Source organism: Rhodamnia argentea, chromosome 7, assembly GCF_020921035.1.
Source record: "Rhodamnia argentea isolate NSW1041297 chromosome 7, ASM2092103v1, whole genome shotgun sequence".
Taxonomy (NCBI): domain Eukaryota; kingdom Viridiplantae; phylum Streptophyta; class Magnoliopsida; order Myrtales; family Myrtaceae; genus Rhodamnia; species Rhodamnia argentea.
Genome location: NC_063156.1, coordinates 21330848 through 21469401, shown reverse-complemented (window position 1 = coordinate 21469401; position 138554 = coordinate 21330848). Strand labels below are relative to the sequence as shown.

Below are 138554 nucleotides of genomic sequence, written 5' to 3'. Positions count from 1 at the left end.
TGACTTTGGCAATTGATGTTGGATTTGTGCCAACTATCTCACCTAACCTCTGATATGTCTTTACTTTCAGGATGCAGCTAAATATCGCAACGAGCTGAAAGAAATTGCTCCCCATTCGCTCTTGAAATGTTCAAGCGATGCAACAACCTTGGTATGCAGTTTATGCGCATTTGCGGCTACAATTAGATAGGCTTTTCCAAAGTCAATGTTACTGTGAGTTAATTGATGCTTCTAGTCTGGTTCATTAATCTGTTTTGTATGCATAGTTTAATCTAAAACTTCATCAGTGTGCCATCAGTCATATATTATGTATGATATTATGAACAGCTTGTCTCTCGCGATTTAAATTTTCTGAGACATCTTTTGGAAATTGGCAATTACCTACAGTTACATGATGAGCACTTCGAAATGCTTGTATGAGTCGCCAGTCAGTCTCATAATACAGCCCTTTTAGCAACCAATTTGTAGAAATTACTGAAATGTTATGTTCAAGATCCTCAGAATGGTAGCCATCGAAGTGGCGGGAGTTCTCATTAGGAAGATTTTTGCAGCCTATTGTTCATCGTCGCCATCATTGCCCTGCCCTTCTTTCCATGCCTAATGGTTCACTGATCTAAAGCAAAGTCCTTAATATTTCAGGGTATCAGGATTCAAGTGAGGAGTGTCTACATCGAGGGGCGGAGTCAGCCTTCCAAAGGGCAGTACTTTTTTGCTTATAGGATCAGAATTACCAACAATTCAGATCGACCAGTTCAACTTCTTAGAAGACACTGGATCATAACTGATGCCAATGGCAAAGTTGAGAACTTATGGTGATCCTCCTTGCTCTCTCTTTCTGTCTCTCTCCATGCTTTTAATATTTCGTCCTTTATTATTGAGGCAGGAAATGTGAGACTGTGAATTGTTATTTTAATTTCTTGCAACAAGTTCTTTTGTCCTGTGCGGTATTGAATCATTTGCATTACTTTTCTCGATCAAGGAAGCATGAGTAGGACTTATTGTGTCCTTTTATTTCAGGGGAATTGGAGTTATAGGCGAACAACCCGTTATGCTACCCGGGACTAGTTTTGAGTACTCATCTGCATGCCCACTCTTCACGCCCAGTGGAAGAATGGTAAGACTTTCTCACTTCGAACAATTGACCTTATGTTCTGATTGGAATTGAGGCATATACATACTGCGTGTGTGCACGGGTGTTGTCTTCGTTTGTGGAACGATGTGCAGCTGCACCATGTAAATACTATGAGTGACGTTGGATGTAGAAAAATTGGTCCAGAAGTAAGTGATTCAAATGAGATGTTTACTGGTGGAAATGACATTTATATAACGATCCATGGTTTTATCAGAAAGAGTTTTCCCTTAAGGTGGTCGGGGTCACTATTGTCTCCAATCCGTGTTGTGGTTTGTGGGCATTTGTGTAACATCGTATACATTTAGTCGGTCCGAGGCACAAAAGCTTGAACTTCTCATCTGCTTTTTTCCTTGTCCGTACTGCAGGAAGGCGACTTTGAGATGAAACACGTTGACAAGGTGAAGTCGCCGACGTTCAACGTGGCTATCGCACCGTTCTTGCTCTCCGCTTTTGGGGATGACTCCGATGCTTTCTGATATCCCAGAGGTTTCTGCTCGAGACAGACCCGACATTGAAGCGGCTCTTTGCTCCGATCGAATTTCTTGTAAACTATTCTCATGGTAGGAACTGTATAGCGAAGTAGCAACGTCCAGTTGTACAGATCAACTTCCTCTAGTGGAATATGAGCTCTCGTTTCCTTTTCCTCTGTTTCTTTTTTTCCCGTGCTTGGACGGACATGGTCAAAGATACGCATAGTTTTTTTCAATAAGGAAGAAGATTTGACGGTGCATTGATGCTCTTGGATCACTTTGTTTACATGGAAAGATGGTTGGTTTAGCCTGGGGTTCCAACTCGTATATACTTTTATAAGAACAATGGTAAGCGAAGGAAAGTCAGCGAAAGAGAGTCATTAGAAGCTTGCGACTCCAATTTTTACGATTATTTATTCATGACTTTTGCTTTTATTTGGCGCCGTCCTTGCACGCAAGCATGTGGATATGACACGTCAGTCACCTTTTAAGGATGACGTGGCGCTAAGTCCACCTTGTCGCTCCCCCTTCCTCTTGCCTCTTGCCTATCCCTCCGCCATCCTTAGTGATTTCGACGACCGAAAACAGAACAGAACAGAGAGGACTCGCAAAGAGAGAGAGAGAGAGAGAGAGAGAGAGAGAGAGAGATGTCAAAGCTTCTTCAGACGTCGCAAATAACCTCCACGGTCCAAACCCACGGCAAGAGCTTCTCTGCAATCCTCCACCTATCCAAAACAGACGCTCCATGTCTTCCTCTTCACAATCACCTCCATCTCTCCCCCCTTCTCTTCCCTCTCCATACGAAATCCGTCTCTCTCCTCCACACCACTCCTTCACTCTCAAGAACCAATCTTTCTTTCACCCATTGTTTGAATTTCATTGCCCCGGCCACCCATCACAAGAGCTTCTCCATTAGAGCGTTCGATGATTCCGGGTCGGAGACCGAGACCCAGAAACAGGAACGAGAGCAAGAAACGAAAGAACAAGAATCGCACGCCAAGAAAGGCGGGGACTACCCCAGTGGGGAGTTCGAGTTTGAGGAGTTTGGGGTGTGGAAGAAATTCGGGGTCAAGCTCAAAATGCTCGTTGCTTTCCCGTGGGAGCGTGTGAAAAAAGGCAGTGTCTTGACTATGAAATTGCGTGGCCAGGTTCGATCATTTGACGAACAATACTTTTCAAGTTTGAGAAGAGTACTTCATCTCTCTATTATGCATTTGGGTTAGAGTACGTAACCCCTGTCAGCACAAAAAAGGTCACATGAGGATCTTGCCGTACATGCGGGCTCTGGCATATTACATATTGGGTGTAGCAGGATACATAGGCGTAGCTTCCTCGTCGTTGAAAAAAGAACAAAAAACTGGGTGTTTTGCCATGTTAGAGGTTGGCTTTACGGTAATTCAGATGTCAGTTTCGAGTTTTGTGGTATTGCTCTCATGATTTATGAAGGTGATTTGCAATGTTCCAATATCTTTGGAATGGCATCGAAAACGCTGCTTCCTCCTCGGTCCTCTCAATATGGTAGTTTCATCTTCAAATTTTGACAACTACTTACCGATACAGGAAGAGGAGTGAGACATGTTAACGAGATCTGCCCACTAGATGCTTGATAGAAGACCAGTGAGAAGTGGTTTTCTGATAATGAGATGGTTCTTTCATTTGCACAAGCTAAAAGTTTTTAGTCTCTAATTTTACTTGTGTTTTTCAATGTAATGTCAATTGCTTGAGAGTACACTACTGAGAGTGCGAATAAAAACCCTTGGCTTATATTGATGTTGTGTTTGTTATTTGTCTTGCAAGAGGGTAGATTATATTAATTAACAATGGCATCCAACTGCAGTGAAAAAGCCTGTGCATTTGATACCTCTGGCACTGCCCGTAACATTATGTCAAAGTAAAAACGCATATATAGTATCTCCACAAAATTGCTTAAGATCATGTTATGTGAGTTCATTATCTGACTCATCATGTTTACCTCTCATTGGAGTTGAAACTTCTCGTGTTTTCTTTAATGTTCAGATATCTGATCAGCTAAAGAGCCGTTTCTCTTCAGGACTCTCCCTTCCTCAAATATGCGAGAATTTTGTAAAAGCAGCTTACGATCCTCGTATCTCTGGTATTTACCTCCATATTGACTCATTGAACTGCGGATGGGGTAAAGTCCAAGAAATTCGTAGACACATCCTGAATTTCAAGAAATCAGGTAAAGAATGTGCTTCTTGAATTTCGGTAGACACACATTTTATAAAGTGGCTTGCTGCTGCTAGAACCCCCCTGCTTGTTAGACAGATGGTATGTGCATGCAGGCAATATGCCATACAAAATAACCTGGTTACCATGTGATTTTGGTGTTTTCTCCTTAAACTCAGTAAATCGAAGTGCTTAACTTTGATTAAGCCGCCGCCATGGTTTATTCTATGGTATTTCTCCAAGAAACATTTTGACAAGCTTATGAAGAGTTGCTTAATAATGTGACTTTGCAACTGGTGGTGTAAACTTATTAAAAGTCACTTAATGGTATGAGTTTACTTTAATATATTGTTACACTTTGAAAATGAGGGAGTCTTTGGGATAGCAACACTGGGTTTGTTCCTGCAGTCAGAATTTACTTTCACAGAATATGAGGGGATAGTAGCAACACTGGGATAGCAACTGGTGGTTTGTTCGCTATACTGACCCTTATGGTTTTTGCCTTTAAGATTTCTCCTACTGTCGGTCATATACTAACTGTTGTTCTTTACTTTGTTTATGATATAGCATTATTCTGATATTACAGGAAAGTTCATAGTGGGGTACGTTCCTACATGTCAAGAAAAAGAGTATTACCTTGCTTGTGCCTGTGAAGAGTTATATGCCCCTCCAAGTGCTTATTTTTCTTTGTATGGTCTGACTGTTCAAGCTTCCTTCTTTAGTGGTAAATTGATTCTCCTAGACCTTTAAACTTTACTGTGCTTTATCTTACTGCTGACTGACAATTGTAGCTTGGATGCTTCAATGCTATTAGGATTCCTGTATTTTTTCTTTTCCTCCAGTTGCCAATTTTTTTTTCATTGCTTTTTTTGAAAGGGGAGGGTCATGACATGCTCAGAATTTTGCAAGTTCCTTGGTACTTGTTATTGTAGATGTTGTTCTTTCTGTTCTTTTGATGGGGTTGGGGGAAGTGGGTAGGGGGATGAATTACCTGTGAATATTTGCCGTACTTCCTTAGATGTTTGAAGTTCTTAGCAAAATCCTTTTGTCAATTCTGTCTTTTGGTTGTTTTGTCTTGGAATCTTGAGAAAACAAGCATACATCAAGAAGCATGTGGCATGCAAATTTTCCCTTTATATGATTGTAATCAGTGGATGACTTGCAGCTGTAATGCATATCTTGAGCATGCTGGGAACAAAAAAAATAAATAGGAACCTAAAAGTGACTTTGCCTGGTTCTTTCTTTAAACGCTCAGCTGTTGACAATTGGCATGGATCGTGCTTTCTTCTGGTAGCTTACTCTCTCTCTCTCTCTCACACACACACACACACACACACACACAGGTGTATTGGAGAAAGTGGGAATTGAACCGCAAGTTGAAAGGATTGGTAAATATAAAAGTGCTGGGGATCAACTCACTCGAAAATCCATGTCTGAAGAAAATTGTGAGATGTTGACGACCATACTGGATAATGTATACGGCAGTTGGATAGATGAAGTTTCCTCAACGAAAGGTGTTGTAGCTTTAACATCGTATGGGCTTGATCTTCCTATTTGTACTTGTGAAAAATTTCTGAGGCTCTTCTGTTTTGAACAGGGAAGAAAAGAGAAGATATTGAGAAATTCATAAATGAAGGAGTTTTTCAAGTAGAACGGCTAAAAAAGGAGGGCTTCATAACTGACATATGCTATGATGATGAGGTGTTTAACTCTACTCTTAATGTGCTGAATTGCTGAGAACAAAGCATTTAGTAAAATCTGCCAAGGCATATTCACTGTTAATGAGTTTCTATTATTATTCCACGCTTGCGTCTGTGAATGCGAGTTTCTATTATTATTCCACGCTTGCGCCTGTGAATGTGAGTTTCTATTATTACTCGTGGCAGTCAGATGCCTCTGGTTTATCAGAAGAAATGGTGTAAAAAATGCTCTTAATAATCTCATTCTTCTTACTTTTGCTTCGATAAAATAGTTTTATGTAATCACAAGCAACATGCTGGCCTACAAATCTTACTAATACGGAGCTACTCGGCGTCCTAGTGTTTGTCTTCATTGTCCCTGCCTGCTCTTATCTCATTCTGTGGTAGGGCAAAATTCCTGTCTCATCGTAGATTACTTTTGCAATAACACTTATTTTCCATTAATGTGTACGTTGCAGGTGATAACAATGCTGAAAGAAAAACTTGGAGTGCAGCCGGATAAGAATCTTCCGTTGGTTGACTATAGGTAGTCCACATTTGGTTCAAGGAAATCTCGTTGAGTTTGTAGTTAGAAGCATGTTCCCGTTGTTAAGGGTCACATGTGATCTGAAGTTTTCTAGCATGTGAGCAACTATGGTTTTAAATGGAATGTCATGTTTCAGAAACAAGTTTTCTCCCCTCCCCCAAACTGGGAACAAAAGAATAAATAATTCAGAAATTAAATGTTACCATCTCGTGTTAATGGTTCTTTTCTTGTGGTTCTACAGGAGGTACTCAAGAGCTCGCAAGTGGACCCTTGGTTTATCCGGTGGTAAGGACTTAATAGCTGTAATACGAGCCTCTGGTGCTATAACTCGTGTGAAAAGTCCAACGAGCCTTCCTAGTTCTTCTGGTGTAATAGCAGAGCAAATCATTGAAAAGATTCAGGTTGTCAGAGGTAAGATTTCTTTGCTAGCTCAGAATACAGTAATAAGCATACTGGGTGGCATTTGTTTCTTCGGTGCAGTATTGCCAAAGTTCTGTGGTTGTCACTTCTATAGTTATGGTTATGAGGTGGCATTCTGTTGCTTGGTTATGAAGGGGTGTTTTAATAAGAAGCTGGACCAACTTATAAAAAAGATACAAATGTCTAGTGTAGTCACTGTATTTCTTTACTGGAATCTCTGGTATTGCCATCTCCTGCAATGTTTGGCAGTTTTCCTGCAAAGAGTGGCCAAATCTGTCCTGATGCTGAAGTGCAACAAATGATGTATCATTGAAGTTTTAGCATCTGTGGAACCATTATCAGATTACTAATTATACTGTTGAAATGTTTTATTATTATACAACCCCAGGTAAAAGGATTCTTTCGAAAAATATCTTCATGGGTCAGCTGATTATATAATTTTGGCTTTTCATTTTTTTCTGCTTCAATAATTCTAGTAAAGTTTGAGTAAGTGGAGATGGATGCAAGCAAATGGAGGGGCGAACTGTATTGTTCCCTTTGTTACTCCACATGCATTTAGAAAATAAGAAATGGTAAATCTTTTAGATGAAAAGCCAATTCAAAAGTTCTCCCTCCAAGGTGTAGGCTGATAGCTCATCTCAAAGTGTTCCCCTATTGTTTTTATTTCCTTTTCGTTTATGGCACATATAGATTTATCATTTATTGCATCTTCTTTTTCATCTCATGTGTCCTGCATTATATCTTTCCTTTCTGTAGAGTCAAAAAGATTTAAAGCTGCTATCATCCGAATTGACAGCCCTGGTGGTGATGCTCTAGCCTCGGACTTGTAAGTGCTGCTATATATCACTTGAACATTGTTCAACTGTCTTTTCTGGCGAGCCGCGTTTGATACTTGAACATAAAAGCATATATTAGTGAGAAATCAAGCTATTCGAATGTGTTAGTTTTCTACGGATATGGTTGTAATCAATCATCATAATATCTTGCTTTCACTGTGGTGTTTATAGTTTAGTAGGGGGATAAATAAGACTTAAACCCTGGTCAATTAAGTACTTAATCTTTCTTTTCGATCAATTGAGGACTTAAAAGTTCTTACAAAATGCCCAAATCTGGTCTTGAGCTTGTTGTCAGTTCATTTGTACTGCCAAAATTCCAACGTGGTTCCAACATGGAATACTTGGGTCATTTGGCATGTATGATATCCAACGCCTTGATTCCATCAACAGTGAGTTTATGACCTGATTGAAAAGCATTTTTAAAATCTAAAGTCCTCAATGACTACCGGTCAAAATAAACTCTAGTTTCTGCACTTATCCATTTCAATAGGCCATTTCAAAATAATGTTTTCCCAAGAAAGTTCTATAGTTGTGGCATGTAAAACCTCTTCTTCTCTATCTGGAATCAGAGTAATTGTCAATGCAAAGTCATGCACTTTTGACATCATCGATGTTGCGCCATAAGGTTAAGAAACTGCTTATCTCTCTCTAGTGACTCTACTTACATAGTTGAAATTTGAAGGTGGCGGGGATAGTTCATGAGATGCATTTGGCAGTAGTAAAGTCTTGTCCAAAGTGATTTGCCCGTCATTTCCATGCAGTGAAAAATTTCATCTTTAACTGTCATATTGAATGTTTTACTCTTTCCTTCTGCTTTCTTTTCTAATCGTAGCTTAATTGGGTGTTTCATGATGCTTATGATGAGCAGAATGTGGAGGGAGATTAGGCTATTGGCTGCATCAAAGCCTGTTATTGCATCAATGGTTGATGTAGCAGCCAGTGGAGGGTATTACATGGCAATGGGAACACCAACCATTGTTGCAGAAAGTCTTACCTTAACTGGCTCTATTGGAGTTGTTACAGGTGAACCTAGTATCTCTTTGTAGTCTCACGCCTTGCAATAGTTGTTATGCTACCGCTTTTCGTTTGGTTTTTCATAGCTTCATGGAGATTCTAAAAGGGGTCGGGTGTGCCATTTTTCTCCCTTCAGGGAAGCTTAACCTGGGGAATCTGTACGAGAAAATAGGCTTCAATAAGGAGATCGTATCAAGGGGAAAATATGCTGAGCTCCTTGCGGCTGAGCAGCGACCTTTTAGGTGAGAGGCATTTTCGCCTGGTACTTTGAAGTGTAAATGAAGGAAGATATCTCGATAATTGTATTGCTACTTTTGAGTGCTGCTCTTGGATTTTATGTGATGACACGTTCCAGTGTAACCATTTCTCCTGCACTTTTTCTGGATTGTTTGTAAATGAGTGCAGGCCAGATGAGGCAGAGCTATTTGCCAAGATGGCAAATAATGCATACAAAATGTTTCGCGATAAGGCGGCTTTCTCGCGATCGATGCCGGTAGGAAGCAACATTTGGTGTTAATCTATAGAACCCGCCTCATAAACCCCTGCTACTTCATGGTATTGTAATTGTTATATCTTCCCACAGGTTGATAAGATGGAGGAGGTTGCGCAAGGGAGAGTATGGACAGGCAATGATGCTGCTTCACGAGGTCTGGTTGATGCAATCGGTGGATTTTCTCGGGCTGTTGCGATTGCGAAAGAGAGGGCCAATATACCCCAAACCAATAAGGTAGGTTGATCTTCGTGATTGTTTCCTATTGATCTTAAAATAGGTTTCCTCTTGGTCTTGAAAGTATCTGTTTTGAGCATCTCTGATTAATTACGGAAACCTAAAGAGCTCTCGGAAAAAGAACTATTGGAAATTTGTTTCGCAACAGAGTAGCTGCTAGGTTTGATCATTTATCTTGGGGCAGGTCACCCTTGTCGAGCTGTCGAGGCCATCTCCTTCGCTACCGGAAATATTGAGTGGGATAGGAGGCTCTCTTGTTGGGGTCGACACCGCGTTGAAGGAAATGCTTCGAGAATTGACATTTTCCGAAGGCGTTCAGGTCCGGATGGACGGTATATTATACGAGAGGCTAGAGGGCGCTTCGTTCGCAAATCCTATCTTGACCATGATAAGAGATTATCTGAGTTCTCTCTAGAGCGTAAGCTCTGACCAGCCTCGCGATTCAACCGGAAGAGTACACAGCATCATCATGGCTCGGTGCAGCGGGGGCAAGACGACACGACATTCTACCAAAAATTGCACGGCGCTGCTGCCCCGCCGGCTCGGCAGCGTGGAGCGGCCTCACGTGTTACCTTTCCTTTGCTTATTCATAACAACCATCTCTGTCCTGTTCAAAGCATATAGGGACGGAATAAGGTTGGGTGATGAATATCACTAGATTTGTGCTTATCACGTTATTCAATTTCCTAACCGTTTATTTACGTGTCTTTTCATTGTCAATTTCTATTGAAATTGACAGGCCCCACCAGTCAGATCGAGCCGTCTTCGCAACTCACACACTAACTTTCGCTTGGAGGTGTCATTATCGAATGGAAAAATCAAACTGGAATCAAACCAAATTGAAATTTTGTACATCTTCTGTTCGGGTCGGATAGTGAAAAAATAACTATTATTTTTTCCGGTTCGGGTTATTTCGATTTGGTTAATTGAATTGCAATCGAAATTCTCAAGAAAAACTGAATACGCAACTCAAAATCTTTTTTTTTTTTTTTTCATTCCTCTCAAAATTGCTTTGAAACATAACATCCGTTTATCTTTCTCCATTTCGAAAATTGAAAACCCAAATTGAGGTTCGGTTCATATTCATTTTAGGTCGTGACTTGGTTGTGTTCGGTTGCTCACAGCGGAATTGATTTGAGCCGTTGAAATCCTTGGAATTATTACCCCTCTCAAATTTTCGGGAAAATTATCAAAAAAGTCCCAAACTTATTGTAATTGTGCAAATTTAATCTTAAACCTTTTGTAACTGTGTCAATCCAATCCATTTGATATTTTAATATTATTATTATTTTTTACTTTTTTTACTTTCATCTCCTTCCTTTGGCTGGCAACCGACTAGAGTCGAGATTGGCCTTGCTAGCCCGGATCTAAATTTTCATAATTATAATAGGTTTAGAACTTTTTTGCACAATCACACGACTTTGTATTTTTTTTCTTATGAATATTTGATACTGACGCGGCTCACCGGAGATCCAGTCAATAATAAAAAAAGATAAAAGTTGAAAAAATAAAATAAAAAATACAAACTTAATTAGATTAAAAAAATAAAAAAAGATAAAAATTCCAAAAAAAAGGACATGTGTACTAGAGGTCCTAAAACTCGTTACGAAAGTGCATTTGAGTTTTAAAACCGACAAAAAATGCATTCAAGTTGTAAAACTTGTCAAATTGAAGCAATTGAGTTTTTCCTTTAACTTTGTCAATTTGGACTAAAGGAAAATATTGACTTTTTAAATATTTTCTCTCTTCTATGTGGTAATGACGTGGCCAAGACGGCGTCGTGTTTGTTCAAATCCGATTTTTAATACAAATTTAACTTAAAATAAAATTTAAATGAGCTCAAAATTATAAATAAAAAAATAGACCCTTACCTGCTGCCGGGGTTCGACGACCTTTGCCGACCCTGCCCTACCCTTGCCGCCTGGTTCTCCATCACCTCCTGCCCCCTCTTTAATTTTTTTGTATCTTTTTTTTATTATAAATTTTTAAGCTTATCTTAAAAACTTGTATTTTGGAAAATTTTAGTTTTTAGATTATTTTTAAATCTAATTTTAATTTATTTTAATTTTTAAAAGTTTAGAAGTCCATGTGGACTTAATTATTTTTTAAAAAAAGCCATCTTATACTAAAAAATTAAGTATAAATGTCATGTATTAGTTTGGGCCAGAATATCTCGCCGGAAGCATTCAAGTGATAGTTTTTTCTCCGATTTAGCACTTAAACTTTCGGCATTAAAGCGAGCGCTGCACACAACTTTTGTTACTTCTGGTATTGCTCTCCTCAGTTTCTGCACGGGTTTGATCATTCATCTTCTGCATTATTGTCTAGTTGGGGCTGCATGGATGGCTGGGTACGAGCGCCAGCACAATGCTAGAGTTTAGGAAAGTGAGAAATGGACATAGGCATCGCTAGGCAGCCCGAAAGATGCGACGGAAACGTATGATGAAAGTTCAGGCTTCTGTAAAATCTCTAAAGCTAGATTGAGCACGGGGTAGATCATTCAGAACTCTTATTCATGTAATAATTCCTGACATGGCCTAGATTCCAAAGGGGGTAAAATCGTGAAACCGGCACCCGTAGATGCAAAAGTATACCACGCGAAAATTGATAGGGAAAAGTACCAAAAAAATCTGAAACATATTGCATTAGTACCAATTTGCCTTAAGCTTTTTAATTGGATCGATTTAGCCCTAAATCTTTTTACATTGGTACCAATTAAATCCATCCGGTCGATTTAGATTAGAAATTGCTGACACGGATGCCGACCATCCTACGTGGCATAGCCAACGATGACATAGTCATTTTTTAATAACATTTTTTTATTTTTTTCAATTTTTAAAATTTTTATTTCCTTTTTTCTCTTTTTCTATTGTACTTGTTTTCTTTTCTTTTTTTTTTCTCCGTGAGCTCCGACAACCCTCGCCGGAGCTTGCGAACCACTAGGCAAGGGCCGGACCTCGCTGGTAGCTAGGGAGGGGCACGGCCCTCTCCTGACCACGGTCTTTTGCTTCTATTCCCTGTTTTGGTGGATGAGGAAACAATGAAGACGATCCAAAAATCTTCACCCCTATTCGTAACCTTTCCAATAAATCCAAAAAGGAAAGAGAGAGGAAATACAAATATAAAAAGGTTTAGGATCGAATTGGTACCAATGAAATAAATTTAGGATTTTTCTGAAACTTTTCCCGAAAATGATGGTACCGCGAGGCGTGTGGACACGAAGTTGCACCAGTTCTCGTTGCTATCATCTGATTACTATCGAGGTGGTGCCGATCCGATCGGATTCGGAGGGTATACATATTATACTCGTACACGGCGATTTGTGGCTCGAAGGTGGTGTTCCGAATAGAGATTCAATTCGGTTAAGTACAATCTTGAAAGACTTGAAATTTGACAGGAACATAGGCAGCCTTCAGTTAAACACGAAGACTCGAAGCCGTAAAAATGGGAATTGGCCAACTTCCGCCCATCTTCCTGCATAAACCATCTCTGTCAGAACGAACCACCTCCTCATACACAATTACTGTTCTGTCTTAAAACCAATTAAATGGGGAGCCAAAAACAAAAACAAAAAAAAAAGCGAAACTCTATTCAACTACCTCTGTCGTCGAAGCGCGCTTTCGTCCTCCACGAGAAATCGGTCTAATGTACCGGTCACATGACCGACGTGGCGTAACCGATCGACCGACGGCGCAGCTCGAGCGATGCGCAACCCACCGTCGGCTTCGCATTGGAATTTCGAAATCTTTCGCCCCCTCTCGATCAACTCGCGGAGGCTGAAATTTCCGATGACGGCACGTCATCATGTGGTTGCATCGCACGCACGTAAAAATTTGCGATTTTGAGCCCCCACATCCATCACCAAAAGCGTGAGCGCCAACGACTTGAATGTACGTAACCACGTCATGCGGTCCGCACCCGGAAAGACAAAAGAGCTTGTCCCCCCGCCTCGCTCGCTCGCTCGCTCGCTGGCGCCTCTCTCTCTTTCTCTCTCCCGCAACGGAGTCTCTCCGAATTCCAGCTGAAAAGGTCTGGCCTCATTCTCATGCCCACCTATAATTTGGAGCTTCGAGCTTCGGAAATTCTTCATCAGTCGATCTTGTGCTCCATCAGTCGATGAGCTGAACCCGAGTTGCCGCGACGATCGGACCGACCGTATCGGAGATCGAACAACATGGCCGGTGAGTCCCTCTCTCTCTCTCTCTCTCTGTGTCTCTGTGTCTCTGTCTCTTCTCCGTCTCCGTGCGCGTGTGCTTTCGAGTCAGCCCTTTGATGCGATTAGATGTGGAGATGATGCACGAGCGAACGGTGAAGTGCGGACGTCGTAAGCTTCTGGCGCCGTCGATACCCATTAAGGAATGCGGGCGCTTCGGATTCGCAGTTATGCTCGGGAACTGCTCCTTTCCATTTGAAAATCGAATCCACGTCTTCGCATCTTCACTCCGGAGCATCCACGGGCAATGCGAGGAGAAAACTACTCAGCTCCTTTCGCGTCCTCGCTTCTCCTAGCGTCCGTGTTCGAGAACGGTTTCTGTCCATCCCTGGTTTTCTGAGATCGCAACAGTTGCGAATTTTGTGAAATTGGTATTTTGAAAATCGGAACAATCTCTTGTTGAGTATGGTCAGCAAGTGCCCGGAAAATACGTTTGGTTTTCGAATCGAAATGCAATAGGAGGTATAGATAGTCTCTCTCTAACTCTAATCTTGAAAAAAAAATTGTGGCCTTCTGATTCAACCGTGTTATGTAGACAGCCGAGCTGATTTCGGTTGCCCAAATTTTTCCAAAAAGCAAACCGTTTCTCCGCTTTGACTTTGTGGGCTCGAAATATGCTTCGAGCTCACGTTAGTTTCAACCTTAAAAGTGCGATCACGCTTTGTCTAGAATGGCGGTTGGTTTTCCGGCTCAAAATTTAGTCCCCATAAATGAATGAAGGCCCTTTGTCACAGTCAAGCGAAGTTCCCACTTTCTATACCCGAGAATTCTATGGATGTCCATGCTCCCACGCATCGAATTGATATTAGCCGATTACATGCATGCGAGCCACCGAATCACGCAGATCTCACGGAAGGACCCGCCAAATGCATCGCCCCGATACATTCAGCTCGTCGACCGACTCGATCCAGAAGATGGGTGGTGAAAATATGTTCAAAATTCAAGATTCAAGTCCTACGTGAAATTGAACATTGCATCGTGTGGGTATCCATCGGATACTGCGTCATCTTTAGGTTGGGCCGGGAGGTTAAAGGCTCAAGCTTCCATAGTTCAAGCCCACGGAGAAAAGCATCCTCAATTTCTTTTTCTAACGCGTCTGGCGCAAGAAAATCGTCCATCACATAGGAAAGCTGGACATCAGGGTCATGAACTCTTCGTTTCAACGCAGTTGGTGCTGCCTCGAGAGAATCTAGGGAGAGTAGTAGAAGACGAAAGATTTGAGCTTCTCTGCCAGCCGACCTAAGCTGGTACAGTCCCTAGGTGCTTGATTGACAAATTATGGCATCCGCCGCAGGTCGACAGGATTTTGTCCCTGCCTTTTAACACTAGCTTGTTGATTAGCCACTCCCCTCGGAGGAAAAAGGCTGAAAATTTTTCTTTCGGTGAAAAGCATTTGCACGGCGAGCGTTCCATCTCTGTCTCTTGCCCTTCTCCCTCGATCTCGGGGCTTCTCTTCAGAAAAGGAGGGAGGACAAAAGAGGCGAACTTGAAAAGAAACATGAGAAAGCAAAATGAAAGCTGATGCAGAATGCATGTTGGGAAAAGGGAGGATTTCATATTTGCATGGTTGTCCTAAGATTGCGACTGAGGAGCAGCATAATGTCATAACTTTAGGAGATCTTACCTGGTAAGAAAAGAGGAAGCTTGCGCTCTAAGTTCACGAGTCACCGCCTTTCCCTCAGACGCGTAGCCTCTCCTCTCACCCATCACCACATTTGTCTTGCTTGTCCTTGCGAGTATCATCCTTTCCTTAGCTTCGAATTTAGCTTCTGCCTTTTCAATCTCATAGTATGTTCCATCTTTTCTGCACCAAAACATCAACCCAAGCTTGACGAATATGAATATTGAACTTCTCTGCGAGCCCTCATCTCGTTCCAGTCTTTGGATGTAAATCCGTTTTATCAATGGACCTCATGCGGTAGGATTGTTCGTACTTTTCATCCTGGAAAGCGAATAAGGAAAAGGAACTTGAAAAGTTTGCTATGATTGCTTCAATGAAATCATAGTTGGGTCGTTCTCTTATCCAGCATTTATTAAGCGACCATTGGTGCTTTTCCATTTCTCCCTGTCTTGTCGTCTTCTTTACCCTTCTATTTCCCTGTCGAGATTGAGAATTTGGAGGTGAAACGGTACATTTTTGAGGTCACTGCGTCAAGCAAACATTCGGGAAATCAAGAATAATGAAATGGGTTTCCTACCAGGATCCTCAGATAATTCCTGGAAGCCAGCCATGCCAGGTGGTCCCACGACCGCCATAGGTTACTGGTTCAACTGGAGGGTCTTGCTCTGTGCGATCTGGGTATTAGCATCCTCGTGTTTTGCATTGATGCTTGTGAGGAAGTATGAAGCTTTTTGCAGTCGTAGTAGTGGCAATGGCGGCCGAGAAACCAATCGAGACGCTCCAGGTGTTTTGTATAACGACGAGACCTGGACTCCATGTCTGAAAGGAATCCACCCGGCTTGGCTTCTGGCTTTCAGAGTTATTGCCTTCTTCTTGCTCTTGGGAATGTCATGTGTGACGGCTCTCGTGGACGGCGCGAGCATATACTACTATTACACTCAGTAAGTCCTCCGTTTCCCCTCTTTGCATAGTTAGTTTTTCTCGTTCCATTATCATCTCAGTTAGAGTGTTTATAGATTCGAGGTTCAGATAATATTTTGCTATCCAAGCATGTCATTTAGCAGTTCATGGAATTTTGTTGCAATTGAGTGTCAATTTCATTTACTGAATTTCCTAGATTGGCCTACATTGGAAAACTGCATTTGCATTACACGGGATCACTTGGAAAGTTTAATTATGGAGCTATTGGGTGGATTTTTTTGGTTGGACACGGATAAGGGCGTCCTGATTGAAGTGCCGACAACATTAACTCGATGATAGCGAGCAGATGCTGGTTTTTTTTCCTTCCTTTAGCAAGTTGCTCTTGCCTGAAAATGAGGCTTTCTTACTTAATTTCCCTGGAAGCACTTCGTTGATACTTGCTACATGAAAGGTCTGGACTTTTTCATCACTTGGTCTGAGGTTGACAGAATAAAATTTCTCTCTGAACAGGTGGACTTCTACGTTAGTCAGCATCTATTTCGGGGTATGTCTTACGCAGCTCTGCTGACCCATTACGATCAAGTCCTTCATTTTGCTTCTTTCCTTCTATGTTTCCACTAGTCTTTACCCTCTCATTTTCCTTTATGTATATAACATGAATATTTTGTGGGCCTGCACCAGGTTGGTTCGTTGCTCTCTGCGTACGGATGTTACAGGTATGGCCACAAATTTGACAGCGCGGAGATAGATTCAGAGAAAGCAAACTTTGCTGATCCAAGACTGAGGAATTCTTCTGGCATGACTAGCACCAACAAAAGCTGTGCTCCACCTAGTCAAGCCGTTCGTGAAACTGCGGGCATTTTTGGCTATGCCTTCCAAATAATTTTCCAGGTATGTATTGAATATGTGATCATTATCTCTTAAGCTTTAATGAGAGGTCAGGACATTGACATTGCTCTCCCCCTGTAAATGACAGATGAATGCCGGTGCAGTCGTGCTCACAGATAGCGTCTTCTGGTTCATAATTGTCCCGTTTCTTGCTGTCAACAATTATAGACTGAGATTTGTAAGTAACAGAACATTGCCTAGTTCTTCTTTAGCACATAAAATCCATCTCTTTTTCCTTGATAGATAAGTCTTTTCATACAAATGGGAGAATGTACCACTACTCTCTTCCATGTGAACTCAGCACAGAAGCGCAGTTCTTTATAATTGGCAGAATTGTCTGATGGAAGTTCAGTCAGTCTTAAGCTTGTATTTACAAGTTACTACAAAATTGCTCGAAAAATTTTGAGTGCTTCCCAATGACCTGTCTGGTTTGTGCTGCTCATCTAACCTACTTGTCTGACCATTTACTTGCAGTTGGACATAAACATGCATACCATCAACGTTGTTTTACTTCTTGGAGATACAGCTTTGAATTGCTTAGTAAGCAAGTAGCTCGCTGGCATTACTTTCCCTCTCTTTTAAGGTCAGACGATATGTTCTGATTGCTGGAGTTCTTCCCTTGCAGCGGTTTCCTCTCTTTCGGATTGCGTACTTCTTCTTGTGGACGACCATTTACGTCATTTTCCAGTGGGTTGTCCATGCTTGCTTCACCATCTGGTAAACCATCTGTATTTTTTCTACTGCATCATCCGTTCATTATGATCTATGCTTATCATGACACTGAATTGCATACTGCTTAACAGGTGGCCGTATCCATTTCTTGACTTGTCATCTCCATATGCTCCTTTATGGTATGTCGACCTTATGACATCATGTTGGACAGCTCATCCTTTTGACGTTTACTATGCACTAGAAATGAACAATGCAACTTCCCCATTAATCTTTCCCACTCGAATTACTTTCTATTTAACTACACTTGCAAACTGAGACGGATTTGGACACCTGGATGGTTCAGTTGGAGACCCGGCTTTATTTTCGAATTTGCAATACTTTAATGTGTATCTGGTAGTATCGAACAGCCTTAGTCGATTCCATAAAATGATTGTAAGGCTCAATTCACATTGAAAGCTATTATTGCCACGACCCACCACGATGCACCCAACACTGGATGCTCCTGACAGAATTTGTATTGTTAGCAGTTAAGAAAGCAAAGCAGGTTTCCAAGTAGTTTGGCTTTCTCGTCTTGACTTCTTTGTGGCATTTGAAGGTACTTCTCCGTGGCGCTAATGCACTTCCCATGCTATGGCTTTTTCGCCTTGGTGGTAAAGCTGAAACACTGTCTGTTGGCGAGATGGTTCCCTCAGTCCTATCAAGGTTTGAGGTGACATGGATGGAACGCTTGTACGCGAGGCAGACCTATTTCACGCTGTCCGGCGTTTCTCCATGGAAGGGAGCAGCGGCGCGGGAGACTACAGCGACAATTTCTTCTGAGATAATACACACAGGCTACAGCAGAATTACTCAATACATGCAGTTTTGGATGTAGAAAATAAGCAGGAAAAATTTGCTCGACATAGCTTTCTGTAATCCCCGGTAACATGTCAAATGGTCTAGGACTTGCAGCTGTCTGAAAGAAATCGAGAGAAAGAAATTGTCTTTCTCTCCTTCTGTGCAGTGTGCACACACTCATCTCATATTTCCCTGCAATATTCATTCTGTCTCTATTTCGCTGTAACAGACACGAGGATACAATGTAACATGTACCGGACACCATTTTAATCCTAGAATATGTCGCCTTTATATCATGCCTATCTTGGTGAACGAGACTTCATTGGTCACATTGCATCACATGTCGTGTTAACTAGTGACGTAAAAGTGCCTCTAGGGCACTAGTTTTTATAATGGAAGAACTGTCCATTATAATAAAGTCATTTAATTTCCAAAGCATGAAATTGGCTAAGATCTTCTTTTAAGTGAAATAGATCTTACGTATAATTTCTTTCTCACATTTGGAAGGGAAAGAAAAGGAACTCGTCTTTGAGTGCGCTAAAACTAAACACAGTTAATTGTGTCTTTTAAACTATGCGGCTTACGTTACAAAGAAAAAACTATCTAGCTTACATTACAAAGAAAAGCTCTCTTGGCTTTTGAACGCTAGAAACTTTTAGGATAATTTCATTTGATTTTTTTTTTTTTCGATTGTCATGGTAACATTTTTAACGGAAATAATTTCTGTTCAGAAACAGTATTTTCTATTTCTGTTTTCCGGACGAGTTTTTGAGCAGAAGAATGTACTTGGTAGTCGCACAAAATTTCTATTTTTCGAAATAAAAAAATAAAATTGCAATTTATTAAAAAAGTTATTTTCAAATTTTTTTTATTTACTTATAAAAATATCAATGGAGGTTTAACAATTCATGTTTATAAGAATGTCGTTATTTTTCTTTCCTGACTACCGATGCTCCAAAAGGGCAGCGCACCAGACCAAGAAGCGAGCGCAATTTCACCGGGGCGCCGCTTCGCTTTCTTCAGACGTTGCCCTCTAAAACCCAAAACCCCTACCACAACACTCGTTGTCTTCATCCCACTCTGCGCGCCTTCGCCAAAATTTTCTCGGCTTCTTTTCCATCACTTTCTGGGAGAGGAAGGAAGGAAAGAGAGAGAGAGAGGGAGAGAGAGAGAGAAAAGAAAGTGAAAGTGATGGTGAACCCAGAGGAAGCCGGCCTTCAAGTCTTGCATCGCCTGAAATCGACCGACCCTCCGATATGGCTCGCCCCCAATCCCTCCCTTTCTCAAGAAACGCGGGCCGCCTCCCTCCACCTCTTCTCCTCTCTGAAACCCTTCTCCCCCAAGTCGCCGTTCGACCACCTCCTGGTCGACGGCTTCGACGCCGAGCAAATCTGGCAGCAGATCGATCTCCAATCGCAGCCCCTGCTGTCGAGTTTGCGGCGCGAGTTGAGGCGGTTCGAGAAGGACCCAGGTGAAATTTCGAATCTCTTTGGGGACGGCGAGGCTTCGGAGGGGAAAGGGAAGGGTCGTGGAGGAGGAGGTGGGGATGTTAAAGAGAGTCAACGTGGGAATATTGATGATTTGGGTGGTGTGGGCATGGAGGTGGATGGGTTTGATGAAATTGATGAGGATGGTGATAGTGATGAAGAGGAGGACGGTGAAGAAGAAGGTGTTGAAGACAGAGGGGTTGAGGGTGGGGAGAGTGAGGAGGGGGAAGAAGAAAGGAATGATGGTGGGATTGAGGATAAATTCTTGAAGATTAAGGAATTGGAGGAATATTTGCGGGAAGACGAGGCTAGAGAATATGGTTTGGAAGATGCCACCAAGAAGAATAAGAAGGAGAAGAAGGTGGTGACAAGTGACTCGGACGAGGAGGAAGAGGAGGAGGAGGAGGAAGAAGAAGGTGATGATGATGAGGTGAGAATGGGCTGATAGGTGTTAATATTGTGATTACATAAAAATCAAATTTTGTCTGAGGAGTTCGAAAATCACGACCCTCCTTTTTTGTTTGTGAAAATTTTACATGCATTTTTTAGTGTGTAGTTACTTTTTAGAAATCCTGAAATGCGAGTTCATCTAACTCCTGTCAGTAATTTAGATTTATTTTCTCATGATTGAATATTTATATTAGCAAACACATCTTTTGCAGCTCGGCGAATTTGATGTTGATGATGAGGATGATGAAGGCAAGGACAAGCTGGGAATTAGGTATTGATTTTTACGTTCCCAATCACTTCTTTACGGTTGATTATGTTGATGGAATTTTGACAGAAGGCAGACTTTTAGCATCTTTCTTTCTTTCTTTCAAAGAATGTAAGTCTTCTAATTTTTGTTGCAATAACAAATGCATGAGCATCGTTTGAATTTTGTACTACCTTATGGGCATCCTCATTCCCTCATGTTCTTCACAAGTAGCAAAAGAGATTACAAAAGACTTTCCTTCCTATCTGCTATCCAAGTTGCATCTGGCTCTTTTTTCTCTTGAAGTCATGAATGCCATGATTGCTTAATCTGTTTAAAAACTGACTTCCACCATGCTTACGGACGTAATATCTTTTTCTTGGAGTTCTTTGGCTGGCAATCAACTTTTATGCAGCATTTTCTTATTGACCTCTTTTGCGTAATATGATATTATTTAGATATGAAGACTTTTTTGGAGCTAAAAAGAAGAAAGTCACTCAAAGGAAACCTAAGTCGAGCGATGAATTAGGATATTCTACAGATGATGATGAAGAAGAAGAAAACGGAGCAGATGGAAACAAGGTAATCACTGACTGAGTGCATTTGCATAGGTATTCAGATATGTGTGTCTTGTGTGATGGACTGTCTTCTGGATGCTCATGTGTCAGTTGAAACAACTGAAGACCTAAATCCCCTTCTGTGCAGGGAAACCATAATCTTTCTACCCATGAGAAGGAACTTTTGGACCTTAAAGCCAAAATTGAGCAGATGGAGAAGTCCAATTTGGAGCCAAAAACATGGACGATGCAAGGAGAGGTGATGTTTGTATTTTATTCGTTTAATTTTGGCGAATTGGCATTCTGTATTGGTTTGGAAAAAATTACGCAATACTCGCATCTGAATTATATAATGGTTATGATGACAGGTGACTGCTGCAAAGAGACCTAAGAACAGTGCCCTTGAAGTGGATTTAGATTTTGAACACAACGCTAGGCCTGCACCTGTAATCACTGAAGAGGTTACAGCTTCTCTTGAAGAGTTGATCCGGAGCAGGATTCGCGAGGTAAAGTTTATACTTGGCTTTGCAATTTATGGTGACGGAATGCAAAACTGGAAGAATGTTTACTCTCACGTTCTTTAACAAAGATGGCAACACCAACTTAGAGATTTTTTTTTAGAAATAGAAAATAATTGATAACACATTTTTAGTTGACAAAATAATGTGTCTTATAATTTGCAAAATCCCTTTAAAAAATCTGAATTAGTGCCATCATGCACTTAAAGTTCTACGTTTGTAGCAAATTAACCCTGAGAAGCTATTGTATGATCTTCTGTAGGGGCATTTTGATGATGTGGAAAAGCCTCCTAGTCTACCAACGAAAGGACCAAGAGAAATTAAACAACTGGTAAGAATTGTTTTTTATCGCTATGTAATTTGTAGCGGTGGGCATTATGCAACTTAATTTTCTTACCTTTTTCAGGACGAGAACAAAAGCAAGAGAGGGCTCGCTGAAATTTATGAGGTTAGCATGTGGTTCGCTACTTTTTCCCCATCTATATCCTCTCTCACGTCATTCTAAACTGCGGGGACTCTTTCTGCTTGATGCAATACATTGATTCTTACATGAGAATTTAATCCCTTGCAGGAAGAGTATGCACAGAGAACAAGTTTGGCTTCTGCGCCTCTGTCTTTTTCTGATGAGCTGAAAAAAGAGGCATGTTCCCTTCCTTTTCGTTCCATTCCTGTTCCTTACACAGAATACTAGATGCCTCTGCTTTCGTGATCACCTCTGCTCTTTATGTTCCCCATTTGAAACTTCATGCGATTTAATGGCTCCTAAAATATAATAAGCTTTGACCATATAAAATTAATTTAAGGTTAGTCTTACACTTCTGTTCTGATCAGGCTAGCTTGCTATTCAAGAAGGTGTCTTTGAAGTTGGATGCTCTTTCTCACTTTCATTTTGCTCCTAAACCTGTAAGTGCAGGAACACACAATCAAACAGTTCATTGGTGATGGCTGAGCTTTTGGTTATTAACTATTTTCCAATGACTTGGCAGATAATTGAAGACATGTCCATACAAGCTAATGTCCCTGCTCTTGCCATGGAAGAGGTAACTGATTTGTTTTTGGGCAATATGGATGTATATCGGTTGCATTTGGTTTACCGTCGTTGACTTTATTTCTTCATGTTTCTGGGAGTAGATTGCACCATTGGCAGTCTCTGATGCAGCCATGTTGGCACCTGAGGAGGTATTTGCCGGCAAAGGTGACTTAAAGGATGAAACAGAGCTAACACAGGCAGAAAGGAAGAGGAGAAGAGCTAAGAAGAAAAGGATACATAAAAGTATATACAGCTTTTTCATGCAAAATTGTCCTTGTTCTTCCAATGCTCTGTATTGTATTCTATTTCTGCTCCATTTTGCTTTTGCTCTAAAGATTTATCTTTTGTTTGGTGTCAACTTGATTACAGCTGCGGCAACAAAAAGGATGGCAAAGAAGGGTAGAGAAACGGCAGCAAATCGCAGCGAAGGTACACTTTATCATTTTTGCATTGACCTATATTGCGGTGGTATTAGAATTCCGCGTTGAAATGTTCTATAAATGCAGGCAAAGAGGAATAGATATTGCGGAGGTTCCATTTTCTGTCGAGGGTTTCCGTGTTCCTCTGAAACGAGAGTTGGGTATAATTGTCATATAATGAGCGTCAAAAGAACGAGAGGGGAAGAAGAGAATGGGCGGGCTCTTTTAGCTCCTCATTGACCCAGGTCGATGCCAAGGTCCACGAAGTTTTGATTGGTTTGGGCCTGAAGTACAGAGAGACATTGAAAATAGATGGAAGATCTTTGGGGGAAAGTTACGTGGCGTGATTATGTAAGCCACTCTACTTCATGTTAGTTTTGTGATTGAAAGGAGAAAATTTTGCAGTAATATCTTAACTCATGGATGTCGTTACGTAATCGACTAACGTAATAAGCCCATGTTAAGCATGCTTAGGTGAGAGTGCTCCCTTACTCATTCGTGCGCCAAAGGACAAAACCGTGGGGCTCGGTATGGGACGTGCTAAAGTGGACCATATGTAGCAAATTGTTAAGAATGCTCTGTCATTAATTTACGAGCACCTGCCATTGAATATCGAACTCAGTCTACTGAATCAAAGATCGGCATTTATCGGTCCAGGAAGGAACCATTATCTTAGCAGCCCATGAGGCCATAGTTGCAAGTATTTTTGGGAATTGCCTTGGGCTGTCCTTTACATTGCATATTCTTTTTTGCGAACGGGTAGACAAGTGGTTGCTTGCTGCTGATGTTTTACATCTGATCTGCCGAGGCCGATATAATTAAGAAATAGGCTGCCAAGCAGAGTGTGCATGGGGATGTAATATGTGGTTGATCATGGTATGTTTGTGCTCAACTATAAGGTGCTGTCCCCCTTGTTGCAGATTCTCAGTCCCTGTGGAGTTTCGTCGGAGGGGAACTTCTCCTAGCCAAAGTCAAGAAACCAATGCTTAACACAGATTTTGTTTAATGAACCATAGAGCTTGTTAAGTAATCAATAAAGAAAAGTTTTTCTTGGCCACTGATGCACCAAAGCATTGAATAAACAAACAAACTCAAGTAATTAGATTAAGGTTCGTTAATTAAATCTTGCTGGAAACTCAAAAAGTAGAAAGAGGCAAAGCTAAAAAGCAAGAACAAGCACCTGTAGAAAAAGCAAAGCAAAAGGATTCGAAGTTGCACTCATTTCCTGCTACCATAAAGCAAAAAGGGAAACCCACAACCCTCAATATTATCAAAATCTCCAATCCGGCTTACCTTCACTCTTCCTCTTTCAAAGTGATTTCCAACTGCACAAGCAAAGTATACCCCATCGCCAAATCTTCTTCACCCTCTTCCTGCTGCTGACTCTCACACTGACATGGCTGAGCTCAAATTGCTGGTCACCACCACCATGTTCCTCATCACAGTCCTAGTAATGCCGCCGAACTCGGCCACCCTCCACGTCCCCACGTGCCGATCCTACTGCGGCAACATCACCGTCGACTACCCCTTCTCGCTACAGCAGGGCTGCGGCCACCCGGGATTCCGGGACCTCCTCTTTTGCATCAATGATGTCCTCATGTTCCACATCTCCTCGGGGTCCTACCGCGTCCTTGACATCGACTACGCCTACCGTTCCCTCTCCCTCCACGACCCTCACCTGTCCACCTGTGACTCCATCGTCCTAGGCCGCCGAGGCAACGGCTTCTCTGTCGAGCCCTGGCGCAGCCCCTACATCTCCGCCTCCCCCGACAACGTCTTCATGCTCCTCGGCTGCTCCGCTGTCTCCCCACTCTTCCAGGTAATTTAGACTCCATATGGTATGGCTGGAATCCTACTGCAATTGAATTGCTTTACATAGATCATGTTTTTACTAATCCAAATGTGATGTGATTAAAGATTTGTAGTAGGATATGACTAGAATTTGATTTGATATCACATTAACATAGATTCATGAGTGATTGTAAATTGGATGTTGCGTACCGCTTTAACCATAACTCGATTAACTACCTGTGCATTACAACTTTAAAAAACCTCCCTTCTTTGATTGATTTGTTTCTTTATGGGTTTGTTAGTACGTGGTGTTATATTCTGTCATTAATGCACAAGATAGCTTCTCTTCTTTCAGGGCTTTGCCGACCGCCACTTGCCGTGCCGGAACGTCTCGGGGATGGGCTGCGAGGAGTACTACGACTGCCCAGCGTGGGACTGGGTCGGCCGGGGCAAGGCCGGGTCGAGGTTCGGATCGGGCCCACCAGAGTGCTGCGCGGTGTCGTTCGAGGCGATCAAGGCCATCAACTTAACCAAGCTTCAATGTGAAGGCTATAGCAGCGCATACGCTCTTGCCCCGTTGAGGGTCGACGGCCCGCACGAGTGGGCGTACGGCATACGCGCGACCTACTCGGTGCAAGGGGGCGACGAGTTTTGCGGAGCGTGCGAGGCCACCGGCGGCACGTGCGGGTACAGCGACGTGGACGATCATAACGACGATGGGGTCAAGCAGTTATGCATGTGCGGGGGCTCCAATTCCACCTCCAATTGCGATTCAGGTGATCAAATTTTGGTCAAAGTCTTGGTTAAAACTATCCTTGTCCAGTGCAAATTCGTTAACTGAATCCCTTTCAAGAGTTGCGGTTTTAATCTGTCACACGTCCCTATAAGTTCAGCAAATTTAAGACAAGGAAAGTTACCAAAAAAATTATAAACCAATTGTAATTGTGTCAATTCAATCTTAAACTTTTTTTAGCTAATTTAGTCCTAAATCTTTTGCATTTGTGTTAATTCAGTCATTTTGGCCAATTTTGACAGGATATTGCTATGACGTGGTGCGATCGGCATCAAAATTAAATTAAAGTATTATTACAAATTACCACGTCGGCTTTGATAGCGCCACGCTGGTGATTTCCGGTCAAAATTAATCGGAATGACCGAATTAACACAAATACAAAAAGTTTAAGATTGAATTGACAAAAAAAAAAGTTCAGAATTGAATTGACACGATTGCAATAGGTTCGAGACTTTTTTGGTAACTTCCAATAGGTTTAAGACTATTTTTTGGTAACTTTTCCAATTTAAGACGATAAAGGGTCTTAGTTATGTGACAGTCCTAGGTATGATGAACGTGCAGGTGGGTCATCATCAAATAAAGGAACATGGTCTCCATTGAACATCTTAGCAGGTACTTTTCTTTTCTTAATAGTTGATCTTTACCCTCGAAATCGAATTGTTGTCGGTTCAGTAACATTTAGCATTTTATCAGTGATTCTCTGAACAAGCTGAAGACACAGATCAAAACCCACAATGAGTTTCTCCTCTCTTGTTCTTGAGGATGCTTAGTTCTGATTCACATCTCATCATGTTCGTAGGTTTCATGATATGTGCATCGACCTGGATAACATCCCACAAGTAACTAAAGATCTATACTCACCCGCAAGAATGTGAAGGATAAATGAGGATTCTTGACAATCCTGCTTTGCTTGGAAGAGAGATTTTTGTTTGCCCTTTTGTTTTGTTTTGTTTTGTTTTGTTTTTTTTTTGTCGTGCTTAAAAAGAGAGGTCTTTACGTTGTCTATAAGCATTTCACATCATCATGGCGCCACACGACATGCAACTCAAACTCGACCAGTCTCCATCAGGCATTATTACATTATGCAGAAACAAGAACAAGAGCAAGAACAAGAACCAATAGTCGAGTCTCTGTGTATCCTGTGACAGCCGGGGACGGAGTGGCAATAGAGGAGAGACTTCTCGAGTTAGATGCTAGTGAGCTGAGCTGAGTCCACTAGCAGGGGCGTCAGCGTTCCCGACCGGTACATCATGAGAACCTCTGCAGCAATTTCAAGTGAAAAGAAGAAGAAGATGAAAAACGCAAACCCTGATCAAGACTTGTTGCTACGAGATATAGTTAGGTAATGTGGTTATCCGTAATGCATTCGCTGAATTGATCTGGGTATGTTCAAGAGTGTTTAGGATCAAAGAAAGGAGAAGGAGATTTAACTGTCGGAGCCGCCGATGTGTTTGCTGCTGATGAAAACGTTAGGGACGGTCCGTCGCCCCGTCCACTCTGCTAGAGCTGACTGAATCTCGTACCCATCTCCTGTGGCGGACGGCCGAAATGTTTCTCAAAGCCTCATTTTTATCAACTACTCTTCATGGGTACAAGAAGCAAAAAGGACCATATAAACACGAAAAGCCTCTCTATCCAACATCCGACACGAGGAAAAGAAAGAGAAAACGTACTCTCCTCATCGAGTTCAATGGCTTTGTACGCAGCACCAAGCTGCGTGAACAGCTGCTTCACCCTGTTGCAGAAGCCGCAGTATGATTTGCTGCACCCAAAAGTAAATTTAGATCAAGAAAACATGCGCAGAACATGCACATCTTGCATTTGCCAAAATGAAAAAGAACAAGGATTTCTACCTAAAGACGACCACCGGAGCGGAAGACACGATCTGCTTGGCCTTGCTCAACGCCATCTGAGCATCTCTGTCTCTTGATGAAACTCATCGCCAACCCCGGCTTTTATGGATTTTAGTACGAGCTACAGAATTTGATAAGATCGATTATGCACGACGACATACGCAAGAGAGAGAGAGAGAGAGAGAGAGTGTGGAGCCGAAAGCAGAGCAACCAGGTGTCCCTTGTTAAAAACAGGGTAATTTGCATGGATCTGCCTGGTGTAGACGTTACATTGCGTTAAGCGCAGAGAAGGAAAAAGGAAAGTTCGTGATCAACCGATCAACACCATGAGGATACATAAAATCTTGTCCTCGGTGGAACTCTTGGGGGCGGGTTCTTTCCTCTGGTCTCCAATTACTACTAGACTGAGCTTAAAGAACTTCTGGTTTTTGGTACATCTATGATAGTTTGGATCTTATGATTATTTCCGACAACTGCAAGGTTTTATTCTGGTTAGTACATTTTCGTGAAATGATTTATATTGGTTGTTCCCTGAATTTCGGACATAGATTTGGGGCATGACACGTAATTACGAACATGTCGAGATAGCTATTTACTCAATGCAGAGAAATGCTATAGCTTGTTGTGCAAGCAACTGAGTTCCCGGATTCACGTGTGTTGCAGATATCTGATGCTTACTCTGAGTAAGTTAGAGGCTGCATAGGCCTCAATCACTTTACACATTACTGCAATAAAAACAGGCTCAAATGTTTAATCCCTAATTAATCACAAAAATTTCATGATTTTTTTTTCCTATGAATACCCAAAAAGGGATTATAGCCCCACCCCCCTAATCCACCAACTTGAAGGTCCCACAAGATTTACTGTGGAGCAGATAGCTTCAGCTCCAAGCAACTTCTGGAGGATAAATGAACTGATCATGATCATTTCAAGTGTCGAGTTTTTTCATCATTTGTTACCTCCTTGTATGCGAAAATGGCTTCCAACTCTTTTTGCAACTCTGTTGGCTTTGAGTTGAAGTCTGCAGACGAACTCGCGGACGTGCCCCCGCTCTTTTTGGTCCCCCAGAAGCCGCTCCACTTTGGACGACTGCTCGACGGGTCGGTTGGCACAGCACTACTTCCTTCTCTGCTAAAGCTTGCCTTGGCCAACTCCCTCAGTTGCCTTAGCCATGGTTTATCTGTCGTACCTGAACTCCGGCTTCCGGAGCTCCTATTCCTATCAGCAGATGATCCTGTGTCTCCAGTTTCTCTGCCACCTGGTCCAGTGTTAGGGAACTTGCTTTCCAGGCCTTGACTAAATTTCCGAGGGACACAAATAATTAGGACTCCAAGTAAAGCTACCTTCAAACCCGACAAGAAGGATTTATCATCAGGGTCAAGCCGCTTGGTTTGTTTATACAGTGCATACCACTCATTGACCATTTGAGCCACAAATCCAATCAAAAACAGTGCAACCATGAAAATTCCCACACAAGTTTCGTCCTGCTCCGAGAATTCCTTCCTCAAGAGAACTGCGCATGATGCGAATATGCCTACTTCAGTTGAAACCGATATGATCTCGACCAGTTGAACTTTCTTCTTTATGAAAGGCTTCTTCAGCACAAGGAAGAAGAGCTGGAAAGAAGTCAGACACAATAGAGTGATCGTCGGGGTTCTAGAAGACCAGTTGTTCATATAAGTGCCGGCCAAGATTCCCAGAGTGACCCTTTTGATACATTCGAGCAATGTGTAGAATATCCTGAGGATTCCAAATATCTTTTGTATGAAGGGCGCTTCGGCATCTTCCGTTTCATCTTCTGGTGCAATTATGCGGTCACCTTTCCTCGGGTGGCCTCCAGATATCTGCGAGAGCATGTACTCTGGGGGACCTCTCAGGTCCTCAAACAGCGGGCCAAATTTTGTTAGGTAAATGGAGTTAGACTGTTTTTTCCACGTCCATTGGCCTCTTTTACCTGGACCCAGGGTCACTCTAATAAGCTCTTGATACCAGTGAAAACGTCGGCCTACTTTATGGACTTCCTTGTATTGAAGCAGTTTCCCAGATGTAATACCAACTGAGAGGAATAGGAACAAGGATAGAAGTTCGAAAGACACAAAACCCAACAGCAGAATGCCAACCACAACCCCTGCTGGAGTTCCACCTACCATAGAGAATAACAAGTAAGCCGATGAAGCTAAAGCGGCAAGACAAACAGCTATTTCATTACTTTAGACAGAATATTCTGGTCGTTAAGTGGATAGAAGAGCGTGTCACACACCTTGGATCAGAGCAGAAGAGGCCTGACACGTACAAGGTAGAGCAAGAATCAAAAGAAACATCTCCAATCTTGGGAATATGAGTGCTCCGTCACTGTCTTGCTTTTCAGTTGTTTTTTTCTTGAACTTAAGAATCAATAGTAGCAAAGCATGCAGTAATATCAAACTGCCGCCGATTACTGCCAGCCAGAACATATTTCTACTGAAATCCCACCACCTACAAAAGACCAAATAGTCTTCATCAACAAAAAGTAGCAGGTGGTCAGATTTATACCATACTTCCTTTGAAGATAGCCCAATATCGAATAGGATTTTGAGATGTCAAAAGGGAAATTTGTAATCAACAAATTAGTGGCCTCAACACTCATAGCAAACTAGCAAGATAGTGTGTGTAGCAGATACAGTAACTTGATAAAAGATGTTCAAAGGAGATAAGTGATTCTCCAGCAACAATTATAGATGAATTATTAACATTGTCTCCTCATTGTGGATTGATTTCTTAACAACTACACAATTCATTCCTGCAGCTCTTCAGATTAATTTATTTAGCAATTCATATCTCATAGAAAACACTGAGAGACTCACCCACTCATATGTTGAGGATCCAAAATGTATTCAGCTTCTGGTTTACTATTTTCCATCTGCAAGCATTTAATTTCCAATGCCATGGTTATTATGGTTAACAGAGCTGATGATGGAGATACAACTCTGGAGAACAGAATTATAGACCAGAAGTTTCCCTAACCTCGAAAAAGGATTTGTACTCCACCGGAGAAAGTGGCAATCCATAAACTGCAGCAGCTCCTTTCAACTTCTCTTCTTTAGGTGTTCCGACTGTTTCCAAATCAAGAACTTCGCTAAAGTAGGATGTTGAATTCACAGGAGGACTTGAGCCCACCATGACTGGCTGGACGTGCCCGGCTTCCCACGGGAGACTAAAGTAAGGAATGCTCCACTGCAGGTCCCTTGCAAGTTCATAATACTCGACTGGCAATGTAACTGCCAACCATCTAGATAGCGCAAATACCTGGATGTAACATGCGATTCTCTGCATGGAACCATAAAAACTACTATTAGTCTCTTGCAGCGACATCTGCAGTCATATATGAGTTCCACAGTTAGGAAATATTCAGAAAAAGCAGGACCTGAAAGAATCCCCTCTCCACTTAAAGTGCACCTTTTGGATCGTCAAATTGTTCACTTTTCCATGGCATGTTACCATTTCATTGAAGCAAAAGAGTGATATAACAATGTTCTACAACATACAAAATTCCAAGCATTCAAAAGCAAGAGTTGTAGAAAACAATATGCCTTGGAGAATGCCCTTGTTCTTGTCAATAAATATACATGAAGTCCTATCTGGTGTTTAAACAGCATTTTGACCCCAGATGACGATGAGTTTTTCTTTTTTTTTTCCTGACATCGACATTGTTCAGACTTGGCGCTTGGAAGGTGTTTTTTTTTTTGGGGGGGGTGAGGGGTTGTGGTTGTTCAGATTTCTCATAACAAATTCCCTAATAGAACTGAAATTACAGAATATTTTTGTTTTCCTGATGAAAGAAGAAAAGGTCACAAAACACTCGTTTAAACAATACAGAGAATATTCAACCCAAAAAAAAAAAAAAACAATACAGAGAATAGTGTCTGCCCAGGAAAGGAAAATGATAGAGAGCACCATGGCTAAAAAAAATTACTCAAAAGTACTTTAAGTAAGACGTGTGGCATTGCAAAGACCACATCACGGGGAGATTTATAACATACAAAAAGATTCCTTGAAGGACTGGATATCAAAGTGGCAGATGTCCTTGGGAAAGCACCAATAGCAAGAAGGTTTGCTGTCGAAACAGAGAGCAGTCCCGCAGCCAAAGATGTGATACAAAAAGCAGCGGTTGCAGTGACAGAAGCAACAGAAGACACTATGGGCATGGAATCTGTAAAATTTAGCCCATAAATTAGAGCAATCAAGTAAACAAAGAAATGCCCTCGACAACTTAAATAACAACGAACTGAGCTTATAAAGGCATGAGCAATTCCTTACAATGTCTCACTTGAAGAATATTGGAAGGTAAGTTCTTGTTTCCAGCAACATCCCCAGTTGCATTTTCAGGAACACTCACAGATACTACATCATCTTCTGCTTTAATCTCAATGGAGTATTTGCTTCTGCTCATTTCATAAAAGCTGGAGAACCCATTGATAGGAACAAATTCAATATGTCATATATCTCGTCTATTAACTGCTGTAGAAGTAGAGTCTTACAACAATGATGCATGAATTTAAATGTGGGATCTTTGCCAGCTTGTTGATATTCCTAGGTATGAATAGTGTGTACGTCTTCGTGCATTAATTTCAATTTACAGGTGCAAAATGCTGGGATGGTAAAGCAAAACTTACCTCTGCAAATGACCTCCTAATATTGCTATATTAGATGAATTGAAGCCAAATACTGGTTTAGCAAACTTTATTGATATAGGGATATTGTGCTCTCTTGTCCTAGAAGTAGAGGTTGTGCTCAAGCTGACAGCTGGTCTCTGAGAGTCTGAGAGACATTTGCAACCATGTAAGGATAGCTAATTCACACTAAAAATAATTATAAACAGTTGATTCTTTTATAATTTTAGACGGTACCAAAGAGGAAAGTAACCGGTTCAATAGGAGAAACGGCAGTCCCTTGTCTGGTAATTATTGACTCAGACTCGAGGCTTATGGTGATTATAGCAACGGCAGATGTATTGCCCACCTGAAAATTAGGAAATTTGGTTCGGATAATAAAGAAAATTGTGAATACACCATATGTTTAAGTTCCAGACCATGTAAGCAGCCACAAAACATTAAAACCAAAAGATATAACTGACCATGAAACCAAATTTCCGATTTCCGAGTGTTTTTCCATTGGTCGGGAGAAGGGTGCCCTGACTTGTGTTGAGTGATTCTAGGATTTCTGCTGATGAATTCATGACTGGTTCCGAAAAATAGAGGTACACCCTTAAGTTGTTCTGCTTATTTGTAGCTTGCACCGTTCTGATTTGATTATTGACTTGAAGCATCTTTTCTGGAATGCGAGTCCTCAAGTCAATGGACACATTCCTTCTGTCTACATAAATGCACCACAAGGAGGGGCAAAATCAAATCGTCTTCACATTTGAACTAAGAATAAGTCATATTCACTTTGTGCAGGTCAATTTCTCAGGAGAAGTATTTCTAAAGTGTAGGAAATCAATTGACATGAATTCCCTCTGACCGAGTGTAACTAAGGCCTCTATTATCAAGTGAAACTAACTTCTATGTGTCTGCTTAATCATCAGCATAGGAAGATGTTCAAAATCAGAGACACAATTATCCTAATTACCATATTAATGAAAATGCTATACCAGTAACATGTAAAAAAATCTGCAGAAGAAAATATGAGGGTTTTAGCATCCTAACTTTATAACTATTACAAATGCTGGTATATCTAAGAGAAGCCCCTTTGAGGATGGTACTCCACGAAAGGTTGGCTGTAAGTACCACTGATACGTAGACTCACCAAAATGCACGTAAAAGCTTGAATTAGTCGTCCTCGTGAATGCATTTCCAGCATTGTCGGTGCAGAAGTTCTTATCCATAACCAAGATCACTCGTCCATACTGAACAGTAGAATTCAAACTTACTAAAAGTGAGTATTCGAGGTTTGGCCGCAAAATGTTGAGTGTAGATGGAATGACTTGGCCAGCACCATAGACCAGTAGCTGCATAGAGATGTCAAGGACCTATTTCAATCAGTACATCTGACTATCCAAAGATACAGCAACAATTACTAGTACAAGCTTGTTGCGCAATTTGAACTGATTTGCTGGAGCGATCAGAAAGTATTATTCAGTCAATAAAAGGTACATCTTTTGAAGTTCATTTTGTCATCAGCGTGTTGTCTTAAGATTTCGAGTCCAAGATTTAACTTCAGAACATGATTAAAAAATGTAACTCCTTGCCTGATAGTCATTCATTGTCTTCTCCAGCACACTATGTTCTGCCTCATAAACTATTACATCAGTTTAGCACTAGAGCTGTATTTGCGAACATTAGATATTACAAATTAAGTGGTTTCAGGAAGGATGTAGAATTCCTCAGTAAACATGATAAAAAGAGGACTATTGAATCTTAAAATGTTAAAGATAGCCACCTACTCACGTTGCAGGCATCCACAGAAGAGCATCCAAAACCTCCTCCACCAATACATGGCTCACTAAATAATATAGTCACAGAGACATTAAGGGCACTCGTCAAAGATGCTGGAGATGTTATGTATGCTGTTGGCGGAATTGTATCTGCAGAAATGGAACAATCAAATCAGAAATTTGCGGGATCTCTCTTTTTTCCATTTGAAGCTTGTTAACAAAGCAAAATCCATAGCTGAGCAAGGGCACAGTCAATTGTGATCTCGCATTTCTTCTAAGTTCCAAAATCTGATTATTTCCTGCACAACCTAACTAGTACAGTTGCAAAACAAGATCAACCATCAGTCTAGTACCTAATCTAAGTGCCGGCTACTACCATGATGTCACCAATTTCAGTAATTCAGCGTTGCCAAATGTTGACCATCTACACTTACTTCATTGTGCATATAGCTATGGCAACTGCTTACCAAGTGACTATGAATAGGATGCGCCTCAACCTAAACTTTACTGCCGTATAGGTTGTATTCCTATTGGCCATTGCCCTGAGCACCTCAACATATTTTCAGATAAAAAAAGCTAGTTGCCCAAAGTATGTTTTTCCAAGTAATGACCAAGAAAATTAATAATTCTAACAGCAAAAGCTTCCATCTCTCTGTTTGCAGTGAGAAGCAGGTTTTACTAATTTAAGGACAATCATGGAAAATCAACAGGCAAATTCATGAGCCGTCACCTTGTCCTTGTTGATTTGGTAAGCAAGAAGATTGCAGAAAAACAAAGCGTAAGTCCCCAGTTATTTAAATTTCTCATTGTTTGAAAACCATCTCCTGCAGATTTTGGTATGTATAATGTTCTTCCTAAGAAAACTAGTAGGAACAACAAATCAACCTACACCTTGAATGCATTTTTAGTTATCCTATTTTAGAAAAAGATTTAACCATCTGAAAACGATAAAAGGGATAGATTCTTGACCAATTGTCCAGTTATAGGAAGCACAGCCAATTCCTTGGGATCCATTTGCGCAAACCTCAAATGAATGACTTCCATCTAGTAAGCCACCAAATGAAACTTTCCTGCCTCGACAATCCGAGAAGGCTCCACCATCCAGCTGCAACAGTTTTGCATACAGAGAAACCAAACAATTGTTAAATCAAGTAGCCTGAAATAAAAAATAAAATAAAAAACACTTGCAATTTGACAAGAATCTCGTGTAACAAAAACAAAATTTCCTGCTGAATCATATAATGAGGTGGTTTCTCCGAAGTAGTTGCCCATCAGGAAACGGAAATAAGTTGACTGTGATTTAGCAGAGAAAAAGAAGCAAGGGCAAAAGGACGGGAAGAAAGAAAGCGAGGGACACCATTAAAAATGTAGACATTTCCCAGTTCCTTTATTGGTAATGCACTTAAATCAGAGCAATGGCCAATTCCTATTTTGTTCCTCGAAGCAGAACACAAACCGAGAGAGAAGAATCATCACTAACACGAAAGCAAGGGTGAGAATCACAGTTGAACAAGAGCCTAGACAAACCTTGCAACTGAAGCTACAGTCTGAGCAAGCTCCAACATTGCCATTCACCAAAGGTTCGAAAGAAAATGCAGTCGCATTGCTATGCGAAGCTGCATTAGGAAACTCAGTGAGTCTCACAGATAAGCCAGAGCCATCACAACTTGCTTCCCAACACAAAAGCAGAAGGACCCAGAAAAGCAAACCCATCACCCACTGAACCTGAAGAGGCAAGAACGTCATCTCCAACGTTAAAAGGGGGTCAGAACTCTACCGGGAAAAAGGAGACATTTTTCGTGTTTTGACTTATGAGATTGTGAGCAGGGGAATGATAAAGGAGGGAGGGAGAGTAAGGTAGTGTTCTTAATGGAATGGGGTTTGATGGCTGATGCAAGATTCCGGTTCTAGGATAGTGCACATGAGACTGAGAATTCAAGACGAGTAATTTTCGTGTGGATAAATGAGAGAGAGAGAGAGAGAGAGAGAGAGAGAGAGACGTTTGAATTCATGAAGAATAGCGAGACAGAGAAGAATCACACAGTTATGGGCTGTGATAAGACATGATCCGCCATCACGATTCATCAGCAGTCATTACAGCGGCTCATGCATTGGACAGATTTCTTTATAACAGGTTAGTTGGGACTCTCTGGTTCAAACATTATTAACGAGCAACGCAACATTCAATTGTACATGCACAGTTATTACGCTGTGATTATAAATTCACCTTGCTGTCTCCCACTACCTGACCTACCCCTTTGACCATTTTTTTCAATAGCTTTCCATATCATTTCATACTGATTCAAGATGATACTACAGAGATTCCCCGTTCGCATTTTTCATTTCAAAATGTAAGACTTGATCATGAGTCAAGCGGCTGGCCGGGATGATGACTCTCGCAAGGTTCTAAGCACAAATTTTGAACGTCTTGACAAGCCATGTCTTTGTTAACCCTTATCTCTTAATTAGGTCATTCTTCAAAAGAATACATGTGCGCTTCTGTAAACATTGTGTGGATCCGAACAAGGGTTTTTAGGCTCGAAGCAGGGTGAAAAAAGGGAACCGCCCCGGACCGGATCGAACCGGCCGATTCTAGGCGGTTCTAGGAGCACCGGTCCGATTCCGGCTTCCAAAAAATAAGAACCGGCGATTTTAAGTTGGGTTCCCGATTTCATTTGTGGAACCGCCCACTCGGACCACCCAAATTGGACCAAATTTTTTTTTTCTTCAATTTCTTTAAAATGTGTAAAAAGCCCTAGTCCTCACAAATCCTCCTATCACGATTGCCATCCTCGGCTTGGACCCTCCATCCACAAACCCCGAGCACTCACGCTCGCTCTTTCCGCATTATCCGTAAAGAATGAAACTCAAAGATTTCTCGTCTTCTTTCAACTTTGTTCATTATCTTTTTCTGTTAACCCATAGGAATTCCCATGAGGGCTTTAATATCCTTCTCATAAAGATCCTGAAGTGGATTATGGATTACGTGTTTTATTAAAAAAAAAAAACCAGAGAACATGCCATCGGTTTCAATATTCAGATGGGTCGGTTCCTAATTTCAGATGGGAACCGATGACCGCCGGTTCCAAGTAATTGAACCGGTTCGTACAAGCTCGCCCATTGCTCGGGTGTACTTGGAACCGGAAAGAAGCGGGCAACTTGCCATTGGGCTTAATTCCATCTTTTAATGTAGAGATTATCGATACTAAGAACGAGATCCGTATAGGTTTGCTATATCTCCATTCGCATTGTCGTTTGTGTGGACCGACAGGAAAATTTCTATGTCAAGACAATCCCATAATTACACGGTATTTGGATAAGAATCGTGTGTTCGATTATTTAATAGGCAGCCTCAACTTTGGTGTTGCTTTTTCCACGAAACGAGAGTGATTGGGAATGCTCGGCCAATGATCTTGTCCAAATCCAAGTGTCCCTGGAAGATGGGTCTTTACTCTATCCAAGTAAGCCTAAAAGCCTTGAATTCTTAAGATTCATATAGAGGACATGTCTCAAAAAAGTTTCTTACTATTATAGATGTACCGGAGAGAGAAAAAAAATTACCGAAAAAGCCCTAAAATTATTGCAATTGTGTTAATTCAGTCCTGATTTTTTTTTTTTTGCCAAAGTTTTTTTATATTTATGATAATTTAATTCATCCGACTAATTTTGTTCGGAAATCGGTACTTGCATGGACGGTTTGCGGGAGCACACATACCATGTTTTTTTCCCAACCGAATCCCGGTGACTCCCAAAAGGTGTTGGCTACGATTCAAGCGGCATCAATGAGATGTATCCAGCTATTAGACTTTGGCGCACAATCGGTAAAAATATATTTTTTTTTTCTTGGAAGGACAGTTTTGGTACAATCTCTAATCACATGATTATTTTGTCTGTTGATAATTATACAAATCTATAGGGGGAGCGGTTTGAGATTTCATATAGGTTTCATCCGAAAGTTGGAATCTACCCATCATAACATATTCCTCTTTTTTTGAAATCCGAAACATATCTTGCATATCTTGGAACCTATCTTGTCACAAATTTCGGGGATTATCCAAGTTTCACCTGTATTTTTAATTAAACGATTATAATGAATCATTACCTATAATAACCACCACTTGCTACTACGGTTCACCGACCATAATTCATAATTAGACACACAAATAAATATGTAACAACGACAAAGTAAAAGTCTTAGTCATAAATATCGTCAGAAATGGAAGTTTAGGCTAGTAGTTCTATATTACACATTCATCGTCGAATACCATAGAATACCACAAGATCGTGAGAAAACATATAACAAGAAAAATATAAAAGCTTGTTACGGGTTTTAGGTTCCACCTACCTAAAACTTAGAACCTATCCGTTAAAACAGGTTCTCTAGTTTTTAGAGCACGGAACGGAACGGGTTTCCCACCGGTCTTGGTTTCGGGTTGCTCACCCCTATAAATCCAGTTGCATACAGTTTATTCCTTCTTATGTGCAATTAGTCAAAAGTCAATCGCATGCATTAAGCTGAATTATGGCAATACCGGATTCCTTAATTATCCAGTAAAAGCAAATACATCTAGGGCATCCATTGCTGATAAATGATTTGAATGTATACTGTGAAACATAGGATTCATTATTGATGTCAATTTATACTAGAAACCATCCATTTTTTGGTGAATCAATGGAAGCAAAGGGACTTAAATGAACTCTCAAGTGCTGTCTCCCCCTTGTGGTCCAGAAGAGAGAGAGAGAGAGAGATGAAAAGACATGGTTAATCACTTGTGGTGGTCCTTAAAAGATAATCCCATCTTCATAGCTTGAATGGAATAAGTGGCTTTAATACGAGAAAACTTCACAGTTTCATGTTCGAATCTAGACCTCACACACATCATCTCTTTGGATGACTCTGCCATAAAAGTACAAAGAAGCAAAAAGAAAGAAATGACTTCAAGACACAACACGAATGAAACAATGACCTAAGTAGACTTGATTATAGGGTGGATTGGGCCAGATACCAGGTCGGTGCTTGGGCGGACCCAATTCTAAAAAAGAAATTGCTTGCCTAGCCAGCCCAATTAGTAATTTCACGGCACTACTTCTAACCAAATTGAAAAGTTTGGGATTGAATTGACATATCTAGTCCCTACAATAAGTTCATTACTTTCTTGGTATTTTTCCTTGTATCTAGCCAGTAGATTTTTTCCCACAACTAGTTGAAATATATTCTATCTTGGAGAGACGATTTACGATATATCTCCGATCACTAATCGGTTACATATGAATAACTCGGCTTGTTGCAATCGTACAAATCCAATACTTAATGGTCCAATAAAAGCAGATCCATCTGGCGCATCTCCTGCTGAAGGTTAGCATATGTTCCTAGTTTTGTAATTGTTGCTGGCGAATGATTTGAATGCGTCCTGTGAAGCATAGAATCCATTATTGATATCATCGTACGCAAGAGCCATCAATTTTTTGTGGGTGAATCTTATAGTACCACAAGGAAATCGGGTGGGGGTGGAGTGGGGATATTTAATTTCAGACGTGGGTTTGAAATTTATAGAAGAGAATGAAACGAGCTCGCCGGTGTTGTCTCCTGTCTTGGTGGATTCATCATTTAAAGGAGCCGAATGAAACCAAAGTTTCATGTTCGGTTTTGAATTAGAGAGATTAAAAATGATGATTCGACGTCGATTATAACCTCTAGCCTTCCAAGCTAACGATGCGGGTTCGATTCTTGCTACCCGCTCTATTCTATACTCCCTATCGATATTGGATAGACACGTATTCGAATCTATATATATTTGAATTTGAATAATTTTCAAATTAATATTTCGAACTAGATTATTTAATTCTATTATTAATCCATCTTTGAATTGAATACGCAATTCTCGAAATTCTATTATCTTAATAATTTTTTTTTTTTCTAAACAAGAGAAGGGATAAGGGAAAGGGATATGAAGGAACAAGGACATGGTCACCAATCCTTCCTACCTGGGGGTCTTATGGTGGTTCTTGAAAGGAAATCCATCTTTATACTTTGAACGCAACAAGTGCTTTTAGTTATTGGGCGGGCCGGGCCAGATACTAGGACCAAATTCCCCGTCTAGGCCTTCGTACAATGATAGGGCCCGGGCGGGGCTGGTTCCGTAAAGGAAATTGCTCTCTTGGCCCGCCCGTTCATGGCTCGAACAAGCCTAAGCGAGCCCATCGAGCCACGAGGTCCATGATCAAATCCTTCCCTAATCGGGCATCAGCTCAGGGGATGCACTTGCATATATCGGTGCCGCAAACAGAAATCCGATTGATAAATTTGAGATGGGGTAGGGATAGGTGTTTCTAATGCTATCCTTCCTGGTAGTTAGCCCATGAGTGTTGCGCTAGCATGTGGGGTAGTTCTGAGTTCTGACATTGATGATCGAGCGCATCATCGGTTGCCGGTCGGGATGCGGAGGGGAGGTCCTCGTCCCGAGGCCCAATTTGCGTTTATAAGCTTTGTTGGGCCAAACAAAGCCCATATTGCCTCCACTTGGATTTCGATTAGGCCCGCCTTTTGGGGCCCAATTATTATATCAAGGCCCGTTGCACACGTGGAGGAGCTGGAGAAGACGATCTTCGGAACTGCTCATGTGTTTCCAGTGGTCCGTCGTGCGAGCGGCTTGTTGCAAAACCTCATCTTATAATTTAGGAGTCATGTGCGGAATGAAACTCGAATTTATCGACCGTCCATTGAAAAGTATGTTTTTTCTTTTTTTTATTAACTATCTGCAAAGCCCCGTCTTATAATTTATCGACCGTCTACTGAAAAGTCACTTCCGATCGCTGGATTACCACACCATTCACCGACCATTTCCCGGAGGTCGATTCCATTCCATCGTCGAGCCAGTTATGGTCGATCAGTTTAAGAACATTTATCCAATATTTTGAACTTGGCTTCATAGCTAGTTAGAGGCAAATCAAGGGAACATGCTTACAGTGGCTAGCGATTGGATAAGCCAACTGAAATGAAGATTTCAGTTGTTCGGTATTGACCATAACGTGTTTAAGAAAAACCTTTATGAATTCTGAGAATTCCAATAATTATAACAAATAATCCTTAATGTGGACGAGACTCTAGTTCAATACCGGAATGAAAAGCTCAATCTTAACGTGAGTTTTCTTTTAATGACAAAGATAAGTATATGTTATGCTTTTCATTTGCCGAAATAAATTTTTCAAATTTGCCGGGCTATACGCGAATCGAAACACGAACCGACTCGATCCGAAATCTTTATATACCTAGAATTTTGAGCAATTACACGATCCGAACAAGACCCGAACCTAAAATATCCGAAAATCTCATATCGGATTGTGCTTCGATTCGGGTATATTGTTCGGTATTGACACCCATGCATGATATATATATAAAAAAAAAATCTTTTATCTATATGACTAGTTCACATTTCAAAGGGGAAAAATGTAATGGAAATTCACGTGCCAGTGACTTAAGAGGTCATGACGTCATCAGCCTATCACATTGTCCAAGGACATGAGGCTTCACATATAGTTAAGCGTTGGGAGATGGAGGTTAGAGTTGGTCATCTAAGCAGCACTAGCACGCGATAATGACACGATATAACACGACACATTGACTCAAAAAATAGAGAATTTCGATATGTCGAGACACGTTGTGTATCGAATATATTTTTTTTTATACATGATAAATTATTATTTTTATGATTATTTCAATCAAATTAATTTGATTTAAATTCATACATAAGTAAATAATCAGAAAAGAGCATAGAATGAATCTACATTAAAAATATTAATTCACCATTTGTTAATATCATTCATTGTTTCGAAGTGCTGACGACGTGTCGGGATGTTTCACATCTATTGATCACGTATCGATCATGTAACGGGGATGTGCGTTAGAGACCTGCCACCAACATTCGTCCGACACGGAAGTGGAGGCCCTAGTGAGTTTATGTGCTTCTTAGGTGGCCATATGGATTGTAAATCCATTCCTTAACCCTTTTTTGAATTAGCGAAAACAAATGAAGAAGGCCGCAAGCGCTTAATGATCTGACTCATGTAAATTGGAAAAGTTACGCAATTGTGCCAATTCGGTATTAATTTTTTTTTTTTGGGCCAATTCAATGTTAAACATTTTGCTTTTGTGTCAATTCAGTCAATCCATGCAATTTTAGCTGAAAAACATTGATAAAGACGTCGGGCGTCCCACGTGGTGTGGTAAGCGGTGTTGAAGTGGACAAATTTTAATAACGTTTTAATTTTTTCGAATGTTTATCTATTTTTCTTTTCTTTTTCCCTTTTTTATTTTATTTCTCTTTCTTTATTTTCCCTTCCCTTCTTTCTCTAGTCGGTCGCCGAGGATGACCTTGCTGGCCGGAGGTGACGGGTGGCGAGGGCCAGATCGGCCTTGCCCGGCAAATCGAGGCCTGCGACCTCGCCGGCCGGAGGAAGAAGGAAATAAAAAAAAAAAAGAAAGAGCAAGAAAAGAGTAAATAAATAAATAAATTCAAAAAATATTGAAATTATATTAGAAATTGTCCACTTCGGCGTTGGCCATATCGCATAGGACGATCGGCATCCACGTCGACGATTTATGGCCAAAATTGGAAGGATGAATTGAATTGGCGCAAACACAAAAGGTTTAGAAATCAATTGGCATAAAAAAAATATTTAGGACTGAATTGACAGAATTACAAAGTAACTAGGAAAGGATGAAGTTGGTTGCCCTGTTTCTCTAGAGTCTCCTAGTATTTGTATCCTCTGTCGAGAGTTTAATTTTGGAATGAATGGCTATGTTTTAAACATTCAATTCTAGTAATACAAGTTGCAATTTGAAGTATTTTACTTTAAGGAATCGGTTCCGACAAAAGGAAAAACTTTAAGGAATCGATTGAGAGGAATTACTTTTTCTAAATCCAACGTCACAGGTTATCTTATCTCGAATGGTAATTGAACCAGACATCATAAACTTTTTAGAGGAATTACTAGCATTGATTCCTCCCAATCGATCTCTTAAAGTTAAATACTTAAAAATTCCTTAAAGTCAAATATTTAAATACTCAATTGATTCAACCAAATAAGAATATGATCTTTGTAATGCATAACGACAATTTTAGACATCGCCTGATCAAATGAAAAATGAAAGGGCAAGCAACATCAACGTCATATATTTAGTATCCGACACTGGGCCGGGCCAGGTCGGGGTGAACATGAACATATGCTATTCAATGTGTGCCGTAGGTAACACTTTAGTATTGAAAGTCCATCCATTCTCACTGTGTGTGAGATTGTCCGAGTGAGAGAGAGAGAGAGTGAGAGAGGTGTACAAATGAGAAGCTAATAATTCTACTCCGGTTACTATGGCAGGGCAATGCTTGGAGGCCAACATATTGACAAGAATGAGGGCAATGGATCCACCATCCTTCGCCTCACCCTTACCTCTGCCTCATTTATAACCTGACTCCCAAACCCGTCCACACAAATATTCTTGTCTGTCAGCATGATGCTCACCCTTGTCTCCATGTTGCTCATGTGCCTCGTGAAGTCCCCGACTTGAACCGATGTGAGCTCCCTCACCGACTCAGCGAGCAAATCCATGGAGTCCCTCATTTTCCGAGGCAATAATTTAAGAAGAAAAATTGCCAAGGATTAAAAACCTGAGTTGGGTCAAATTAGATATGGGTCAATAAACTTGTATTGCATAAAAATATGTCAGATTTGATCGGATCATTTTTGACCAAGCCACTCGTTTGACGAGTCTAGAGGAGATGTAAGAGCCGGAAGTCAGGAGTTCCATCCTTAGGTGAGGACAAATTGCATGTAACATCATCTAGGGACTGGTATCAATGAGAGAGAGAGAGAGAGAGAGAGAGAGAGAGAGAGAGAGAGAGAGAGAGAGAGAGAGAACTTGACAACTCTATGCATTTCATGTCTTCTTCAAAACAAAACTAAAGAGAGTTTCTGATTGGATTCGGATCACGTTTCTGGACTTCGATTCGGCCGTTTATCAAGATCCTCCTAAACTTTTTCATCATTCAGCTTATTTTCATACTATTCTCAGAACTCATCTTGTTAGGCAATCTTGATTATACTAAAAGAAAGAAAGCGGCCTTTCACTTTTAAAAAGATATTCTTTGCCTCTCCAAAATCTACCAACAGAAAAAAAAATTTATTTATTTGGCCCCACCACCTAAGTTTGTCCTGTGGGTCCACTTTCAGACATCTAAACCTGTATTTTCTTTGTTTATTCCCTTTAGAATGATCTGATTTCAAGTCTTATCATGAAAAATGAAGGGCGTTAGGTTTAGAACAAAGATGGTTGCCTAAAGAAGTTTGAGGTAGACAAGAAAGCGAGCTGGATATATTCCGGCCCTAAGCAATGATTCTTCGCAGAATCTTGGAGCGTGTTATTAGGCCATCGGGGTCCACTAAACACACAGCTTAGGATTATGCTAATCTCGTAATTAGGGCAAAAGGAGGAAATTAACGTACACACTTCTGGATTCCGGTCGTGTTTTCTAGAGATCTCGTGGTTCTTAATCAGTCCGCTCGCCATTGTTACGTGTGAATACTGCCACCACTATATTCACTTTGTACTGGTTCTACAAGATGAAAGTTCGTCTCTACCTCGTTTGTGCAATTGCAAATTTTGGGCTCGACCAATCCGGCTGAAAAATGGCGGGACTAACCACAACGAAGGATCATAAAAGAAATGAAACGAAGTATCGATAAATAAATTAAGGAAAATTTCAAATAAGGAATTGAAGTGCTCTCATTTTCTCAAATGAGGATATGAAATAAATATCGTTTCAAATAAATGCATGAAATGTTCTCATTATTTTAAAGAAGGGCTTGAAAAATGGTAATTTCATCATTTAGATTTATTGAATTTTTTTCTTTTTTGTTCTTTTTTTTCCCCTTCCTTTTCACATGTGCCTTGTCTCAAGTGATGGCTGGCCATCCGTTGACGCCTAAATTTTGACTAATCTATTTTTTGCATAAAAATTATAAAAAAAATCATCTCATATATTTATTTTTAGCGTACATTGCATTGGCATATAATTGGGCAAGCAGAACACTTAATTTAGCATGCGTCTAGACTAGGCACGGGATGGAAAAATATACCGAGAAGATTTGAAACTTCAGGGACTGTATTGCAAATACTTAAAACTTCGGGGACCGTATTGCAAATACTTGAAACTTCGGGGACTGCATTGCAAATACCAAGAGAAGATGAAGAAGGGAAGATAATGAAAGGAAGATGGTGAAGGGAAGATGAAGAAGAGAAGATGAATATGATGAAGGGAAGGTGATGAAGAGAAGATGATGAAGAGAAGATGAAGAAGGGAAGATGATGAAGAAATTTGGCTATAAAAGGGGGGAAGTGGAAGAGAATTGAGAGAGAGAGTAGAAGAGAATTGAGAGAGTTTTTTTAGGAAGAGTGGAAGAGAATTGAGAGAGTTTTGAGAGAGTTTTTGAGAGGAATTTTTAGAGAGGAAAAAGAGAGTTCTTGAGAAAAATCAGAAGAGAAAATTCGAGAGTGAAGAAAAGTGTTTTAGTCGAGCATCATCTTCGACGAGTCCCGACACATATTTCGCCCCTCGCAACCCAACAACGCCATTGCTTGCCATTTTCGACGACAGCCGCGTTCTTCCAGCTCCGAGATCTTGAAGGGAACTATAACGTGTATGTGAGTAAGATTTTGTGTAATAGAAGGTAATCCTTTCCATCTCGATCTACAAAAATGTAATCGTTTGGTGTGAACATTCGTTTGTTTATTTTAGACATGCCACGTGTTCCAAATTTTAGCATTATTACATGTTAATTTATTTCTGTAAATACTCGTGATTGGCTGCGTTTTCTTTCTTTCTAAATCACCCATGGTGTATATCGTACAAAGTTCAATGTTTTACATCCCCATAAAAAAGAAGAAAAAACCAAAAAAATTGCATCTTTGAATTTCAAGTAAAATCCATCAAAATTGCCAAATCAAATATTTTTCATGAAAATGGTACCGAAAGGGCGTTAGAGAAATCTGACGTAACCAAATCCCCGAATTCAAAATCTCCGGTTCGCGGAAATAAGATAGTTTTCTCCCGCTATTTTATTTAGGTTTCTAATCAACCTACCGAAAATGATTAGTGGCGACTCCAATTCAAAACACGTTGCATGTTAATTATTTGAATCTTAAGTTGCGATTTGGTATGGACTTGGGAGAGTCCGAGTTAGGTTAGTTAATTAATTAACCTGATAATCCATTAGCCCGAAAATTAATCCGTCTATTTTTTGAAGGTCGCGACAGCTTGGCGACTCATCTGGGGACCCAAAGAGGACTTAGGCCGATAATTTCATGAAAAAGAAATCAATTGATTTGGTAAACTTTGGTTGAATTCTCATTCTTAGGTGTTAAATGTTTTTGCAGATTGGGAGTTATAAGGGGAGGAGTGATCGGCTAACCATTTGTTTTGCGGGCTTGGTGAATTGGAATTGTGATTTAACTTTTGAATCATTGAAGCGGTGTTTGCCTTTAATTGTTGTGCATGATTTATCGTATTTGCACTACACTGCACACAACCCGTGACCGGACCCGGGTCACACTAATAGTTTTAAGATGGTATTTAAATGGTTCTTTAACCTTGGCGGTAAGGTTTCGCTAAAGGTTATCCCATCTGAATCCCGAAAATTTTTCCAAAAAATGGCTCAAGGGTCTTTCTCATGCACGTGAGGCTACGATGCATGATAATTGCCCTTGTCGACCGAACCAAGCCGAAGTGATTGGACCCGACTAGTCATGACTATTGTACGCGAGGTTGCGACTAGTCATGATGACTGTCTTGCGAGGCTGCGACATGTCGTTTCGTTCATCATTTCACTTTGCAAAAGCCTTTTGGATAGATAGAATAAGATTTAAACTCATAATTCATGCGCATGTCTTTGTGATTGGCATTTTTTTCGTATGAGAGGTAATTTCTTGTCTTTTGTACCCTGTTATCTCATTTTTATTTTGGGCCGTTCCATGGTTTAGGTTGATTGTTTAGAAGTTTCATTGTCTTATTTTCAATTTCGCACTTTGCTTCCGCAGCTTTTACAATTTCATCGGTTGTCCTCAATTCTGATTTGACTTATTCCTGTTGTGCGATTTTTACTAAATTCTACGATCGAGCTTTGAGTAAGTGCCAAACATGAAAGTTGTAGACCTATGTTTCAACTAATATCCTACAAAATTTCAGAATTAAATTCATAATTTAAGATGGCCTTTCGTTTTTTCAACTACCTGCGGTTATAACAGTTTTCTGAATGTGATTTTTTGGAAAAACACATTAAACTGATTTGACCCGTGCATTTCTAGTCCGATTGGCCAACATAAAAGTTGTTCATCATCTTCTCAACTACAAGCTCGTAAAATTTTGACATGTTTTGATCAACGTGCGAATTAATATGAATTTTTTCGTAAAAGCGGATAAACTGAAAATTACATGTTTCAATCCTTTGGTCATAATCACTTTGTTCGTTTGAGTCTAGAGGGATGCCATGGGCCGGCTCGCTATTCTTGCTTCCTGTACTCATTTTGGGTTTGTTACTGTGTACAGGTAATTTATCACGGATCCTCCACATATCACCCGATCGGTAGCAAAAAGGATGGCCGACATCAACGCCACCGTTAGTGCTGCCCTGGATGAGAAACTTGGCTCCTTGACCGAGCGCTTTGAAGGGATGATGTCCCGAAAGATGGAGGAAATGATGGCCGCCTTTGCCGCCAAACTTCAATCATCCACCTCCAGCCCGCCGCTAACCATTCCTGCTCTAATTCCTCCTACGGACAACGTCGGTAAAGCCCTAGAAGCTACTCCCTATCCGACAATGCCGCTAGAGGATGTGATCATCACGGGCGTGAACTCGAGCACGCCGCCCGTAGTCCCAATCCCTCAAGCCAACCACCGTGGGCCCCGGGTTGAATGGTGATACGGTCAAACTGTTGGCCCAAATGGAACAGGAGGATCCGAGAGGTTGAGGGGACTCACAACATACCCCGGATTGACCTGTCTGTCTTTTCAAAGGTCACGGTGCCGAGAAGTTCAAGATGCCCGACTTTGAGAAGTATGATGGAACTTCCAACCCGGTTCAAGCACGTCCGGATGTACCAGGCAAGAATGAATAAGCATGCGACCAACGGTCCCTTAATGGTTCGGACCTTCCAGGCTAGTTTAAAAGAAGCTGCCATGAGATGGTATACGGACTACGAGATCTACCGGATGGATGATTGGGAGAAGGCAGCTAATGCTTTCATCAAACATTTCAGCTTTAACTTGGACGTGCTCACCACCGAGAGAGGACCTTGAGCAGCTTGAGATGAAAAAGGAAGAAACAATCAAGCAATATGCCACTAGGTGGAGGAACGTTGCATCTCAATTGAAACCAGTCCCTCCCGAAAGGGAACTCATGAAATTGTTTGTTTCCACCACTGCCGCCGCTTATGAGAACTCGAATTTTGGGATCTCGTTGCCACGTCATTCAGCCATCTCATCGCAATGGCTGAAGAAATCGAGAACGGCATGAAGAAAGGTTGGTACGGTGATGTCGCCATGACGACTAAGAGGTTTGTGGTAAGGAAAGACAAGGAGTCGGCCCCACAGGTCAACATGACCTACAGCCAAAAACCCACGACCCGGGCACGCCGTCGTATGCATTCCTAATCGGCGGCGGCTAATTTCGGCATGCAACGACAAAGAGGGAATCAACGGTCTCCTCGGCGGTTTACCCATCTACTAGGAACCCCGTCGCAGGTACTTGCGGTTCTGCGTAAGAGAGGTTTACTGACTTCCGAGCCTCTACGACCCGATGTCTGAGCTTGCCGAGATATGATCCATCGAAGAAATGTGATTACCACTTTGCGGGGAGCTTGGACATGACACCGATGGCTGTTTTGTCTTGAAGCATCGGATTCAAGATCTCCCGGATTCTAAAGCATTCTCATTCCAAGGCAACAAACAGCCAAATGTCCAGAATAATCCTTTGCCGGATCATTCCGGTAAAGTTAATGCTGTATTCGAGCTGGGAATCAGACAGGTTGGTGCTAGTAAGGATGAAGGAGTCTTCGATATCGCCGGTTGTTTTGATGATGTAACCATTGCTTTGCTATATCTCGAAGACGGAGCGCATAAGGAGGAACCTTACCTGGCGCCTAAACCTTCCAAATCATTCATTAATGCCATATGTGATGATCCACTGGAGGGTTTAGATTCGTAGTAACATCTTTATGTTTATGCAATCCCCTACGTGTGACATTTTCTGTTTCCTTTAGGTTTTGGATCGCATTTGGATTTCTATTCTGTCTTGCACTCTTGGATTTTCTTTCCTAGAAGATGTAATTTCATATCAATAAAATTGCACCATTTTTCGAATCTTGTTGAAGTATCCCAAACCAACCCGATGACGATAACCAACGACCAACAAGTTTGTCATCATGGTAAGAACCGAGGGTTGGGCTTCTTTAAGAATTCATGTCCCACGGTTTTGAAAAATAAAAATAAAAAAAATAACAAAAATAAATAAAGTTCTTCAAAAAAAAATCACACCGCAATTAAACCCTGTTTGTTTTTTCGATTTTGTTACTTTATGTTTCGGGGGATACATGAGGAGGGAAACCTAGTGGATTTAGAAGTATACGACCTAGATGAGTCCAAGATGATTATGAGGAAATTCGTCGGGATTTCGAACGACATGAGGAGATCAAGCCATTGACAGTTGAACAAACTATCTCGGTCAACCTAGGCGATGCGGAAAACCCTAAAGAAGTTAAGATCGGGGCAAACCTTTCCAAAGAGATGATCGAGCGCTTGATTAAGCTCTCGAAGGATTACCGGGACATTTTCGCCTTGGTCCTATGCGGATATGCCCGGTCTTGACCGTTCCATTGTCGAACATTGTTTGCCAATCGATCCTTCGGCTAAGCCGGTAGTGCAAAAATCAAGGCGACCGGACCAAAGTTGATTGGAAGATCAATACCGGGAAAACCTATCGAGCAAAAGGTACCCGGCCACTTCCCAATCAAGAATACAGGCCATACCAACCTTCCGCTGGTGGTTCTAGCAATAGACCGGTTGATCATCCCTACAAGTTTCCGAGCAACGGCGGAAGCTCAAGCTCAAGGAGTTAGACCGCTCACGGCGAAAACAAAGTGGGAAATGCGTCGCCGGTGTTAGCAAGTAACACCGCCCAATTCGAGTATCAATTGCTCGAAAAATCAGAAGATTACTTTGATGATGAGCCCACCACCTTGATCGGCCGGTTCGGAGCTGAAAGACCTCCCGAGTTGTGATCCGAAGCAAGTGATTATGGATCCTCAAACAACGATCGTTGGTGTATGATCCAAGACAAAATCGATCGATCATTGGAATGGCCAGCAAAAGAGGGGATTGCCAACTGTTTTGAGAACAATATAGCAAAAAGCGAACCAACCGTGGACGCCAACATCACCACGGCCTGGTGGTTGGGGGAATGACAAGTGGTCCGAGGCGTCCCGAGGTTCGATCCGGGATTTGGCATCAATGTACAAAGATTAATAAAAACCTTTTTACTTCGCAGTTCAATGCCGATTGAAGCTCAGCCCAAATGGTTACAAAACCGGAGAGATAACATCCCGGACATACAATCCGATCCAGATGAGTTGATCTTTTCAATTCAAAGTTCACAAGAAATTCGTACAAGGGTAAAGCGGTATCATTTCAACTCGTTTAGAACATGAGAACGTACATTGACGCTTTCCCTTTTGATTTTTACGGGGGTCACTGCCTTTCCGGATAGGGAAGTATCCATTCTCCCTGAAAAATTAATGAAATAAGAAATTCCCGGAGCCTTTGACAATCTCATGTCTCGAACCGGATAATGAAGTTTTGCAACTCATTTGCATGAGCGAGGGCAACTCCCAATCCATGCCCCTAAGAAGTTTCTTATGTGCTTGCGAATTCTGTCCACCAAGATAAAAAGTTGCTGCATTTTATATGCTCAAAAACACTCATACATTGCATAGTTTGCGCATGATTGTTCCTCATGTTTAATTTACCAACTCTGAATAAGGAACATGAACTACATAAGATACATCGAATGTACGGAATGGGGCAGGGCGGGATGATGAAAGGCAATCCTTTCCCAAACACGTCCCATTTTTTCGGGAGAGTTGAACGATGGCTAAGTTCCGCATTTCACAAGGTAAAAGGTTTTCTCGCAAAAGGTACGATAGCCGAAATGACAGAGGCATTCGGTTCTCTATCCCAAACACTACGGGTGATCCATTGATTACCCCTTTTGAGCGGTGGTTTCATTTCTTTACCCCTGTCAAGAATCACCCCACATCGGGGTCCAGACGAGTTAATTCCAGCAGCAACACGAGGTAAATGGTTAGAAATTTTCTTCCTCGGACTAACATTAATCTTCGGGTGTTTCTTTGCATTTATACTCGAATTTTAATTCAAGTGCCTTAGGATGATGAAGAGCATTCATTTCTCTATCCTATACACTTCATTCTTTGCATAGCCCACTTGAGCCTGCAAATTCATTTCTTAAACCCTTGTTGGTGATCATTTGCTCATTCCAAAGATAAAGATAGCATATTCCCAAGGATTAGAATTGGAGATAGTCGGGTCAACAGAGAATTCCCGAATGGACTCATTTCTTGTATGCTACATTTTTTTATGTTTACATAATTTTTCTTTGTAAATGTTTATGCTTGCTGTAATTCCTGGTTCAAAATCATGGGATTGTAAAAAAAAAAAAAAAGGAGAGGCAAACTCAGCTTAAAGGAGAAGGGCCCGCTCTCGAAAAAAAAAAAAAAAAAAAAAAGAAAAAGAAAAATAGAGAGATGTCGAAGAGCTCTCAAAGAAAAAAGAAAAAAAAATCTCTTCTCGAAAAAAAGAAGAAAAAAAGAAAAATGAGGGTCGGGAGTAAGAAAAGCAAAGGCCGATCTCATATGAAAATTTCAAGCATAGGAAAAGCAAAGTGCCTACCAAAAGTAAGGCCAATGCACATTCATTTGTAAAGTACTTCTGAATTTTGAATGTACATTTTTGCATGTTAAGTTGTAAATTCCATGTACATGTTTACATTGTGTCTCTTGCAAATCCTCGACAGACACTTGTTGTGAAGAAGACTCCCCAAGAAGTCGGTTTGCAAAGTGCAATTTTCAGTAGAAAACTACCATCCCTCATTCAATTCTTTACGAAGACATTTCCGGAAGACCAAGATCGGTGACTAGTCAACGATGATCACCAACGTCAAGCCCCTTCTCATTTAATTTCGAGCCAAAACGAGCATTTTCGTTCCTCGGTCCCCAATCCTAGCCTACGTTATAACCCTCCAAAGTCTCTTCTGATTATGGCACTTGAGTTAACGTAGAGTTAAATGATTTTAAGCATCACTCGAAGAAGTTCGAGCAAGATTATTTCTCTCTCATTTTTGCGGGGCTCTTGACTTGTAAATGCGGAGCGGATGATGAAGAAATTCATTTCAGCAGCCTTGACTCAACTGGAGTCCCCTTTGTAAACCTTTGACCTAGCTCTCATTACGGTCCTAATCAAGACCTCCCGGATCGGCTCGGTCGTATCAATTGCGAGATTACTTGGATCCTTATCGAATGCGATGATGGAAAGATTGAGTGATTTCTCTTGAATCCTGCAGACAGGATAAATAGCTTTTCTCGAGAGTGAGAGAAAGCCCTTTCGGACTGAAGTCCCCCCATTCAGCTCACATTCGAGGTATTCGTCATGTGAGAACCTCCCTGGACAAAATTGGTAATGCAAACTTGACGAATGGTTATGCATGAACCATAGTATGAGTGATTGCATTATACTCATTGTTGAATATGTTTGTGTATGTTACCTCGACATTCTATGATACGTAATACATTCCCGATGTTCGAGTTCCCTCCCAAGGTCTCGAAATTCATCCAAGGATTATTGAATGAGCAAGTTTTGCTGGCAAATGCCTACCGGTGCGATCTGACAATCTGTTTCGTTCCTTGATTAATCGTTTGGAGAACCCGGGTAAGTTTTCCGAACCCCTTTTCAAATTAACAACTCTTCGATGATAGTTGTTATGATTCAATTCGGGCAATATGCCCCTTTTGTACTTATCGATTCCATTCAATGGTGCTCCTATCAAACATTGTTCAATTCGAGGCAGTATGCCTCTTACGTCAGGTCGTGAAGACATATGCATTGGCGATCTTGACATCTTATCAAATCATAACGACGTAGCTCTTATGATTTCGGTCTCGAATCACGAAGACGTATGCCTTGGTGATCTTGACCTTTAGTCGGCTCATAATGACATAGCTCTTATGATTTTCGGCTCCTTTATCAAATCATGAAGACATAAGCACCCATGGTTTTGATCCAAACCAAATCATAATGACGTAGCTCTTATGATTTTGATTCCCTTTTGTCGAATCGTGAAGACATATGCACTGGGCGATTTCGACATTTAATCAACTCACAACGACGTAGCTCTTGTGAACTTGATTTCACTTCTTTCGACTCACAACGACGTAGCTCTTGTGATCTCAAACGACACACATATCTTGCGCTGTCTTGCATTAGGGAGAAGTCTCTGATAACGGATAAGGCACCGATACCTTAAAATCCTTGCATCTGCAAAAAGAAGCTTGGAAATTAAGAGAACCATTAGCTTACGAGAAATTTGGTAAAACAGGTATTCTTGTATGCGATCCATGTGCGGGTTTCTCTAACATGAAAAATGAGAAGTTTTGACACATGTTATTTACGGTCTTGCATATCATGCATCACTTCATTACATAAAAAATGGGATTAAAACTCCCGCCAAAAAGTTCATCCATAATTTGCACTTGTCAAAATTTAGGATTCAATTTTGTCTTTGAGCGGAACCTCTACGAGCCTCCACTCAAAGAGGGGCACCAGTTGACGCCTAAATTTTGACTAATCTATTTTTTGCATAAAAATTATAAAAAAAATCATCTCATATATTTATTTTTAGCGTACATTGCATTGGCATATAATTGGGCAAGCGAGAACACTTAATTTAGCATGCGTCTAGACTAGGCACGGGATGGAAAAATATACCGAGAAGATTTGAAACTTCGGGGACTGTATTGCAAATACTTAAAACTTCGGGGACCGTATGTGCAAATACTTGAAACTTCAGGGACGCATTGCAAATACCAAGAGAAGATGAAGAAGGGAAGATAATGAAAGGAAGATGGTGAAGGGAAGATGAAGAAGAGAAGATGAATATGATGAAGGGAAGGTGATGAAGAGAAGATGATGAAGAGAAGATGAAGAAGGGAAGATGATGAAGAAATTTGGCTATAAAAGGGGGGAAGTGGAAGAGAATTGAGAGAGAGAGTAGAAGAGAATTGAGAGAGTTTTTTTAGGAAGAGTGGAAGAGAATTGAGAGAGTTTTGAGAGAGTTTTTGAGAGGAATTTTTAGAGAGGAAAAAGAGAGTTCTTGAGAAAAATCGGAAGAGAAAATTCGAGAGTGAAGAAAAGTGTTTTAGTCGAGCATCATCTTCGACGAGTCCCGACACATATTTCGCCCCTCGCAACCCAACAACGCCATTGCTTGCCATTTTCGACGACAGCCGCGTTCTTCCAACTCCGAGATCTTGAAGGGAACTATAACGTGTATGTGAGTAAGATTTTGTGTAATAGAAGGTAATCCTTTCCATCTCGATCTACAAAAATGTAATCGTTTGGTGTGAACATTCGTTTGTTTATTTTAGACATGCCACGTGTTCCAAATTTTAGCATTATTACATGTTAATTTATTTCTGTAAATACTCGTGATTGGCTGCGTTTTCTTTCTTTCTAAATCACCCATGGTGTATATCGTACAAAGTTCAATGTTTTACATCCCCATAAAAAAGAAGAAAAAACCAAAAAAATTGCATCTTTGAATTTCAAGTAAAATCCATCAAAATTGCCAAATCAAATATTTTTCATGAAAATGGTACCGAAAGGGCGTTAGAGAAATCTGACGTAACCAAATCCCCGAATTCAAAATCTCCGGTTCGCGGAAATAAGATAGTTTTCTCCCGCTATTTTATTTAGGTTTCTAATCAACCTACCGAAAATGATTAGTGGCGACTCCAATTCAAAACACGTTGCATGTTAATTATTTGAATCTTAAGTTGCGATTTGGTATGGACTTGGGAGAGTCCGAGTTAGGTTAGTTAATTAATTAACCTGATAATCCATTAGCCCGAAAATTAATCCGTCTATTTTTTGAAGGTCGCGACACCATCAACAAGGGTTGGGTGAGGCTGCCCCTAGGCGATCCGGCGAGGGTAAGCTTAGCCCGGGTAGGGCGAAGGTCACCTTGTCGCCCGTAACAAAGAAAAAAAAGAAATAGGAAAAATGAAAAGAAAAAAAGAAAAAAAAGTAAATGACGAAATTATTCTTGTGAAACTCTTCTTTAAAATAATGAGGGCATTTCGGGCGGTTATTTGTGTTAGAATGTACGTGTGAATTGTATTAGAGAAGTCCCATCGAGAACACCCAAAATGGTATTAGAGCTGATAGTTGATTGGTGGGCCTCTAATCTGCTTCGGTGTTTGGTGAATATCTCAAGGAAGGAATCTAGTGACCAACGCGGTTTCTCGACCGGTGTGGCGTTGTGGTGTAGCAATGCGGGCCCGATGGGCATTGATGGAGATTCAAGTTGAGATATGTTGGTGCAGAAGGATACTTGGATTAAGGGGAAGCAAACCTAACATTGGAACTCACACGTGACGGGGAGATTGTTAGAATGCACATGTGAGTTGTATTAGAAAAATCCCACATTAGAGAATTAATGTGGTGTGAAGCGATTAATATATCCCGGTTGGCATATAACTCATTGGCTTAAGCTTTTGATTAAAGATAGGTCCAACTGGATATATTGACGGGCTCGGACTTCAACTCTCTCTTGGCGATCTCCTCGGGTGAAGGTATCGGACTTACATTGCGCGCTCCTAACAATTTGAGAAAAAGTTCAGTTCAATCTCTTATTTGAAAAAATGATGACTCTTCATATTTTTATTTGGAATTTTCTCGCGAGATTAAAATTCTGCATGCATGTGACGTAGGATGGTCAACTTGTAATGATACTACCACAAACTTGTGTCTGCCAGAGCACTTAGATTAATGACTCGTTTTACTCGTGAAACCCTTGTTTCACTATATAATCAAAAGGAAGGAATGGACCACTTTCTGGGGTTACGAAGCCGCCGTGGAGAGTTGAATCCCGGCATAAACATCATTTTCTCCGGAGGAAAGGTCGTCTCCACTAGTACGATAATGCACGAATAATGACCAAAAATAAAGGTTTGTCTTCCCAGATATCGAAGTGGAGGAAGAGAATAACTGCGTCAGATATCAATTTAGATAAAGCAATGAATGGGTGTCGTGCTTGTGGGGTTCCCAGAATCCGAGAATGTTTTTTCCCGTCACGAAGAAGAAAGTGATCGTTTTGATCAGGACGGCATGTCTGTTCATGTCGCTTTGAGTTACATTTCAGCTGCAGCTGCCCAGGTTGCTCAGTGGTTCTACTTCTACATTCTATTGGCCCCATGTAGCCGGAAAAGGGCAAAATCAAGAATAACCCATCGAGGACTCATCCATTTCTTGGAGAGTGTGCGTCAATAACTGTTCCTCCCCTGAATATATATCTTTAGAAGGTTATCTATCGAAATTAGGATTAATATCACAAAAAATTCTAAATTAATAACGTTTACAATGAATTATTTTTTTACCGCTGGCAGCCGTAAACTAATACACTCGTGATAAATTTACTTTTTATTAGTTTTCGTTAAATTTCACCGGCAAATTGCTTAGTTAAATAATATGTGACAATTGACGGGTGTACCGGTTTGAGATTTTTATTTTTCATCTGTCACAGGTCTATTAGTTCTTGATTTTTCTTTATTTTAACATAATTTAACGGAAATTAACGGGTGGTAAATTTATTACGGGTATACTAGTTTGAGATTTTTGGCGGTCAAATAATTAGTTTAAGATAAATTTATCATAAGTGTGACAGTTTCGATTTTTTGATTAAAAAATTAGTTTAGGGAAAATTTGTCACATGTGCACCAGTTTGAGATTTTTCTTAGTATTAACCTTGAGATTACTACCTTTAAATATAAAAACCTAGGGATGGTTTAACGCGATTCTAAAGATTTCAATCCGGAATTGACATGATTCAAATCTCACTAATTGTATGTTAATTGCTCCATGTTAGGGTTATTTACATAGCCAAAACTTGAGCGTGATCGATTAATGGGACTTACCGGGTATTTCACGAGACTCGGGCTTGCCAGGTGTCCCCTCCCCGCATTTAGAGAAACAAACGAATTGAGTTGTTTAGATATTTGAATAAGTTTTTTTTTAATGTAAGCACTAAATACATGATTTTCTAGGTGTTTGAAATTAATCTATGACTCCGACCAAAAAAAAGAAAGAAATTAATCTACGACATTACAATATTTACAATTTTATAATCGACTACAGTTGGATCATATTGTATGAGTGAATTGATATTATAGCTTAATAAGGCTATAACCAAATGATCAAGAACAGTCAACGAGAACTTGATTTGACTTGTCAAGTGAAAATCAAATTGACGCCATGATATCCAAAAAATCTTTCAAACTCCTGTAGGAGTATACATAATTCCTCCTTGAAGGATATGAAAGAGGGCTTCTCGAGGAAAAAAAAAATAGTATTAGCCAGGTCACATTAGGCAAGCCAAAACACATCGAGGAAGAAATTGGGGTTACATGGGATGAAACGGCAGAAGGAAAGAACAAAAGAAGAAGAAGCTCAATTTTACGAATTCATATGAATTGTGTTTGTTCTAAATTTGCAATGGCATGTTCGCAAGTACCACTACCGCACAATGAATTTTACAGAAGGAGTTGCTAACTTATCGGGACCGGATTTTGATTCTAAATTTGCTCAATTCATTGAACCTTTGGTTACTTGCCATTGATGCACTTTGGTCGAAATATGGTCTGTTTTTTAGCCGAATGCTAACATGGTGTTTCAATTTGACATCATGTAGCAAAAAAAAAAGAAAAAGAAAAATAAATAAAGGAAGGACAGAGGGCCTCCTTAGCATGCAGAAATGCCGACCCTCTCCCCACAACAATCCAGAAAGATCGTCGACCCACCATCATCGTCACGAAGGACTGCTACCACCCTCCGTGCTAGTAGAGAATCGATAACCTTACGTTGTCGGTGCCGGTGAAACTCCGCCCCTATTGTTTTCTTTTTAATTTGCTATTCAGTTGTTCAGCTTTTTTCGTGAAATATCTTTTCTAGTCAGCTTGCCTACAAGATTAGACAGATCATGGTCGGAAGTGCATCAAATTGCAAGAAGAAGAAGAGATTCGTGGGAAATTCAATTAAGGGCTTTGCTGATATAAAAGCTTTTAGGTGATTGTGAGAGTGACAGCATCATGTTATGTGGGCCATGCATTTTTGAAAAGAGTGGACTCCATAATAATTCTTAATTATTTATTATCTATTTATTTATTTGAAATTAGCTATTAATCTTTATAATTAAGACAGTGACGTAATGCAATCTATAGTGTAATCTGGACTAGACGATCTCTCGATGAATGAGCATTTCATATAAAATATGTGATGATAATGTGTAAATTTTAAAATTATACGGTGCCTGCCGGTATTTTCAGGAAAGCGTTTATCAATTTAAAGCGAGCTACCTCGTTGCAAAATGCGGTTGCGGTTAGCGAACGGTAAAAAATTCGCGCGCGGGACGCGCGGTAAAAGGGCGCGTGGAGGAGGAGAGGGGAAGCTCATGATGATTCCATCCACGAAATGAAAGCACCCTGCTTTTCTTGAGCTTTCTCCCTATTTGTACGCTAAAATTGCGCTTCTCAATGCATCATCTGTCTCTGTCTCTGTCTCTGCTTCTTCCAGATTTCTTGTTCCACACACAAAACCAGAAACCCTAATCTCGCTCCGTAGTCCATAGTCCCACTCAAACATGAATGATTGAACACTGTAATCCACTGTTTGCTCAGCCCCCACTCTCTCTCTATCTCTATCTTTCAGACATCGACCTCGTCCTCGTCCTCGCTGTACTTCCGTATATACAAACTACCGACGCGGGAGCACCGCGAGCTGTTGCCCTCTTGGTATACGCGTGCACAATGGAGGAACTGTACGGGCTGCACGTTTCCATGGAGGCTGCTGTTCCGGAGGACCTGCAGGTTTCTCCGGGAGAAAGTTACCGCAATCATCATCATAGTTGTCACCTTCCTTTTAGTAGCTTTGTTCATCCGCAAGGCTCGGCGTCCTTCCACCTGTGCGGGTCGGACCACCACCAGTTTTTGGTGCCGGGTTCGTCGGCCGCATCGGATGCGGGGTCTTGCATGGTTGCTGTTGCGGACGACGGAGAGGAGGAAGAAGATGACGTCGGCGACGATGTCTCGAGAACGCTTCGAGCTAAAGTCGCTGCGCACCCTCTTTACCCTAAACTGCTCGAGGCGTACGTTGATTGCCACAAGGTATGGTCGATAAGACTCCTTGGCCTACTTCAAGCAAGTGGTTTTTGCTGTTTACTAAGATCAGAGTTCCGAAGGGGCACTTACGCGAAGCACATAGCTATCGCGTATTGAATTAATTCCCGGTTCTTTTCTCCTTGCGCCGTCCGCAGGTGGGTGCTCCACCGGAAGTAGCCGGTTTACTGGACGAAATCCGGCGACAAAGTGACGACTTTTCTATGGTCGCAGGATCTGTTACCACTTGTCTCGGTTCGGATCCCGAACTTGATGAGTTCATGGTCTCTCTCTCTCTCTCTCTCTATATCAAGTTTCTGCCTGTTTTGACCGAAGCCCTAGTCAATTTTACTCGAATTCTTTCAGCTTTCCTTGCTTTCGGACATGGACGTTTTGACTTTGCGGCACCAGCTTGGTTTTGTTCTGGTCTTTTTCCCTTCTTTTCGATCCTCTTCTTCTTCCTGTATTTTCTCGAGGGCGAAACTCGATAATCTCCAAGTCAATATTTGTTATGGGCAGCTCAAAACCGAATGGCATCACTCATTGTTCTTAATTACGTAGGAAACTTACTACGGGATGTTGGTGAAGTACAAATCGGATCTGTCAAGGCCGTTCGAGGAGGCAACCTCGTTCTTGAACACCATGCGTGACCAGCTCAACACTCTTTGCCACGGGTCATCTTCATCAACCAACTATCTTCACGGTCTCTCTCTCTCTCTCTCTCTCTCTCTCTCTCTGCGCGCTGTTCCTTAGAAGATGCCGCGCCCTTTTTATAGGGTAATATTCATTAAAAACCACACCGAGAAGAAGAAAACATCTCTAGTCGCTGTAGAAATGGACTAAAGAAAGCCTCCCAACGAAACCCTAGAAAGGAGAAGGCCTTTTTTTTTTTTTTCCTTCTTACCTTTCTAGTTTGTGGTGAATGTCCATTCAAATTCAGTTTTGACGTTAACTAAGTATTTGGTTGCTGGTGTCTTGACTCTCTTAGTTGTTCTTAAGTAGCTCAAGAGTCGTAAATAACTGATTGGCTTGCCTTGAGCCGCTCTTAAGTAGACCAATATTGTGCTAAGAATGCTAAAAGACTTGAGTCGACTTTAAGGAAACATTTGCTATGTGTTAGCGTAGTTCATGATAACGCCTCGGTGATATGGATGGAAGGAATTGACTGGAGGAGAATGACGCTTTGATACAGACTTCTGCTTCTGAGAGTTGAAAGTTAGTTTTACGTGAGTTTTGTACTTGAGAATAGAACCCTCCTTTTCAATCTGCCTCTTCAGCTTGTTTGCCATTGAAGAAGATTGCTTTGACAGCCAGCGAAGGACAGTAAAACTTGCTGTGCATACTTCATATGTTTGTTAACTAACAACCAGTCAAATTAGAGCGCTTCCTTTGAGGGTTTTCGCGAAAAAAGTTAAGCAATAATGTCACAAATGAAATGAAGTATTGCATTTGCCGCGTCCACATTCTCTATTCATTAACTATGTTGCGTCCAGATTGAAATCATCAAGATTGGCAATGCTTGTGAATTGCTGAGTACCTTTTGTTTTCGTCTCTCGAGAGAGTCTCGGATGTCAATATGTGCCGTCCAAAATTGGTCTGAGTGACGCGTCGCTCCAATGTAATTTTTCTCGGCTCTTTTCTTTTATTTTATTTTAAGGACAAGGAAGCCTGTCTTAGATGAGAAAAAATTGCTATAATGGTTTTCATGATTTTGAAAAGGAATATGGGAACGTCGAATGAATTAATTGGACTAAAAGTGGTCAAAAGAAAGCAGCTGCTGGTTTTGGCCAGGGCTTTCATACTCTATATCTAATCATAGGAACAACTTTGAGACTCCAAGTCCCTGCAAGGACACATGAAGTGCATCTCAGTATATATAATTCCATTACATGGACTCTGGAACAGATTTCTTTTCTCAGACACCTTATTGGTTTAGATAAAGACAATGTTGATGTTGTTTGATATAATCTATTGAGTGCCTAGTGTGTGTGTGTGTGTGAATGCTGTTCTTTTCTTTTGCATGTTGTGTTCTGTTCTTTTTACATCTCAGCCACTGTCATGGCAGTTTTCGTGGGTCAATCCATGCTTTAAATGACCTTAGAGTTCTTTATTTGCTCTCAACTTTTTTGTTTTGATCGAGGATCAGTACAAGTTCCTAAGGAGGATGACCTTTTCAACCGGCCATTGATAGAGAAATATTATTTCCTCCCTGAAAAACTGTTTTGACGGTGGACTTGTACTTGCATGTCAGATGTTGAAGATCTAGAATTGTTCTCTTGCACGTGAAATAACTCATTAAGAATTCTCATAGGATGTTGAGAATATAAGGATTAGAACATGAGCTCATGGGCAATTGACAATCATATCAACCATCAAAAGACAGAATCCTCATATTTTCCTTGTCGAAGTCACACCGAGCACTTGTATGTTGCATAACAGGCAAAGTGAATGTTGGAATTCAGGTTGCGCAGAAGCATGGTTTTGATATCGATGATAGTTTTTGGTTAGTGATGTGCAAGTGTATATGTATGAACTTGGTAGAGTATGGACAAGGACCAAGGTAGGATAGTTCAAGGGATATAGGCTTCATAGGCATCGCCTTAGAGAAAATACTGTTTCACTAGATTAACAAAATGGTGTTACATAGTTGGAGGAGATGATGTTGGTGTTGGTGGAGGATTCCAAGTGTATGGAGTTTATTCTCAATTCGCCACATCTTTTTACATGAATGAGCTATGGCCTTTCTACAGGCATTTCCACCGACTTAGGACAACCGCCTTAGAGGATTCTTCCAGATTTCTTCATAATGAAGCTAAACTGTGTATTTTTTACTTCCAACTCCTCTTTGCTTGCATCATACATCCACCTAGAGTAGTCTAGATTGAACTAGATTCTTTTTTTTTTGCACGGACTTGGACAGAATAACTCTTTGACCACAAGCTGGATCTTAACTAGTTCCAGCTGGACATCCTAGTTCTTCAAGTTCTTGACTTCATGATTAAGCTAGCCACATTCTCAACATAGTTGTGGCAAAGTCTAGAGAATTTGTAAAATGGATCAAAATAGAAAAAGTACAGTTCCGAAATATGGTATTATACTCGGAATGCTGAGATTGGTCTTCGTGAAGGAACAGTCGGAACACGACATTTAAGTTAACGGCCCTCACTCAACACTCGGTAAAAATTTTGCCAATGGACTTGGTATACCAGTTTTGTAAACCCAGTTTAGAATACCTAGCACTACTCTAAAAAAATACAATGTTGGCTAGTGTTCCTGTCTTTCCTTGCCTAACTTCACTCCTTACTTTGATTAAATCAATTTGCCATCCATCTCCTGCTTTTGAGGCTGCATGCTTAATAAAATAATGATACAATCCATGAATTTCCACTGAGGACAGATGAACTTTGTCCCACAGCTCAATGCTTTAATCTTCTAATCTTTTAGTGCACTTAAGGAAAGATTATGCGTGACCCATTGCCTCGGCCTATTTTTAGCATATTTTGTGTGATAAAGCTTCCTCAAGTCATTCTGGTGATGTGGTCCTCAGTTTCTGCATTTATATATTTTCATACTATGAGCTTAAGGTATGTTGATGGCATAGTCGGTGTTTGAGTAAGGATACCGTGCACATGTGAGAGTGTACTTGGCGGCGCTCGAGTTTTATTAGTATATGAGAACAATGTTTCAGGCCATCTGTTTGAGTTTCTTCGTGACATTGCATGACAGATGCTCCTCAAACTTTCTGGTCAAATTAGTGTTCCATAATCTCGCGTCGTAGAAACCTATATTGGGACATGGTTATGCAATTGGCTATAGTCTTATTATTAGTGCCATGATTCATCAATCTTTTCCAAATCAGTATCAGCAGGATGTTCCTTTTCTGCTGGTGATAACATAAATGATCATCAGCACTCAGATATTCTCTGTTTGGAGCATTTTTCTTTACATCGCTGTGACTCAGTTGTTGAAGCGAATGTGTATGGTAACATTCTATCTTGGCCAACATTGCTCGACTCTTTATTTAGAGCTAGCGCCGACCATAGATGAGATTCATTATTTATAGAAGGAGGACTGCATGAGTCAATGTTGTGATTTTGGACGCAAGTATTGTCCCGGTCTTTGTTGTCCTGTGAACATTTTCATCACTTGGGATCGGGTTGCATAAATCTCATTTGTGAAAACGCAAACGTCATCACTTTTGGTGAAAATGAAAAAGCACGCAGTGGCCAATTTCTCTGCAGCTCTTTCTTTTTCGTATGATATTGGTGATGGCTCAGGACAGGTAGGGCAAGTACAGAAGCTTTTTTCTCCATGTGAAGGAGGAGAAAACGGGAGAGACAACGGAAAGGAAAATATGGGAAAAGGACAGATGAAAAAAGTGAGGAAGGGGTTTGTCTCCCGGGTCTGACGCTGCGGTCTGTTCCCTTTTTGTCAAGAGAACACACGAAGAAACGACAACTTCTTCTTCATCTTCAGACTTTCCCTTCTTCTGCCAAGTTCCAGGGTTTCCCGGGTTTTAAGGATATTTTAAATGAGAAGACTTCTCAGGTTCCCATCTGACCAGTTCGGGGGGAACGAGGGGAGTTATGTACGTTGGGTTTCAAGTCTCTGGTTTGAGATGGAGACTCAACCCGACCCGACCCACTGAGTCGGATTCGACATCACCCACCTCCTCCATCCTTGAGCAGGAACAGAAGTGGGTCGGGTTGCAGAGCATCATAAATCACATTGGGTTCTGTTCTGTGTACCATCACCTGCACGGGACTCTATCCATTCTGAGCCCATTTACTCAGCTCATGTCCAACTCTTTCGGACAATCTTGTTTGCGCAGGACCTACTCTTGCCTTCCTGCCTGAAAATAATAACAGAAATTTCGAAAAAAGCAAAAGAGAAAATGCTCAGCATGGCTACGCCTTGTTTTATCTTTATTGGATGTGCTGTTCCTATAATTTGTGACTCCACTGGATTACCTCTTGAAGATTATTTATCCAATGTGACATTGAGTCTTGTTGTGTATCTTATGATTTGTGATGAGCAAGCAAATAGTAGAAATTAATCGTGATGGGCCTGGCGTTTTCCCTTTTCTGTTACTAGTGACAGAAGATTGCGCCGGGTCATCTGAGGAAGATCTTAGCGGAGGCGAGATCGATGTGTCCTCGGAGGGCAATCGGTCCAGGGAAGACCTGGAACTTAAGGGCAAACTCCTGCACAAGTACAGTGGATTCATCGGGGCTCTAAAGCACGAGTTCTCCAAGAAGAAGAAGAAAGGGAAGCTGCCGCGGGAGGCCCGGCGGTTGCTGCTCGACTGGTGGAGCATTCATTACAACTGGCCATACCCCACGGTAAACATTTGCACTCCATACATGCTTAAAACTAATCCTGGAATCGTCTGTTATTTGATGTGGGAGGTGAGAACTAATGTGCTTGGTGTTCCTGAATACATGCAGGAAGCGGACAAGCTCGCGTTAGCAGAGGCGACGGGGCTGGACCAGAAGCAGATCAACAACTGGTTCATAAACCAGAGGAAGCGGCATTGGAAGCAGGCCGAGAGCATGCAGGCCGGCATCATGGAGAGTCTGTACGGACCGTTCTTCGCGAATTAGTGATATCAGGTGTTAATTGCAAAGATTTCCTGTGTAGGATCACTGTATGAGTTGGGGAACCTTTCTGCCTCTTGGTTTTCCATGCAATTGAAGATACTCTCCTTCTTTTTCTTGATTCAGAGGGCGTCGGCCGTGTGTCCTAGTGCTGCCTTTACTAATTGGATGATTGTTCCAGGACTGTGACATGATCACTCCTGACGATTCCTTTCCTATTTGATGTTCATACGTGATTGAAGATTTGGCAAAAAATGTGACGCTCTCGAAAAATATTTTTCAGTGTTTGGTTGACGCTTGAAAATGAATTGAAAAATATTTCCAGTACTTTAGTAAGAAAAATGTAATTTGATTTTTCGCGTCGTCATTTGGTTGAAAATTGCTGATACAGACGCTAACTGTCCAACGTGGCACAACAAGCGATTAGGTGAACAAAATTTTTAAATTTTGTAGGAAAAATCGATTTTTAATTTTTTTTTTTTAATTTTATTGTTTCTTTTCTTTATTTTTCATTTTTCTTTTTCCTCAGCTGTGATCGATAGACGGCAGCCACAGGTGAGCTTCAGCTCGCCAGATCCCGACAAAGCCAGGTGAGCTTGAGCTCGCTGGCCTCGAGTTAGCCAAGATCTGATGAGCTCGAGGAAGAAGGGGAAAAGAAAAAGAAAGAAAGAAAAGAAAAGAAAAGAAAAATAAAATAAAATAAAAATAATTAAAAAGAAAAGGGATGTGAAGGAGTGGTGAGTTTATTTTCTATTAATAGAATACCGAAAAATCTGGAATACTTTTTTTTATAAATTATTTTTCGTGAAACAAACAGAGCCTAACTCTAATAACATCGAACACGGTTGTGATTAATGGAAATCCCTATGCGATTCAACTGGGGCATGGGCCTTGCAGGGACGGCCCATATAAACAAGCAGCCCTCCTTGATGAAATGATAACGACTCGAGCAGAGCAGGCCCTTATTGGATTCTCCAGGCACGCGATGAGGTGCCCCAATATCACAGATTCAAAACTTCAAAGTTGATGCCTTGTTTTCTATTAACAAAGACGGAGTCATGAATAATCTTCAGGATGATGACAATACTCAAAGAAGTCAAAATGAATGGGGTCTGAAATTTATTCCGAAAGGAAGAGAATTGTGAAGCCTAGGATGAGTATGAAGTCGACGACGAAGAGCACGGGCGATGAGTGCTGCTAGATAGCGGTTGTGTACCAAATGCATCGAGGACTTTTCTGCTTCTGTGGACAGCACGCGTCTTAGTGCGCCGTGCTATCGAGAAAATCCTTGCCTGTTCGATAACTTCGACTTATTTCGCTCGAGTCGGCTGAAGATTCAGAGAGCTATGCATTGAATCGGACACGAGTTGGTGATTCCTAGTGGTGGAGTTTGACAATGGCAAGAGCGCATTCCTACGTTGGAATATTAGGAAAGTGACATGAGCCGTCATTCCTGATAACAACAGCACAACTGCATGCTCAACTCTCCTTTTCGCATTGTTTCCTGCAAGAGCCTCCATTTTCCAACGCGCTTCTTCAGTCACTGAGCCGCCATATTGAACCACGTCCGAGTGAATTACCATCGTCTAGTTATATTCGAGAAATAATGGCACAAATAACCTCTGAACTTTTGCCCAACATGCAATGTGATCCATGAACTTTAAATTTATTCATTATGATCCCCGAACTTCACTCCAAATGTGCAATGTCATATTTGAACTTTTAATTTGTTCAATGTGGTTAATAAACTTTTGGTATATGTGCAATACGGTCCCTGGACTATTTGAAAATGTTCGGTGTAGCCCTTCCGTTAAGTTAAGATCGGGGAAAACGTTGAATATTGGTCCGGTGGCTAAATTGAACATGTATAAAAAATCTAGGGATTACATTGAACACATTAAAAGTTTATGGATCGCATTGCACATTGAGCTAAAATTCAGGAATCACATTAAACAAACTAAAAGTTCATGGACCACATTACACATTAGGCCCAAATTCATGAACTATTTTTTGTCATTTTCCTCATATTTGAAAGAGAAGGGTTATCATAGGAAAGTCATGGCTCTAGATGTGCAAGGTCAGTTTTCTGACCTGCACGGCTTAAGGTTAAAACTATGGCCAGTGAATTTAAATACGTGCACCAAAAGGAAACACGAGAACTAGCAGTATCAGTGAGTTTATACACGTTGAGTAGACATAATCTTTGCACAATAGTGATACACAAAGACAGCGAGGAACCGAAACTCTCAGCACTGCTGTCTAAGCTTGCGAAACGATCTTAACTTATTCGTTTTGCAAAAAGAAAAGGACTAAGAAACAGTTGGAGAAAGAACGAAGGAATACTGTGGAAATCAACTGAAAACTCAATCAAAACATGGAAGGACACAAAAACAGTCGATATCTCCTCATACCGATGTTCTGTCTGGAGTTTCTGTATCCATTTTGAGCTGGAAAATGCACGTGCTCGAGGGGTGCTTATTGTGCGAAGGCGCCAACCAGGAGTTCATCTTCCAGTAGTTGCCGTTGTTTCTTCTCTTTTCATTCCCATGGATCCACATATCTTCTCTCTTGAGCTCGGCTATGTTTCCCTCGGAGCTCGATATTAGGACTCTCCGCCAGTTGCACCAGATTCTCATCATGATGTAAAGCATTGCCAAGCATATCACTGCTGAGGTAAAGACGATGGCTGCCACGATCCCCGCGACCTCACCTTTGGACAGTGACTTCTCCATTGCTTTTGAGGAGCACAATGCTAATGGTGGGCCGCAAAGCTCCTTGTTTCCTATGAAAGAGCTGAGTGGGAATCCTGAAAAAGTTGGAGGAAGTCGGCCCTGGAGATGATTGTTTGACAGGTTCAGCATGTGAAGGCTTGTCAGTTTTCCTAGGGAAGGTGGAACTTCTCCTTGAAGCTGATTGGAAGACAAGTTCAACCTCTCTAGCTTCACCATATTCCCGAGCGAAGAAGGGATCTCGCCCGAGAATGAGTTCCTGCTCAGATCCAGGATCACCTGCAATTCGGTTAGCTGTCCCAGTTCGGACGGTATTGGACCTGTAAGGAAGTTCTCTGAGAGTCTAAGTTCAAAAAGCTTTGTGCATTGCTGAATTGTGGAAGGAATCGTGCCCGTAAGATTGTTCTTTTGCAAATCGAGGACGTTTAGAGCGATTAGACTTCCAATCTCCGGTGGAATCACTCCTGAGAGATTGTTGCTACGGAGGGAAAGCTTGAGGAGCTTTGAACAATTTCCCAACTCGCCCGGTATTGATCCTAGTAATGCATTGGATGAGAGATCTAGTTCCCCGAGTTCTTCTAGTCCCCCGAGCCAGGAGGGTGCGGTGCCTGTGAAATTGTTGTTGCTAAGTAGGAGGTGTTCAAGTTTTCCACAATTCGATAGCTGAGATGGCACATTTCCATCCAAATTATTGAAAGAAAGGTCCAGAAATCTGAGCTCGGTGAGCTGGCCGAGCTGAGAAGGAATGTTGCCAGTGAGATGATTGTGGGCAAGGCGGATACGGGTTAAATTCAATGACATTCCCAGTGTGGAAGGGATGGGGCCTGAGAAGCTGTTGTTTGTAAGATCGAGCGCGGTCAACAGATTTAATCTGCAGAGGGCAGTTATCGTCCCTTCGAGTCGATTATGAGAAAAGTTGATTTTCCTCAAGCTCTTCAGAAGGGAGAAAGATTCAGGCAGTGGACCCTCCAAGGAGTTATTGTACAGTGTGATCGTGCTGAGTTCCGAGAGAAACTGGAAAGTGGGTGGTATAGTTCCGGAGAGCTTATTATCGGCCAAGGCCAGAAGCTGAAGCTTCGTACAGTATCCCAAACTCGGTGGGATCGGACCTGAAAATTCATTCTGCCTCAGGTGAAGCACCACCAGATTCTTTAGCTTCCCGATCGTAGAGGGAATAGACCCACTAAAGTGGTTCCCAAAAAAATCGATTTCAGTCAAGCTTGAGCAGTCAGTCAGCTCTCTAGGAATGCTTCCCGTCATCCGGTTGTCATACAGGTAGAGGGTGCTCAACTTGTCTAGCTTGCCGAGTTGCTCTGGTAAGCTACCTGTGATCATGTTATCAAAGAGATAAAGATTTTCCAGGGTGCTAATGTTCCCGATCTCAGGAGGTAGGACTCCGGTGAAGCTATTGTTGTTGAGAAGGAGATCGGTGAGCTTCTGTAGCCTGTTGAGGCTCGATGGCAGGGACCCCTCAAAGTTGTTATCTGACAAATCTAGCTGTTGGAGCGAGGAACAGTTCATTAACTCCATGGGGAATTTGCCGGAGAGTTCATTACGAGCGAGAATGAGCTGTCTCAAGCTTGAGCTGCTCGAGCAGAAGTTGTTTGGCAGTCCGCCCGTCAACATATTATCGGATAAGAACAGAACTTTTAAGCTCTTCAATTCGGTACTAGAAAGGCTAATAGACCCGGAGAGGTTATTTTCCGATAAGTCAAGCATTTCGAGCTGAACCAGCCCAACGAGCTCTCCAGGGATCTCCCCAATCAGCTTGTTTCCGAGCAAATTTAAGTACCTCAAATTAGAGAGACCACCTATTTCAGTTGGAATTGGTCCAGTGAGGCTGTTGTTCGCCAAGTTCAGAACTTGGAGTTTCTTCAGCGATCCCACCCAAGAAGTAATGTCCCCTTCCAACATGTTGTTGGACGCTGCAAAGTTTTCAAGCGCTTCGCAGCTGCTAATCTCTTGAGGAATCTGGCCGCTGAGACAGCTCTTCTGCAAGTCCAGAGAAATCAGGTTCTTCAAATTTCCAATCTCAAGAGGAATACTCCCATTGAATTGGCAATAGGCAAGGCCTAATACTCTTAACTCCGACAAGTTGCCGATATCCGGGATGATCTTGCCGCTTAAGAGGTTATCTCCTATTCTTAGGACTTGCAACTTTTTCAGCAGGCCTAATTCCGCAGGTATCTCGCCGGAGAGGGAGTTGGAATAAAGGAGGAGTGACTTCAAATTTTGGAGCTTTGAAAGCTCGGGAGGAATCGAGCCGGTGAAGGAATTTGACGATAAATCAAGCATCTCTAGTGAAGTGAGAAAACCATATTCGGGTGAGATTGGACCTGACAGCCCAGAATTCATCAAGTTCAATCCCACCACCTTTGATCTGTTGTATGAACATGTGACCCCGTACCATCCACATACATGAGCTTCTGGAGACCAATTGTTTAGAACTCCAGAAGGATCATTCAGTTGTGCCTTGACTCTTAGAAGCCAGTAGGGTCCCGACGGATCATCTCCTAGAGAAACATCAAGAACAGCACCAAGTATACTGAAGAACAGCAGGAAATGAAACATTTGACTGCTTCTCATTTTGGAATGATGCGTGCTGGTTCAATGGAAGTTCTAACTTAAAGTGTCGTATGCTGATTCCCAAGATTCCGAATCTACACTCGAGAAATTCGATTCCATGCAGAGTTTAGAATTTTAGCAGGCAAGAACCAGCTAAAGCAGTTGAAGCTCAAGAGACAGGAACAACAGAACAAGGAGTGACACAAGGAGAGAATTTGAGGAGGGAAAGTTGGAAGAGAGATGGAAAAAGTTTAAAGGGCTTAGGTAATGTGTCTTGGAGTTTATATAGCTCTATTACTTAGAGTTGTTTATTGAGCTGTTAATGGAAATTAATTAAGCTTTAGGCCACTCAAATCATTGAGAAAGGCGGTTTGCTTTTTTACTCTTCATTTTTGGCTAAAAGGGTGTGTGAGTTCCTTTTTCCTAACTTCTTTTCTCAAGGCAATGATGGAAAATCTTAGCATGCTGTTCAGCTTCTGAGATGAGAAAGTATGTGGGGGATAAGATAGTGTGACGAGCATTGCCAAAATGTCAAGAGAGTTGGGAGAGACTGACCCACTTGTGCCTACTAGACAGTCCAAGAAGTGGACCCTTCCCCTAGGCCTATGCTTGATAATGAAGTCTGTGTCAACTCAAGATTCGATCCGTGATCAGTATGAAACATCGGATGATAACGAAAAGATGAACAGATCTTGCATCAACAGTGGCCCAAAAGAGTATGCAGAGATGACAAATTCCAATTTTTTTAACGCCGTGAATAACTTAAATTTTGCATCCAACAGCTCAGAAAGGACATCACACATCTTTCTTCTTTTCTGTGTACAGAATTGAGAGATCTGATCAGCTGACTTTCAATTATTTTCCTCATTAAACAGGTACAAACCCATTAGCTCAGTGGAAATTGTGTCATTCTCTGCAAGGGCATATGAGACTATTATCATTCAGACATTTCATATTCTTACCACTAGGAGTTTCTTGGTCAAGCAAGTTACTTGAATACACTAATGTGAAAGAAATTGAAACTGTACAAAGCTTACTCTAATCACGGTCAACCATTATTTATCCTTTTTTTTTGGTAAAGTATTTCTCCTTTGTTTTAGTGCTTCACATTCCCACTTTTTTGGCACACTATTCCCCCCTGGTCTTATTCGGTTTTGAATCTTGTGATTTGTGAATTCAGACATCAAATATTCTCTTACGACCTAAACAACCTAATACCCAATTAAATACAGGAAAAGAACAGACGACCAGAACAACCACACTTGAAGCAGGTTCACCACAGAAAGATGACCCTTCAATTATGTTCAGACCCAAAGATCATGCGAATCCTTGCCTTTTAACATTGAGAAAAAGGGGAAAAAAAAAATCCAGTTTTGGCCATTTGCATTATATATTTATACCAAGATCAGAGAGGAGAGGATATTGCCTCAACAAAGAGCCAAACAGATGAGGACAAACAAGTTCACATCAAGATTGGATATTCTTTGACAGGGATGAATTGTTTTCCTTATTTTTTTCAGTATAGCTCTCTATATCTCTCTATCCATCAACTTTACTTAGTTTCTCAGGATTTAGGCAGGGGCAACCAATATGGATTGAAACTCCCCACAGGCTTTTTTGTCCCACCAATATCTCCAGACAAGGAAACAGAAAAGTACTCAAATTCACCAGGACCATTTGTTATCCAAATGCTTAAAGTTGCACTTTTTGTGCTTTTCAATGAAGAGAATGTCAGCCAAAATGCTTACAGATACATTCACCTTCTTTTCCACTCTCTCTCTCTCTCTCTCTCTCTCTCTCTGTTTTTTTTCTTAATACTTCCAATCACTCTTCAAGTGCGGTTACATTCATGCGTGCTTACAAGTCAGAAGCACCAGCATGCTTGCTCAGCAGATATCAAAATCCTCTTTTGCCTTGAACCAACAAAAAGAGAGAACCGAAAAAGCAAAATTCCATAAAAATTCTACCCGATAGGAACAGACAAATTAAGAAAACAGAGAAATTCTTGTGAATCCAACATAGTTGACTTAACAAATCCTCCTCCTCTAATCTAGATTTCTTGTTTAAGAAAAAGAGACTCCAAGCACTTGCTGTACAGATTAAACAAAGAATGAGGGTACTTCTCGGGCTTGAAATTTTGGAGTCTTCATGACAGATGCAAAGACAAGAAACATAGAGCCAAAGGAGAAGGTGACATTATTGAGCACAAGTAATACTAAACAAAAGCCTCACAATAACACTTGGTTGATGGTCGTCTGAAAAACAGAATGAACCTAATATTCTCGCTGTTTAGGTTAAGCAATTGCGATTGCGACGTTTGAGATTTATTTGATATACTATGTTCAACAACAGGGTAATGAAAGGAAGGGGAACGCCATGAATAAGCAAATCAAGAGCAAAATTTTCAGCAGAATATCACAGAGATTGATGGCAACAAGAACTTGTTTCATTGTAATCTTCTTGTTCTTATTTCCTTCTCTACCTCATTGTCTCGAGTTTAATTTGAAAGATATCAGTCAAACAACCAGCTTTTAAGCATTTATAACAACTTACATGCTCAAAATTGTACGTGACATGATAATTTAACCATTGGTGCCCACCACCAATCATTTAGGAAGTCTACATGATGTCCATGTGAATTAGCATTTGACTTGTGTCAACAATCTGCTTCTGGTTGGTTAGAGATTGCTTAGCCGATTAGCTCAGAAAGTGTTGACTTTTTGTTCACTAAACTTTTTGTTTCTACTTCTGTAGCGAACCCCAACCGAGACGTTCTTTAAAAGCCTCTTTGACCATTGAAAAAAAGCATAATCACGTTATTTTTTTAAAAATTGATTTCATAAAGAAAGAATCTCAACGTAAAGGGTTATCCGAGTTTGTGCCAATCAAGATTGGCATTGGAATAAGGGGGTTCCCCTCCAATACATTTTGGACTTGCTGATGCTTCTGGTTGGTCAATTTTCATCGTCACTTCAATTCTCAATACCTTGAACACTAACTTTTTCTCAGGGATGAACACTAACTCATCTTTGGGCTGAACACTAACTCATCTTATGGTTAAACAATGGATTACTTTTATTAACATGTGCAAAACCTGGGCCTTTTCTGTTTAATCACACCTTTGTTTCGTTGAGAAAATTTCTTCCCTTCAAATCATTTTCGCTTTTTTCGGGGGTGCAAAGTGGGTGAATCAACTTTGGCATGCCAAGGTTTGAATTCAACAAAAGGGGGCAAAGTGCAATTGGGTGATAATTGATAAGGACAAGTAAGTTTGGGGATTCATCTAAGGTTTCCTTGGATAAAAGGGAATTCAACTCTAGGATCATAGCATTCTTGTGGGCCGAACATATCTTCCTCATAATGGTCCTCCCACAATCGTTTGAAGGAAAGTCATAATTCTAGGAACAGGGATATTTTATGGATATCATTGCAATGACATGATGAACAAGAGAATGGAGTGTGCAGACAATCCAAAGTGCTTCTGAAAGTGATGATCATAAAAGTAAAAATTTGGCATTGTAAATAGAACCTTCTCGTGTCTTGCAAAGGCCAACAGCTCTTCCTTTTCAATTATGCTTAAACATAGGCCACTGGTGAAAATCTTCCCACGGCTGAACATGCCGACGCAAGTTACTTATACAAGTTTTGTTACTTCAGTTTTCTTCAAGCCATTGTTCTACTCAACATTGTAAATTTAAGGAATGTATTATAATCTTTGTGGAAAACTAGGCACGTGCTTACAATCCCAGAGAAAAAAATACAGGCTTGGCGGTAAAAGCCGATTAACATACTCCAGATACAAGAACATAGCGACCTACGTGAATACTCTAAAATTGCCAAAAATGAAACCCTAGAAGAATCACTCCAGCAAAAGAAAAAGTGACAGATGAAAATGCTAGGCATGTTATTGTTGAATTGGAAGCCTGTTTTCATCCACAATGCATAAGAAACTTGCGAAATAATGCAATGAACTGTGAGAAAGAGCTCTTGAACCTGTCTTTTTACACGTTCAATCGTTGTTGGTTGTGAACTGTTTTCTTTATGGCACATCTCAGCAGAGTGATGCTAACTCGATCTCCAGCGTATAAACTACCCTTAGGATCCTTCAATAACTTTCTACTCTGCCGTGAAGAATCTCCACCTCAACCGTTAATTCACCTCTGTGGCCTACAAATTCGCTTGGTTAAATCCTATCTTACCCTTACATCAACACTATATCTGAAAGATAGTACATGCTTGGACGTCCAACAATGAGGTGATTATCTCATGATTTCTACTAAACTGTTCACCATTCATTCTGCGGTGATGGGGTTCGAAGTAAAAATTCTCATGAGGATGCTTGAAAGTGACCAGATGCAAATGACACCAAGAAACTGAAGGACATTCAAAAGAGTACTTAAGGAGCTATTTATTGCCAGGTTGTTTGGAGTCACTTCCACTCCCCTCACTGTAAAAGACAGGGCTGTCACCAGCTGTGCTGCTCGGTTTAGTTGGTGCAACCTATAAACCTGTTAAGCAACAAGAAACAACGTATGGGTAAACAATTTGGCCCTTTCTCTGTCCTCCATAGGTTCTAAGTGCCAATTGAAATTATGAATAGGGGCCTCATAAGCATTGAGCATTCCATGCTGGATATTCAATGGAAAAAACAAAGATATGGACCTTCGATAAGACTACTCTATCAAACAGGCTAAATTTTTAAATTGATCCAGAAATGAGCAAACTAAAGTACTGCATTGGCCAATTCAAAGACCCTCCAACACCATCATGGTATGGTGCCACTCACCTGAAATATAATGGGTATCACAGGCATGGAAGGGGATTTGCGGTATCTTGCATATTGCTCAAATGCAAATTGGACAGTAATACCGACCAGATATGGAGCAAGTGCTGCGGAAGCTGCAGGGCCGGTCCATGGCCAGACTAAGCCCATGGTCACCATAGGAACGGTAAGACTAAGCACCAGGGCAGCAACTGAAGAGATCCGGTGCACCAATTGTGGAGCCAACCTCTTCTTTTCATCTGCGGAATCGGACGCCAAAGGCCTTCGCATATGGTCTATAAGTAGAAGAAAAATTGCGACACCGCAGTAGAACAGAGCTTCCGTGAAGAACAATATGAGGAAATCTGCAATCACAAAGCCACATTTGAATTGAGAAGGAAATGAAGTAAGGTGTGGACAAGTAAACAGAGGAACAACTGAAGCAAATGTCCTCTGCTATTCTCTAGGGGAATAACGCAACATGTGTCGACATAAGAAGAATCACTTACCTGTCAGAAGAGAGTCTTCAAATATAGTACATAGTATTCTCCGAAGGTAGAGTGAAGGGAAAATAAAGGATGTCACAAGCACGGCTGGCCCAATGATCCATTCTAGGTTGTTTTGATTTCCCTGTGGGTAAACGATGGATAGTTTGTCCTCCCTTCCATATGGGCGATTGTAAAATGATAATAGGCCCGATTTTCCATCAGTTCCCTCTAAAGGGACATACAAGCTGCTCGAAGACAACGATTCTTCAGAGGGAGTGAGAATATTTGTCTCCTCTAGAGCATCCAAATCAACCTCACTGTCTTGTTCATGCCCAACTGAAGTAGCGCAGAGAGTATTTTTCTCATTTTGGAACTTTCTATTCGAGATGACTGCTCCATTGATGAAGCCATGAGCCTTGACGGCTTAAAAAAGGAAAGAAGAAGAAATCAAAACCAATCATTTAATCCAGTAGCAATAGATAACTGATGATAACTAGCAAGCACGTGACAGAAATAATATATTGTAAAATAGGCATAGCCAAGATTTTTGAAGTTGGAAGTTGAAAACTAAAGTAGCTAAGATCATAATCCAGGCTGCTAGCATCATCGCAAAATTCCTTAGATCATATGTGCCTTCGCAAAATACAGATAGAACATTTAAGTTCCAAAAATTACCTTTAGAATTGCTCAGCCAGTGAGTATCAGATGGGCGGCTTCCGCATGGCACTCTTAATAGGCCGAGCTGGCAATGAAAGTATCAGAGTTTAAATAAATTAGAACCAAATTTTCTAAAAGAAGAGATATCACTTCAAAAACTTAGGATCACTCAACTATGAGAAAATTGTTTTCTCTATAAAGTAATGGTAGTCAATAAGGAGGACACCAAATAATAACCAATTGAAGTGCCCTCAAGATAACCAAAAGAGGCAACTCGTAGAACACTAGAAAGGAGAATGAAAGCACGAGACACCATATTTTGAGTTGCTGAATTGCAGTCATCAAAATCCCAGTTGAACCTTCTGAATCAAGAAAAAAGATCCAGATTTCCTTTTCTTCCCTTCACATGTTAGGACTTTGACAGGATAAATGATCCTCATCCACAGGGGTTGCTAGAACCTCCTTTATCCAGCAATTCAATTATCATAAAAACTTGAAACATCGAGATTGACAGCCCAACGGAATATATAGGAAGTGATTATCATTATTAACATGTGCAGAAAATAAACAATCATCAACTTAGTATGTTGCAGTAATTCGCACACAGGACTATATCAGTTGACCGAATATGAGCAAATGGGGAAAAAACAAAGCATCCTTCAGTAAACAAGCTTCTTTTTGAAAATTGGTAAGTCATGTTGTAAGGACAAGGAGGACGCCATTCCCCACTTGAAAGCTTTAAAGCAACTTAGCAGCATTCACAAGACAATCAGAATCCTAAAGAGGAGCGGTCTAAAGCATTCTATAGTTCTCAATCCATCTGTTATAGCAAAGAAATTTTGTCCAAATACAAATTTCTCACCTTTACCACTGTATCACATATCTATTATAGTCCAAACACTTAAAAACCAATGTAGTAATAAATGTTGGTCATTATATGCAGATTCGTATTCTCTAGAAGTTGGTACCCTCTCAAGGTTTTTGCGTCTTATTTGAGTCTGTCTTCGTACATTTAAGCATTTAGATGATAGAAACTTAAAAGGAAAACCCAAAGCTAATTTTATCTCAGAGATAGAATTTTTAGGTTTGCAGTTCTGTTCCCACAAAAAGCATTCTCTATCGATACCATTGCATCTTTCCGCATACGTTTCATAATACACTTTTCCGTACTTCAAGGAACTTATACCTGACATGTCCATAGATGTTTTAGTACTAACGTTGGAGCTCTGATCTAACTAAACCCTATTTTTTTCAATATAAAACGTCTATCCACATTTATCTGTCATCTTTTCACTAATGGAATCTCACGATCCTAGCAGTAAAGTTCATTATCATAAAACCTAATCCACCATCCTCAACAGGATCCAAATCTTAGTAACCTTGAATATGATCAAACTAACTCTCCGGCAGTTCACTTACTCAGACTCCATTATCAAGGTGACTCTATCTACAGATAATTAATTGTCTAGGAGTCAAATCCAAGTTTCCAACAGCATCATTGAGTAAATACCTATCTTACATTGGCATTCTGATTATTCGACCAACCAAGAAAATAAACATTTGCACCATCCTCTTGAAACTAATACGGCATTATCTGCAGTTGTCCTCTGATTAGCAAGACGTACTAGAAGGCCAATATACTGCTGACATGAGGTTGGATAACATTATAGCACCCGGAATTAACTCTGGGTTCACCATATAAACAACAAACTTCAACAAGGATGAGAGCATCCAACAGAAAGCATCCATAGGAACAACATAAAAGCAAAGAATGCGGAAATCCGTGACTATCTTTGAGATTCACTGACCGAGCCCATGCTGATGCCCCATCTTGCAATGTCATCAATATTGATGACAGTACACATCCATCCACAGAGAAAAGGAAAATAGAGATTGCGCTAGTCGAATATACATTCCTCTTCCCCCACCCCCTTCCTTAATCCGAATATGGAGCCAAAAGGAAAAATTGCATACCATACACCCAACCCACCCCCCACCCGAAAAACCCCGCTTCTTGATTCTCCAGACGATTAACTTAAGTCGCAGTCTCCTTACTAAAAACTATTATGGATTGTCGATACAGTTCCATCCTATGCCTTCACCAGAACTCTTTATCTTAATTTTTCAGAAAATCGTACTTATTGCATGAGAATTCTACTCACACAACCCGATTACAAGGACGGATGGACAAATCTTGATGACGAAAATAATCCAAGAAATTGCAGCCATAATCTACTCACCCCCATCACCACCACCTCCACCAAGTATCAGATTGACAATCCACAAGCAAAAAAGCATGCTGAATGATGTACACAAATTCAGCAAAAATTAAATCTTGAAGTGTTAAAACATAATCTCGACTCACACCAGGTAAAACCTTTCTCAATTACCTGGAAAATCTTGGGCTTGAAAGGAGAAGAAACAGAAGTAGCAACACAAGAGACCGCAGAGGAAGAACCAGCTCTGACCCCCATCTTTTTATGGGGACGAAAGAAACATGGCCAGTTCAGTTCAGTTCAGACACAAGACACGGTCACTACAACATGCCGATAAAGAATCGGCGCAACCCCATTTCGTCTTCCCAGAAATCCTAGAATTCCTCGTCCTGTGATTTCCTACAAGGGAAGGAGGAGGGGAATAAATAAAAATCTACTTGTTGTGCTTTGGAAGGTTTCGGAGAATCTGAGGAACGGGTTTTTCGAGGTGAAAAGATGGAGACTGCTCCAGACCAGACAAAACAAAACAAATTGAAAACGGCTCGTATCATGTTAAGGAACCGTGACCAAGGTGCTGTCTATACTTAATAAAGGTTTTCCATTTATATTATTAAACATATTATAAAGCGGTGTTACCATTTATTCAATTTTATTATATGCTTCCGGAGGAGAAAATAGGAAAAAAAGAGAAAAAGGATTTTTTTTTATTTTTATGTCTTTTATTGTGTTTAAGTCTTTAATTTGTACATTTTAAATGAAAATTCATTTCTACAAGTTACTATAATAAAAAGTCACATGTTAACGTGCAAGCGATTTATGTATGATACATAGTCAAGAAAATTGAAATATTCTTCCACTTTCCAGTTATTGGCACTTTCGTATCTTTATTTTTTAGAAATGAACGGGCGGAACAATGCCATTAGGAACTTGCTTAGAAAGATAAAAGGGATAAAACATCATCCCGAGTAGATTTCGAAATTAGGGTAATCACAAGCGAAAAACCGATGACGAAATTTATAATTTAGTTTTCATAACTAGATAAATGAGGACCCGTGTGTGTTTGAATATTTTCATTCGCCTCTCATCAAAAGAAACATTATCAATTGCCAACAATTTACTCAATTAGTTTATTAAAAAATTCTAAATAAGGATCGGACATGCCTTCATTTTTTCAAATAAGAGCATGAAATGGACCTTATTTCAAATAAATGCTTAAAATGTCCTTATTGTTTCAAAGAAAGGTCCGATCAATGGTATTTTCGTTATTTATATTTTTTGAATTGTTTTCTTTTTTCTTTTTCGTATTGCTTTATTTTTTCCTTCCTTTTCGCCGGTAGTGGATCTCAAGGCAATGGCCGGCGAGGCCGCCCTCGACGATCACATGCGAGGGACTGGGCGAGGGTCCCCGGGCCCTTGCTAGCTGCAACAAAAAAAAAAAAAAAAAAGAAATGGGAAAAATGCAATGGAAAAAAGAAAAGGAAAGGAACAAAAAATTAAGTGACGAAAATGTCCTTAATCGAACCTTTTTTTTAATCAATGAAGACACATCAGATTTTTATTTGAAATTTTTTCTTAATTTATCTTCTTTTCTTTCTGGTAACAAATGAAAATATCCAGAGTCACCTCAGCTTAGAGCAGGACATTGTGATATGAATTGAGTGAACTGCAATGGGGTTGATAAGATCACTTGTTTTGGTGATTTAGAAAATTAAAGTGGACACAAATTGAGAAAAAGAGAAGGGAAGAAGAACTCAGGTAGACTTGCATTATCACAATCCAGTAAGCTATGATTTTAGGAAAAATTATCGAAAATGTCCCGAACGTATTGGCCTTTTGCTAATCCAGTCCTAAACATTTTAATTTTGCCAATTGAGTCATAAACCTCTTTACATTTTGCAAATTGAATTCATCCGACTAGTTTTGGCTGGAAAATCACTACCGTGTATGTTGGCCATTCTACATGACACGGTCGGCACTTGTGAACAATTTTTAACAATATTTATTTATTTTTATTTTCCTTTTTTCCTATTCTTTTCTATTCTTTTTTCTTTTTAAGTGGCCGGCGAGTGTCCTTGGGACCTCGTCGGCCGGGGCGATGCTGGCCACATCAGCGCCCGTCTTGCCCAGTCATACAATGGGAAGTTTCTGACCAACTCATGTTTGTTACTGCTGAAATAAGTGGCACTTTCCTCGTCCACATTGCTGACTAGCTTGTCCTAAATCGGGGATGCGGCATTTCGCGCCTTTCGTGAGAAAATCCGTGACGTCTCCCTGATCGGAGCAAGACAAGCGATTCTAAGGACGTTGCCTTGAGGAGATTGTGAGAACACCGCGAACCAAGATCGAATCTTCGGCGACATATCTACAAACAGTTCCAGGTATCAACTGCCTCAGATTTGGAACAACTTCTTCCCTAAAGTCATTCAACACGACTTACGCATTTCACATCTCACCAACCGTTCGTTTCTTTACTTTCACCAAGTTGGCAAGGTTCATTGGTGCTACTACACCTGTGAGAAAAGAGAGCAGAAAACAACAGCACAAACTTTAATCATAATACGGATCTAGATAGAGTACTACAGTCCCCGCTCACCCTTTGAACATACCCGAACACAAGGCGGCATGTAATGTAAAAGTACAGATCTTAAAGACACTATGCAGATACACGCCATGTCTACAACCACTGACAGACGTGATTCCAGTACCCCTCAAGCAAGCATAGGTTCAGGATGAAGCTACATCACCTGACTTGTGGTCATTCACCCCAGCTGCTTCGACATCCACCCAGACTTCGTTCACTCGCCCGATGATCTGGAAGGGGGTGCTATACTGTGCGATCGAGTATGCATAGTCGCTCTTGGAAGTAGCATTTACCCATGCGGATCTGGTTAGGCTGAGGGCGAGCTTTTCCGCTTCTTTGACGACGATGTCATCCAGTGCGAATCCAGGGAACTTCCTGACGGCAACGTAGTGGCTGCTCCAGTTATACGGTTCTAACTTCAGCTCGGGAAGAGGGGTTGGTGGGGTCGATTGGAATTTCGTGGGCAAGTAGAAACGTACGACATAGGCAGACGAGTGGAGGGGTCCTGCTCCTGGGACGATGCTCGTCGAGACAGGTAATGTCATTGCCAACCTTGAGCAATTCAAATTGGCACCTTGGGTGTATTCAAACAACCTGTAAGAAGAAATGGAACATTAGAATTGAAAACATAACCAGAAGCAACAGATCATAATACAACAGTCGGCAGAAAAGTCACATCCCGCGAAGGTTATTTTGTTCTAGAACTAAAGATTCATCTGATTGCATTCCCGGAAAAGACACCTCAGCGAACAAAAACTGAAACAGAATCAATGTTTCACTATGGACGCTCTATCGAAGTTCATTCAACGCGATTCAATCACCATCAAGAATCAAAGGCCAATCCTCGAGCTATAATGGAAGTTTCCAGCATCTCAATTCGAATAATTTTCCACAATTAAGCAAAAAAACTGTAACTTTTCAAATCGACAAGGAAGAGGAGAAAAGGGCACCTCTGGTAGCCGTTGAAAGTGGCCCTCTCAAAGGAGAGGTCGCTCGCCTGAGCGGACATCCACGTGGAATTCCCGTACAACCTCACCTCGAAGTCCGACTCCGTGTGGATGATCGTGTACTGCGGAGACTCGATCGCATAGCACCCGGCTGCGAAGAGGGAGAGTAGGCTGAGCAGCCATGCAATCGCAGTGAGTCTTCGTGCCTCCATCGTTTGCGATTGTGGGTTCTGGTGCGGGAGAGCTTGAAGAACGTGGATCATCGTGGCGTGGGTTTATGAAGGAAGACGATAACGAATCAGACAAAACACAAGTCTGAGATTACGAAGATCGGAGTCCGGAGCAAGATGTTCCCGGAATATATTGTTGTCTTTTGCGGATCCAGACACGAAGAATGGTGTCGTAGGATAGAGTTGATGGCAAATCAAATATCGTGTCTCAATTTGTCAACTGTCAAGGTGACGGACAACGTAGTTTAGGAGACAATCGACCTCTTGTCGACTTTGTATTTAATGTGAGATCACTTTTTTAATTCAGATTCTTGTCCATATACGGCAGATGTGAAATATGACATTTCATAGATCTGCTTGGGCTGGCTCACTTGTCAATGCAGGGCCACAAATGTTATGCATATCCATCATGAAACAATCAGTACAAGAGACTGAGCTATGTTACTGCGGATTGGATTTTAAAGGGGCTCAAGGAAGAGGCTTGCTCTAGGATAGAGACCAGCGTCCTTCAGGGTCATTCCCATCTGATCGGCACCGTACGTCTTCCTCGGAAAGCTCGACACCAGTCTGTAATTTGCGATGCCCGGGAGGCCTAACGAGTCGACATATCTATAGATTGATTGGATCTTGTCTGCGCACAAGAAGCTGTGTTCTCTTCTATCGCCGTTGGGAAAGCGAATCAATATCTGGAAAGAAAAAAAACATGGAAGGAGTCATTTTTTTGACTCAGTGTCTCTAGCTCAAGCCTGGAAGTACCAATTTGCTTTTTGCAATATCAGTGTGTCAAGCCATACCTGTGTCACCTGTTGATCCATTCCTTGACTAGCTTTTCCCTTGTTTTGCAATTGTCTGCTCGCGACCATAGCCTCTTTCTGTTTATCGTACTGCTGATTGGAAGGACTCTTCTGCAATTTCTCGTAATCTTCCTTGCGCGGAACTTCCTTCAGCTTATGAGCCTTGGGTCCTGCTCCTCCTGAAGACTTCCTTCTTTCCTTCTCCTAGAAAGCAGAAAGAGAAGAAAGATTCAGTTCATGGTCACTTCTTATTGCAAGCTCCTCAGTAAATTAGATCAGACCTTGTCTGTCTCTAGAGCAGCAAAATACGCTGCATCTTGTTCTTCTCTCAGTCGTCGGTCGGCTTGTATCTTTTCTTCTTGCTTTGCCCTCGCACCGCCAAAGGCTGACCCTTGCTCTTCCACCGTCCTCTGGAGGATGTCCACCAGCTCCGATGGGGAGATCGGACATTCTATCTAGCCATTGTTAATCAAGCACAAAAACAACTTTCGATTATTTTGCTCCAGAATATGGTGATCACTAGCAGCAAGAGTGAAAGTTCCTCAATATTTGGAAAGTTAAAAACACAAATATGTTCTAAGAGACCTGTTGTAGTACTGCAATGCTATCGCCAGGAGCAGGAGCGATAACTGCGCAGAACGGGAAGCTCTGGGGACGCAACGCCGTGGCCATTTGCAAGCCCTCTCCACTGTCAGCGAGTCCTCCCCAGCTAATGAAATTTGCGTCGAGGAACTGCACGACCATCTCCAAGCACAGAGTCTCTCTACAGAAAGAGGGCGTGAGGGGGTGATCCGGCGCGTGCAAGTAGAGGAACAAGAATTTCCGATCGGCTTCCGCAATTTTGAGCGCTTCCGCGAACCGGCACGCGTAGAAGAAGGGGTGCATGGAGCCGTATTGCTGTTCGAAGACTGTCAAGAATGCCCACTCGTGATCTTGGGGAGTTACGGGCTCTTGTGGATGTTGCGGCGAGTAGTTAATGGGGATATGTTGGTGTCTTCTGTGGCCGATTCGCATCAAATCCATGCTGTGATTCATCGCCCTAGAGAACTCGCCGACGATGGCCCGAGGTAGATTGACCATCCGGCGGACTATTCCCCGGTAAGTGGCATCTCTTGTTGCTCTTGCATTCTCCCTCACCGAAGACGACATAACTCTTAAACGATCGCACGGTTCCTAGAAGTAGATCTCGGGGATCGAAGTGTAATCCGCTGGGACTGCGCCAGAGATCTTAGCAACAAGTTGGGTTCTCAGGGAAGCTATTGAACGGGGGAGATGAATGGAGACAGTGACAAGGGACAGAAAAGGACTCAATTCCTGATTCGCGCGCTTTAAAGTAAAGTAGCGAGAAGATTGCGGAAAAGCTGAAGATGCTCCTTCTCCCCTTTTGAATTCACTTGGGCAAAGCTCCAAAAGATGATTCCTTCCTTGTGGGGGAATCAAGAGGAGAATTACTAGGGAATGATCTTGCCTTCTTTCCTTCTACCTGAAAAATACTGATGACCTTGCTACCTGCATGAAACATAAGTCGCACCAGAGAATACCACATTAGCCGGGTCGTGTCACGATTCGACTCGCGAACCAGCTAAATTTGTCAAGACTGGAGTCGAGAACGAGATTCAAAGGTCCCGCTATATTCTTTTCTGGTCGTTCCGGATTTCGGGAATGCTCTTTTTGTGGTCCCCCAAATTCTGAAGACGAACAAGAGATGCCGTAAATTCAATACTTTGCTAGTGTTCGGAGCACGACAACCGGGGTAAGTGCAAAAAGGATGTCTTACTTAGATCGGAGGAACGCCAGTCACAATTGGGCAATGCAAGTGTAGCTTTAGAATGCATTATCTGGTGGAATAGCGACAAAAATAGTCTCCGAACTTTGATCCAATATGCAATTTAGTCCATGAACTTTTAATTTATTCAATGTGATCCCTAGACTTTAACAAATGTGCAATGTGATCCTTGAACTTTTGATTTGTTCAATGTGATTCTCGAACTTTTAATACATGTTCAATGTAGTCCATAAACTATATGAAAATGTTCAATATTGTCCTTCCATTAACTCAAAATCAAGGACCACATCGAATATTGTATATAGTTCAAAGGTTAAATTGAACATATACTAAAAATTCAGGGATACATTAAACAAACTAACAATTCGAAGATCGCATTGTATATTAAATCAAAATTCAGAGGCTATATATATCTTTTTTTTTTTTTCTATTAGGTATCATCACCTTTATAAAAGCAAAAGCAACCGCACTCGGAGGATTCCTCCAAAAAGACCGTAGGGAACAAAATTCTGCGCTGTCCCATCAAGGATGCCACTTCGATCATGTCCCTGCTATTATTCAATTTTCATCACTCATCCTGACATTATATTCTTTTCCTCTTTCTTCTTCTTCCTTTCATTTTTGGGCCGGAGTTAGAGATTTAAAACATGGATAAGTAACTTAGCTAGGAGAAAGCAAACAGAATATATATCATCAAAAGGAACATTGAAAGCTTGGTAAATCAGGTTATAGAAAAAAAAAAATTAAATAACGACAAATCGCGATTATCGATTTTTATCTTGAATCCGTGGATTATAAGAAACTAAGTAAGCTCTATTATTACTCTGGGATAACCGCAAACACATCAAAACGTAGAGCGCCTTGAGTTTTGCATGGAAGATTTCTATAATCTTCACCACATTTGCTATTGCTATGAATATTCCTTCAGCATAAAATGGCGAGAGGTTCACTCACAACGTATAATATATTGATATTAAAGCTGATAACAAAAAATATAAATAGAACTCCAAACAATAGAAAATCACTTTCGGTTCCATGTGCAGTAACCACACAACAAACGGGAAAACACGTCAATTGGCTCACAAGAGCTTGAGGGAAAACTGTCTAAAACATTAATAAGTTTATTGTACAACATTCAATTCAGTTCTGAATTTTTCAATTGCGTCATTTTAGTCCTAAATCTTTTAGCAACTTACGAATATAGTTCTCAATTTTTCAATTATGTTAGTTTAGTCACAAAACTTTCGATGAATTTTCAATTTAGTCCAAAACTTTTTAACAATTTGCCAATTTAATTCCTCCGGCCAATTATGACCAAAGATCGCTAACGTGGCGATCTAGTCATCATTAACTATATCCTACATGACACAATCAGCCCTGACGTTGATAGACTTTTCAATTTTTTTTTCAAAATTTCTCTTTTTTTCCTTTACTTTTCTTTTTTCCCCTTTTTCCCTCCTCCAGCCATCGACGAGCCCCGACGGAGGGAAAAGGGGGAAAATAGAAAAAAATAAAAGAAAAATAGAAAAAAGGACCTAGGAATAGGCGTCGCGGACCTAGGCGAGGGCACGTACATCAAGGTCCCAAGCCTTGTCTTGATGGACCTAGGCCCGGGCGCCCGACATGAGTACCCGATCCCCAAGGACTCAGCAGCAATCCGCAATATCCCAAGTCGGCCTGAAGTAGCCATGCCGGTTTCAAAAAAGTCGAATTCACCTAATGGTCAGCGACATTTTTGTCATTTTCTTTTTTTTTTTTTTCTTTCTCCAAAAGAAAAAAAGTGTAAAACTTAAAAAAAAAAATACAAAAAGAGAAAAAAACTAGGCCGGAGGGTTGGGACATCGGTGATCATACCTCGGCGAGGGCCGGTGTCCCCGCTGATCAAAGGCAAGGGCCTAGGCCTCGACAAAACCGAGAGAGGGTCACCGGCCGCAGCCTGTAAGCGATTTGGTCAAACGAGAGAAATGCCATATTGGACAGCATTCATCACTTGCGAATCATGGTTACCCTTCTTTCATTTGATAATTTCTCTGTTATCGGTTGGATGTAATTGATTTGATTATAAAAAGGGGAAATACAAATTGGGTATGAGCTTTCCTAGACTAGATTACATAGGGAAACGTTTTAGGAACATGGGTCAGTAGGTTATAGGTTGGGTATGTATAGGATCAAGTACGTGTTCCGAGATTTGCATTGTAATAAATGGTCATAAATGGGTTAAATGGGCATATCTGGACGGAACATTTATGACCCAACCTAAAGACAACCTGATTCATCCGTCTGATGAGTCTAAATGGTACATTCAACCCCGATCTCTCCCGTGCTTTTGGTTGTATTTCAGCAGTGTCTTCTACGTGAAAATGACGGAATACAACTTAAATGAGCATAGAGGAAGAGGTCATTAGCATGCGTTTTGAATTCAATGAGACCGGAGCGCAACGTGTCTCATACATAATTTATACTCACCGCTATTCCATACAAAGAAAAAAAAAACTACAATTCTCGACAGATTTAGTGAATTTTTTTAAGTCCTTGATTCAGTTAATTCTCTCATGTTGATCAAATTCTATACGGGTCATCGTATGCATTCGGTAATTTATCTAGTAACCCCAAATAATTATGGTGAGAAAATTACAGTCATATCAATGCAATTTGAAAGTACGAATAAATATTTATCTCCGTGATTTTGTAGACGAATCCCTTCACATTCTCTCTCCACACTTGATACTGGAGGCCGACCTGGATCTTTCCACGACCATTCAAAATTTAGTATTAGTGCAAGGACTGGGAAGTGGGGAATTATAATTCGTTAGCCGGCATGAGAATCTGGTTCATTATTTAGATTAATATTATGTACGCTACTTAATAATGCCCAAGCCTCTTTTCACTTATAGCTAGTATTGATTTTTTTGTGAAACTTTTTTAGCACGAAGGTTCTTTCTAAGCGTGGATTATACTGATGGGAGATATGGAGAGAGACATACGAATAGAATTTCCATAATAAAGACATATTTTACGTACCTTTTCAATTATATGAAAATGAGTCAACGGAAAAAAAACATCGGGACTAGTTTATTTCGCGATTTTTTTCCCCGGAAAAAATATTTTCCTCATTTTTCGGCGTTTGGATCTCTTAAGAAAACGAGTCAACAGAAAACCTTTTCCTAGTCAACAAAAAGCCTGTGTTGAAATTCGGTAAGGCTGCGTTTGGTCGTCCGTATAAAACTCGGGATAGGATATGTTTTATCCTATCCCGTGTTTAGTAGGTGTCCCGGATAGTATAATGTCGGATATAGAGGGGATATAACCCGGATAAAAAAATCCTAGGGGAGGGGGTAGGATAAGGTCGGATAGGATTTCTCTTATCCATCATATAAAAGCTAACTTTCTTGTTTTATTTGTTTCTATTTTCATTTTTTTTTTTTTGCAAAGAGGTTTGAAAATCTAATATAATGTGTATATTTTCATGTTTTTTTTTGTGTATGAGAACATTATTTTTATAGTAATAAGATCGGAATATTTCATGAGCATCACGTAGGGCATTTATGTCCTTTATATTGATATACGCTTTCTACCAAATGCATGATATGATAGGATATGAGAATATCCGACTTTAAATCCGTAGTTCACCAAATGATGGATAGGATATGGCCAAATCCCTAGATTTCTTATCCTATCCTATCCAATCCTATCCCGACCAGAAATCCCGACGACCAAACGCAGCCTAAATGATTTTCTCTTCAAAAAGTCAAAAATGTCTTCCAAGATATGACTCAGACATCCGTATTTGACCAAAGACAACCCTACGGCTTGTTCACGGGTCCTTAGCAGTGGGCTAAGGTCCATCAAGGCTGGGCTTGGGGCCTCGGCACCTATGGTCTGGTCCTCGGCGCTTAGGCCTAAGACCCCAGCAATCGTGCCCAAGTCCCCAATACCCATGCTCGGCTTTCCGGCGCCTAGATTGACTGTATTGCTGTCTGACTAACTGCCTCGCTGCCTTTGTCACAGTGCTGAAGCTAGCTCTTACTCTCTCCTTAGTCCCTACGCATCCCTTTTAAGTTCCTTTTTGTTGCTCTAACCAATGCTGTAGACGGTTCTCCTGTAACCTCGCCCAATTTTCCTAGTTCTTCTCGAGAATCTTGCCTAGATGCTCCACACACTCTTTGTTCAATAACCAACTTCTGCAATGGAATTCTTAAACCATCCTAACGGTGATCGTCTCAGATTGATTAAGCAACGGCTCTATGACAAGTCAAGCAAATGAAAAAAAATAAAAATTGTCTTTATGACACCGCGGTTGCTTTTTTGGGTGCATTGTTTTGATAGGTTAGGCAGCAATGGCGTTGGACATTAGTGGCTATGCTTGTGATTATATGGTTTTACTTCGTAAAGTATACTAGCATCAATGTCGGCTTCAACTCTTCTTTGCTTGCCCTGGAAAGCTAGTTTCCTCAACTATTTTGTCTCAAAGAGCTTGCAGCAACAGGTGTAAATAATTTTGCATTTTGTAAATAATTGATAGCTTCTCTCCCATCACTTAGTTGTCCTTATTTGATTTCAGTTGCCTGAAGGTGTGACCATCAAGAAGACAAGTGCGGCCTTGGTCATTGGCATATTTTACAACACTGAGACTTTTAATTGGTGCAACGCGATTGTTGAGAGGGAGGGTGAGGACTTAGTCAAGCGGGATTATTAGGCACTTCATGATCGCATCATTCCCTATGAGGCGTTTTAGGTGTTTTTCTTCGATCCCTGTATACTTAGCTGGGATAACTCTCATGGTTATTGGTTAGCCAGGCATCATCAGCTCGTTGAGAACATTGTTTAAGCAAGTTGGGGAAGTCATCGATATAGAATTTTATTTACCGAAGTACCTTTTGCCAGCACCATGTTGATTGTTGGCTTGCACCATGTTTCCCAGTTAAGTACAAAAATGTCATAAAATTACACTATTGTCCCAACCCAATGTCAATGAACCGTAAAAATGACAATACCTCCCCTCATTTTGATGCCAAAACTTAATTAGTTTTGAAATTGTTACAGCGCGACAATTGCATCTCCGATATTAGAACAACACATCGACCGTAATTGATACCGGAAAGAAATGAGTAAATTTGAATTGAATTTCGTGTTAAACGAGTGTGAATATGAGTAAAGTTAGAGTACATGCACCGTACCGCCATTGCTCAAGGGTCCACGTTCGATCGGTTGCCAAATTAAACGTTAACCAAACGTTTCGACATATTACGAGAGAGATTTTCAATCACACAAGTCATTCGAAGAATGTCATATATTAGATTTCGCCACATAGTGATGATGTGCATACAAAATATGAAAAAGAGATTATTGTTTACACTCAAAATTTTGACAACCTAATCAGTCATTTATTTCATAAAAATTAGGAATCAACAGTAGTCTATAACAAAAAAAGTTCATTTAAATTGTATATAGATATTAGGAGCATTTGCAAAAATTTTGCATATGTAAATCGGACCGGCTGCGGATGGAGTCTAGGAATGAAATATATCTATCGTCCGTGAAAGGAAAGCTGATCACGTCCTTTCCCCGTAATACCCTGGCCATTTGACTTCATAGAAGTACACAAAGAGGGGAGGGGACCAAGGAGAAAACACCATACTCCTTTTCATTTGCTCGTCTTCCCCATCACCCTTCTTCAACATCTTCAGGCCACTCGGTGCTGCTGTGCGTACAGTCCGGCCGAGTTCCGAGTGAACCCCGTCGACACCGGCAAGTTTCTCTGTCCACATTACGCGCCTCAGGCAGCAGCTGTCCCGTTCTCTCCATAAGCCTCTCGGCCTCTGGCGAGCCACCCAACGGCATCGACGAAGCTCCAGCAAACGTCCGGCCAAGCCTTCAAGCAAATCTCTCCAGCCCGTAGCCCAGCAAAGATAGCTGCGCTCCTCCTGACGAAGCAGTACCACACACACAATTACATATCGTAATTGAGATTGGAAAGAAATGAATAGATTTTTCATCGTGGATTAAAATGACGAGTGGCGCATTAAATTTTGTGACTGAACACATATGAATATGCCAGTTTAAATGCATGCATGCCACCACCATTACTCACTAATCCACAACCGGACTGTTACCAAATTTCCTTTTTTTTTTTTTTTGCATTTCTCCACATATCTGTCGCGTTTTAACATCTCGCAATAACATTTACGAGACATCGTAAACCAGCATTTCATGATGGCCGTATCTTTTAAAGACTAAAAAAGACGTGCTTCCCAGTAGCTGTATAGAAGGGTCGAGATATGATAGATCAACATGAAAGTCACCTCATTGTCAGTCCTTTAAATGATATATGTAGGCTAAGTCTCCATTTTTTTTAGGGGGGAAAAATATGGCATTTCCTTAAAATAATTTCCAGGGAGTCATTTTTCAATAAAATGAAAATATTTTCCGATGTTTGTATGAAGTCTGACATTTAATTGGAAAATATTTTTGTCGTTTGGTAAGGAAAACTTGTTTTTAAATTTCTAATGTTGCGACCTATTTCCCCGACGTGGCCGGAGGTCCATAGGTTTAGGAGTATTGCGAAAACATCTCAGGACTTGAATGATAATCATAATGCACGATCACTTTAGGAAACAACCAACTAGTTAGAGGTACCGAAAGAGAAAATTATAAGTGGTTACCAAAGATGGTGCAAATATTGAGAAATTTTCTCATCATGAGCGTCCACGTCCCTAAACATCCCAAGAGGAGTTCTTCATATTTGGAAGGTACTGTGAATCCCTTCACGATTAACACTCCTTAAATATGTTGCTAATCTTGTCTAATCCTACGTTGCGCTGTTTAGTCTTCGCAATATTCAAATGAGCATTGGTACTTTTAAGAGCCAATGGAAATCTCAAGTGTCTTGATCAGGCTGGGATTGTTGGAGATGATGCGCTTTTTCATTGGACGCCATGAAAATCTCTAAGTGCAAGAAAGGTTGTTTGGTATATATTTTTGTTCCCATGAGAAGGATAGTATAAGTGTCAAAAGCTATGTACGGAGATCATTTTAGTGCCAAAAGTTTCTACATGATCCCTTAAGTACCAAATCGAAGAAAAACTAATCAATTAAGTGCATCCGGCGAAATATTCTGACCAAAGCTGCCACATGGCATTAATAATTGAATTTTTAATCTAAAACGACATTTAAAAAAAAAAAAGTCAATGTGGACTTCTACACTGTAAAATAAATTAAAATAAAATAAAATTGAAATTTAAAAATAAGCTAAAAATTAAATTCATTTAACATGCTAACTTTATTTAAATTAAGCTTAAAAAATAAAGAGGCAGAGAACCAGGAGACCAGTACTTGCACAAGCCATTGCCGCCGCCGCCGCCCCACCATCATTGGCAATGGCCGGCGGTGGTGGGTTGCTGAGCGCAGACGAGGGACAGCAGGCCCTCCCCTAGATTGGGTGAGGACTACCAGCCCTCTTCTCGATCTAGCAAAGGGCAGCCATTGGCGGGGGGTTGGCCTCTAGTGGCAACCCTCGCCCGCCACCGCGCCGGGTCTTTGGCCCCTAGCCAAGGCTCGGCGACCTCGCTAGCCATGCCCCACCCTCGTTGTCCGGTTCTGCGTTTACCCTTGTTTTTATTTTTTTAAAAAAATTAAGCTATTTTTCAATATATTTTAGATATAATTTGTATTATAATTTATTTTTTTGTTAATCTTGCTTTTTTAAAATATAATTTAAATAAAAATTATATTACAAAATCGAATTTGAACAAAATCGATATCGTTTTAGCCATGTCATCACCATGTAGGAAAGAGAAAATATTTAAAAAATCCATCATTTTTCAAAGTTAATAGAAGGACTTGTTTGCACTAATTTGATAAATTTTAGGAATTGATTACACCTTTTTGTAAGTTTTAGGATTCAATTCCACTTTCATGACAAATTTTAGTACCTCTATGGGACATGTTCAATTTAAAATATTTAAACGCATTTCTCTACTGGATGAGCTTCTGACAAATTTTAGTACCTCTATGACAAATTTTAATTAAGATTGTATTTTTATTTTTAGTATTTTTTTCAATTTTTAGATTTTTTTATTTTTTTAAACTAATTAAGTTTTTTTACAAAAAAAATTAAGTTTGTATTTTTTTAAACTCATTTTTTAAATGAGATCCAAACATTGAAAAACGTTTTCGATCACATATCACAATATATATAAACAACCATTATCAAAAACGATTTCCGATTTTTTTTTCTTTCGTCACGGAGTTTCTCCCAACCAAATGCGCCCCCTAAAATGGACTGCATTATGCAAAGTGATGGAAGCATGAAACAGACTCAAATACTGGAGCGAAAAATAAATGTAAAAAAAAGTAGAGCAAAGCATTTTCATGATCACACGGAGACTCGTCCACTCAATCACTAGTCGCGATAAACCCCTTTGACTTTCACTACAAAAAAAATATGAATCTGCATCAGCAGTTTAAGGGCCCGCATGAAAACACTTCAAATTTTTCATTTCTCTGCGCGAAGCCCATCCAGCAGAGAAATGCATTTGATAAAAATCTGATCAAAGTAGAAAGCCGTTTGATAAAAAATTTGACTTCTGGTTGTGTTCTTCAATTCTGAAGTAAAAAATCTTGCCTGATCGTATTTTGAGTTTCATCCGAGAAGCAAAATTTTTTTACTTCTCTCGGTCCAGAATAGCTTCTGTCATGAACTTCTCTTATCTGTCGATCAGATTTTGAGCCTTATTATTCTCTTCCGTCAACGCCCAGTTCTCTCCCTCTTCAACAAATGTTCTCGGTCACGTCCAGTTCTCTCTCTCCCTCTTCAACAAAAATTGTCACTTCTCCGCCTCTATCGTCGCCTCCCGATTCGCACGTCCGATGACTTCTTCTCGCCTGCGATTCGTCTTTTGTGTCGAAGGAAGTCGGATCTGCGAGGTTAGGGTTTCCTCTCTCTATTCCCTCTTCAACGCCGAACATTTCTCTCCGGATCGATGCTCCACAATGTTCTCGGTTAGTCTCAACCACACATCCATCTCCGCCTCCACCGTCGTCTCCCGATTCGCACGTTCGATGACCTCTTCTCAGCTGCGATTCGTCTTTTGTGTCAAAGGAAGTTAGATCTGCGAGGTTAGGGTTTTCTCTCTCTATTCGGCTTCGCTTTCCTCTCACCTCGGTGGTTGCGCGTTTGTCCTTTGTCACCGCATTTTTCGATTCTAAGCGTTGCCTCATTTCGGTTCTAGAGTATCAATCATAGGTCGGAGCCGCCAGAACTTTGAGATCTTTCGGATATTTGGGAGAGAAATCTTGATGGGTTTCGTCTCCCTGTCTTCGAGAACGTGTAAAATTTGAAACTTTGACGTGGAGGAGTGTTGGTACGTCTTCATCTTCATCAAATCCTGCTCTTGTGATTTCTCTGCTACTAATGTGTGCTTAGTTGTATTGTTTGCTTCCGGTTTCGTGCAGCTTGTGGAATTCCAGTTTGTCTCTCTCCCCCTCTTTCATATGGTATAGCTTGTTTCGCTAATCTTGAATTTGCAGGATCGGTGCGCTGTTTTTTGTTGGTTGGGACGTTGTTTTTGAAGTGTGGGTATGTTGGTTTTTTCCCTCCGGGTGCTATGGCGTCTTTGTTCAATTGATTATGCAACATATAGGTGAAAGGAATATATCTACTCTTCCCCATTCAGTAGATCTATCTATATGACTTTAGTAATCTCTTGTTGTTGCGATTGCGGGTCAAGCTTTGGGACATTGATACTCATTTATCTAACCCTTAGAGTCAGACACAATGGTAGTAGCCTCGAGCATAACTTGTGACAGTTTGATGCTATTATGTTATGTTTAGATTGGTTATTATAGATCCTTCTTACCTGTTTATTTCTAGTGTGAGTGTCACTACGCTCATGTGTACATAGACAAATCTGCTCACCTGCTTTAAACTTGGATTGCTTGATAATGCTTACTGTGGTTTAATGCATGTATGTAGGGATTTAATGAGCATCAGATGGCATGTATGTTGACATCTCTTTTTTCAATGAAACTTGTTGCTTCATGCTTTCTGTACACATAACATTTCTTTTTTACGTTCTATTCGATTTCTTGAACAGGAATAGGATCATATAAGCGATACTCTCCGGAAGGATTGCATTTGGTTAACAAAGGTAGTGATATGCGCAACTTTTGCGCTTCCAAATTAATGTTTCAACAGATTGATTATTATGAAATGCGCATAAGCAAGTTCTTTATGGATTGAACGAATGTTTTAATTTATTTTAATGATTTGGCTCATGTTATACTCGATCGCTTTACATTAAATGGCATCCCCAAAAGAAACGGTCATTGCTAAGTGGACCGAGCCATTAACGCAATTATTGGTAAGCTTGATGGTAGACGAGGTTAAGAAGGGGAATCGAACTACCTCTACCTTCAACAAAGCATGGTGGAATAACATTCAGCGCGAGTTCAATAAGCAGTAGGGTGTCAATATTATATGGACAAGTTCAAGAACAGGGCATTCAAACCGAAGAAGCTGTATGGCGCTTTCAAGAAGCTCCTTAACGAAACCTGATTTGGATGGGACAATATAAACAACATGGTTGTTGTGGATGATGAAACTCTATGGGAGACTTATGTGAAGGTATAGCCCGACTTTTGGGATTTTTGTTCTAGCTTCATATGTATGTTTATTGAAACTTGTTGATGCATGTCCCGTTGAAAATGGCGCAGGAATATACCGAATGGGCTACATTTAGAAAGGAAGGGTTTCCTTTGTATCCCCAGCTTTGTGTGGTGTTTGGGGATACATATGCTACTAGAGAGTTTGTATCAGGAAATGTACGGGATGATGGTGCTGGGGATGAATTTGCTGGTAGTGTCCCATTAGGTACACCGGAGGAAGTAAGGGTGCAAGAATCTCTATCAGAAGATAGGTTACATAATGAACACCAAACTGGGCAAGGGTCGGATGATGAACCAAGGGCTACTCCGGTTCCCGAGAAGCATAGGTTGAATAGGACTCCAAATTTGAAGAGGAGGAGAAAGAGCACTTCATACGAATTTGACCGCGCATGCAAAGCCATTTCAGAATCTCTCCAATTTAAAATGGCTCAATCATCACATACATCTGTCACCTCACAAACCCCACAGCCTGTAGACCCCTACTCCATGGGAGCCTTCATTGCCATCTTGAAAAGCATGCCCGACATGGAACCGACACTTTTTTCCAAAGCTCTAAATCATGGTTCCACAAATGTTGCTTGGAGAGAGGGTTTCATCTTGATGGAACCCGAATGGCGACGTTATATGCTTGATTCTATTTAAGTAGATGTTAGCATATGTTATGGATTTCTACGTGGATTTATAAGATTAAAAGACCTATGTATTTGAGACATTCTAGCTTAGCTTTTTTGTTACACAACTATGGTTATTTTGTGGCTGGTTTCCTCGTTGATATTGAATTGCGTAGTTATGTGTTGACTATTGATTAGATTTCTTTACTTGTCAACAGATAAAGTCTTTCATTTCTTTATCTCTTTTCACCTTACAATATCGTGTGGTGTCGTCTATTGATGCCTTTCGTTTTATAGGAAATATGGAGGGAGTTAGTGCGGTAGCTTCGGTTGGAGGAAATGAACCAAGTTGGGAAGACTTTGATGATGACTATTATCATATACTTATGGCATGGTTGTGACTTGGTAAGCTACACATAGCTATGCGCACGAGAGAATCTATTAGGGACAGTGCTTTGTCAAGAGCGTAATGGATCGTGGAAATTATTCATGGATATTCTGATAGAATATATGAAGCATTTAGAATGGAGATGCATGTTTTTCTTAACCTATGTGGATTGTTGACTGCAAGAGGTTGGTTGGGTGATAGTCGATATCTTAAAGTAGATAAACAAGTCGGGATTTTCTTATATCTAATATGTCATGGTAGTTCCAATAGAGACTTGACCGAGAGATTCCAGCGTTTAGGACGGACTATTAGTTGGTACTTTAATTTAGTTCTAAAAGCAGTTTGAAAAATTGCAAAGGAGATTATTGCACCACCTCCCTTTGATGTTGTTCCACTGGGGATTCTTATGGATCATAAGCATAAGCCTTACTTTAAGGTATGCTTCTTTATTCTTGCTTTGCACCATTAGCATGAAATATGTTTATAATGTTGGTTAACATTGGACCGTGATAATTGTGACAGGGGTGTGTGGGCGCCATTAATATCACTCATATTGATGCGAGAGTACCTGCTGCACCGCAGAACCGTTTTAGATGTAGGAAGGGAACTACCACTCAAAACGTATTGTGTGTGTTCATTTGATATGAAGTTTACATTTATCTACGCTGGTTGGGAAGGATCCGCCAACGATTGTCGGGTGCTCGCGTCGGCACTCGAGGATCCCACACTACAATTTCCCCGACCCTCTCCAGGTAATTGTTTGCTTTAAAATGATTAATTGTCCTTGTGAATTTGCTGTGATCGTATATCATGATTAAGACCTTGAATGCTTTGTTATAGGTAAATACTAAATGGTGGATTTTGGGTATGCATCAACTCCAGGATTTTTAACACCTTTTAAAGGTGATCGGTATCATATAAATGATTTCAAAAGAAATGCGAGACCAACAACGGCAAGAGAACTTTTCAACTATAGACATTCTTCGCTTAGGAATGTCATTGAGAGATCCTTCAGGTAGTTAAAGAATCGTTTTTGGGTTTTAAGACGCATGCCGCCATTTTCACTTACGAAGCAAGTTCATATTGTCATAGCATGTTGTGCTATTCATAATTACATCCGTGACCAAAACAGGAGGGATAGAAACTTTTCCGAATATGGAGATCCTGAGTATGTATATGAACCTGGGCATGATGAGGTTCCGGAAGATATTATATCAACCGAGGAGGGAACCGAGATGAGCATTCTTAGGAAAAGTATTGCCAATAAAATGGCAATAGACCATGGTATGGATGAGATTCCATGATTTTGGATTGCTAACGTTCGTATTGTAACTTTTGCTAATGTGATATTATATAAGCTAATTGTATATGGCTTTTTGAGCTTGGCCGGTGAAAATCCTACGATGAATATGTAAATTTTGCCCCTCGAACCTGGTTTTCCTCCTAATTCCTTCGATGCATAGCTATTTGGGGATTCCGAGACTTATTTTTGTGGCTCAAGATGTCAATCGGAGTAGTTGAAAATGGGCTGGAATCTACATTGCGGTATTGTTGGCCTGCAACTTTTATCTGTTAGTTTGAAGCTGCATTTTTTCTTGACAAGTCAAGAAAGAAATCTTGGGCAAGCTAGGTATGTCTGCTTCACCAAGTAGTATAAATCAGTCTGGACTTGTTGTTACCATGTAATGTAATAAGTTGTTTCTTTGTTGTATCTTAATCTATTTTTTTATGCTCAAACTTGTATAGATGCTTGCTGCCTGTATGGGTTGGACGTATACAGCTTATTGCTGAAATAGGATTAAGATGGCATGATTGCTGCAAAGTATTAGTTAATTTATCTATCATCTAAATTCAAATCTTCTCATTATTTTCCTAATTTCTTTGCATTTTGTTCCTTAACATACAATATAACATTAACCCTGTATGTTAATCAATAAGCTTTAGGGGCATATCTTGTATTAAGGACTGCAGAGGGATAAGTGCAGTCAGTTACAATTCAGATTCTCTATATAAATCTTTCCCCTATCTTCCTCATGCTGCAGTATTAACTTTTTGGTTCGATACTGACAATGGGAGGACTAATAGCAGCTTTAGTAAATGGAACTCTAACAAATGTGATCGGTTGAAAGTGTGTAAGTATTCCATGAGCTATTGACTTTGTAAAATATCACAATTCATTGGACCAAGTTACAATTACTGTATCTTGTGATGTAGACAATGTGGCTTTCTCAAATACTTTCCACAGTTGGATGGCTTTCTATAGTATTGCTAAGGTTCCTCTCCTTTCTCTTGCGTCTCCAAATCCGCCTTATAGGTGGCCAACACATATGTAACCTAACTCAACTTATAGCAAATGGAACGGGAAATGCTTTAAAGAGAATTTACCGATAACTTCCTAAGTTTGGTGTGGTCAGGGAAGATATTGATTTCTGTATCTGTTCTTCGGTTACATGACTGTGTTCTCATATGCTATACAAGTATGTTTAAGTTGGCTAGCGACAGAAAAAAAGTTTGTAAATGTGTTTGAACAAAGATATGCTTGTTCATTCACAGTGAGCTTTCCTTAAAATGCATATAAACATTTCTACACACATCTACATGCAATGTTGTCTAGTGAGGACTTACATTTTCCATTCATTTCGAATCTTAGATAGGACTTGGACTGATGCGGCTTCAACAGTTTGGTGGAGCTAGCGCTTTCTCGTACTATGCAAGCTCCATTTTTGAATCAGTTGGTAATGGCTTCTCTGCTACTTCAGGAAGTGTGAAGAAATAATCACAACAAACTTTTGTCCATTACAGATTTTTCAAGTAGCATTGGCACCAGGAGCGTGGCTTTTGTCTTGGTAAGCTGTTTCTCTGTGGGAGAATTACCTGATTCTCAACTATGAAATATTATCATGAAATATTGATTCCACACGTTGCATTCACAAATAGTTTGACATGTTTTGTAGATTCCAAGAAGGGCAATTACCATACTGTTGACTGATAAAGCTAGACAACGACCGCTTTTGATGGTTAGGAAAAGAAACTCGTTCTTTTTTGGTTCCAAAAGGAATCAATCACCTGAAAGTTGAAATTGAGCTTGAGCTTGAGCTTAATCTCGGTTTGCAGGTTTCTTCTGCTGGAATGTGCTTAAGCAGTTTAATACTAGGATTGTCATTTTGGATGCAGGTTAGCTCTACTATCACTAAATCAACCACTAGTACCCTTGGGGTTCTTGATGACTACAACTCACTTTTTGTTCTGCCATTTTGTTACCCCTTGTCTACAGGATCTGCACCATGGCAAGGATGTCATTCCAATTTTGGTTTACCTAGCTGTATTGATAATAATTGCTCCGGAGCTTAGTGAATCCTAGTGTATAACCATGTAGTGAGTTTTGCTGAAGTTGCTGAATGCAATCAGGCATATTCTGTATCTCTCTCATTCGGCATGGCGGGACTGCCATGGATTCTAATGTTCGAGTTGCGAATTGTCAATTTTTTTAGTGATTTTCATGATGACTGATACCAAATGCAACAGACCATTGACCGCTTTTCATTGCCCATTACGTAGATATTCCCAGTAAATGTAAAAGGGAGAGTAGGAAGCATTGTGACGTTTGCCCACTAGTCCTGCTCTTGGATCATGACCTACACTTTCAACCTCGTGTTCGAATGAAGCGTGCCCGGTATGCTCTCTATCTCTGTCGACTTGGTTTAGTAGTGTCATCTCAGAGTTTGGAGCGAAAGCATATGTGATGCCGCATGGGCAAATCAGATGCATTATTTGAGAGTTGTTTTGCATATGTACTTTGCTTTTTCCAGGAACATTTTTCATATTCGCGGGCATTTGTGGTTTAGCGATCCTGTTTACTGCAAAGTTAGTGCCCGAGACCAAAGGGCAAGCCCTGGAAGAAGTGCAAGCATCGCTTGTTCATATTTCTGCAGTGAGTTAAAGTAATGTGATCTTCTATTTAGTCTAAAGACATTACAATTGCGCCTAGTGGGATATCGAAGGACACTTGTAGGATTGACATTTCGTTCCTGATTGCAAACAATGAATTAGCGATTTTGTGTTGATCTTGCATTTGCAATTGGTGAATATATATCCTTAGAATATGGGACTCTATAATCTGGTGTATGTGTATGTCTTGTGCTTCGGACATTTTTTGTTTTAGGTCTCTAGTTTTATCCACAAAGTGGTAATTCACAATATGGACCGCTTAAATCTATTTCATCTGAGTTTGACCAGAAAAATCTTTTTCCAATGTAGTTAATATCTATTTGTGGTAATCATCCTATTAAAATGGCCTTTTTCTTCTGTTCGCTCCATCATCTTTTGACAAAACCTCTAGAAATTCATATTCAACTGGGTATGTTTCAGAATATGCTTCCTTTTCTGTTCCAATTTGCAACAAAAAAATGTGATCGGTTCTTGTTGAATTCATGTTGAGGCGTTTCTCTTTCCATGAAGTCCAGTAGTTATTTGAAATCTCTGTCGCCCCATTTTACTTATTCAAAATTTTCAAATGAAGCAATCGAAATGATTCTTCTTAAATTTTTGCTCCTGCTAGTATTATGATGAGTCGTTCATCTACCAAAAACTTAAGGATCAACAAATCACTGGAGGAAGAAATGTTAGAGCAAAAGGCACAAAAAAAAAAAAAAAACCTTATGGCCATTTTATTTTTGGACGTTTTTTGGTTCGGTCTCTGGTTCCGTTCAGTAGCAAGCTGCTCGGCAAGGGTGGGCTGAGCAAGGGGTTTCGCGGTTTAACCACGAACCATATTTGCGTCGGGGCCGAGTTCATACACAAATATTGCGCCCCAACTAATTTATTATTTTCAAAATCCCACCGCGCGAAAATAATAATAATCCAAATCTAATATCAACTAATTCGCTTATGAAAATTCAGGCCATCATAGAAGGGCTTTGGTGGTGAGCATCCAACGGCTGATAAGAGTGGCCACGAAGGGAGGAGCGAGGTTCGTCGAGCATTCGATGGCCGTCGACGGTGGTCTTCCGTCCTAAAGGAGGGACGATCTTCGGTGGCTTTAGCACGCAAGACATCAAAGAAAACCTGTTTGGTCGTTCCCACGATCCTGATTTGTTTTTCTGGACATGGCGACTCACTAATGGCGGTGGAATCGGAAAGCTTTCGCGGGAAAGACATCGTTCCCGAAATGGACTCATTCTCTCGTATAGGGCTGAAAGAGGACGATGAAGAGAAACCAAACTCAGTTTCTCAATTTGCCTAGTATGTTTTTGGGAGGAGCAGGGGCATCGTGTTTTTCATTTTGCCCAGAAATGAAAGATGAGAACAAAAAAAAAATGTTCTAATAACATCTTTGAAGTAGAAATTTTCACCCATTATCAAACGAATTTCTATTTTAGAAGCTGAAATTTCGAGTTATTATCAAATGAATTTCTATTTCAGAAGCTGAAATTTATGTCGGTTATCAAACGCATTTCTCAACCAGAAATCAACTTCTGAAGTAGAAATTGAAAAATCAACTTCTGCTCAAAAGTAAAAGCAGAAAAACCAACTTCTTGCTAGAAGCCATTCTCAGTTGGAGAAGTGTTTTCATGTGCACCCTAAGTATTTCGATCATAAGTCAAATAGCTTCTAGGAGTGGAACACCAGCTTCCTCGACATAAGTTTCATAAAAGAAATAAAGAAACGGCAAATGTCTAAGTCCATTTACAAACTAAACAACCTTTCTTGCACTGAAGATTTTCATGGCGTCCAATGCAAAACTGCGTCAACTCCAACAATCCCAGTCTGATCGAGATACTTGCATCAAGGGAATGCAAAGATTCCTTCTAGTAAGGAATGATGCGATCATTACGTGCCTAATAACCCGCCTTGATTAAGTCCTCGCCCACCCTCTCAACAACTGAGTTGCACAAATTAAAAGTACTGGGGTTGCAATATATGCCAATGAGCAACGCCGCACTTGTCTTCTTGATGGTCACATCTTCACGCAACTGAAATCAAATAAGAACAATTAAGTGATGGGAGAGAAGCTATAGATTAATATGAATCCTACAAGCAATTGCAAAATGCAAAATGCAAAATTGTAATTAGGGGGTCCAAATGTGAATTTATGAATATATATATGCTTAAGTCATATATCTTAACCACCCCAAAATTAATATACCCAGTCAGCAAAAAAAAAAAATTAATTGTCATCGATATTTTTTTTTATATTTTCACGATAATTTGCCACATATATATAAAAATATACATTTTATATACAACGTGTTGAAATTCTCTTTTTTTAAAAAAAAATGATGTTTCGGCGTTTACGCTTGTTTTTATTTAAAAAAAAATTAAGCTATTTTTTTCAACATATTTTAGATAGAATTTATATTATAATTTATTTTTTTGTTAATCTTGCTTTTTTAAAGTATAATTTAAATAAAAATTATATTACAAAATCGAATTTGAACCAAATCGATATCGTCATAGTCACCTCATTACCACGTAGGAAAGAGAAAATATTAAAAAAATGTCAGCATTTTCGAAGTTAACAGAAGGACTCGTTTGCACTAATTTGACAAATATTAGGATTTGATCACGCTTTTTTTTAATATAAATTTTAGGATTCAATTCCCCTTTTGTAGCAAGTTTTAGGACCTATGTTGGATATGTTCTTCTTCTTCTTTTGAATTTTAGCTTTTTTATTTTTTTAACTAATTAAGTTTGTTTTTTTATGTTTTTTCCAATTGAGCTTTTTTTATTTTTGCAAACTACTTACGTTTGTATTTTATTTTTTAATTTTTTTTTCAATTTTTAGCCTTTTTTTTTAATTACTGACTAGACTTTCGGCGAGCCACATCAGTTTCAAATATTAGTAAAATAAATGCCACGTTGGATTATTTGACAATGTCTGTCAAAGTTGGCAGTCAAACGATTGTTTTAAAAAAAAAATTGGAACAATTCGGATGAACTTTAGCACTAAAGTTATCTCCGTACACAATTTTTAACACTTATATTGTTCTTTTCCCTTTTATTCCTCGAAACAGAAAAGGAACATTAATCTGTTCGTGTATGTCCTTTAATTTTTCTATTTCTTGGAATATATCAGTGGCCAAAGAATATATTATAAACTTTTAATTTTGGGTCCTAGGCTTGGCCAGTGTGGATAGGATTTTTGGTGTTGGGGACTAGGGCATGAGTGCTAGGGTTCTAAGCCCGACCTTGATAGACCCAAGTCTTAGCGTCGGGGAGCCGAGAATGATTACCAGGGACTCGAGGGACTCGGGCACTATTGCCGAGGCTTTGGACCTAGGCGCCGAAGACTAGGCGCAGGTAGCTATTAACACCCGATTTTTAATCAAATTTTCTTTAGAAAAATCTTTAAAAATCATAAAATTGCAAAATCAACTTTGGAAGCCTTGACCAAGCCCAAGGAACCAATTCTGAACAAAAAAAAAATTTCGGTATTTTTCGCATTTTTTAATATTGTCGGTATATTAGAAAATAACCCCAAAATTACGGAAAAAAATAGCATTTGTGGCCAAAAAATATGAAAAAATAGTTAATATTTTTACTTTAAATCCATTTTCATTTTTGCCTCTTAAAATTGAAAAAATTAAATTTGAGATCATATGTTTCTTCACAACATAAACCCAAATTGAGCTTTTTTTTTTGGGTCGGAAACCCAAATTGAGCTTGAAAAATACTTCTTGCGTCAATTTTTTTTTTCACTCCTTTTGAGTCATGTCGTTTGCCGCTAAGGCGTCACATTGCATTTTAGTCCATTTGTTTGGAGATTAGTTCAATTTTGGCAAAAAGGGCCTAATTGCACTGAAAGTTTTTAGTTTAGTCTCTAGTCTTAAAAATAAGTTCAATTGGTCATTTTAAAAATAAACCCATGCATAGATGAACCTTAATCCATAAGTTTTTCCGCGTTCTAAACATATTGGTGAGGTCAGATTGACAAGAATTGGTCATTAAAAACCCTAATTGATCAAATTTTATAATCGGGTCAAACTTATGATTTGGGGGTTTCACATGAATTCATACCAATTTAACTCAAAATTTCCATTTCTAGATGAAACACATGCTGAATAATTCAATTTTGGCCTCACTTTTGTTGAATTTGGATGAAAAATGAGTCAATTGGACGTATTTTGGGCATTCGGGTCAACTGGGTCGGAAAAGTCCGACCCAGTCAACCTTTTGACCGTGCTGACCCATGATACCCTGGTATGCATCTTCTTCTTCCCTCAGGCTATTTCCCGTGCAGGCACCGCCTATGGAGACCGAAAATGGCACGGAAAATTGAGGATCAATTGGACCACAACTGAAGAAGCCTAGGGATGGGCTTTGTAGCCCTCATAATTCCGGTCTCGAAGAACCAGTTTGTACCCGATGAAGCCGCCGGAGCCCGGACGACGAGGTCATTTTCCATTACCGGTGACGCCTCAAGAAAGGAAGAGAAAGGCAGCATGGAGAATGCCCATTTCCCCGACCATTTTGTACACGCCTGAGCAAAAAGGAAGCCGGCCGGAGTTACCCAACCATTCTCGGCACTGATTGATGATCATGCACGTGTGTGCACGTGAGAACCACCCCAACCGAACCCCTCTCACGGCGCCAAACTTTGAAGATGGTTAACAACTTGAAATCAGTTTGAGGACGGGGGGATTCAGTTACCCAAAAAAACAAACATAACAGAGGAACGAATAAGCAACGAACAAAAAAAAAGATAAGGAGAGAAAAAAGAGGGAGGGGAACGCTGGTTTTGACGGCCATAGCCGGAGAGAGGGAAAAACTCAAAAAATCTTCAGCAGCTTCGTCACTCCACGGCAAGCAAAACCGAAGCTTCTTACGCATCCCCCGAGCTTTGTGACACTCTAAGGAAGCCCTAGAACCCAGCGGCATCACGTTTCTTCACCAAAACAAGTAAATACCGTTCAAGCTTTTAAGCTCGGCCTCTAATGGTAACTCGTTGATCTGTGCGTGTTTCTTCGAGATTTTTGTTTAAATATCATCTCGAGACCTCTCTAAGCAAGAATCCATGTCTTTTTTGCATTGATATCACTCGAAACCATCCGTTCGACCTTGATGAACTCGCGGACCATTTGTGAACTTGCGAGCTTGTTCTGACCAAAACCGAGCCAATCGGTCCTTCAGAAAGCATCCCTGACCTACGTTGATGTTGTTTGATGTGCTGGTTGCGAGTTTAAGCCTAGAAAATTGCTGCTCAAATCTTGAATGGAAATAGTGATTGGTCAAGCTCAGTTAGATTAGTTCTAGGGTTTATTTTGAGCCAAATCTGAATTATGATGCATGTTAGATGGTGAGGAGTTGAATAGCCTTGAGATCGGGAGAAAACAAGAACGTTTAGGTACTGGTTTTTTGGTAGCGGGCGAGGTTCCGGCGATTCTGGCCAGAAAATAGATGTCCGGTCTTCTTCCCGGCAATTAGTTGACTGGTCAACGATGACGTGGCACCACGTGGAGTAAGCGGAAAGTTTGTTAAAACCAATTTTTAATAACAGAAATTAAAAACTGATTTGACGGTGGTTATTACCACGGGTTGACATCGTCGCTTTTGGAAATAAAAAATGATTTTTAGAGTAAAAATTATTTTGTGATCGTATGGTCTACGTTTCACCAAGAGACACGATCGTGACCGTCCGTTTCTTTTTTGGAAAAAATTCAATTCCAAATCGGAGGGTCTCATGTCGCCACGTGGCACAATCATAGACGTCCATTTGAATTTCAAATTTTTGGAGGGCAAGTGAAAATTGCTTCAGAAACCCTAAAACCATGTCGTTTTGGGGAGGCTTTTGAAAACGCAAAAAATGCCATCGTTTTTGGTTTGTTTGGACCCGTACGGTCCGGGCCGGGCTCCCGCAATTTGTGGTCCAGGTCAGTCCGACCCGGTCTAGATAATTTTTTAATAAATAGGAAAATGTTTTTAATAATAAAAAAAATAGAGAAAATCATTTAAAAAATTCATAAAAAATTCCAAAAAATTCCAAAAAAATTCAAAAAAAAATCTCAAAAATTAAAAAATGGGCCATTTTGACTGCCCAATCCTATTCTCGATGATTTTTCCTCATGATTTTTCTAGAAATGATGATTTTACCGTTAAGAGTAAATTGTCTCCTACGAATTCTCGAAAATTCCAGAAAATCCCAAAAATTAGGAAATTGACCATTTTGACTGGCCAATCTTATTTTTGGTGATTTGGCCTTCCAATTATTTTTGAAATGACGATTTTGCCCCTCATGGGCAAATGGCTCCGAAACTTAGTTAAATCTCAAAAAGTGTCAGAAATTAGAAAATGAGTTATTTCGACTAGCCAATCCTATTTCTGACACTTTCAATTCTGATTTTTTTTCAAAATTGACATTTTTACCCCTCAAGAGAAAATTGTCTCCAAATTCTCTTGAGACTTTTTGAAAATAACAATTCCACCCCTTATGGGCAAATTGTCCTCAAATTATTCCCAACTCCTTCCGAACTCCGAACACCCTTTCTCTAAGTCATTAGGGCTTTACTAGGGATGCCCTTTACTGATTTTATGCATTTTATGTGCACGTTTGGATCATTGATTTGCGCACTTATTTTACTAATTGTGATTTATAGGTAGATATTCACATTTGCATGAATTCCCGGATATACTCCTGGTTAGAAAAATCATCTAATTTAGGTATTGAAAGGGGGTCAATAAACGACATTGGTGTGACTAAGTCTCCATTCCCAAATCTCTGATTTCATATGAATCAAGCGACTTCTCCCACCGTCCGACAAGGTTTTCAATCTACCTTTTCCAAAGATTTGTGGCGACTCCGAAGCATGCACATGTACGCCCATATCACCCGACCACGTACTAAAAGGTCGAATTGTCTGTAAATCCTACCGTCGCGCGAGGTGAGGACTTGAGAGAGTCCAAGCCGATCTATACATCACCACGGATCTATGGAAATGAGGCAATCACCTCTCAACGCCCGTCCCCTCATCCCGGATGGGTTGCAACAGTAGCGAGGCCCCAAGCCCTACCTCGATGGACTCAAGCCCACTGCCATGGGCCCAAGAACAAGCGTTAGGGTTTTTGTGCCCAAGTGCAAAGTCTCTAGTCGAATATCTGAGTCTAAGTCACATTTTCGAAGATATTTTTGACTTCTTGAAGTGGTCATTTACCTGGATTTACACATAGGCTTTTCGTTGACTAGAAAAAGATTTTCTTTGATTCATTTTCCTAACATATCCAAATGCCGAAAAATGAGGAAAATATGTTCCCAGTAAAAAAAAGGTGACATAAACGAGTCCTCACGTAAGATTTTCTCCGACAATGGACATGTCTTTATTATGGAAATTCTATTCGTATTTTTCTCTCCGTATCTCTCATCAACCTAATCCACGTTTAGAAAGAACTTTTGTGCTAAAAAAATTTCACAGAAATATCAATACTAGCCATAAAGCGAAAAAAGCTATTCACGATTACATCTAATAAATCAGGATTAAGTCCTTGATTCATTTGGGTCAAATTCTCCATCAATCGCTGCATCCATACGGAAATTTATCTTGTAACCCTCGAAAATTACGGTAAGAGAATCACAATTAATTACGAAATTCGGAATTACGAGTATTTGTCTCCATGATTTCGTAAACGGATCCCTTCATATTGTCTCCCTACACTTGATTCTAGAGACCGACCTAGATCTTCCCTTCACCATTCAATCTCCTTCATACAACTGGTAGGTTGCATTTGAGTAGAGTCATAAATGGTGGTGGGATTATGCAAATTAAATACATGCATGGTACCACCGTTATTCACCGATCCATGTTCGGTCGGTTACCAAATTCAATGAGTCAATAAACTGTAAATGTTAATTGAGCATTTCAGCATATTACGAGAGATTTTTCAATGACACGATACGTTTGAAGGGTGGCATATATTAGATTTCGCCATATGATTATGTGCATACAAAATTTGAAAAGAGGTTATGATAACGGAAGTGAACATGCCAGTAATTTTACTCGGGAAATACAAATATATCTACTCGAGAATGACATAATAATTTTGTTTGCATTTTAAATTGTTATTTTGTCCATTATTTAATGATGAAGAAGCTTTAGTCACTTTTTAGCCAATATTGATGTGGTTTTGAAACTTTTTTGATGGTCGGAGGCTTTCTTTCTCATATGTGAATCATATATAATACGGAGAGATATCGAGAGATAAGTATGAATGGAATTTCCATAATAAAGAACCCAAGCGGGATTTTTATTTTATACAATCTTTTCCCTTTTCTCTTTTAACAAAAAGGGCGAGCATAATATTCAAACCATTAACGCGAGCTTCCGTGCCCTATTTCTCCCTCCATTCTTTCTGTTTATTCTTCTTCTTCTTCTTCTACTAGATTACTATAAAGATTACTTGTTGTTCAAGAAGATGAGCTCGTATGAAGACAAGGCATATCAAGCTGCTGCTATCATCGGCCAAGACGGGAAAGTTTGGGCCCAGACCTCCAACTTCCCTCAGGTTCTTCCTCTCGTCCAACTTCTTCAATTTTGCCTGTTGTGAATTCTCTTGTTGCGGTAGAGTAATTAGTCTCTCCCAACAAAAAAAACTCGGTTCGGAGTACAGCGGCTTCCTGTAAGCGATTTGATCAAAAAGGGGCAATGCAGTATTGGACGGCATTCATCACTTGCGAATCATGATTGCTCTTCTTTCATATGATAATCTTCTTTGTTATTGGTTGGATGTTGGCGATTTGATTAAGAAGGGGAAATACAGATTGGCCAGTATTCAGAATTGTGATTACAGGACACGGATTTTATTGTTCTACAGGTTAAGGTGGAAGAGAGAATTGAAATCATGCGGGAATTTGATGAACCCGGGACGCTCACTACGATGGGACTGTACCTTGGGGGCACCAAGTACGTGGTGATCGGAGTTGAACCAGGTGATGTTATTCGGGCAACCAGGATAGTTGAACCAGATGATGTTACTCGGGCATGGAAGGTAATAAGTTTGTTGCCTCCCACCTTTTTGTCATTTGCAGCGGTCTTTATTTGGCCCGCTTGGATTATTCTCTTATTTCAAATGCATTGTTGGACACGATATCCACTGCCACGCCCATTAATCAAGGAGCAGGCACATGGAAGGTAACAGTGATTGTTTCAGATTGATTAAGTAACGGCTCTATGACTAGTCAAGCAAATTGTCTTGATGACACCGCGGTTGCTCTTTTGGGTGCAATGTTTTGATAAGTTAGGCAGCAATGGCATTGGACATCAGTGGCTATGCTTGTGATTATAGGTTTTACTTCATGAAGTATACTAGCATCAATGTCGGCTTCAACTCTTCTTTGCTTGCTCTGAAAAGCTAGTTTCCTCAACTATTTTGTCTCGAAGAGCTCGCAGCAAGATGTCTAAACAATTTTGCATTTTGTAAATAATTGATAGCTCCTCTCCCATCACTTAGTAGTTCTTATCTGATTTCAGGGGCCTGAAGGTGTAACCATCAAGAAGACAAGTGCGGCCTTGGTCATTGGCATATATTACAACCCTGGGATTCTTAATTCGTGCAACGCTATTGTTGAGATGGTGGGCGAGGACCTAATCAAGCAGGGTTATTAGGCACGTCATGATCGCATCATTCCTTAGTAGACGGATTCTTTTCATTCTCTCGATGCATGTAGCTTGATCAGACAGGAATTGCTGGAGTTGATGCAGTTTTTCATTGGACGCCATGGAAATCTCAAGTGCAAGAAAGGTTGTTTGGTTTCTAAATGAACTTAGACACTTGCCGTTTCTTTATTTCTTTTATGGAACTTTTGCCGGGGAAGCTGGTGTTCTGCTCTGAGAAGCTATTTGACATCTTATCAAAATATTTAATCTGCAAATGCTGATTCAAATCCCTTCTAGTGAAGGTCGAAGGCGTTTATGGTGACTGGTGATTGACTGGACGAGTTTTCGTCGGATCATGAAAATGCTTTCCTTGTTTTCATCTCAGCTTTGTTTCAATATCCGATCATCTGCAGTTGATTGTTGATGGGCAAGAGAAATCCTTTTCTCATAATACTGGGTGCTCTACGGTCCTCCTTAATCTGTTTCCTTGTTTACTGTCTTGTAGTTACTGCATGTGGAACCGAAAGTTATCTAGTTTTTTATTTAGATGTCTTGTGATCACTTCAAAATGGGTACATTCCACGTGGTGAAGATGGTGATCCTTTTCGCTCCTTAAAATGGTTGGACACGACACAACCAGTATGTATGTGGTTGACCCACTAATTGTACGACACGGCTGTTTATCTTCTCATAATCCCTGGTTTCAAATTTTTAAAGGACTGGCGCTTATTTATTTATTTATTTTTGGTTGCTCTTTATGCATATGTAGTCCCGGAATATGAACAGAAGAGTATTTTGTAACTGGGTTTTAGGTGTTCTTCTTCGATCCTGTATACTTATCTAGGATAACCCTCACGGTTGTGGGTTAGCTTGGCACCGTCAGATCATTGAGAGATCGTTGAGAGAGAACATTATTTAAGCAAGTTGGGGAGTTTGACAAAGAGGAACCTGGTGCCCGTGCCAGGATCCTCGGGGCTCGGACTCAGGTTCGGTGTCCGGTCCAGGTCCATTGAGGTTGGGCTGGGGACCACGGGGCCCGTGCTTGGGTGCCCGTTTGAGCCCGGGCTTGAGAGCTTGGTGCCTTGGTTTGGGTCCACCGAGGCCAGGTCCGAGTGCACCAAGGCTGGGCCTGGGTCCATCAAGCTCGAGCATGGAACACTCTCACGATCCCGAGCCTAGCCTCAATAAACCCTGGCTCATAGTTTGTGGACCTTGGCCCGAGTGAAGAGAAATCGGGCACCGGTGCCGACGTCCCAAATCCCGCCTCGGTGGACCCGAACCGGGGCACCTTGACTCTAGGCACAAGCACCGGGGTCCCAAGCCCAAGCTCGATGGACCGAGGCTCGGGTGCCGGGTACTTGGTCATGAGCATTTAGATCTTAGGCTCTGTCGCAACAGATATCGGCTTGGCCTCTGTGGACCCAGGCCCGGGCTCTGGGGACCGTGGCACGAGCATTGAAGTCTTGGTGGCTACTTCTATGGATGCGAGACCGGTACTTGTGCTTAGGTCCGTGATGCTCCAGCCGGTCCATCGTGGCCAAGCCAGGTCCACAAAGGCTCAGCTCGGGACCGACATGCCGATGCCTTGTTCTCCTGGCTTCCCTTGTCAAAGATACTAGTACGCGAATACTAAACGTCTCTCTAGAAAAATGAAAACAAGTTTTTTTTGTACCAAACGACGAAAATACTTTCCAGTTAAATGTTAGAGTTCATCCAGGAAATCATTCAAAAATGATTTCCCGACAATTATTTTATAGAAAATCATATTTTTTTTCGAAATAAACAGAGACTTAGCCTTCTCAGATGTTCTAACGGACTGACAATGAGATGATTTGCATGTCCATCTATCATATCTCGACCCTTTCATAGTATTCCTGGGCAATTGGGAAGTATCTTTTTTTATTCTTTGAAAGATATGACCGTCATGAAATGTTGATCTCCAATGCATTGTAAATATTATTGCGAGACGCAAAAGCGCAACGAGTGAGCCACCTCAACTTTTTTTGCTAAGTTGCTTTTAAAAACTGTCTTAACTATTTTATAAGTTTTCTTACAAAAAGAAAAAAAGGATTAATACCACGAAAAACTCTAAATTGGTACACCCGTAACAAATTTATCCCAAACTATTTTTTCGACCATAAAAAACCTCAAATTGGTATACTTGTGATAAGTTTTCTCCCAACTGGTACACCTATGATAAGTTTAACCTCCGTTAGTGTTCGTTAAATCTAATTGTCAAATTATTGAGTTGAATGACATATGGCGGTTTATGGGTGTACCAGTTTGGGATTTTACCATATGTTTTTTTATAGGTATATCAATTTGGGGATTTCCGTGGAATTAACCCAACTTAACGAAGGGTAAATTTATCATAAATGTATCAGTTTTAGGGTTTTTTTTATGGTAAAAAAAATGGTTTGGGGCAATTTATCACAAGTGTACTGTTTATATTTTTTGTGGTAAAAAAATAGTTTGGGGTAAATTTGTCACAGGTATATTAGTTTGAGGTTTTTCATGATATTAATAAAATAAAAAAAGCAATTGCTTGATTCTCTATATTTGAAAATGTTAGAAACGAAAAAGTTCTTAGAGGTCCGGCACTTATGGTGAATTATTTTGTTTTTGCTCTTTATGCCTATGTTAAAGTAATCTTCATCCCGCGGACACTGCTGACGCGCTCATCTTCTTAAACATTAAGTAATCTTCGTAGTAATCTTCGCACTCCATCTTGTATTCTGCGAGAGTATAAGGAGAAGACGAAGAAGAAGAAAAGGAGAAAGAAAGGAGGGAAAAATAGGGCCCAAGAGCTGTCCTAGTTTCAATATTATGCTCGCCTTTTGTTATAAAACAAAATGCCGACGATGAAATCATACGCTACCTCAATTGCACTATGAAAGTGCCCATAATCGATTGGTTTGCACTTTTCTCGGGATTGTCATATAATCTAATGCAATATAAATGTAATATAAATAGAGTAATTTCTAGATTACAGTCACCTTATTTGCGTTAATTGAGCAAAACAAGCTAAGTAGCACCGATACTAACACGTGACACGCCGACACGACACGCCGACACATCATTTAAAAAAAAAATAGAGAATTTCAACACATTGTATATAAAATGTATATTTTTATATATACGTGGCAAATTATCATGGAAATATAAAAAAATATCGATGACGATTAATTTTTTTTTTTACTGGCTAGGTATATTAATTTTGGGGTGGTTAAGATCGATATATGACTTAGGCATATATATATTTTTGATAAATTCACATTTTGACCCCCTAATTACAATTTTGCATTTTGCAATTACTTGTAGGATTCATATTAATCTATAGCTTCTCTCCCATCACTTAGCTGTTTTCTTATTTGATTTCAGTTGCGTGAAGATGTGACCATCAAGAAGACAAGTGCGGCCTTGGTCATTGGCATATATTGCAACCCCGGTACTTTTAATTTGCGCAACTCGGTTGTTGATAGGGTGGGCGAGGACTTAATCAAGGCGGGTTATTAGGCACGTCATGATCGCATCATTCCTTACTAGAAGGAATCTTTGCATTTCCTTGATGCAAGTATCTCGATCAGACTGGGATTGTTGGAGTTGATGCAGTTTTGCATTGGACGCCATGAAAGTCTTAAGTGCAAGAAAGGTTGTTTAGTTTGTAAATGGACTTAGACATTTGCCGTTTCTTTATTTCTTTTATGAAACTTATGCCGAGGAAGCTGGTGTTCCACTCCTAGAAGCTACTTGACTTCTGATCGAAATACTTAAAACTGTAGAAGCAGATTCATATTTTTTTTTTCTAGTGAAAGTCAAAGGGGTTTATCGCGACTGGTGATTGAATGGACGAGTCTCCGTGTGATCATGAAAATGCTTTGCTCTACTTTTTTTTTACATTTATTTTTCGCTCCAGTATTTGAGTCTGTTTCATGCTTCCATCACTTTGCATAATGCAGTCCATTTTAGGGGGCGCATTTGGTTGGGAGAAACTCCGTGACGAAAGGAAAAAAAAATTCGGAAATCGTTTTTGAAAATGGTTGTTTTTTTTTATATATATTTTGTGATATGTGTTGAAAACGTCTTTCAATGTTTGGATCTCATTTAAAAAATGATTTCAATTTCACGACTTCATCTGAAGAAAAAAAAATTTTTTTTGATTTTTTTATAATTTTTTATTTTAGGTTTTAATATAGTTGATTTTCTTTTTTCATCTCAGTCCTTGCACTAATACTAAATATTGGATGGTGGAAGCAAGGTCCAGGTCGGCCTCCAGCATCAAGTGGGAACAGCAAGATGTGATGGGATCCGTGCACAAAATCATGGCGATAGATATTTATTCGAAGTTTCAAATTGCGTTAATATGATTGTGATTTTCTCACCATAATTATTTAGGGTTACGAGATAAATTTCCGACTGGGTATGGCGATCGATATGGATCTCGATCCACATGAGAGTATTGACTGAATCAAGGACTTAATTCCGATTTATTAAATCTAACCGAGATTAATTTATTCGCTGGCAAACCCGACATGGTAGTCCGGTTCATCATTTAGATTAATATTATGTCCTCTACTTAATAATGTACAAGTTCTTTTCACTTTATAGCAAGTACTGATATTTTTGTGAAATTTTTTTAGCTAGAAAGCCCTTATTTGAGAAAATGAGAGGACTTCGGGTCCTTTTTTAAAATTTTCCCTTTTTCAAATGATCCAATATTGAAACAAAGCTGATATGGTAAAAAAGGAAAGCATTTTCATGATCAGATGGAAACTCGTCCATTCAATCACCAGAAACGACAAACCCCTTTGACCTTCACTAGAAGGAATTTGAATCAGCATTTGCAGTTTAAACATGTTGATAAGATGTCAAATAGCTTCTCAGAGCAGAACACCAGCTTCCTCGGCAGAAGTTTCATAAAGGAAATAAAGGAACGGCAAGTGTCTAAGTCCATTTACAATCCAAACAACCTTTCTTGCACTTGAGATTGCCATGGCATCAATGCAAAGATTCCTTCTAGTAAGGAATGATGCGATCATGACATGCCTAATAACCCGCCTTGATTAAGTCCTCGCCCACCCTCTCAACGACCGAGTTGCGCAAATTAAAAGTACCGGGGTTGTAACATATGCCAATGCAATGACCAAGGCCGAACTTGTCTTCTTGATGGTCACATCTTCACACAATTGAAATCAAATAAGAACAGCTAAGTGATGGGAGAGAAGCCATCGATTCCTATAAATATGAGCCCTCCAAGCAAGTGCAAAATGCAAAATTGTTTAGATCTCTTGCTCCAAGCTCTTCGAGACAAAATAGTTGAGGAAACTAGCTTTTCAGAGCAAGCAAAGAAGAGTTGAAGCCGACATTGATGCTAGTATACTTTATGAAGTTATTACCTATAATCACAAGCATCTCATGTTGTCTGAGACTCTTCTAAATGGAGATAACCCATGAATAGGCCGGAGGAAAGAAGTACAATGTGGAGTTATTCATCCTATTGATGCACTGCCAAGCCATGTCAAATTGACCGCTGACAATTAACAGCATTGCTAGATGGTCGTATTAAAAACTCATTTGTTCTATAAATGACATTTCTCCTCTCAGGTATGTTCAAGTGGAACATTTCTTTAGTTGGGTAGCGGCTATTGTATCGAGCAACTATTGATAGCCGTTTGATGGGCGTGGCAGTAGATATCACGTCCAGGAAAACCTTTGATAGTTCAACTCCGATCACCACGTACTTGTTGATGCCAAGGTAGAGTCCGATCATAGTGAGCGTCCCGGGTTCATCAAAGTCGCGCAAGATTGCATTTCTCTCTTCCGCCTTAACTTGCAAAACAGTAAATCCGTGTCCTTTAATCATAATTCTGAATGCCGACCAATTTGTATTTCCCCCTAGCTTTATAATCGAATCACTTAGATCCAACTAATAACAAAGAAGATCATCAATTGAAAGATAAGCAATCATGATTCGCACCCATTTGATCAAATTGCTTACCGGAATGCCGCCGAGTTTATTGTTGGGAGTGACTAGCTACCTGATCGAAGACTCTAACGCAACAAGAGAATTCACCACTGGAAAATAAGGCAAAATTGAAAAAGTAGGATGAGAGGATAAACCTGAGGGAAGTTTGGAGGTCTGGGCCCAAACTTTACCGTCTCGGCCAATAATAGCAGTGGCTTGATATGTATTGTCTTCATACGTGCCCGTCTTCTTGAAACATCAAGTAATCTTCATGGTAAACTTCTCACTCCATCTTGGATTCTGCGAGACGAGGAGGAGGAGAAGAAGAAGAGAAAGAATGGAGGAAGAAATAGGGCACAAGAGCTTGCGTCAATAGTCCGAATATTATGCTCCTGTTTTGTGTTAAAAGAAAATCGCGATTGGGTAAGTTATTACATGTGGAACGGCGCTTGAAATTGTTTCTATTCGTACTTATCTCTCAATATCTCTTCGCACTAAAATAGACATTTGAAAAAAAAAAAAACAAAAAACCTTCGAACTAATTTTTTTTTTCAAACAAACACATCAATATTGGCTAAAACGTGCATTTTGATAAATGGTTTATTTCTCTGTTTTTCTATTATTTTGTTCCCCACTGAAATTTGTTTGTGTACGTCAATTAATTTTTCTATTTCCCGGAATAACTTAGTGGCCAAAGAATAGGTGATAAACTCTTAAGCTCAGGTCCTAGGCACGGTCGGTGTGGACAGGATCTTATGTGCTATGGACTCGGGCCAAAGCGCCGGCGTTCTAAGCCCGGTCTCGGTAGACCCAACTCTAGGCACCGGGGAGCCGAGCATGGGTACTGGGGACTGACTGCTAAGGTCTTGGACCTAGGTGCCGAGGACCCGCGCACAGGTGGCAAGGCCCCAAGCTCGTACTCAATGGACCCAAGCTCGTACTCAATGGACCCAATCCCACTACCAAGGACCCATGAACAAGCATGAGGATTCATGTGCCCAAGCATAGAGTCTCTGGTCGAATACCGATGTCTAAGTCATATTTTGGAAGATGATTTTTGACTTCTTACAAATAAAAAAAAAAGACATTTACCTTATTTTAAACATGTGATTTTTGTTGACTAGAAAAATATTTTCGGTTGACCCATTTTCCTAAGAGATCCAAATGCCGAATATATAGGAAAATATTGTCCAGCAAAAAAAAAAAAAAAATCGGATAATTTGGACATATAACTGACAAGGTATGTAAGATATTATGTCTTTATAATGGAAATATTGTTCCTATTTCTCTCTCCAGATGTCCATCTGTATAATCCATGGTAAGGAAGAACCTTCGTGCTAAAAAATTTCACAAAAATTTCAATACTAGCTATAAAGTGAATGAAGCCTGTGAATTATCGAGTAGTGGACAAAACATTAATTTAAACGATGAATCGGACTATCATGCCAGCTAATAAATCAATCTCGATTAGATCTAACAAAACTAAATTAAGCCCATGATATGTTCGTGAATTCTTAACGTATGTTAATGATCTATTCCCATATGGTTATTTAACGTGTATTCCGTCATTTCCACTCGAAAAACACCGTTCATATTTAATCTAAACTAAGAAAATTCATATCTAAATTGAGGTGAGAGTGCGAAGCGAGCAAGGGCCAGATCGCATGACGGCGAGAGGAAATGAAGAGAGAATCATAGAGGTGGGTTGATTCTAAGTAAGTTGTAAATCCATTAATAATCAATTTACGATCCATTTATTATCCATTTAGCGCTTGAGTTAATGTTTTGAATATTATGCTCCCCTTTAAGTTATTACATGTGGAACGGCGCTTGAATTGGTTTCCCTTCCTAAGGTTTATTTACTATGGAAAATCCATTCGGACTTTTCACTCAATATCTCTCCGTATTATACTCCACATTCGAAAAAAAATTAAGATACTAGCAAAATTATTGTGTCGATTTGGAGTAAATCTATTCTATTTCCTAAAATAAAATAAGTCGCGTTTTCACTTCCATTCTTATAATTTCTCTTTCGATACTTTGTATGCACATAATCATATGGTGGGTGGCTGATAATCTCTCCTTAATATGAAGAAACCCTCAATTAGCGTTTAAAGTTTCTTGATACATTAAATTTGGCAAGCGACCATATGTGGATCCATTAGTAATGGCTGTACCATGCATGTATTTAAATTGCATATTCACGTGTTTAACAAAAAATTTAATTCGCTCCTCATCATTTGATACGCGATTAAAAATCTTCTCATTCCTTTCCGATTTCAGTTATGGTTGATGTGTCGTTCTAAAATCGTTGATATAATTGATGTGTGGTAACAATTTCCAAATTTAAGTAGTCGATTTTTTTTTTAATTTAGCACTACTAAAATGATCCAGTGAGAAGTTTTGGCAATAATGTGGCGTCCTATGAAAGTTTTGACACTTCTAGTGTCAGTTTTTTTCTAATTGGAATCTTCTAATATTAATGACATTTTTGTGATGCAATGGTAACGTAATTTAATGGCATTTTTGTGGTGCACCACTGCTTCTACATCTCTGGCTCTTTCGTGCTGCTGAAATGACCCACACGTGTATGTGACGTGTCATTTACCTGCCTACTAGACAAAATGTCCTGAAAAATTATGATAATAGATGCATTTCAAATAAGAGAAGACATAAGTAACCTATCAAAAGACATTAAAAAAAAAAAAAAGAATTTTTATATAGACCTAACAGCAGAAATAATACTCCTATAACGAAATAGAGGGAGGCAACAAAGTCATTCCCTTCTTTGCCCGAATCATAACACCCGGTTCACCTCTAATCAACCACGCATTCGGTGCCACTAAGGTAGACTCCAATCGCGTTGAGCGTCCCAAGTTCATTAGATTCGCACATGATTGAGTCTTTTTTCCGTCGTAAGCTGTAGAACACTGATTTCGTGCCTCCAATTAAGAACAAGAAGCAGGAGTAGTTCATAGTGATGAATGCCCCTCAATTTGATCAAATCGCTCTCAAGAATGCTTTGCCATTAGTTAAGATAGTCATGATATGAAACTTAATTGCAATAAAGAGCGCCATCCGTGATCTTTTATCATCTCACAAATATAAGTTGCAATATAAACCCCAACCATAGTCAAACCAGTGGCTCCACGCTGGTTCAAGTGGTAAAAAGCCCATGGACCAATCCATAACATCCAGTGGGGAGAATTTCTTCAAGAAAGATGGTAGCGGTGAAAGAGATGAACAAACATTTTACTCGATATTTAAAGTAGGAACAAACTGGCTTGTACAAATTCTTTGGTTGCAAGAGGATTGCGTGCACCCATGGTCTAACGACATGTCCGAACAACAACAAAAAAAAAAAAGGCTTTAGGTATGTCGAAGGATAATTTTTCGATATTTCATACACGAATAAACTATCCATTTTGAATTTTGCATAGATCTCGACGTTGTTTTTCTTCCGAAATTGATAATTATGCTTGATCGCAGAGAACTAAAAATTTTACACCGTGAGGGTGCCTAGTGTTCGCTCCATCATCAGTTGAATAACATTTAGCAGTCACCTAACAATTTTGCTCTCGCACTATCCGGTGAAAATTGGAGGCACAAAAGATGGATAAGATGTAGAAAATACCGATTCACTTTGAGGCAAAATAATGATTCGAAATTGAGAAATCTAATATATATATATATATATATATATATATATATATGTAGTTAGTTAGTTAGTTACATTTCACATTACTAATTGTCATAATTATCAATTGCCGTTCTCTCCTAATTTTGAGATCTTTCTTTTTCCAATCTCAACAAGTCGATGTATATGAATTCGAAAGACCTTGTTAACGAATGTCTTCGAGCATTTGTTAACTATATCTAATAAAAAAAAATGCTGTAACAAGTTATCTGTTGATTATGCATAACACGAGAAAGATATTGCATTGGATAGACGATAGACCTACTATTTTATATAAGAGAAGATACGAGTTACCCATCAAAAAACACAAAAAAGGGAATTTATGTATAAACCGAGGTAGACTCCAAGCACACTGAGCGTCCCGGCCCCGATGTTCATGATAAGAAGCTGAATTGCGATAAAGAGCGCCATACGCGATCGTTTATCGTGCAATGTAGACACAAATCATGGTCAAACCAGTGGCTCCAAGCTGGGTCAGGTGGTAAAAGGCTAAAAGCCCATGGGCCAATTGCATAAGCCCCACTCGAGATTCAGCAAAGCAACCAACACTTCCAGAATTCCTTCAAGGAAAAAAAAAATATTAGCGGAGAAAGAGATGAACAAAATTTCACTCGATGTTAAAAGTAGGAATTCTTTAGTTGCAAGAGGATTATATCCGCCCGTACATGTCCGAAAAAAAAAATATGTATTGGATTAATACCATGAAAAATCTTAAACTGGTATACACGTGACAAATTTACCTCAAACTATTTTTTTTTTTTAACCACAACTTGATCCTTGTAGAGTGGAAAACTGGTATAATCTCACTTTTCAATTATTCAACTATTTCATTTTACTAAGTTCAATGTTAGCTAGATTAGTCAACATTGGTACACTTTTGACAACCCCGCCTCAAACTGATACACCTGTGATAAATTTAACCTTCGTTAGTTTTCATTATATTTTGTAAATTGAACTTCAAGTACACCAAAGGAAAAATTTTCGATACTTCAAATGGAAATTAAACTATCCATATCGAATTTTGTGCAGATGTCGACATTGTTTTTCTTCCGAAAATGACGATAATGATTGCTCGTGGAGAACTAAAAAATTTACACCACAAGAGTACCCAATTTTTACTCCTTCACTATCCGGTGAAAATTGGAGGCACAAGATGCAGAAAGTACCGATTTACTTTGAGGCACAATAATATTGAGAAATGTTAGTAAATGCTTCAAGCATGGTCACTGCATAATTCTTCTTTTTCTTTTTTTGGTTACATTTCACATTATCAATCGTCATTCTCTCTTGATTCCAAAATTTTCCTCTTTTTTTCAATCTCAATGAAGTCGATGTGCATGAATTCGAAGGATCCTATTGACGAGCTTCTCCAAACATTCGTTAACCGTATCTAATCAGTAAATGTTATAACTTATTATCTATTGATTATGCATAACACTAGGTTGCACTAGTAATGTAATTTAATGACATTTTTGTGGTGCACCACTGCTTCTCTGTCTCTGGCCTGTTCGTAATTGCTGAAATGACTTACATGTGTATGTGATGTGTCATTTATGTGCCTACTAGACATAATGTCCTGAAAATTTATGATAGCATATGCATTTCAAACAAGAGAAGACATAAGTAACCTATCAAAAGACATTAAAAAAAAAGAATTTGTGTATAGACCTAACGGCTAAAATAATACTCCTATGACAAAAAGGATGGAGGCAACAAAGTTATTACCTTCTTTACCCGAATCATAACACCCGGTTCACCTCTAATCAACCACGCACTTGGTGCCACTAAGCTAGAATCCAATCACGCTAAGTGTCCTGGGTTTATTGGATTCGCACATGATTAAGTCTCTCTTCCGTCGTAAGCTGCAGAATAGTAGATCTAAGCCTCCAAGTAAGAGCAAGAAGCAGGAGTAGTTCATAGTGATGAATGCCACCCAATTTGATCAAATCGCTCACAAGAATGCCTTGCCATTAGTTAGGATGTTCATGATATGAAACTTAATTGCAATAAAGCGCGCCGTACACGATCTTTTCTCGTGTCGTGAATGTAAGTTACAATGTAAACCCCAACCATGGTCAAACCAGTGGCTCCAAGCTGGTTCAAGTGGTAAAAAAAAGCCCATGGGCCAATCCATATCCTCCGCTTTCAGAATTTCTTCAAGAAAGATAGTAGCGGCGGGAGAAAGAGATGAACAAAACTGTACTCGACATTCAAAGTAGGAACAAGCTTTGCTTGCACCAATTCTTGGGTTGCAAGAGGATTTTGTGCGACATGTCCGAAAAAAAAAGATATTTCATATGCGAATTAAACTATCCATTTTGAGCTTTCCGTAGATCTCGACGTTGTTTTTCTTCTGAAATTTATAATTATGATTGTTCGCGGAGAACTAAAAGATTTACACCGTGAGAGTGCCAATGTTCGCTCCATCATAAGTTGAATGATATTTAGCAGCCAGCTAACAATTTTGCTCTTTCACAGTCCGGTGAAAATTGGAGGGTGCAAAAAAATACCGGTTCACTTTGAGGCAAAATAATGATTCGGAATTGAGAAATTAGTAACTGTCTCAAGCATGACCGCTGCATAATTTTTTTCAGTCACATTTGACCTTATCAATTGTCATTCCGTCCCGATTCTGAAATCTTCCCTTTTCCAATCTCAATGAGTCGATGCATATGAATTCGAAAGACCTTGTTAACAAATATCTCTAAGCATTTGTTAACTAAATCTAATCAAGAAATGTTGTGGTTTGCTATCTGTTGGTTATGCATGACATGAGAAAGATATTGCATTTGATAGATGATAAACCTAATATTTTTATAAGAGAAGACACGAGTTATCCATAAAAAAAAAATACGAAAAAGGGAATTTTTATATAAACCCAGCAGCTAAAATAATACTCCTATGACGAAAAGGAGGGAGGCGACAAAGTTATTTCCTCCTTTTCCCCGAATAACAACACATGGCTCATCTCCGATCATGACATATTTGGTACCACCGAGGTAGACTCCAGTCACACCGAGCGTCCCCGGTCCATTAAATTCGAACATGACTGTGTCTCTCCCTTCCGCCATAAGCTGCAGAACAGTAGATCCATGCCTCCAAGTAAAAACAAGAAGGAAAAGTAATTCAGTGATGAACCGAGCAGGCCCCATTGCGTTCCAATGTGTTTTTAAAATACACTTTACTAAATACTACTTGCATTTTAGAAATTCCCTTTAGCCCAAAGATATTTGCATTTTCTTAAAGACATTTTTCCAAAGCTGAACCAAATAGGCTCGAAGAGCAACATACGCGATATGTTATCGTGCGGTATAAACCCAAATCATGGTCAAGCCAGCCAGTGGCTCCTAGCTGGTTCAAGTGGTAAAAGACCATGGGCTAATGCATGATCCCCACTGTTGAATCAGCAAAGCAACCAACACTTTCAGAATTCCTTCCAGAAAAGAAAGATAGTAGCGGAGAAAGAGATGAACCAAATTTTACTCGATATTAAAAGTAGGAATTCTTTAGTTGCAAGAGGATTGTATGCGAGCATGGTCTCACGACATGTCCGAAATGAAAAAAAAAAACATATATATATATATATATATATATAAAATTTTGTGAATTAAACTTCAAGTGCACCGAAGGAAAATTTTTCGATACTTCGCATAAGAAAATTAAACTATCCATAACGAATTTTGTGTAGACATCGATGTTGTTTTTCTTCCCAATAAATGATAATAATGATCGCTCGTGCAGAACTAAAAAATTTACACCATGAGAGTACCCAATATTTACTCTTTCACTATCCGGTGAAAATTGGAGGCACAAGATGTAGAAAATACCGATTTACTTTGAGGCAAATTAATGATCCGCAATTGAGAAATGTTAGTAAATGCCTCAAGCATGGTCAATGCATAATTCGGTTTTTTTCTTTTTTTTGGGTTACATTGCACGTTATCTATTGTCATTCTCTCATGATTCCGAAATCTTCCTTTTGTTCAATCTCAATAAAGTCGATGTGCATGAATTCGAAAGACCCTATTGACAAGTGTCTCTGAACATTCGTTAACCATATCTAATCAATAAATGTTATAACTTATTATCTATTGATTATGCATAACACGATAAAAGTACTGCATTGGATAAATGATGGACTTAACATACATACATATATATATATATATATATATATATATGGATGCTTGATGAGTGATATTTAAGAATGGAAAACCCGAAACAAGGAGGAAAATGATGTTTCTCCGTGCATGTGTTTCGCGTACTTTAAGAAAGATCAGGCATGGCAGCCCATGATTATTCCCACTGTAAGGTTAAAGAGAGAGAAAAAAATAATACATTGGCAAGAGCAAACATCATTGTAGTCCTCATTAAATAAAACGACAGAGAGAGGTCCAAGCACAACCTTACGGACAGCGACTCCCGTAATTATTACGCTAGCCATTTTGGTTGGTGACTGACTGCCCGTTTGCCTCATCCATAAATCTTTATTCCCTCCTTTCGTCTCTGTCTTTCTTCACTCCCATATCTTTTTATGTCTGAAAAATTCATCCTTCACTGAAGAAAAACCTGGGAATTGTTGTTGCGTTTTGAGATTGTTTGTACAAGTTCTTGTTTTCATCTCGCGTCGTGCGCGAAATTCATAAGATCTTTCGAACAACGGGAGACATTCCGACTTTCACTTGGATGGAAAAAGCTTCGTCCACATGTATCGGGTTAGTTGCCACCGCACGACGGGGGACACGGCCTTACAAGTTAGTAGTTAGTCTCCATAGAGAATAGCGTCATTTCAGCACGTACATTGTCATAGCCAATTTTTTTGCTTAGCTAATAATCGCTACATGAAAATTGGAATTTGCGTTTACGTCGTTTTATAATTTTTTTTTAGAAAAAAAAAATCGATGAGCTTTTATCGTAGTAAAGTAACATGAAAGCATTTAGCTTAGTTACAAAACGGAATACAATCATGCACACATTCACGTCGCGTCTTTGGCAATGCTAAAACGTCTATCTCCCCGATTGAGTAGTCTAATAACCAAACCTTTGAGATCACACTGCTTGTTAGATTTGGATCTACAAATAAATAATCGTAACGAAATTCTTACCAACTTCCTCCTCCTTCTTCTTCTTTTTCCTCTTATTTCGTCATGTGAATAAGCTTGCCAATTTAATGCCAATGGTATGCTTGTTTCGACAAAAATGAATAATTTAGAATTTTTTAAAATGATCGCTTACATCGCTTATAAAAATAAATGAATGGCAAATATTTCCGTCGTTCATTAAAATGTTTAGATATAAATTAATATCTAGAATGAAAAGAAATTCCATCGACTAATTATTTCAAATGATACAAATGATCATTTTTTGGAGAATGTTTTTTATATTATTCGTTTACGGCGAAATAAACGCAATTTAAATCTGCACTTAAGTAAATAAATTGGAAAGAGTTAAAAGGTACCATTCCAATCAAAATATTGCTTATTTTTCCTGAGCAGCTAGGCGCATGCAGTGACTTCATTACTTCAATATTATTCTGCGCCATCTGAAATTTTTTTGATAGCTGAAGAGAAATTGCTTCAGGAAGACCTTCTTTTTTTTTTTTTTTGTTTTCCTCCTTTGTCACCAATAAAACAAACGTAAGTGCAACGCCAAGACTATGACTGCAAATAAAATAAATTTAATTGAAAATATATGTAGCAAAATTTTCCTTGTATCCTTTGATTCTTAATTTGTATGTCACGCCTAGGTCGGAGCGAATACGATTTTTGTCAAAAAAAAAAAAAGGCCTCATTGTAAGTTAAGGACAAGTGCCACACATATACAGCACTTCACCTCACCACACTTAGGCAATGTGAGATTTTGTTCATCCATGCTCCCTTCACCATCCTAGAAACCTGTTAGGAGCCGCTCCTTGTCCCGGCCCTTCTAGCCCCGACGACCACTGCCCGCCCTCGCCGGACCGGATCGTTACACCGAACCTATCAGGGCGATACAATCAACCAACATATATCGCTAATTGATTACAGTCGCTATTATAATATCTTGCTATCACATAGAGCCGTATTGAAAAACTTATAAATACCTCACGTGCTCTGCATTATGCAAGTCTTACAAAAATTTTACAATTCTCTCTCTTTCGCACATTCCTATCTATTGCGACCTCGAAATTCGAATTTCCTTTTAACACGTGCGATCGGAAGTAGGCTCGGGGTTTCGAAATGATAGAATTGACTATATATATTGAGAAGATAAAAAGGAAAAAATGGGCCCCCAAAAAAAAAAAAAAAAAAAGAAGAGCAAAGAATTTAAAAAAATGTTCATGTTCTTGGGTGAGTGGTGGGAAATGGGAAGGGAATATAATCAATTCCAACTTTAGAAAAGGCGGTTCCACCGGAGATCATATGATATCGCTGCATCATGACGGCCTGTTCAATGGGAGCCAAAGTGGGGACGCATTTTATACCTCCATTATTCCTCGAGACATTATGTCCTTTCATTTTTCATGTACAGCATCAACGAGTGACCGACAGCGCACCTAGTACAGTAGTACCACCTTTTTTTTTCACAATTTTTAAAAAAAAAATGGTGACTCGAATATTGATTTTCCTCCAAATTCCTTAATTTTCATTCGCACTTATATATCTTAGTAATTCATTCACAATTCACAACAACAAAAAAAAATTGACATCTTGAAAAGTCTTGGATAAGAGCCTGAAATAGTCGCTTTCTCGACACGAAAAAAAAAAAAAAAGAGTAGACTCTTTCTTAAATAAAGACCTTGAGTGGTCAACTTAGGGGGCTTATGGTAACATTTTTGTTCCCCGAAATAATTTCTGAGCAAAGATAATTTTTTTTAATTCTAATCTTGGGAATAGTTTTCGAGCAGGACAATGCTTTTAGGGTTTTTTTTTTTTCTATTCTCGGGAACAGGTTTGGAACAGCAATCTGGTTGGTACAACAATTTCAATTTTCCATTTTTGTAACAAATTTTTAGCCCAGAAATAAGTTTGGAATAAAAATGAGAACTAGAAATTTTCTACTTTTTTTATTTCTACGATAGGAATAGAAATAAGAATTCTTCTCATCGCTCAATCCCTCTTTCGCCAATTGTCGGTCCTCATTCGCCGAACTACTATTCGCTGGTTAAGGCCCATTGATCGATAACCGTAAAAATTCGATGTTGTTATGAAATGAAATTTTGTGTTATTGCAAACATATTTCTCCGTTGAGAAACTCATCAAGGGAATAGAAATAGAAAAATCTACTTATGGAAAAAAATAGTTCCCGAGAACAAAATGGTAACTACACAAAATTTCAATTCCCGAAATAGAAAAAGAACATAAATGCGTTTGGTACGACCCTAAAAATTTATAATTCATTTTTTTATTCAATTATAAAAATGTAGGTGGAAGTGGCGGCAGATTCATATTTGTAAAGACGAGTATTGAGTAACCCTAAGCTTGTTTTTCTAAAATAACATTGTTTCTCTTTTTTTTTTTTTTTTCCTTGTTTCTATTCTAAATATATTCTCGGAATTTCTATTATTAGGGAACAGAAACATTAAGTGACGTTACCAAACGAATTTACGTTCCTTTTCCGACCGGGGAAAAGAACAGAAAAACAGAGAATACCAAACATGCCCTTAGTGTCAAGTAAAGGTGTTCACGATTCTTTAGCCGGTCTTCACAAACCTTAGCTCTCAATTTGGGTAAAATCAGGGAATTTTGAAAAAAAAAAATTGCCCATGTTGTAGCTGCCGAAACAAGCCGGCCCGTGAGCTCGGACCCTTATTTGAGACTAGTTCAATCACTTTAAGCCTTTATTTGAAATAAGTCGCACTCTGTATCTTTTTTTTTTTTCCAAAAAATGGTCCAACTTCAGACATTTATTTGAAATATTTCCTTCAACATCTTGATGCCCCTAGTGAATTATAAGAGTATTATTGTTCTTTGAACAATTTCTTTTCTTACAACGGATAAATTAGGAATAAAAAAGAGGGCAAGTCTTTGGGAAGTGGCAAACATCATCACTCCGGACCTAAAAAAGAAAGGTAAATCACAATTCAGGCGGAGGGGGGTCTTTTTGGCTCCCACATGGGCATACGCATGTTTCTTTAGAAGGACATTATTTTATTTACGTTGTTTGTTGAACTTTTGGCACCGATCGGACTTAGAGCCAACCGGTTCCTGGTTCCACCCGAAAAATTATGAAATTCTCAGATTCAAATTTTCAATTGACTGATGATCTAGCCTTAACAAAACGGGACACATAAGTGAAATTCGTCACTAAAATAGACGGTGATGTCGTTGGTTGAGCGGCAATTACAGATAATACGGGTCAACTTTAATATCTAGGTCGGTTCGAGTATCTTATTAGAGAACCTATGTGGGATGGACTGGCTTCTAGCTCTTAGAATTGGGTACAAAATCGAATCGATTGGAACCGCTGAATCCAACGCCATTTTCCCTCAGCGGTATCAATTTCCAATTTTAATTTGCCCTAAGGAACTCTAGCACAAAAAAAAAGTTACGGATATATTAGCGTAAACTAAGAATCCCCGTAAAGTAGCATACTCGATGCATGAGGAAAAAAATTTAATACGGCGTTCTTAAATTGCTAATACGCGAAATTACGGAACCAACCATATTGGTGCAGGTCCAGCTAATCTCATTAATTAGCCGGGCTTTGCCACCTGCAAGAGAGTCATTTATGTCGTAATTAATGGCCTCCGGACGGGGCCCTCATTGCTTAGGTGGACCATGACATCAGAGTGTTGTCAGGTCCGGGGTGGGACCCGGGGGTGCTGTTCAATTAGGTTGGGGCCCACGGGCCCACCCATCATTCGGGGCTCCAGTGAGCTTTGTGGAACTTTGACTTTGAATTTCGAGGGTTATGACCAGAAAGTTTTGAAACTATAACACGGTTATGAACCGGCGAAGGAGAAGTTCTGGCATCATCGTAGCATCGACCGGCCTATATGGCCGACTGACTCGGTAAAATAGTTATTGAGCGATGCAGCTGGTATCGAAAGAAAACCCACCTCCGGATAAAAGCACTGTCTTATATAAAAACGAAAAATTCCAATAGATTTCGATGCGCATGAAAAAAAAGAATATATGGAGCTTATTTATACATTTTATTACATAGCTATCTAAGGTTATAAGATAAACGCGATACCAAATATAATTAATCGAGGATATGCAATATTAAACGAGATATATGCATAAATTCCGAGAGCTGGCTCTCCCGATTCTTGCCAAATCTTTCTCTTACCCAAACTGATACTGGAAGAGAAAAATTGTGATTTCCTGTTCTGGCATCATCCTATGAGATTTTCTCAACTTTATGGTCCCATACAGAACAGAGACGGATCTGTCTTAAACTACCCATTGTGGGTAAAAACCGCGGTAGAAGTTCAGCTCCTCCCCCTTCATCCATTTCCAATACGCTCGCGGCTCGTGCCTCAAGTTTCTCCCGTGTCAGAAACATAAAACCAAAACACCAGATTCTCAAGCGAGAGAGAGAGAGAGAGAGAGAGAGAGGGGGAGGTGTTTTAATATTGTGAAAACGATGAGGCAGAGGCAGAGGCAGACGACTCTTGTTCTCTTTCTGTGCACTCTTTGAATGTTCCTCTGTTTCGTGTGGCCATGAACAGTAACCATCCCTCTCTGTTTTGAATTCTTCCTGTCTCGTGCTTATCACCCCCAAACAGGACAACGCCCCCCAAGTCATGCGAACCCAACAGCACTCCTTTTCAGAGTCAAAACATTCCTCAAAATTGGCGCATTCTCCTCCTCCTCCTCCTCCTCCTCCTCGGATCATGCCCATGTTGGTTTCTTCCTTCCTTGCTCTCTGTTTACTGAGCCCTATTCTTTCCCTGCCTACTGCAGCAGCAGAATCCATTAACCATCCACCAGCCAACCAGACTTTCCATCCACATAACGAGCTGCACAAGCTGAAGAAAGTCCACGCTTACCTCAAGAAAATCAATAAACCTGCAGTGAAGACCATCCAGGTTTTTCTTTTCTTATATTTTTTTTCTACTAATTTTCTGGTCTTTCTTGATAGAGCATTTGGCTCGGCAATGCCGTTCATTTATGTTGTTTTCTTTTAAGGAAGATGAATGGTCTTTTTCGCTTTTCCTTTTGGCAGAGCCCAGATGGCGATTTGATAGACTGTGTGCTTACTCATCTTCAACCTGCTTTGGACCACCCTCAGCTCAAAGGGCAGAAAGCACTGGTACTACTTCCACCTTTTGTCAATTCACCGAATAAATCAAAGGTGGAAGATTTTGAGTCTGAATAACTGGGATTCTTCAGGATCCACCAGAGAGGCCAAAGGGCAATGACTCCACCACAGATGATGTCACAGATGCTTTTCAGCTATGGGCCGAGGCAGGTGAGTCATGCCCAGAAGGGACAATTCCAATCAGAAGAACCACGGAGAGAGACATGCTCAGGGCGAGTTCCATTAGAAGGTTTGGAAGGAAGTTGAGGGGGAATGTTAGGAGGGACTCAACAGGCAGTGGTCATGAGGTGAGCGAGTCTCTGCTGACGCAGCGTTTTGTTGTCTGTGTCGGACTGTCAATAATGAACTCGGATATGATAAACAAGAAATATTGCAAAAGACTCTGTTTTTCCCACTATCGGAAACATTCCTTAACAAAAAGAAGTTTCTGGCTTTGCTACTGTAGGAAACATTCCTTCATAATCAGCAAACGAGAAAACACATTACGTTTGCCTTCTATGTTGAACTTTTTAATCCTTCATACAGCTGAATATACCTTTTTAGGTATTTGTTGCTTACTACTAATCCTAGTTTTACACGAATAGAATCTGTTGTTTGGCACCAATTATCAAATTATTGAACTGTCTATGTTGAGCCGTCTGAAAATTAAAACCCCATAATTGAAAAGAGGACCATGCACATTAATTGATGGAAGTTACAGCCTAACAACCTTTGATCCGAAACAATCAATAATTTCGACGGTCGTTCTTCGGATAAGTAGTATTTTATAAAGCAGGAATCTAAAGAAGTATTGCTTTCCTGATTACAGCATGCAGTTGTGTATGTGAATGGGGACCAATTCTATGGAGCCAAAGCGAGCATTAACGTGTGGGCGCCCCGTGTCACGGATGAGTATGAGTTTAGCTTATCGCAAATATGGGTTATCTCAGGTTCCTTCGGCAATGACCTTAACACAATCGAAGCTGGATGGCAGGCAAGTGTATTCGATCATTCCCTGCTATATTTTTCTGCATTCTGAAAACCAGACCACAAATACTAGAGAATAACTTTATATGAAGGCCTAGAAAAATGAAAATGTTAATGTTTGACACATAATTAAAGGATCATGTTAGCCCAGAATTGTTGTTTATGACTGATGAATTATCTAAACATTCTCTATAATCAGGTTAGCCCGGAATTATATGGAGATAGCTACCCAAGGTTCTTCACTTACTGGACCGTAAGTATCATCTGGCTAGGTCAATCTGAGATAAGAAACAAGTCGAATTATATCTTTCCGTAAATTATGTATATAAGAAATGTGAAAAGGAACTGAGAGGCGAACAATTTGCAGACAGATGCATACCAAGCAACCGGCTGCTACAACCTACTGTGCTCAGGCTTTGTTCAGACAAACAGAAGGATCGCTATTGGAGCCGCTATCTCGCCGAGGTCTTCTTACAACGGCAGACAATTTGACATTAGTGTAATGGTTTGGAAGGTAAACTGAATGCCGCTATTTCGATGTATACATGGAGCTTTTTTGGCTTTTAACTCGAGAATCTCTATAATCTCGAAATAACTTGTGAAGTAGATAGTCTGCTCTAGACTTCTTTACCTACACCATAAAAATTAGGACTTGATCAATACGGCCAATCTCTGTATGGTCAATAGCAATTATCTAACAAGAGTTGCACTGTTGCCAAATGTGCTGAAGAGATCCATCATGAGACCCACTTTTAGATAAACGAAGTTGGCGACCTCTAATTAGCATTTTAATCATTTTGTAAGATTCTGTTTGTTGTTTTTTTCCAGTCACAACTGCAAAACACTTCATGTGGCCTCCTGATTTTTTACCCCTCTGCATATGAGCAAAGATACTGAACTAGATCCATCAAGAAGAGCTAATTCATGCCATTACAATAAAGTAGCAAATCATATGATTAGACCCCACTAATGTCAATTGATTATCCAAACGAGTCGCTCTCAAGACCAATGATGCCGATGCACTATTTGCAGGATCCAAAGCACGGACACTGGTGGCTCCAATTTGGTTCAGGCCTCCTCGTAGGGTACTGGCCGGAATACCTGTTTAGTCACTTGAGAAGCCACGCGAACATGGTGCAATTTGGGGGCGAAATCGTCAACACCAGATCGAGAGGCTACCACACCTCCACACAGATGGGGAGCGGCCATTTCGCCGGCGAAGGGTTCAAGAGGTCGTCCTACTTCCGGAACTTACAAGTAGTGGATTGGGACAACAGCCTGATCCCTCCGTCCAACCTACGCGTTTTGGCCGATCACCCGAACTGCTACGATGTGAGGCAAGGGAGGAGCGGAGTTTGGGGGACCTACTTTTACTATGGAGGTCCCGGAAGAAATGTGAGATGTCCCTGATCAGATCAGAATGACTCAAACTGTAGAGAGTTTTTCCTTTGTTTTTTACCCTTTTCTTTCTTGCTTAAGTTGCTAGCCATTTCGTTTTCAGATGAATTTATATTTTTTTTCTTCACTAGCTAGGCATCAAATGGTTTGAGTTGGTATTGCTGCAAAATTTACATGGTTCTTTTGCTTTCCCTGACAGCTTGCTGATTGGATAATCCTACTCCTAGTTTTGGAGTTATGTATATCTTGGATCTATTGAGTGTTTATAATACTAGCTAATTCATCTTGGGGCTTTTGTAATCTCTCTCTCTCTCTCTCTCTCTCTCTCTCAAGTAACCACACCAGACATGGTCAGTGGACCTTCTCTGCAACATTTAAAATGCATCCTAACTTGCAGAACAGGTTTCAGCTAAAACAACGGAATGCATCTCAGCAGACACATCTCCATGGATATGTCTGCAACACGACAATGAATTTAGATTTGCAGTCAACCCCAGAAACGAACAGGAACTTAAGCAAAGAGGTCCTTGCCAACCAACCCAGCTGCTTCTGTCTTTACCAGAACAAAGTCTTGCCCTTTTCCTTTCCCTTTTCCTTTTCCTTTTCCTTCACTTTGGGGGAGACACAGAGAGGGAGAGAGCGGTCAAAAGGAAGCACGCATGAGGGAAGTTCTTGTTTATTCCTTTTTGCCCAAAGAAAGCAGACTCGCGTTCTGGATTGACTTGACTGGAAAGAGAAGGTCGTGCTCCTCTTCCTCCCGTTCGAAAATGCAGTAACTTGCTTGCATCCATCATAGGTGGTGGGGCTTCTGCAACCGTTCTGGAGGGTTTGCCGGTGAAAAAGATGGGAGGAGGAGGATGCCCTTTTCAATGGAAAAAACGTAGATTTGTTAAATGGGTGAATCAATTCGGATTTGGATCGAATCGAATGTGATCCGACCCATATAAAAATATTTTAAGATCTTCACATGTATATATTATCTAGATAAAAACTTCACATCGAATAAAAAATAAATTAAATAATAAAAAATGATATTACTAAAATACTTTTATGCAATAAAAATCTAGTGAATCTTTTTTCATATTTTTGTTAATTTTTTATTGTTTTCATGCAAAAAATTTTCATTATTAAAAAATCTTTATAATTTCTTTAAAAAGTACTTTTTATTTTATTTGTCTTTTCTTTTTTCTTTCATTTGTCTCCGGCGACCGATGGCGGCTGGCGGGGCGGCAACGATTGGCGGTGGGCGGCTGGTCATTCGCGGCTGATGGCGGCACGCACCACTTCTTGCCCGAGCTCGCGGAAGGGGCCATCGGACTGGGCGACGCCGGAGCGGATCCACCGGTTAAATCTCTAGGCAAGTAGACGTGCCGTGGTTGACAAATGGCGCGTCAATCATTTTTCCGGTGGAATTTTTTTATGGACCGTACAGTATATGCCCTCCGCTAAATTACATGAAGGAATAAAACAATGGTGTACAGATCCTCACAAAGTGGTGACAATCTGGGCAAAGCGAAGAGCCAATGTCTCTTTTTTGTGGCAGACAGGTACTTCGAAGCAAAAGTTGTCTTCAAGTGTCAGAGCTCCCAGCCCCAAAGAAAATTATCACTTCGTACCCGCAAAAGTAAAACAAATTCTGGACAGGCAACGCAATCTCTAAAGACCTGCATAATAATCATTCTGCCCTGATTCTCATTTCCGAAACAAAACAAAAACAAAAAAAGACCCCTATTTGGTAATTTATATGATTTTGATTTTGATTCTATTTTTATAATCAATTTTAGAAAATTAGAATCAGTTTTAGAGCAAAATTCATAATAAAAAAATGTTAGTTCTAGAAAAAAAAATCACTTTTGAGAATTACAAAACGGAATGTGGTTTCACATCTCTCATTTTTTTCCTTTTAGTTCACTCGCCACTTTTCCCTCAACCTAATAAAAATAAAATAAAAAAATTTGAAATTTTTTTTAGAAAATCCCTAAAAATAGAAGAAGCTTAGATTATGCTAGTTTGGCCTCATTTTCATAAATTTGGACCTAAATTTTTTAGATTTCATAGATTTCACTTTTCTACAAAAAATTTACAAAAGATGTTGGCATCCAACGTGCGGATGATAACATATATACTCGTAGCCATGTGTAACAAAATGTGACTATTTGCACGTGGAGCTGGAGCCAAACACCCACTTAGATTTAGGACAAAAGCTACAAAATGATAGTGAAGGACTTGTATTTTGTCGGATGATAATTTAGTTCTTTTTTTTTTTTTTGGTCGGTGGATAAGTTGGTTATTTAGCTGCTATGTTTGTATGTATTTTGGACAACGCAACATTTAAAAAAAAAACGAGTTCTTAATATGGAAACTATCTCATGCTTCAATCGAACTTCAAACCTCATGTATTAAAATTTGTCTTTCATTTATGACATGCTAAAAAAATAATGTATTTTAAATTATTTTAGTGTGCATTGGAAATTAATATTCAATTTATGATGAAATTTTACAAAGTAACTACATAGTTATTTAAATTAAATGAAAAAAATTAGGAAGAGAAATAGTTTTTCGAAACAGAAATTTTGTGCAGTTCTCAAACACATTTCTATTCCAAGAACATAAATTTTGGACAGTTATCAAACGCATTCTGATTCTCTAAAACTCATTCGAGAACAGAATCGAAAAAAGTCATTTGAATCAGAATCGGTTTTTCGGAACATAATGGTTACCATACGCAGCCTAAACATTTAAACGAGTTTGGCAACCGTGACCTACGGCGACAGTCGACGGTGGTCGGTGGGCGGTAGCGGGCAACCGAGGTCGGTGGGCACGCGGCGGACAACCTTATATAATAGTTTTTATTTTTTTATTTTTATTTGTCTTTCTTTGTTTTACTTATAAAAAATAAAAATTAAGAAAATATAAAATATAAAATAATATATTTAAGTTGAGGCCCATTTATAGGTGGGTTGGGAAGCTACAGGCTATGGGGCCGAAAATGGGTCCAAAGTGGATTGAAAGTGAGTTGTGTTAAGACTCATATTTGAATAGACTTTATAAGGCTCAACTCATATTTGACCTTTATTTTAAATTTGCTTAACCCCATATAAGACTCAAGAGAACGGAAGTGGGTTAAAGTATGGGTCAAAGACTCATATTGATACCTCTAGAAAAAAGCAAACAAAAGGCACGTCATCTTTTTCGTTCTCTCTCTCTCGAACTTTATCGTTTTTTGTTGTTGTTGTCGTCGTTGCTTTGCTGCTTTGCTTGTTGGGCTTAGCTAGGCCAATCTGGCAAATCTGAAAAGGCCAGGCTCGGCCCAAAAGCCCAAATGTCTTGTGATCAGGCCCAAGTCAAAATTTATCGTTGGATCGGCCCACGTAGTTCATCTCAATTCCACTGGCAGCCACGAGACTTTCGTGTCCTGTGGCACCATTGAACAAAAATTCACATTTATTGGCATCCGATGCATTTTAGACTTGAATGATGAACAAGCAATGAGAACCCGTGCCTTGCATTGGGCCCAATTTATGTCTCTCTTGCCTAGATTTGACCAATTTTTTTTTACGTAAAGGCGCTTGAATATGAATTATATTGGACCACGTCTAAGAAGGAGTTATTCGCTTAGGGTGTGCTATGGAGTTCGATCTTCGTAGCCAAAACTATGTGATTGGATAAGTCATCCTCTTTCTGTTGCGTTGTTTGAATGAGAATATTTTTCGAGCATTCGTTTCTCAAACTTTCACCGATTTGGTTCGCCGAATATGACAAGCCAATCGAAAACACTTTCCGATCATCGAAATTATTCATGCATAAAATCATGAAAGTGGATTCTCTAATCTAAAGAGGTAGAAAAACACTTTTCAAAAGTTCTCCTCTCGATTTTTTTAATATTTTTTTTTACAGTAATATGTTATTATATTTTTTTCTTTATTCCTTTTCTTTTATTTTTATTTTTATTATTTTTAATTTCCCTCGACGATAGCCAGTAACCATCCATAGGTGCGGGTCGGCAAGGTCAAGCCTTGTTGGCCTCGCCAATATCGAGCAAGGCCGAGCCTCAATGGATGTAACGAGCTCGAGCTCGCCCATCGATAGGCAAGGTAGAAGAAAAAAATGGAAAATAAAAAATAAATTAAAGACTCAAATTTATTTTACTTGAGATAAAGTTATGAGATTGCAATCATTATCCAAATGAGATTCAAATACCAAAAAATATTTTCGATCACATATCATCAAGTAAAGAAAAACTAATTATTTTCTTGAAAAATGATTTCCGGAAAAGCATTTTCTTTTGGCACGAAGTTTTTCGTGAAATAAACGCATTCATAAATCTGCCCAACGTGTGGTGGGCCAGGCAAGACCCTGGGCCTACAACAATTTCAATTTTTTTGACAACATTCCGTCCTAAGCTAAAATCAGCTAAGTTTCAGTTCCCAAATTGTAGACAAAATCTTTGGACCAAAAAAAAAAAAAAATATTTGTGGACAAAATCCAGTGATGTAATTGCAGATTCTGTCGAACTCAGCGATTGCTTTTGAATTTCTATCCGAACTCAGCGATTTACCGAGTCACATGCTCGAGTCACTGTTTCTCCCATCAACCGTCGCTTTTGGGCCTTCGCCATTTCCTCTTTCGTTTCTAGGCAATATGGCTTCTCGTATTTGAACTTGAAAGCAAAAATGGCGGGCTAAGAGTTGGAAGCACATTCAAAATCTCTCTCTCCCTCTATCGCTCTGTGGGGACGACGATGCAAGGGGAATCGGTGCGGAAGAAGATGGAGTCTCTGCGACTGGCGTGCGAAGCAGAGATCTCCGCCGAGCAGCGCAAAATCGAGGCCTTCGCTTCGTCGTTTCTGGATTCTCTGCAGTCCATGAAGGCCAAAGCGCAAGAAACCGTCCAAAATCAAGGTCTGTCTTCGTTCTTGGTTCTCTGAACAGCACCTTGCAGTCTTTTATAGCCATTCTAGGCTAGGGTTTCAGAGGATCGAGAGGAGTGTGGGGGCAAGGGTTACTTCTGTTGCGGTGGTGTGATTTTGGATTAATTGGAGAGTTTGAGATGAAGTTCGACTCTTTATCCTATGGCAGGAAGACTATCGAAGTCAAAGAGCAGCTTGAAAGAAGTGGAGGATGAGCTTGTCAAAGCTCTCGCAGGTTTGCTTTTGACTGTCGTGGTCTTTCTCCCTCTCCATGGTGTATATTATTTTCCCTTTTTATTAGTTTGATGGCTTCGCAGTTCGTTTGTTGTGTCTCTTAAGCATGTGGATTCAGTAGTCTCTTGGGTTAGTAGTTTGATTGCTCTTCTGTCATAGGCAAATGCTTTGGCTGATTCAAACTCAAAGTCTTCTCTCCATTGCCCGGCAAAACAATTGGTACCCTATGGGAGTACGGTTTTTGTTGCTCACTGAATATTAGTATCTGATTTTGTGTAGTTAAGACTCGTGCTGAGGCCAAGCGAATGGCGATTATGGACTCTATCTGTGCCTTAAAATCTAGGCAGGAGAATCTTAGAAGATCCGTGCAGGACCAGAAGGCCAGGAGGGATAAGTGTGCTGCAATCATATCCCAAGAATTAATTGGTATGCTCTTTGCCTTTGTTTTTATCTACTTTTGAGTGCAGTCAGCAGAATTGTAAGGTGCAGTTCTGTAAAGTTTTGGTCACTACTCAGTTTTTTGACTTTGACCCTTGTGTCAGAATTGTGTGTGTCCTGTGTAGATGATACTACTAGTTGTGTTGCTAGGCCTGCTTATCCTGGAAAGATGCAAAGGAAAGTTGAAACAGGAACATTGGTATTGTGATGATTTCATCAGGACAAATTCTCCTGGAAATGCAAGAATATGTTTTTCTGTCTCATAAGCATTAGGTGCAACCAATTTCACATAGAATGCCCCCATTTTCCTTTCCCTGTATTGTCGTATTGCATTGAGCCATTGGCTTGAATATTCAAATTCGTAACGCTTGGCTTTTGTTCTTCCAATCTATTTGGCCTTGAAGGACCCGATGTGATTCCTCTGTTAGATGAAACATGTTATTGTATTTTAACAGGTCTTTATTTAACTCGCATATATTTTCCTTCATTATTATGTAACTTTGAACCTGAAGAGCAAATGCAACACAGTCGGACAAAGAAAAGTTCATGATGTGTTGCAACATTTCTGTTATTTTGTTATTGACTGATTTTCTTTGTTTCTTCTGGTTATTTTAGCATAATATTGATTTGTTGCTACTATTAAGTGTCTCTTATGTTCCTTTAGAATGTCGATCCTTTCTCCATCTAATTGCTTGCTCCTCTGATCATGGACAGCTTTGACAGCATTTGAAGAAAAGAATGAACAGAGAATTTGTCAAAAGGGGGATATACAAGAGGCAATTTCTTGGTACAATAAGGTTCTTGGTTTCCAAATTGAAGGTGGAATTGGTAAATGCAAGCGC

The 138554-nt window shown here is 40.0% G+C and overlaps 16 protein-coding genes across 33 annotated transcripts in view; 10 read left to right on the top strand and 6 right to left on the bottom strand.

Annotated features, from left to right (window-relative positions):
* The window catches only part of LOC115734617, a 3608-nt gene extending 1732 nt beyond the window's left edge, over positions 1 to 1876 (top strand). Inside the window, exons 3-6 of the mRNA XM_030665467.2 lie at positions 71 to 151; positions 640 to 812; positions 1018 to 1114; positions 1498 to 1876. Of these exons, the coding sequence (XP_030521327.2) occupies positions 71 to 151; positions 640 to 812; positions 1018 to 1114; positions 1498 to 1608 (462 nt within the window). The 3' untranslated portion in view covers positions 1609 to 1876. The remainder of the gene's footprint in view (positions 1 to 70; positions 152 to 639; positions 813 to 1017; positions 1115 to 1497) is intronic.
* Positions 1877 to 2219: 343 nt separating this feature from the next.
* On the top strand, positions 2220 to 9681 carry LOC115734812 (serine protease SPPA, chloroplastic). The gene is given in 14 exon segments (XM_030665750.2): positions 2220 to 2449; positions 2451 to 2750; positions 3619 to 3802; positions 4376 to 4513; positions 5133 to 5303; positions 5387 to 5490; positions 5948 to 6015; positions 6257 to 6426; positions 7192 to 7261; positions 8140 to 8294; positions 8422 to 8527; positions 8691 to 8778; positions 8869 to 9012; positions 9197 to 9681. Coding segments are annotated over 14 exon segments (2031 nt in total). The 5' UTR covers positions 2220 to 2347; the 3' UTR covers positions 9428 to 9681.
* Positions 9682 to 13014: 3333 nt separating this feature from the next.
* On the top strand, positions 13015 to 18455 carry LOC115734814. 6 transcript variants are annotated; one of them, XM_030665757.2, is made up of 9 exons: positions 13015 to 13193; positions 15427 to 15787; positions 16278 to 16311; positions 16449 to 16658; positions 16744 to 16833; positions 17130 to 17195; positions 17281 to 17372; positions 17459 to 17506; positions 17923 to 18455. In XM_030665757.2, the coding sequence occupies exons 1-9, from the start codon at positions 13187 to 13189 to the stop codon at positions 18038 to 18040; spliced, it is 1026 nt and encodes a 341-aa protein (XP_030521617.1). In that variant the 5' UTR covers positions 13015 to 13186; the 3' UTR covers positions 18041 to 18455. The 6 variants fall into 6 exon arrangements, with proteins under 6 accessions (XP_030521617.1, XP_030521616.1, XP_030521611.1 ...); XM_030665756.2 differs by having other exon boundaries at positions 15368 to 15787; XM_030665751.2 differs by lacking the exon at positions 13015 to 13193 and adding an exon at positions 14296 to 14852 and having other exon boundaries at positions 15368 to 15787.
* Positions 18456 to 19099: 644 nt separating this feature from the next.
* On the top strand, positions 19100 to 23277 carry LOC115734917 (U3 small nucleolar ribonucleoprotein protein MPP10). The gene is made up of 13 exons (XM_030665923.2): positions 19100 to 20081; positions 20314 to 20372; positions 20804 to 20927; positions 21051 to 21161; positions 21271 to 21408; positions 21683 to 21751; positions 21827 to 21868; positions 21992 to 22060; positions 22252 to 22323; positions 22407 to 22460; positions 22552 to 22693; positions 22820 to 22879; positions 22957 to 23277. The coding sequence occupies exons 1-13, from the start codon at positions 19356 to 19358 to the stop codon at positions 22968 to 22970; spliced, it is 1680 nt and encodes a 559-aa protein (XP_030521783.1). The 5' UTR covers positions 19100 to 19355; the 3' UTR covers positions 22971 to 23277.
* An 821-nt stretch (positions 23278 to 24098) lies between these two features.
* On the top strand, positions 24099 to 26419 carry LOC115734764. 2 transcript variants are annotated; one of them, XM_030665672.2, is made up of 4 exons: positions 24099 to 24688; positions 25001 to 25436; positions 26015 to 26065; positions 26253 to 26419. In XM_030665672.2, the coding sequence occupies exons 1-4, from the start codon at positions 24266 to 24268 to the stop codon at positions 26294 to 26296; spliced, it is 954 nt and encodes a 317-aa protein (XP_030521532.2). In that variant the 5' UTR covers positions 24099 to 24265; the 3' UTR covers positions 26297 to 26419. The 2 variants fall into 2 exon arrangements, with proteins under 2 accessions (XP_030521532.2, XP_030521533.2); XM_030665673.2 differs by having other exon boundaries at positions 24105 to 24688; positions 25016 to 25436; positions 26253 to 26418.
* A 97-nt stretch (positions 26420 to 26516) lies between these two features.
* LOC115734765 (glutaredoxin-C6-like) lies at positions 26517 to 27458 on the bottom strand. The gene is made up of 4 exons (XM_048282688.1): positions 27307 to 27458; positions 27127 to 27215; positions 26885 to 26983; positions 26517 to 26713 (listed from the first exon to the last, which is right to left on the bottom strand). The coding sequence occupies exons 1-4, from the start codon at positions 27360 to 27362 to the stop codon at positions 26640 to 26642; spliced, it is 318 nt and encodes a 105-aa protein (XP_048138645.1). The 5' UTR covers positions 27363 to 27458; the 3' UTR covers positions 26517 to 26639.
* A 527-nt stretch (positions 27459 to 27985) lies between these two features.
* Positions 27986 to 35676, bottom strand: LOC115734763. Of its 4 annotated transcripts, XM_030665668.2 has the most exons (13): positions 35246 to 35676; positions 34688 to 34823; positions 33732 to 33868; positions 33091 to 33292; positions 32420 to 32658; positions 32193 to 32304; positions 31959 to 32103; positions 31603 to 31745; positions 31326 to 31495; positions 30310 to 30612; positions 30150 to 30205; positions 29567 to 29781; positions 27986 to 29449 (listed from the first exon to the last, which is right to left on the bottom strand). In XM_030665668.2, exons 1-13 carry the CDS (start codon positions 35462 to 35464, stop codon positions 28230 to 28232), a joined length of 3297 nt encoding a protein of 1098 aa, XP_030521528.1. In that variant the 5' UTR covers positions 35465 to 35676; the 3' UTR covers positions 27986 to 28229. The 4 variants fall into 4 exon arrangements, with proteins under 4 accessions (XP_030521528.1, XP_048138494.1, XP_030521530.1 ...); XM_048282537.1 differs by lacking the exons at positions 33732 to 33868; positions 35246 to 35676 and having other exon boundaries at positions 34688 to 34821; XM_030665670.2 differs by lacking the exons at positions 34688 to 34823; positions 35246 to 35676 and having other exon boundaries at positions 33728 to 33866.
* A 23166-nt stretch (positions 35677 to 58842) lies between these two features.
* Positions 58843 to 64972, top strand: LOC115734819 (homeobox protein knotted-1-like 6). Of its 3 annotated transcripts, none has more exons than XM_030665767.2 (5): positions 58843 to 59267; positions 59417 to 59542; positions 59820 to 59961; positions 64359 to 64600; positions 64706 to 64972. In XM_030665767.2, exons 1-5 carry the CDS (start codon positions 58911 to 58913, stop codon positions 64859 to 64861), a joined length of 1023 nt encoding a protein of 340 aa, XP_030521627.2. In that variant the 5' UTR covers positions 58843 to 58910; the 3' UTR covers positions 64862 to 64972. The 3 variants fall into 3 exon arrangements, with proteins under 3 accessions (XP_030521627.2, XP_030521626.2, XP_048138495.1); XM_030665766.2 differs by having other exon boundaries at positions 64353 to 64600; XM_048282538.1 differs by lacking the exon at positions 59417 to 59542 and having other exon boundaries at positions 64353 to 64600.
* Positions 64973 to 67002: 2030 nt separating this feature from the next.
* LOC115734978 (LRR receptor-like serine/threonine-protein kinase GSO1) lies at positions 67003 to 70414 on the bottom strand. Its single transcript, XM_030666017.2, has one exon. It carries the CDS (start codon positions 70168 to 70170, stop codon positions 67261 to 67263), a length of 2910 nt encoding a protein of 969 aa, XP_030521877.1. The 5' UTR covers positions 70171 to 70414; the 3' UTR covers positions 67003 to 67260.
* A 3733-nt stretch (positions 70415 to 74147) lies between these two features.
* LOC115734829 lies at positions 74148 to 78802 on the bottom strand. 2 transcript variants are annotated; one of them, XM_048282767.1, is made up of 6 exons: positions 78447 to 78802; positions 78300 to 78355; positions 76075 to 76141; positions 75421 to 75822; positions 74936 to 75276; positions 74148 to 74657 (listed from the first exon to the last, which is right to left on the bottom strand). In XM_048282767.1, exons 2-6 carry the CDS (start codon positions 78300 to 78302, stop codon positions 74442 to 74444), a joined length of 1029 nt encoding a protein of 342 aa, XP_048138724.1. In that variant the 5' UTR covers positions 78303 to 78355; positions 78447 to 78802; the 3' UTR covers positions 74148 to 74441. The 2 variants fall into 2 exon arrangements, with proteins under 2 accessions (XP_048138724.1, XP_030521641.1); XM_030665781.2 differs by lacking the exon at positions 78300 to 78355.
* A 1906-nt stretch (positions 78803 to 80708) lies between these two features.
* On the bottom strand, positions 80709 to 82131 carry LOC115734890 (heme-binding protein 2-like). The gene is made up of 2 exons (XM_030665866.2): positions 81804 to 82131; positions 80709 to 81447 (listed from the first exon to the last, which is right to left on the bottom strand). Exons 1-2 carry the CDS (start codon positions 82061 to 82063, stop codon positions 80997 to 80999), a joined length of 711 nt encoding a protein of 236 aa, XP_030521726.1. The 5' UTR covers positions 82064 to 82131; the 3' UTR covers positions 80709 to 80996.
* Positions 82132 to 82359: 228 nt separating this feature from the next.
* Positions 82360 to 84378, bottom strand: LOC115734889 (plant UBX domain-containing protein 10-like). The gene is made up of 4 exons (XM_030665865.2): positions 83410 to 84378; positions 83106 to 83279; positions 82825 to 83028; positions 82360 to 82716 (listed from the first exon to the last, which is right to left on the bottom strand). Exons 1-4 carry the CDS (start codon positions 83971 to 83973, stop codon positions 82489 to 82491), a joined length of 1170 nt encoding a protein of 389 aa, XP_030521725.1. The 5' UTR covers positions 83974 to 84378; the 3' UTR covers positions 82360 to 82488.
* A 14416-nt stretch (positions 84379 to 98794) lies between these two features.
* Positions 98795 to 100314, top strand: LOC115734592 (sugar transporter ERD6-like 5). Its single transcript, XM_030665425.2, has 9 exons — positions 98795 to 98826; positions 98925 to 99009; positions 99077 to 99120; positions 99229 to 99291; positions 99389 to 99448; positions 99549 to 99602; positions 99683 to 99742; positions 99833 to 99947; positions 100084 to 100314. Exons 2-8 carry the CDS (start codon positions 98940 to 98942, stop codon positions 99887 to 99889), a joined length of 408 nt encoding a protein of 135 aa, XP_030521285.1. The 5' UTR covers positions 98795 to 98826; positions 98925 to 98939; the 3' UTR covers positions 99890 to 99947; positions 100084 to 100314.
* Positions 100315 to 108648: 8334 nt separating this feature from the next.
* On the top strand, positions 108649 to 113294 carry LOC115734593 (profilin-2-like). Of its 5 annotated transcripts, none has more exons than XM_048282406.1 (4): positions 108649 to 108766; positions 109076 to 109190; positions 109227 to 109249; positions 113249 to 113294. In XM_048282406.1, the coding sequence occupies exons 1-4, from the start codon at positions 108677 to 108679 to the stop codon at positions 113252 to 113254; spliced, it is 234 nt and encodes a 77-aa protein (XP_048138363.1). In that variant the 5' UTR covers positions 108649 to 108676; the 3' UTR covers positions 113255 to 113294. The 5 variants fall into 5 exon arrangements, with proteins under 5 accessions (XP_048138363.1, XP_048138361.1, XP_048138360.1 ...); XM_048282404.1 differs by having other exon boundaries at positions 109076 to 109195; positions 109232 to 109249; XM_048282403.1 differs by lacking the exon at positions 113249 to 113294 and adding an exon at positions 109742 to 110253.
* Positions 113295 to 128922: 15628 nt separating this feature from the next.
* On the top strand, positions 128923 to 132431 carry LOC115734755. The gene is made up of 7 exons (XM_030665653.2): positions 128923 to 129534; positions 129672 to 129758; positions 129839 to 130054; positions 130576 to 130740; positions 130933 to 130986; positions 131101 to 131247; positions 131766 to 132431. Exons 1-7 carry the CDS (start codon positions 129250 to 129252, stop codon positions 132141 to 132143), a joined length of 1332 nt encoding a protein of 443 aa, XP_030521513.1. The 5' UTR covers positions 128923 to 129249; the 3' UTR covers positions 132144 to 132431.
* A 4-nt stretch (positions 132432 to 132435) lies between these two features.
* LOC115734756 (kinetochore protein SPC25 homolog) overlaps positions 132436 to 138554 on the top strand; it is an 8937-nt gene continuing 2818 nt past the window's right edge. The window contains exons 1-5 of one of the 2 annotated variants that reach the window (XM_030665656.1): positions 132436 to 132447; positions 136838 to 137032; positions 137210 to 137275; positions 137554 to 137700; positions 138427 to 138540. In XM_030665656.1, the coding sequence (XP_030521516.1) occupies positions 136873 to 137032; positions 137210 to 137275; positions 137554 to 137700; positions 138427 to 138540 (487 nt within the window). In that variant the 5' untranslated portion in view covers positions 132436 to 132447; positions 136838 to 136872. Of the gene's footprint in view, positions 132448 to 136618; positions 137033 to 137209; positions 137276 to 137553; positions 137701 to 138426; positions 138541 to 138554 lie in introns of those variants that run through there. The other variant, XM_048282533.1, reaches the window with a different exon arrangement.

Bases quoted from the DNA above. Each gene is read 5' to 3' on its own strand.
- LOC115734764 (XM_030665672.2), top strand. From the start codon at position 24,266: ATGGCTGAGCTCAAATTGCTGGTCACCACCACCATGTTCCTCATCACA. The intron at 25,437-26,014 runs GTGATCAAATTT...ATGAACGTGCAG, and splicing joins CACCTCCAATTGCGATTCAG to GTGGGTCATCATCAAATAAA. The intron at 26,066-26,252 runs GTACTTTTCTTT...TCATGTTCGTAG, and splicing joins TCCATTGAACATCTTAGCAG to GTTTCATGATATGTGCATCG.
- LOC115734763 (XM_030665668.2), bottom strand. From the start codon at position 35,464: ATGACGTTCTTGCCTCTTCAGGTTCAGTGGGTGATGGGTTTGCTTTTC. The intron at 33,293-33,731 runs GTGAGTAGGTGG...ATCTCTATGCAG, and splicing joins CTTCTGTGGATGCCTGCAAC to CTACTGGTCTATGGTGCTGG. The intron at 32,305-32,419 runs GTCAGTTATATC...CCTAATTTTCAG, and splicing joins ATCGGAAATTTGGTTTCATG to GTGGGCAATACATCTGCCGT.
- LOC115734917 (XM_030665923.2), top strand. From the start codon at position 19,356: ATGGTGAACCCAGAGGAAGCCGGCCTTCAAGTCTTGCATCGCCTGAAA. The intron at 20,928-21,050 runs GTAATCACTGAC...CCTTCTGTGCAG, and splicing joins ACGGAGCAGATGGAAACAAG to GGAAACCATAATCTTTCTAC. The intron at 22,324-22,406 runs GTAAGTGCAGGA...ATGACTTGGCAG, and splicing joins TTCATTTTGCTCCTAAACCT to ATAATTGAAGACATGTCCAT.
- LOC115734755 (XM_030665653.2), top strand. From the start codon at position 129,250: ATGCGAACCCAACAGCACTCCTTTTCAGAGTCAAAACATTCCTCAAAA. The intron at 129,759-129,838 runs GTACTACTTCCA...GGGATTCTTCAG, and splicing joins TCAAAGGGCAGAAAGCACTG to GATCCACCAGAGAGGCCAAA. The intron at 130,987-131,100 runs GTAAGTATCATC...AACAATTTGCAG, and splicing joins GGTTCTTCACTTACTGGACC to ACAGATGCATACCAAGCAAC.
- LOC115734889 (XM_030665865.2), bottom strand. From the start codon at position 83,973: ATGTCGTCTTCGGTGAGGGAGAATGCAAGAGCAACAAGAGATGCCACT. The intron at 83,280-83,409 runs GTCTCTTAGAAC...AACAATGGCTAG, and splicing joins GCATTGCAGTACTACAACAG to ATAGAATGTCCGATCTCCCC. The intron at 82,717-82,824 runs GTATGGCTTGAC...TTTTCTTTCCAG, and splicing joins TGGATCAACAGGTGACACAG to ATATTGATTCGCTTTCCCAA.
- LOC115734765 (XM_048282688.1), bottom strand. From the start codon at position 27,362: ATGGCGTTGAGCAAGGCCAAGCAGATCGTGTCTTCCGCTCCGGTGGTC. The intron at 26,984-27,126 runs GTACGTTTTCTC...CGTCCGCCACAG, and splicing joins CATTGAACTCGATGAGGAGA to GAGATGGGTACGAGATTCAG. The intron at 26,714-26,884 runs GTTAAATCTCCT...AAATTGCTGCAG, and splicing joins ACACATCGGCGGCTCCGACA to AGGTTCTCATGATGTACCGG.
- LOC115734829 (XM_030665781.2), bottom strand. From the start codon at position 78,530: ATGGGGGTCAGAGCTGGTTCTTCCTCTGCGGTCTCTTGTGTTGCTACT. The intron at 76,142-78,446 runs GTAATTGAGAAA...TTTCATTGCCAG, and splicing joins TCAAGCCCAAGATTTTCCAG to CTCGGCCTATTAAGAGTGCC. The intron at 75,823-76,074 runs GTAATTTTTGGA...TCCTTTTTTAAG, and splicing joins CTGGCTGAGCAATTCTAAAG to CCGTCAAGGCTCATGGCTTC.
- LOC115734814 (XM_030665751.2), top strand. From the start codon at position 14,737: ATGAAAGCTGATGCAGAATGCATGTTGGGAAAAGGGAGGATTTCATAT. The intron at 15,788-16,277 runs GTAAGTCCTCCG...CTCTCTGAACAG, and splicing joins ATATACTACTATTACACTCA to GTGGACTTCTACGTTAGTCA. The intron at 17,373-17,458 runs GTAAACCATCTG...ACTGCTTAACAG, and splicing joins CATGCTTGCTTCACCATCTG to GTGGCCGTATCCATTTCTTG.
- LOC115734978 (XM_030666017.2), bottom strand. From the start codon at position 70,170: ATGAGAAGCAGTCAAATGTTTCATTTCCTGCTGTTCTTCAGTATACTT.
- LOC115734592 (XM_030665425.2), top strand. From the start codon at position 98,940: ATGCGGCTTCAACAGTTTGGTGGAGCTAGCGCTTTCTCGTACTATGCA. The intron at 99,121-99,228 runs GTAAGCTGTTTC...CATGTTTTGTAG, and splicing joins GGAGCGTGGCTTTTGTCTTG to ATTCCAAGAAGGGCAATTAC. The intron at 99,603-99,682 runs ATAATAATTGCT...GAATGCAATCAG, and splicing joins TGGTTTACCTAGCTGTATTG to GCATATTCTGTATCTCTCTC.
- LOC115734819 (XM_030665766.2), top strand. From the start codon at position 58,911: ATGGAGGAACTGTACGGGCTGCACGTTTCCATGGAGGCTGCTGTTCCG. The intron at 59,543-59,819 runs GTCTCTCTCTCT...TTAATTACGTAG, and splicing joins CCGAACTTGATGAGTTCATG to GAAACTTACTACGGGATGTT. The intron at 64,601-64,705 runs GTAAACATTTGC...GAATACATGCAG, and splicing joins ACAACTGGCCATACCCCACG to GAAGCGGACAAGCTCGCGTT.
- LOC115734593 (XM_048282402.1), top strand. From the start codon at position 108,677: ATGAGCTCGTATGAAGACAAGGCATATCAAGCTGCTGCTATCATCGGC. The intron at 108,767-109,075 runs GTTCTTCCTCTC...ATTGTTCTACAG, and splicing joins AGACCTCCAACTTCCCTCAG to GTTAAGGTGGAAGAGAGAAT. The intron at 109,215-109,729 runs TAGTTGAACCAG...TTATCTGATTTC, and splicing joins TGTTATTCGGGCAACCAGGA to AGGGGCCTGAAGGTGTAACC.
- LOC115734890 (XM_030665866.2), bottom strand. From the start codon at position 82,063: ATGATCCACGTTCTTCAAGCTCTCCCGCACCAGAACCCACAATCGCAA. The intron at 81,448-81,803 runs GTGCCCTTTTCT...TTCTTCTTACAG, and splicing joins ACTTTCAACGGCTACCAGAG to GTTGTTTGAATACACCCAAG.